Below are 144179 nucleotides of genomic sequence, written 5' to 3'. Positions count from 1 at the left end.
GAGATCAGTTTCTGGTTGGAATATCTTGTACTTGTATTGATTGCGACGCCTAGGACGTATAGGGGAAACCCTGTCCGTTCGGCGGTCTGTTCGCGGTACTGCGACCCAGCCAAATAGGCGGGCGGTCGCGGGGCGTGACAGGTAGAAAACCATTTTCATTTCACGAAATTCACAATTCCTTGATTACATTCACAAAACCAACTGAAATCCCAAATATTTAAATATAATAAATGCTGAACCATATAAATTGTCTAATTTATTGAAGGAAGCTAGAGTTTGAGAAATTAAACCAAATGACGGGGCAGGAAGCTCTAACGAACCACTATAAGCGCTCCTCATGAACCGTCCCACTAGGACCAGCGACATCACCTGTAATGGGGGCGGGGGGTGAGAACATGTAAACATGTCTCCCCTCCGAGTGGGTACCGCAAGCCGACGAGGGCGAGGGGTACTCACCAGTCATGGAGAACAAACAAAGTTATAGATAGTGGTAATACAGTAGCCATGATAAACAAGTAAACGAGATGTATATATATGAAACACTACAGCTACTGTATACATGCATCAACCGGACGACAAGTCCAAAAATACCCAATCTGAAACTAATGCTCTGTTGGTCCGCACTGCAAACCTCAAGCCTGTGCCACTGCTACTCTACCATGCATATAACCCCTCTTAAGCTCACGAGTTAGCACCTGCAACCACTTTTTTGAAAAAGAACACCCTCTTGCGGTGGACCAGACCGCTGGTGTTCGTGAAATGCGTACAAGTATCGCGCGATCAATGCTGATATACTCAATGGCCAACCGTCGGCAACCAGCCGACAATCCTGCCCCTTAGGGCACATCGACCATATAGGTCATCAAGTAGTCCAATCGACCAACCAGGTCACATATACAAGATACGAGAACCGACCAACCAGGTCACAGATACAAGATACGAGAACCGACCATCCAGGTCACAGATACAAGATACAAGAACCGACCAACCAGGTCACAAATACCAGATGCGAGAATCGACCAACTAGGTCACAGACACAAGATATGAGAACCGACAAACCAGATCACAGATACAAGATACGAGAACCGACCAACCAAGTCATAGATATCACATGCAGATAAAATCTACTCTACTCCTACTCATGATACTAAACATGGAAACAACCGACTAGAGTAATACGGAAACAACATGGGTGCAAAGCTCAAGATATATAATATGTAATATAAATAACAAGGGGTGAAAGGAACGTCAGCGAGAGTGCACCACTGTACCGACTTCGGGTCGAAGTACCCACCTGTGCTTATACGGTACTGAGATTCCAACTGCGGAGAAAGAAGCAATTGGACCTATGAAGGGTCCACCAGGTTAGAATCCAACCCACGATCACCAAACCCTAACTCACAATCCCCACTGATAAACTTACGGGAATCGGTTTCCCAAAACCGATTGCCGTAACTCACCGGGAGTCCCGAAAACTGCACCGGAACTCTGCCAGGACACACTAACTGTCCTGAAACTCACCGACTCAAGATACGGGTCGCCCTCTGCCCTAAACACATATTTTCATGTGACTTGGCAGCAAAGACATTAACTCACTCCGAAACGATTATCGTCGGATAATTGTTACGATTATCGCCGGATAATCGTTCCGATCCGGGTTCCCGGAAGTGTCTAATTCGACACCGGAACCCACCGTTGCTCACTCGTCGTTTTCGGACCCTTGAAACGGCGCGGGTGACCAGCCAACCAGGCTCAGCGACTACACCAATCATCACGAAGCACCGTCGGAAGAATTCCGAATCGAAAACGCATTCTGTCGACGGATTTCGCCGAAAAACGCACCGGAAATCAACATTTGATTTTCGGAAAGGCTTGGGGCCTTGGACAACCAATCTAGACGTCACCCACTGCCCGCACATGCTGCCAACAGCGTCCACAACAAGAACAATTGCATAAAAGCCCTCCCGAATACATAAAATCACGTTATTTTATGTGATTTCCGGGCTTTTATGGTCCGACCGTGCAAACCGATAATCTTTCTGCCAAGCCGAGACACCCGCTGACAGGTTTCGGTGTGCCAGAGGCTATGCTCACCCTTCGGAGCACTGCCGACCACTGTGGCGACCGCGCCAGCGACGCGAACATCGGTGAAACAGCGCGCACAGTGCCTTAGTCGCATCTATCCCACAAACCATGGCATCTCTGACCCTAACGGAGGTGAGCACAATGTTTAGCACGACACAGGGATCATCGTGCTCACTTCTGGGATTATCAGGGTGTCCACGGATCACCGAAAAGGTGACCGAAAACTCCAAACAGTGTGGAGATAGCTTAACTACAGCCTTACCGGAGCAGTGGGAGCAAGGGTTGGTCGCTGACTGCAGGACGGCAAGCGCTCCTGCAGGGGACGAGTGCGGCCGGTCAGTGGGGTCCGGGGTAGGTGCTGGCCGGCGGCGGGCGGCAGCAGGTGGCGCGGCGGCAGAGATCAACCCGCAGCTTGCCCTCGTGTTCAAAGTGTCCGCGGCGGCCCGGCGGCGGCTGGAGGAGCACGGGGCGACGGTGATCCATCGTCGGAGGCCGAGGGAGGGGCGGAGGCCGGAGTCCAAGGTAATCTGGGCTCGGCCGACCTTAGGCCTAGGCGGCCTCAGCAACCCTGGCGGCGCCGGCAGTGCACGGGGTCGGCGAGGACGGTGCCGGGGAAGGGTCTCAGCCAGACGATATTGCTTCTAGGGAGTTGTGAGTGCTTTCCAGCTAACTCCGGCCGAGAGGAAGGAGAGGGTGGCCGAGAGGGGTAGAGAGGGAGGTGCTGTTGGGTTTTCCGACGGCCGGAGATGCTCGCCGGCGGTCGTGGCACGCGCACGGACAGGGCAGGGAGGAGCTGAAGTCGGCTGGGTGGACTAGGGTTAGCTGGGGGTGGATTAGGGTTAGGGTTCCATAGGTGAAACCCTAAAACTACATTTATACAAGGTGTATAATTGCAGAAAAGTCCTCCATAGTCCATTATTTTCAGCTAGGTCCCCTGCCAGCACGTGTACTTTGCACACAAGTCCCTCGACGTTCGAATTCGCGCAAAACGGCGCATAAAATATTAGGGTTTTCGTGATTTTTCCATTTTGCCAATTTCGACCCCTCCGCGAACATTTTGTGATTCCCGAAGATCTGTCCGTCGGATTTCTGAACGGATCACGCCAACGCGTTCAGCACGACCGGGGCATCGAATCTAGCATTTCGTTTCATCCGATTTGGTCCAGATTTACGATGAAACCAACCCTCTTAGCATTCCACCACATAACCACATATATATACCCACATTTATATATATAGATTTGAATTCAAATTTCAAATTTCAAAATTTCAAAATTCCCCCTGTATTGCTCAAAATCTTGAATATTACATCTTTCTAGAGTAGAACTTTTTGTGCATTATTATTTATTTTTTTGAAATACACAAGCTAAATGTGTTGAATTTATCATATGCATTATTGTTTAACAGAGTGCAGAAAAATGAGTGAAAGAGCTTTCTAGAGCAGAATTTTTCGTGCTAACCCACACTAAAAAGAACAAAGAACCGATGAATAAAGCATCAAGCGATCACATTGTATGTAGATTGACAAATATTTATCATATTTTTATTGTCTAAAATATTTTATTATAAATTGTATTGTAACATGACATTATTTGCAGAAACGGATACATGAGCTTCAAAGTAAATTGTCGGAAAATAATGAAGATAATCTTGGCCCATAAGATATCTATTCCCAAATATTTGGAAAAGAAAAATATGGATGTATTCGCGGTTTGAGTTTAGGGCCTACTCCCTCTGAATTATTTGGACCAAAGCATACTCATCAAACATGCTTACGGATGACTAGAGATTCTCGAATTGAAGCTGATAAGAAAGTAGATATACTCAATGAGAAAATCCACAATATGGAAGAAAAATAATTAAATGACGGAAATTTTTTGGAGTGAGAAAAACAAGGAGAAAGTTATGGCAGTATTTACTAGTGTGCAGCAAACTAAGACAAGTGAACCCCCACCTAATGATGCGCCAATTGCACAATCCGATCACTTAAAGGACCGACAGGTATTTTAAAATTAGTTATATATTTAAATTTTTATTACCTTAATATTATGGTAATAATTTTTTCCCGTATAGAATTATGAAATCGAAAGTTCTCCAGAAGAAAATTCACAAAAAGAAGTTGAATCATTTTCTTCAAATCATCTTGTTCCACCACGTCAGGTTAATAAATGTGCACAATATGATAAAATAATTTTTGCTTATATATCTATTCAAATTATTAGTATTAAATAAAGATATTTAAAAGTCGACCTTTAAAAATTATCATATTCGTAGGTACTTCAGGTAAATAGAAGGAAGATAACAAATATGGCATTTACGCAGGTAAAGGATCAAGCATAACAATAAGTAATTTAATTTTCAAATTACTTTTTTACACAACTTGAAGATCAAATCTATAATTCTTCCTTTCTTACAAGTATTATACTTATATAATTATATGCTCTATAAACTTGTAGGAAAGAGCGGAGGTGATTTTAAAAAGTTCTTATAGGCCATATCGTAGTGTTGCGCGAAGAACTCTAAAGATCCAACTGTGCAAGTAGGAGGTGAAAAGTTGGGAAATCAGTTTTGAAAAATTTATATTGAAATAGCAATGGTTCCTTCTGAAAAGTTAATTAGATCATATGGGAAATTCAAAACTATTAGAGATGCTATGCTCCAAACTATTGCTTGGCCTTCTACTTTTATAAGTACAATATATTTTGTAGTTCTTATGGTTGAGATTTGATGATATTAGAATGAAAACTTATATATTTGTATGTCTTAATTTTGCAAGTCGAATATATTCGTTCGTGATCAATATTGAAGGACTTTGGGCTACTGAAGAATTTGTTTTGTTTTTTCATTTCCTTAATATTAATGGGTGTGCTATATGTGGATACAACAATTTGTCATTTTAATATTATTTAAACGATTAGTTAGTTGGTGATACTTTTACATTTTTAAATAATAAAAGTGTACTTTTTTATTTTTATATTGATTAGCCATACTAATAGTGTTTGTTTGAAATAAAGATTTGAATGTTATTTGCATATGTGAAAAAATATTAAGATTGCTCAAGTTTTATTTAGATATCTCAATTGGGCAGTTAAAAATTGCTCTTATGAAATTTAATTATTTATGTTGGACGGTTAAAAATTGCTACTATAAAACTACTTGACTTAAACTACTAGCAGTGGTTGCAAAATTACAGCTACAAAATTATTAAAATCCACTTGTATAGGCATATAGCGGCGATTGAAAAAATGTAGCTATTCATTTAAATTAATAGTGATAGTTCCAAAGTTGTCGCTATAAATCAACCAAATTGACAAAAAAAAATGCATATAGCGGCGATTGTCAAAGTGTTATAACATTTAAGAAAACTTGCCGCTAAATAATAGTGATGGTTCAAAAGCGCCGCTAAATTAAATAGCGACTGCTTTATAAGCAGCAGTTGTAAAACCGCCGCTACAACTGCCGCTATGAATTATAGCGGCAATTTTTTTATTTTCAGCGACAATTTTATAATTGTCGCTATATGCCCTATTTATTGTAGTGTCGGCAAACTCATCGATATTGTTGACGACGATGATGTCCACAACATGTCGAGACTCTATAAAAGTCACGCATTTCTGATGGAACTGTATGCCGCGAGTAACGTAGTTGAGAGAAAGGTTCCTACATATGATCCCGATAAGATAGACGAGGTGCATATGGACGAACGGCTGGAATTGTTAATTAGCAGCCGATCCGCAGATGCACCTACGCCTCAGCCACCAAATTTTGAACTATTTGGCTCGTAAGTTGCACTATTGGTACTCTTTTGCACCATTACCTTTACCTGTTGCACCCGTAAGCACTTTATATTTAACGGCTGCACTACTTCATATATTTTGCACTACTAACTCGTTAGGATGCACTGGTTGGTACTCTTTTGCATTATTACTTTTTACCTGTTGCACCCGCAAGTACTTTATATTTAACGGTTGCACTACTTCATATATTTTGCACTACTAACTCATTAGGATGCACTGGCTGGTACTCTTTTACACCATTACCTTTTACCTGGTTGGTACTCTTTTGCACCATTACCTTTTACCTGTTACACTACTACATATTTTTTGCACTACTAATTAGTTACAATGCACTACTTGCTTTTTACTGGAACTACAGATCTTGTTATCCTATTCTCATCGACGATGCGGATGCGACAAACAGTGGCAGAAGTATTTTTATCACTGATATGAAAGACGAGACGGATTTCGACGATAGCATCCGTATCATCACGTCTTCTTTCGACGGATTTCATCGGACATACAATGCCATGGACGTTGACCCATTGCGCCAAAGCGACACAATGGGACTTACTGCAGAGCAATTCGACGACGACGAGATGGAAGAAGACCTCATCGTCAACAGTACTACGATGGAGTTAGATGGAACTGTCGCAGATGTGGACAATATCCACGAGGGCCAGCCAAATGCAACGACTTTAAGATAACCGCGAGATGTCATTTCATAGATTGTTTGTGGAGAATAAAGGCGCATCACCTACTAGGACTTACACAATGGTGGGTGAAGAAATTTGATTCGAAACACATTTGTAGCCAGGCAATAGGGGGATTAGGCCATAGGAATTGCGATGCGAAATTTATCACATCATTTCTTAGGGAGTAGGTCATGGCAAACGAGAAATACACGCTGAAGATAGTTCAGACCGAGATTCTGCAGCAGCACTGTGTCAGAATTTCCTACCGAAAAGCCGACCGGGCCAGAGAAAGGATCCTTCAGGAGGTACGCGGCGATTTCGAGGGCTTGTTCACTGCACTTCTGTCATATATGCAAGAGCTAAGGAGTAGTGCGGATGCATGTCTTCAGCTACTTTACCAGAACGAGGGTCATTTCTACCATTTTTTCTGGGCATTCGGAGCATCAATCCGTGCATTTCGGAAGCACTGCAGGCACCTATTTGGATTGGATGGTACGATCTTGCACTAATATGCAAAGTTCACACCATTATATAAATATGTTGCACTATTGTATATTATAATGATGTGAAATAAAATAGTTTGCATGATTACGAACTAATATACACGCTTTGCATTTCTTTCAGGTACTTTTCTAACTAGTAAGCTTAGAAGGGGCTCTACTGACGGCGTCATGTATTGATAGAAATAACTGTATCCTGCCATTAGCGTGGGCAGTTATGTCACACCCCAATAATCCCACATCGGATATAAATAGAGATGTGATTGGGTATATAAGAGACTTAGACACTAGTAATAATAACTAGACTTAAATATTTTGGGCCGATGTTTGGGCCCAACGAGTTATTATTGCTAGTGGACTGGGTTGTTACATTTGGTATCAGAGCCAGTTCACCAGTTGGAAATGTGTGGCGAGTCTCAGCTGAGCCAGGGTCTGAAAGACAGGGTGATAAGCTATGCCAGAGTTTGAATGACAATGTGACCGGCTATGCCAGGGTCTGGATGACAAGGCTAGCGTGACGAGTCTCACATCGCCTGATGATCTTGGGCTGTGTGTGTGATTGGACTGACGAGGACATCAGGGCCTTAACAGGGGGAGTTTGTCACACCCCAATTGTAAGGTATTGAATCCTTGGAGTAATAAACCACTTTTGGTCAAAGTGACCAAAGCGTGGTGAGAGATATGCTTAGACATGCTCTATTTGACATTCCAAAGATGTTGGAAGGGTCAACGTTGGGTTTTGAAAGAGATAGACGAGTATTAGCATTGCTCGTGTAAGGTACCGGACTTCTAAAACTATGAAGTTACGGTATACATTTAAATAGTTCCGGTGAGGTTGCGGTGGAATGTAACATACCAGATTTTAAATATAAAAGTGAAAATAAATAAAAATAGTATGAGATACTATTTTTATTAAATTTAGAGAAGTGAAATATAAGTTGGGAATGATCTGTGCTGAAACCGGAGCGAAAACAGAAGATTTAGAATTTTCTGTAAGAAACGGGGCAGATAAATTAGCAGAAAATGCACAGTGTCAGAAAATTATGAAAATTGGCAGAGATGTCAGAAATATTTTTATGAAGCTAGATTTAAAGTTTCATGCCATTCTGACACCCGAAAGGTGAAAAATAGAATCCGAAAGCTATCTGATAAAGATTACAGTTCGGTACAGTTTTCGGTGACCAAACGGGGTCGAAACTGAAATATTAAAATTTCTTTGGACTCGTTAAGTAAAACCGAGCGTGCCTGTCAAATTTGAGCTCAAACGGATATTCAGGGAGCTCCGGCGAAGGGTATCATATTTTGAGCCGCTAAACTGAAATTGTGCTAAAGTGAATAGTGTTTTGGTGTTGACTATAAAAAGGAGTGTTGACTCCTTCTTTCTCCTCAACCGCAGCCAGCACCAAGCATCACACGCACATGGTGAGGGAGAGAGAAACACTCCCTTTCTCTCGCTAAAGATCTCTCTTATCTCTCTATATCTCTCGCTCAAATTCGCGGCGTTGGCGGAGAAGATGCTTGCGAACGCGTTGGGAGCGACGGATCGAGCTTTCGTGCGGCCGTTGGAGCGGCGTTTTTTCGTCGCGACGTTCACGTTTTGGTAAGAGTTTGGGATTTTGTTTAAATCCTTCATGAATGATGTTCTAGTAGTATCTAGAGTGTTTTAAATATGTTGCTCCATTTAATTTGGATTATTTGGAGGTTAATTGCATATTAGGGCTCCGAATAGGGTTTTGTAAAATAGTAGGGTTTGATCTCATTTGACCCTCCGTAAACCTAATTGCTAGGTAAACGAACGCGCTGGCGAAGTCGGTTCGGCGATTCGTCGAGCCGGTGCGAAGTTATTAAAGAAACGGACGTTTAGGCTTCGTTTCCGCCTGGAGGGCCGAGGCGACGTCGTAAAATCATGGAATCGGATTTGAGGCACCGTAACAACAAAACGAAGACCCTTTTTGCCCGAGGCTGCGAAGTGATGCGCTGTTGGTGCGCAATTGCAAGTTCCGACAGAACCGAGCACCGGATGCCGCGGGAGGCTGATTGCAAGTGTCGACAAGCAATCGGAATGCACTAACAGGTGGGTTGTGCTTACCGAAGCGACTTGGTCGCCCCGCATGTCAAAGTGGAATGTGGACTCTTATTGATGCATATGTATGTGCATAAGGGCATGTTAACATTATGTAATATATGCTAGCGGATAGATGCATGCAAATGTTTATATGTTGTAGACTACATGCTAGAGACAATAAGCATAATAATGTTTGGAAAATGCATACTAGTAAATAGATGCACGTTGATATGTATGCATGTAGTGATCGGGCTAGATGAGATGCATGTGCATGTGGACTCGATATGACAAATAGGTCGTCGAGTAGATCGAGTGGCATTAACCTAGTGTTAGTAAACATAAGTTGAACAGGAATGACATATGAACCTAGTGTTAGTAAACGTAGGTTGAACAGAAATGACATATGAACCTAGTGTTATTAAACATAGGTCGGATGTGAACCTAGTGTTGTTGAACCTAGGATAAATAATGAGTGGCATTAACCTAGTGTTAACGAACTTATGTTATGGGTTGAACCTAGAGGTAAAGAAAGCCTAGGTTATGTGATTAAGGCATTAGACCTAGAGTCAGTTGGACCTAGGGTGGAAAGTGCATTGGACCTGGATAGGTCGACAACATAGGGTTGGATATGAACTCTTGACTTGTGAAGTGGATTCTGGAATCCCAGTACTTGTGAACTTGATAGTTCTTGGCCGCGGGTGCATGTGGCATGTTCCTCTCCCACTAGAAGAACTTTGAGGATTGTGACTGAGTAAGAACAAAGAGCGCCAGGGTGTATGCGGCATGTTCCTCTCCCTATCGGGGATCTTGGCTATGGGTGTATGCGGCATGTTCCTCTCCCACTGGCGGATCCCTGACCACGGTGCACGGACCTTCGGGCGGACCGTTGGGTGATGTGGTTCTTGGCTTGCAGGCTGAGGTGCGTTGTGACAGGGTCCTTCACCTCGAGCCGTGCAGAGGGGGATTATCCCTTGTCGATTGACTCGAGGCCGAGTCGGGTGGCTAGCTGGAATAAGGTAGAAAGAACCTTGAGGGCTAGTGTTAAATGTGATGAACCTGAGGTAATAGAAACCTTAGAGGCTAGTTGGATCTGAGCGAGATAGAAGTAGAATCAAGTGATGTACTTCTTATTGTTGCATTCTTGCATGATTTGCATATAGTGGCATTATTGCATTTGCGAGGCAAGGTATGGTTCTATTAATTGCATAGTCAAGATATCTATCTATCTGTTTATTAATCTAACTTGCAGTTGCCTCCTTTGAACCTGTTGGCCGAGCATTTCCCTTGGGTGGCCGTACCCACTGGGAACCATGGAGTTGGTTCTCACCCCACGTTGTTTTGGGGTGTTACAAGTTCGCACGTGAGCGGCGCGGCGGCGCGAGACAAGGGCGTAGCTTCATAGATAGCGCCCTACCCCCAGAGACCAGAGCTAGCAGTACCCCGTCGGCGTAGCTTAGGGGTATAGAAAATGAAAGCAAGCAAATGTATCAAATTGTAATAAATAAATGTTGTGATAACTTAATTGCATTGAATGAATGAATGTAATAACATAGGATGTGTTTATGTTGATTGATACCTGCCTGATACAATCTGTTTGCTGAGTACTGTTCCTGGTTGGAACCTTTGTATTGTACTTGTTGCGACGCCTAGGACGTACAGGGAAAACTCTGTCCGTTCGGCGGTCTGTCGGCGTGCCCAAACCGGACCAAATTGGGAGCGATCTCGGGGCGTGACAGCTCGGCGCGAAATAGAAGTCGAACAATTGCTAAACTGCAGTCCGGGCATTTTGTAACTGGTTAACCATCGGGCTTGTATCGATACCAGGCAGGCAACCGAGAGAAGGCAGCTCTCGGGTTTGAGTATTTTTGGCTGTTGAACCGGTGACACCCCTGGTTTGTACCGGTACCAATACTGTACCCGAGAAGGTCGCTCTCGGGTTTGGCTGCTGCGTAGCTGTTAAACCGGTGACAAAAATCCTGTGTGCCGGTACCAAGTGTGGAAAACTGCAGAATGCAGTATGTTGCAAATGGCAATTGTTGAGGGGTTCGAGCGAGGACTCCCGCCGTATATCTATAGGGCGGTTCATATCCTCAAGCTTACTACTTTCTCAGAGGTGTTAGATTGGGCATTGTGGGCGGAGCATGGCAATGCCCACATTCGTGAGGAGCGAGAGGCGTCCGAGAAGGACGGGGGTAAGAAGCGTGCCCCTGATGGTTCGGGAGGTCAGTCGAGGTCGAGGAAGCCTCCGAAGTATCCACGATCGCAGTCCAAGGGTCATGGGGCTCGGCGATGCATTATTTGTGGTGGTGATCATGACCCGAGACGTTGTAAGCAGAAGGAGGGGAGATGCTTCGCGTGTGGCCAGGCGGGACACAGTCGTTACTGTCCAGGAAGGACCTCGCCTGCCCCGTCGATTGCATTAGCTCCAGCGACACCGCGCTATTATGGAGGAGCTCCACCTACTGCTGCCTCTACTGGACGTGCTATGGCGCCGCGTCAGCTTAAGGTGACCCGGTTGGCTCCGAGCGGACCGGTATTCGCCGCTCAAGCCGAGAAACCTGCTGAGGCCGAGGAGCGCAACGTCGTGGCAGGTATGGTTTTAGTTAACGGAGTTCGCTCCAGGGCTATGTTTGATACAGGTGCTACGCATTCGTTTATCAGTATACCATTTGCTGAGATGCATGGCATAGAGGTTCAACTGAGTAAGAGTACTTGGCGGGTTGAAGCCCCCGAGCGTGTATTTACTATCCGGAAGGAGTGTTTGGCGTGTCCGGTTCAAGTGGGCAACTGGATTATGCCGACACATTTGTTGGTGCTCAAAAGGTTGAAGGGTTTTGATCTGATATTGGGTATGGATTGGCTCTCGAAGTACTATGCATCTATCGATTACAAGAGCAAGGTTATTACCTTTCGCGAGCCAGGACAGGAGGAGTTTATTTATCGAGCTTGCCAGAGCTCGTGCTTCGCCATGACGGTTTCGGCATCTAGGGCGAGGAAGCTAGTTAGCAGCGGTTGCGCAGCTTATTTGACTACCGTTTTGGAGGCTGATCAGGAGACTCCAGCACTTGAGAGTATGTCGGTGGTTCGGGAGTTTTCGGATGTGTTTCCCGCGGAATTACCGGAGATACCGTCGGATCGGGAGATCGAGTTCGTGATAGACTTGGTTCCCGGGACCGCGCCGATATCAAAGGCTCCATACCGTATGGCACCGGTTGAATTGAAAGAGTTGAGGGCTCAGTTGCAAGATCTCCTCGACAAAGAATTCATTAAGCCAAGTGTATCACCGTAGGGAGCCCCGGTTTTATTTGTGCAAAAGAAGGATGGATCTTTTCGACTCTGCGTGGATTACCGCGAGTTGAACAAGGTCACTATTAAGAATAAGTACCTGTTACCCCGTATCGACGACTTGTTTGATCAGTTGTAGGGGTCGCGAGTGTATTCGAAGATAGATCTCCAGTCTGGCTATCGTCAGTTGAAGATCAAGCCGGAGAATGTGCAAAAGACCGCGTTTCGCACGCGGTATGGACATTACGAGTTCACGGTCATGCCGTTTGGGCTCACAAATGCCCCAGCAGCATTCATGGATTTGATAAACTATGTATTCAGGGCTTATTTAGATCGATTTGTCGTAGTCTTTATAGACGACATCTTGGTCTACTCTCATAGTGACGAGGAGCACGCAGAGCATTTGGGACTTGTGCTACAAGTCCTTCGGGAGGAGAAGCTTTATGCGAGATTGAAGAAATGTGACTTTTGGCTCTGAGAAGTTGCATTTCTAGGACATGTCATGTCACGCCCCTAGACCGCTACCAACTTGGTCCGGTTCGGGCGCGTCGAACAGACGCCGGACGGACAGCACCTCCCCTGCACGCCCAAGGCTCAACAACAGAATCATGTACATGGAATTGCCCAGGAATAATTCGATTACATACATGATAAGCACGGAGCACAACTAGTGCTAACAAGTAAGAGCAAGATACAAGTATGCCATACAAGTAATTAAAGAGAGATACATCTAGCTATTACATCACACTTGACATTCAACATTTACATTGATTTGATTTATATTTTCATCTCCCAAAAATGAATACATGATCATCTCACATATATAGTGCTAGCTATTCAAAATACAACATGTCATCTATAACCATGCACACGAGGGTGCTCTAGTACAATAGGAATACTCTACTAGCTAGCTAGGGTGCTATGCCCTTACCGCGATCCTCCCCTGGGACGCTCGCATAGTTCCCAATAGGTTCGGCCGCCGACTCCGCCGATCTTCCCACTAGGTCTAAATTGGCACAGGTAGATAGATAGACATATATAGAAATGAAACTGTGTCTATACTATACTATGCCAACAAATGCAAGCACTGCATGGAATATCATCTAGCAACAAGCCTATTATCATGCTAGTATGCTTCAACAATGTAATGAATACAAATATAACATAGTTATGCAATCCACTATCATATACTATGTTTAATCATGGGATGAATGCAAATCCACTTATGCTATTCATGTCATTATCCAATCCACTAGGCTGCCCCGCCTAAGATCTCAATCACATAGGTGAAGAGCTGCCCCGCTCTTGTCTCACCCGTCTCACCACTCAGATGTCCTAACTGAAGAGCTACCTCGCCTTTGCCCCGACTCAAATCCCATAGGTACTCACACTACAAATCTAGTAGGTGAAGAGGTGAAGGGCTACCCCGCTCTTCACCTCGACTGATATCTCAAATCTCACTGGTGAGGAGCTACCCCGCTCTTATCTCGCCCGTCTCACGTCTGAAAAGCCATAGGTGAAGAGCTACCCCGCTCTAATCTCATAGGTAATGAGCTGCCCCGCTCAATTCTTATAGGGGAAGGGCTACTCCGCCCTTCGCCCCAACTCACTTCCCAGTCCAATGGGTGAGGAGCTACCCCGCTCGTATCCCACCCGGTGAGCTACCCCGCTCGTGAGCTGCCCCGCTTGTGTGACAACTCCGGAGTGCACTGCTTGTGTAGAGCGATCATCACAAGCCCAAAACAAACTATATGAGTATGATCTAATCCTCACAGACTAAGGATACCCTGTCAACTAGGTTAACAAACACTTGAAACTTCACCTATCCCTCGGTCCATATCAAGTGTCTCAACCACACTAATCAACTCACACTAGGGAGTTCAACTATCCCTATGTTTGATGCCATAGTGTCTCAATTACACTAAGTTCCGATGCCACTCGTCATGTTATTAACATTGTTTACATGCCATTCGTCCAAGTTCTAAGTGTTTTCTATACACTAGTTCACATATCATCAATTTTCATCATTGAGTCCGAGTTCACCGTTTTCTTATCACTATAGGATCTCATGTCACAAACTCTAATCCTCATGTATTCTAGATTTAAGTGTCAAATCCATAATGCTACACAACTAGACATGCATGCAAGGAAATAAAAATGCAACTATACATACATCCTATAATGCATAAGAATAATATATATGAAATATGATCAACAATTCTAACTCGGACGTAGGAAGAAGCTCAGTTGCTCCCCACCTTTTGATGATGTAGGGGTTCTAGGAACGCTACTCAGCACTTGTTACGACGTCATCTCGGCCCTCTTGGTCAAAACAAAGCCCCGAACACTTGTTTCGGCTATATCTTCGCACCCGCTCTATGAATGCTCAATTCGTCGCTTCCCACGCGTTTAGACACCTTGCAATTAGGTTAATACATGATCAATTTAGATCAAAACCCCTCATTTCCAAAAACCCCAATTTGGAAGCCCTAGGTTTGCACTATAGCAAAATACCCCATTAAAACCCTTGATTCTAGCTTTAAGCATCTATTAAGTATGCTAGAATGCTAATCAAACCATTTCTAGAGCAAGAAATCCAAACCCTAGCAAGTTACCATGAGAGGGGTTTGGAAGCTCACCTCTTAGCTTGCTCCAATGGTGAGGAGGAGGAAGAAGAAGATGACCAAAGTCTTCTCTTGCTTGTTCTCCTTCTTCTCCACCTTCTTCTCCTTTCTTTTTCTTCTTCTCCTTCTTCTCCTTCTTCACTTCAAGAGAGATGGAGAGAGAGAGCTTAGAGAGAGAGAGAAGGTGTGAAAATGAGAGAGGGAGAGAGTGCTTCTACTTCTATACCCCCAACTCAAGTCACAATTGCAGTTTAGCCCCTCCACTTTGCTTCTCTTGACCTGCCCAGACTGGGCATTTTTCGTGCTCGGCGACCGATCTCTCTAGCCAGGGACCGATCCCCGAGAGCACTGCTCTTCAGGCAGCAGCCCGCAGCTGCCTCTCACGCATACGGTGACCGGTCTCTCCCCCAGAGGGACCGATCCCCGAGAGCAAATCTCTCGCAGGACACCCTGATCCATTTCCCACGCGTACGGGGACGGTCCTCGCCTGAGGGACCGGACCTTCAGGGACCGGTCCTCCCACGAGGACCGTACCCCGAGAGCAAATTTGTGCGCAAAGATTCTCTGCCACATACCAGGCTTACGGGAACCGGTCCTTCCCACCAAGGACCGGTCCCCGAGAGCAAAATCTGCAAAGTTGCATATTTCCATTCCTTTGCTCTCCGAGGCCCTCGCCAATGCACTTTTTAGGTTTCTGACCTCTTCGGCTTTTCCGAAGCTTATCCTCTCGACAATTAGTCGATTCTGAGCGAAGTCCAACTCTCGGATTTCGAGAATTCACTTCCTTACATGTCATTTCCGAGAGAGGAATTTCTGTTGACCCGAGAAAAATTGAGGCGATCTAGGATTGGCCTCGCCCGACTAGTGTGACGGAGGTTCGTAGCTTCGTGGGCTTAGCAGGCTATTATAGACGGTTCGTGGAGGGATTCTCGAAGATAGTTATTCCACTGACCCGTCTAACACAAAAGGGCACCAAGTTCATTTGGAGCGACAAATGCGACCGGAGTTTCAAAAAGTTGAAGGAAAGATTGACTTCGACTCCAGTGCTCGCCTTACCGGTGCAGGGTGAAGACTTCGTGGTGTATAGCAACGTGTCTTATTTGGGTTTGGGGTGTGTTCTGATGCAAGGCGGGAAGGTGATCGCGTATGCGTCCCGTCAGTTGAAGAGCTATGAGAAGAACTACCCTATCCACGACTTGGAGTTAGCCGCGGTGGTATTTGCTCTCAAGTTGTGGAGGCATTACTTGTACGGCACACATTGCAAGGTATATACTAACCACAAAAGTCTAAAATATCTGTTTACACAGAAGGAGCTCAATATGCGGCAGCGGCGGTGGTTAGAGCTATTAAAGGATTATGATGTCACTATCCTCTACCACCTCGGGAAGGCTAATGTGGTAGCTGATGCACTTAGCAGGAAATCGATGGAGAACCTCGCGTTGTTGATCATGAATGAAGTGCCCTTGTGGAAAGAAATGGGGCGAATGGATCTTGAGGTTGTGGCTCCGAAAGTTCCGTCTATGCTCACAGCTCTCGTTGTCCAGCCAACCTTATTGGAGAAGATCAGGGGTTTGCAATCTGCGGTCCCGAATCTTCAAAAGGTGCAGCGCGACATCTAGGGTGGGCTAGTGGCGATTTCAGCATACGTACTGATGGTGCGCTTCGATACCGGAATCGGTGGTGTGTATCGGAAGATGAGGAAGTTCGAAAGTTGGTTTTGGAGGAGGCGCATCAGTCTCCCTGTAGTGTCCACCCGGGCGACACCAAGATGTATCAAGACTTGAGGTTGCTCTATTGGTGGCCGAAAATGAAAGCTAATATTGGACGCTATGTGGCGCAATGTCTTGTTTGCCAAGAAGTCAAGGCGGAGCGCCGATTTTCAGCTGAAAAGCTTCAGAGCCTACCTATCCCCGTTTGGAAATGGGAGGATATTACTATGGACTTCGTGGTCGGATTGCCCCGTTCGTCAGGTGGCCACAATGCGATTTGGGTAGTGGTGGACCGTTTGTCGAAGTCGGCGCATTTTCTACCGATCCACACTACTTGGTCAGGTGACAAGCTTGCTCGGGTATATCTTAAAGAAGTGGTGAGGTTGCATGGGGTCCCAAAGTTAATCGTGTCGGATCGAAACCCTCGGTTTACTTCACACTTTTGGAAAAGCTTGCAGGAAACACTTGGCACGCGACTCGAGTTTAGCACCGCTTTTCATCCTCAAACCGACGGGCAATCAGAGCAAACCATTCAGGTTTTGGAAGATATGTTGCAGGCGTGTGTCATTGACTACAAGGGTAGTTGGAGTAGTCACTTACCAATGGCCAAGTTCGCCTACAACAACAGTTATTAGGCTAGTATAGAGGTGACACCATTTGAGGCTCTCTATGGGAGGAAGTGCCGATCTCCTATACATTGGAGTGACGTGGGCGAACGGGCGATGTTGGGTCCCGATGTTTTGTGGGAAGCGGAGGAAAAAGTTCACCTTGCTCGCCAACGATTGTTGACAGCGCAATCGAGGCAAAGGAGTTATGCGAATAACCGCAGGCAAGATTTAGAGTTCGCGGTTGGAGACCGCGTCTTCTTGAAGGTATCACCTATGAGAGGTGTGAAAAGGTTTGGAGTGCGGGGAAAGTTAAGTCCCTGGTTCATTGGACCTTACGAGGTGTTAGAGCGATTGGAGCGGTAGCATACCGACTTCCATTGTCGCCGAAGCTTGCAGATGTTCATAACGTGTTTCACGTCTCCAACCTTCGCAAGTATATTCATGATCCCGAGCATGCTCTATTGTTTGAGCCACCGGAACTTCAAGAGGATATGAGCTATGAGGAGTTCCCGGTATCTATTTTTGCTCGAGAAGAGCGGAAGTTGAGAAACCGCGAGATTCCTTACGTCAAAATTCAGTAAAGCAATCACGACGATCGCGAAGCCACCTGGGAACTTGAGGACGTGATGAAGGAGCACCATCCTCATCTCATTGAGGAGTTGAGTTGAGGTATGAATTATATTTAAATTAAGTTAGTTTCGAGGACGAAACTCTTGTTAAGGAGGGGAGGATGTAAGGTATTGAATCCCCGGAGTAATAAACCACTTTTGGTCAAAGTGACCAAAGCGTGGTGAGAGAGATGCTTAGACATGCTCTATTTGACATTCCAAAGATGTTGGAAGGGTCAAAGTTGGGTTTTGAAAGAGATAGACGAGTATTAGCATTGCTCGGCGCGAAATAGAAGTCGAATAATTGCTAAACTGCAGTCTGGGCATTTTGTAACCGGCTAACCATCGGGCTTGTACCGGTACCAGGCAGGCAACTGAGATAAGGCAGCTCTCGGGTTTGAGTATTTTTGGCTGTTGAACCGGTGACACCCCTGGTTTGTACCGATACCAATACTGTACCCGAGAAGGTAGCTCTCGGGTTTGGCTGCTGCGTAGCTGTTAAACAGGTGACAAAAATTTCGTGTACTGGTACCAAGTGTGGAAAACTGCAGAATGCAGTATGTTGCAAATGGCAATTATTGAAGGGTTTTATTGCAATTGTGACAGTCTATAAATAGACCCCACCTCCCTCTCTTGTGTTCACAGCCAGAGAACACCTCCCTTTATCTCTTTTTCTCCTTTTCTCTCTCTAGAAACTCTCCCAAGGGTGGAGACTAGTGGAGGGATCAGTGGAGATTGAAGCGAGGAAGTCGATCTTCGTCTTCTTCATCTTCTTCCTTGGGTTGGAGGAGTTGTGGAGAGGTAAGCTTTTGAAGCTTTAATGGTAGATTTCTAGGGTTAGTTTCTTAGACTCTAGAATTGGTTTTAGTAGAACCCTTTAATGCTAAATAGATGTTATTTGCTTGAATCGAGGCTCCGTGTGGGGTATTCTTGCAAAGTTGAACATCAAGGGTTCTAGAGAGGGTTTTGTTGGAAAGAGATCTAAAGTAGGGATTGATCTCTTTTATATCCATCTGCTAGGTAGTCGAGCGCGTTGGTGAACTCGGTTCGGCGATCTGACGAGTCAGCACGAAGATATTAAAGAAAAGCCTGTTTTTGGCTTCGTTTGCCGCAGTCGAGAGCGATAGGCGGTGAAAAATTACGAAAGTTGGAACTTAGCTTCGTGGCATCACCAGAAGGTGGGGGGTGTCTATACCGAAGCAGTCGAGCTTCTTCCTATGTCCAAGTTATTTTATTATAGCATATGTTCACATATATTGTTAGCATGCATTATAGGTTATGTTAAGTAAATTGCACTTCAATTCCTTGCATGTTTCCATAGTAGAAATCATATAGTGAGCCGAGCACTTGATTTAGTGGACACATGAGGATTGGGTCTTGACATGGAATCCTATAGTGCCGAGGAACAAAAGGTGAACTTGGACATGTAAATGAACTGAATGAGTGGCATTTGGATTAGTGTAGTAGAGACACTATGACATGAACTTAGGATAGATAACGATCTCCTAAGTAGTAGCATGTAAACCAAAGGGTGGCATTTGGACTAGTGTAGTAGAGACACTATGACATGAACTTAGGATAGATAATGATTTCCTGAGTAGTAGCATGTGAACTAGTGCAGCAGAGGCACTAACTATCCTCGAGTGAAAGGATTGGATCGTACTCACATAGTTTGTGTAACCTTGGCGTAGTCGCTCCACTCCAAGTAGTGAGCTCTGGAGTCGTCGTCGCGTTTCGGTAACTTGATTACCTAGCAGACAATCTCGGGCGTGTGTGTGTAGCACAGGGCCTACCCACCGGTGAGATTTGAGATATGAGTTTGGGCGTAACCTCCGGGTTAGCCGAGATGAGATTGGACATGAGACATAGTACTTGATAGTAGGTTTCATTACTATGTAGATATTTCCTTTATGTCATATACAGCATGCAAATTGAGACATAGTATCATGTTAGTAGAGTACATTACTATGTTCATGCATTCATATTGTTTATTGAGGCATAGTAGCATGTTGTTGATTCATTACTATGTAATAGCTTATTTTCATATCTATCTATCTACTTATGCCTGCTTAGACCTAGTGGGAAGATCGGCAGAGGCGGCGACCGAAGGTGTGGATCACCCTCGGTTCTAGAGAAGGCCCGCACCTCTCCCCTGGCCGGTCCGACCATCGTCGTGGCCGGAGTTTGGAGAGGAGCCGGACCTGAGCCAGTACAGACTTGGGTTGCGCCGCCGCCGCCGCCGCCGCCGTCGCCGCCTCCCGCTGCCATACGGCGCGAGCCAAGGCCTCCACTGGTCGACCAGACTCGACTGCCTCTAGCGCTCCCGCTACCGGAGCCCTTGCCAGCCGGATTGAGCCGGGCTCCCCATAGGTGGCTACGGCTAGGGCATCAATGCCCGCCGCCTCTGCCGCCTCTCGTCACCGACTGGTGCGCGGCCCGACTTCCCTTCGTTGGAGTTAGCGAGACCACCCCGAGGCTTTCGAAGGTGAGCACGATGATCCTTGATCAGTGCCGATCATCGTGGCCACCTTTGTTGGAGTTAGCGAGCCCCTGGTTTGTGAGATAAGCACGTTTTTCATGTTGTGCGCACAGTTCGCAGATTTTCGTGTCGCTTCCACGCTCTCCATAGTGGTCGGCCATGCTTCAAATCGTGAGCACGGCCTCTGGCACGTCGAGACCTATCAGCGAGTGTCTCGGCCAGGCTCGAAGGTCCTCAGTTTGCGCTGTCGGATCGTAAAACCCCGAAAATCACATAAAATAATGTGATTTTATGTATTTGAAGGGGCTTTTGTGCAATTATGCACTTCGTGGCTGCTGTGGGTAGTGTGTACGGACAGCGGGTGACCTTTGGACTGGTTGTCCAAGCCCCAGGCTTTTTTGAAAATCAAATGTTGACTTCTGGTGTGTTTTTCGGCGAAATCCGCTGACGGAACGCGATTTCGATTCAGAATTCTTCCGACGGTGCCTCACGGTTGATCATGTTGTCACTGAGCCTTGTTGGCTGGTCACCCGCATCGTTTCGAGGGTTCGAAAACGGCGGGTGAGCGACGGTGGATTCCGATGTCGAAATTGACACTTCCAAGAACTCTGATCGGAACGGTTATCTGACGATAATTATTTCGGTGTGTGGATACGTGTTTGCTACCAGGACACACAAATTTTGGTGTTAAGTGGCAGCAGGTGACTCATGGCACGAGTCGGTGAATTCTGGGATAGTTCGTGGGTCTCGGCGGAGTCCTAGTGTTATTTTCGGGACTTTCGGCGAGTTACGGTAATCGGTTTTGGGAAACCGATTCCCGTAGGTTTAATTGTAGGGTTGTGCGTCTAGTGTTTCTTGTTTGTGGATTAGATACTAACCCGGTGGACCCTCCGTAGGTCCGATTGACAATCTTCCACAGTCAAGAGACTGGCACGCTATTCTTACAGGTGGGTACTTCGACCCGGAGTTGGTCTAGTGGTGCATGCTCGGTGACATTTCTTCTACTTTATCTCTCTTATTACAGTTGCTTATCATTGTTGAGCTTGACACCATGTGAATCTTTATGTATTGCTCTACTTAGTCTTTTTCTATACTCGTTATCATGATCTAGAAGTAGAGCAGACATTGTTTGCATCTCGTCTATTGTGACACTCTTGTAACCTAGTCAATCGGGTCCATGACTCTTGTCGTTCGATGACCTTTGAGGTCGGTATACCCTGAGGGCTGGGATTATCGGCTAGTTGCCGACGAATGATTATAGTTTACACTGATCCATCATTTGACATTTATGTGACCTAGTCGGTCGATTTTGTGACTTCGTCGTTTGATGACCTTTGATGTCGGTGTACCCTGAGGGGTAATGGAATATACCGGATTTTAATATAAAAATATATATAAATAAAAATAGTGTGAGATATTATTTTTATTTGACTTAAAGAAGTGAAATATAAGTCTTGAATGACTTGTGTTGAAATCGGAAGGGAAACAGAAGATTTAGAATTTTCTATAAGGAACGGGACTAATATTTTAGCAGAAAATGCACAATGTCAGAAAATTATGAAAACTGAAAAATATGTTAGAATTATTTTTATGAGCCTAGATTTAAAGTTTCATGCCATTCTGACACCCGGAAGGTGGAAAATAAAATTCGACTGGTATCTGCTAGAGATTTCAGTTCGGTAGAGCTTTCGGTGACCAAAAATGGTCGAAACTGAGAAGTTAAGATATCGTTCTGTTTGTTAAGTAAAACCGAGCCTGATTGTCAAATTTGAGTGCAAACAGACATTCAGAAGGGCTCCGGCGAAAAGGAACAGATTCTGAGCAGCTAAACTGAAATTTTAATATTGTTGGGGGGCCTATGTATGTAACAAAAGGGCTTTCTCCCTTTGTCCTGGTTCGAACCCGAGAGAGAGGAGAGGAAACACGTTTCTCTTTTTCACTCTTTCTCTCTAAGCATACACCTCACACCACTCTCTCCCTCTCTTGTAAGCTCTTCACCAAAGAGAAGAAGTGGAGGAGAAAATGGAGATTGGAGCAAAGGAGTAAAGCATCTCCTTCATCTTCTTCCTTAGCTTGGAGAGGAAAAGGTTCAAGTAAGCTTAAGCCCCTCTCATGGTAGATTGCTAAGGAATGATTTGTATGCCCTAGAAATGGATTTAGTAGAATCTTTAGATGCTGCATGGATGACTATTGCATGAATTAAGAGGTTGTATGATGATTTCTTACAATAGTGCACCTTAGGGCTCAAAAATGGGGTTTTGCAAAATGTAAGGGTTTGATCTAAATTAACCCTATACAAACCAAATTGTTAGGTTTCCTGACGCGTTGGCGAAGTCGGTTCGGCAATCCGTCGAGGCTACGCGAAGATATGGGGAAAAAGGATATGTTTGGCTTCGTTTCCGCCTGGAGTGCCGAGGCGTCCAAAAATCACGAAAACGGATTCCTAGCATCGCGGCATCTAGATGAAGCCCTTTAAAACCCGAGGCCGCGGATTGACGCACGGTTGGTGATTATTTGCAAGATCGGGCCGAATCGGACAACGAGTGCCGCGGGAGCCCGATTGCAAGTGACTACAAGCAATCGGAGAACGATATTAGGTAGGTTGTGCTCACCGAAGCGATTAGGTCGCTTCCATGCCAAAGTGAAGTGTGTTTCATCTTGATGCATGAAGTGGTAGTAAAATTGCTAAGTGAATGTATAGGACATATGCTAATTGGGTATGCATGAGTTAAATACTAAATGAATGCATGTGATAGATGCTAAATAATGCATGTGATATGTGCCAAGTAATGAATGCAAGTAATGGTAGTCTACATTGTAAATGATACATGAGATGTATGCTAATTAGGAATGCATGATAAAGATGCTAATTATGAATGCATAAGGCATGAGATAGGTGTTAAAGAATGCATGAGTTGTATGCTAAAATGTTTATTGATTACCACTTTGATAAAAACCTAGGCATGTGCATAAGATGCTATATGAATGCACGAAGTAAAGGCTAATAAAGAATGCATAGAAAGTATGCTAAGTGAATGTAAGTGCTAAATGCTAAATGAATGTATAAGATGTATGCTAAGGAATGCATGGGATATATACTAATGATGAATGTGTAATACATATATGCTAATAAAGAATGCATGAGACATGTTGATCACCATTGAACGATAAGACATAGGCACGAGTAAGCATAAAAGGTATGTATGCCTAGATGTAAATGTCAACTAAGAATCCTAGGTATGGACAACTAGAAAAATGTGAACATTATGAGGCATGTCAATTAAGAATCCTAAGTGTGAATAATTAGGATGACAAGTATTGTGACTGGCATTGAAACCTAGTGTTGTTGAACATAGGTGAATCACGAGTGGCAATGAACCTAGAGTTAAATAAACCTAGGTGAGTGGCATAAAACCTAGTGTCATTAACATAGGTTAAGAATCAAACCTAGAGTCCAGTAAACCTAGGTTATGAATATAATGATATTGAATCTAGAGTCAAATGAACCTAGGTAATAAAGAACATGGAATCTAGTGTTGTAGAACCTAGGCTATGAGCTTAGTAGCATTAATTAGACCTAATGTTGTAAACCTTAGGTTGAGAAATGGCTTGGACCTAAATAGGTCAACACTATAGGGTATAAGACCAACCCTAGAGATGTGAATGTGGATTCCGGAATCCCTAGGAATGAAGGCTGCTAGTGCAGCGGATAAGACTTGCGATCGAGCGCAAGTGAATCAGAACTATGGTATGTTGGTTCTCCTCGCCCGACAGTGATTCAACGGGTATGTTGGTTCTCCTCGCCCGGTAAGTGGAATGGCAAATAAGAATCATAACTGCGGGTACGTTGGTTCTCCTCGCCCGGCAGTGATTCAACGGGTATGTTGGTTCTCCTCGCCCGGTATGCCATGAGAAGGTGGACGCGGATATGTTGGTTCTCCTCGCCCGTAGGTCCATTGAGCGACTAGGGGTCCGGGGTTCGACGGTATATCCTCACCCTGTGAGTAGATCTATAGTCGAGAGGATTTAAGGCTGAGGTGCATGTGAGACTTCCTTCGCCTCGAGCCTAATAGAGCACGGACTATCCGCTGTGGATTGGCTCAAGACCGAATCGAGTTGCATAGTTGGCTAAGGTAAAAGTAACCTTAGGAAAGAATGGCCAATGAGCATAGTGTGACTAAGAATAAAGAATAAAAAACAGCTAATGTTAAATAATAGCAAATGCTAAAGAATAGCTAATAATGTAAAGAATGATTAGCGATAAAGAATGGCTAATAGTAAAGAATGGCCAATAGTAAAGAATGACTAAGAATAAAGAGTAGAATCAGTTAATCTACTTGTATAAGTTGTATGATTTGCATATTCCATATTGTGAGGCATGAACACGATAAATGTTAGTTGCATAAATTATATATATATGTGGATATTCGTTGGACTAACATGTTTGCAGTACCTCCTTTAGACCTGGTGGGTCGAGCTCTTCCCTTGGGTGGCTGTACCCACTGGGAACTATGGACAATAGTTCTCACTCCCGTGTTGTTTTTGGGGGGTTACAGGTTTACCCGTGAGCGGCGCGACGGCGCGAGGAAAGGGCGTAGCTCCGCAGTTAGCACCCTACCACTGAGACCAGATAGCAGTACCCCAAGTCAGCTTAGCTTAGGGGTATAGAAATGAAATGAACAATGTTGTAATAATTATGTTAAGAACTTGATTGTATTTAGAAGCTAAAAAAAGAATGAAAATTGTATTATGTGATGTAGAATGTATGTGAGTTGAATACTTGTAATAGCATAGATGTATTTATGTTTTCGATACCTTCCTCATGTAGTCTTTGCTTGTATGCTGTTCTTGGTTGGAACCTTGCGCATTGTATGGATTGTGACGCCTTGGACGTACAGGGGAGACGCTGTCCGCGTACAGGAAAAACCCTGTCCGTTCGGCGGCCTGTTGGCGTGCCCAAATCCGGCCAAAGAGGCGGACTCGAGGCGTGACAGATAAGATGGTATCAGAGCATAAAAAGAACATAAAAGAATATAAAGAAAATGGTTTAGTTGGACCTAGGAGACCCTAGGATAGTAAACCATAGAGGTTAAGGCTCGTGAGAGACGAGGACTTGTGAACTGCGGCGAAAGGTTAATAGATTTGGTTATGTTGTAAACCTCTAAAACGGATGTTAGAGGTAGACTCAAGGTATGGTTTACTCTCAACCAAGGGTGTTCATGTTCGGTGCACACAACATGAAGCCTAGTGATGAGAATAGACGCCCTTGCATGACTTTCGCCTGATTTGAGTCGGTATTAATTGTGTCGTGTTCGACCCAGTGGGTCGGGGATTGACTAAGTTGTCATGTTTCGGGAAACGATGGCACCGCGTAGGCGATCTCCGTCTAGATCGGGGCGAGATGGGACAAGTGGTGTCCCTAAGCAATTTGAGGCGAGCGAAGACTTGGAACTTCGCGAGCAGTTGGCCACTCTTGTGGGAGTGGCGAGGCAACGAGTCGATTCGGTGCAGCAACAGCAGGAGGCTGCCATTCGCTAGGAGGAGCGGATTAGAGGACTCCAGGAAATGGTAAATCAACTGGTGATTCCACCGGTTGCGGCCCGTTGAGTACGGTCGGGAGTCGCGACGGAGGTGTTTCCGTCGGGGTCGGGCAATCCGACTTTTAGTATTTCAGAGGTGGAGACGGTGAGGGAGTGACCTTTGGCGGCCCTCATGACCTTTAAGAAATTAAGGAATCATCATCGTGTTAAACCACTTTTGGTCAAATTGACCAAAGTGTGTCGAGAGAAATAGTTGGACAAAGTCCAGTTCATATTGCAACAATGTTGGAAGGGTTAGAGTTGAGTTCCGAAAGTATTAGAAGGGTTTTAGCATTGCTCGACGCGAATTGGAGTCGAAGCACTGCTAAACTGCAGTCTGGGGCACTGCGTACCAGTGACACCCCTGGTGCGTACCGGTACCAGGCAGCAACCCGAGAACAGGTTGCTCTTGGGTTTGGTCTCTGCGTAACGGCGTATCGGTGACACCCCTGATGCGTATCGGTACCCTGTGCTGCTGACAGCAGGTTGAGTCTGCTGCAAATAAGAAAGGTTGGAGGGCTTATTTGTAATCGTGGCAGCTTATATAAGATCCCACGCCCCCTCCTCCCTCATTCACAGCCAAATAACACTCTCCTCTCTCATTTCTCTCTTTTGGAGCACTTTCCAAGTGTGGATTGGTGGAGATTGGAGGAGATTTGAAGATTGGGCCTTGTGAATAGAACGAGGTAGTGCAATTGTTCGGGGGAGCGCGAGTCGTATTGCAAGGAATCGGACTCAAAGTAGAGATGAAAACAATGGACCAAGTCGCAGAGCAATGTGTGTAATTGATTGCGAGAGTTGAGTCATGACACTTGTGGACACTCGAGTAGTCCGAGTGTTCCAGATGTTGTTCCGCTAGATCGAACAGTAAGAGTGAATCACTGTTGAGGGAATAGTTGGTTAGTAACCAAGTGTAAGCACGTGGGCCTAGTAGTACCTCGATATGAGGTAGAAGGTTCATGCTTCTGTAGTCAGCGTGCATAGGCAAGAATTGCCTAATGCTGGACTTAGTGTGGAGCGCTATAAAGGCGTGTGACGCTCGAGTATAGTTACTCGTGGAGTGCGGATTTAGTTCAGCTGAGGGAGTGTGTTCGCAGTAGCACTTGAGCATTGCTAGGTGCGAAGCGTGCCATGGATCACTCGTGGGGCTGGTGGCTCGCACTAGGTGCTTAGGAGTCGGTAGTGATACGTGTCGCTCGTAGAGCGTGTCGCGTGAGACGACGGTGACGGGTATATGAGTTAAATGCTTGTAATAGCATAGATGTATTTATGTTTTCGATACCTTCCTTATGCAATCTTTGCTTGTATGCTGTTCTTGGTTGGAACCTTACGCATTGTGTGGATTGTAACGCCTTAGACGTACAGGGGAGACTCTGTCCGCGTACAGGGAAAACCTTGTCCGTTCGACGGTCTGTTGGCGTGCCCGAATCCGGCCAAAGAGGCGGGCTCGGGGCGTGGCAGGTAGGATTGTCGGCTAGTGGCTGACGATAGTTCTGGATTATATTGATTCATGATGTGACATTCATGTGACCTATTGGTCGGCTCTTGCGCATATATTTAGTTGACATTGAGTGATCAGTACTTACATACTTTGGGAGGATGTTGAGTTGTTCCATCCTAGTTAACCTGAGTGGTCGGTACTTGTGCTTCCTTACAGTTTGATGACCTATTGGTCGGTGTGCCCCGAGGGACGGTGATTGTCGGCTATTAACTGACGGTTGGCTATTGATCATATCCGCATTGATCGTCACAGCTCGAGTGCATTTCATGTACACCAGCGGGTTGATCCCTCGCAGGAGGGTGTTCTTTTTCGAAAAAATGGTCGTACATCCGACCCGTGAGCCCAGCGGTGTTCTCTTCGTGCTAGATTTACATGCCAGGTGTGAGCAGGTAGTGGTTTTTGCCTAAGGTCCTTGGACCGACACGGCGGTTTAGATTGGGTATATTTGGACTACTCGTCCGGTTGACGCATTTGACTATAGTAGCGGTTGTTGCATGCATACTTACAGTCCTTTCTTTCCACTTGTCTTGCTACTATAGTTTTGATATCCATGTACACAGTCGATTTTACTTTATAGTAGTGGTAGTTATATGTTCTATTATTGTTGCATGCATACTTACAGTACTTCTCGTGTCACGCCCCGGGACCCAGCGGAAGCCCGCCCGGCGCGTGCCCAGACCCGCCATATGTCTACAACATATGAGGCGTCTAAAAACAACCATAATAAAAGCAATAATAAAAGACATCTAGGAGTATCAGAGCATAATAACTGTCTAAATGCTACAACAAGGGATAAGGATAAAGCTGTAAATCCACGAAATAAGACATAAAGTAAGTACAATAGGGATCCCATAACAAATGCTAAAAGGAGTACAAGGTGGTCTCTCTATACAGGGTACAAAACCTCACACTCTCTCAAAATATAAAATGGAGGAGTAGACCACCTAGGCGAAAGAACTCTCCGCGAGCTAGCTACGCGACACCCTTGCCGCGATCCCGTGCCTCCGCCGGTGCCGAAGGCTCTGAAAAGGAAACATAGAAACAGGGGCGTGAGAACTATTAAGAATAGTTCCCAGTGGGCAATTACTGACTTCAGTGAATGCGCCACAAGGCCCAAAGCTACAATAGATGTCAGTGACTATAACGTAGGAAAGCGAAAGGCAAGTAAATGTGTAACTTACTACAACATGATATCTCTACTTAGTACAAATAGCATAAGTATGAAAACAACTATGCATGAAGTAAAATGTCTCCAACTGTCATAATGTTCACGATGCAAAATAGTAAAGTTCCGTTGTTTACTATTCTAGTCAATATCCAAGTAGTATACTAAGTCATCATCTGTCCACATATCATAATGGATACACAAAGTCAAATCTGAAGAGACCCACCCGAAGGCTGTCTATGGCCCTGAGACCCACCTGTAGGCTGTCTGGCCGGTGCCGAGCCTAATGGCCCCGTGGTAGTCATCATCCCCACCCTGGGAATGAGCCTGTCCCACGGCAATCCACTTCGGCGCCCAATCCCGCACGGCGAATATGTATCGCGATGGCCATCTCCGGAGTGCCGGCTTGTAGGGAGCGACCCTCACAAGCATGTGCGAATGAGCACAATGGCAAGTAGTCAAACGATCAGTCGCAAGTACCAAGTCCTCATGTCCAGTAACATGGTATATAGCAAATGTTCTCGTGGCCAAGTCACTATTTCATCATATCTCAAATATGGAATATAGTTGTTGTCAAGGTGACCTATCATCAAGTCTCTATGTTGCAGTTTAATAATTCTCTAGTCCAAGTGCCTCTTTATGACACTATGGCTCATTTTGTCCCAACATGGATACTAAGTTCAAGAACTTATAATTTCTAGTCAAAATCGAAGCATGAAACTTTATTTCCTTTCATCTCGTAGACTATGCGTCGCATGCATAATAACAAAGCACATTTGTCTCTCTACTATATAGAGTAGCTTTCTTGATGCATAACATATGAGTTCCAAGCATTCAAAATTCCCATAAATGCTACTAAACATGAATATGCATGAATTTGAAGAGAATGAAAGCATTTAACCACTTAGGAGGAATTTCCTCCAATTTCAAGGAAGCCAAACCCACCGTCGTCAACGAAGGCTCTCGTTTGTCACGACGAAGGCGTCCACCGCACTCCTAGTACCCTAAAGGTACGAGAACAAGTGTCATCTAGTCGAAACGAACGATGCTAAGTTCAATCATTAAGCATATAGGGCTAGGGTTGACGAAAAACTCACCGATTGCGAAGGAAGCTCTCCCAATCTCCAAATGGGAGCTAGAGTCCTTCCAATCTAACCTAAACAAAGGTTCTAAACCCATCAATTTGGTACAAAAGCCCTCAAAACGAAAATCCCCAAATTTAACCCTAAAATTCAAAATCTAGGGTTTGATCTAGTAAAATCCAACAAAAACTAGATCTAGAGGAAAGGATCCAGTTACTAACCTCTTAGAAGCTCCAAACTAGGCCCCAATCCAAATGGGGTTGAAGATTTTCCCTCCACAAAGCTCCAATCCCGAGCTCAAGGCTTCTCTCATGGAGGAAACCCAAAAAGAAGCAAGAAAAGCAAGGAGGAGAAGATCAAAACCCACCAAAATCCATCAAAAATGGAAGAGAACTCAAGAGAGGGAGTTCTTACCTTGTCTCCTCAGGTTTAGGGCTCAAAGGAGCTCTCAAAGGGGCTGGGGTTGTTTATAAAGAGGTTGCAATAATTGCAAAAACACCCCTCCACGAAAACAGCCCACTCTGCACTGTGTACCGGTACACGGGTTTGTGTACCGGTACACCACCCACGAAAAGCCAAACCCGAGCCTCGGGTTTGCTAGGGAAATGGTCTGTGTACCGGTACACCACCACGTACCGGTACAGCCATCGATCACGTACCGGTACAGCAAGCGAACCCGTACCGGTACGCAGCCCGCTGAAGGCAACCCGAGAGCTAACCAAAAATCCAACTTTTTGGATTTTGGTACACCGCTTCAAACCACAATTCTCGGGACTCGAACCATGGGTCGGAACACTGTCTACGACCCTTCAGAAAGTCTGAGATGGCTCGTCACACAGATCAAACACTCGAACCTCGCAATTTGCAAAGGTCCAGTGCGTCACACTCGCCTTTGTCAGCTTGCGGTACCCACTGGGAGGGGAGACATGTTTACATGCTCTCACCCCACCAACATTTTTCAGGTATTGCGAGCGGTGAGGGTTGAGACGAGGCGTGAGACATGTTCGTAGCGGTCGATAGAGTTTCCAGTCCGGTGACATTCGGTCTAGTTTCTATCCTTTCTTACTCAAAATAAATAACTTAGACATATTGGTTCAGTTGGTTTTTGTTTACTTGGATAAATGTGATTTTGGTAAATGAATTAAAGAACTTATGGTTTTCTTTTAGATGAAAACGGTTTTCTACCCCTCGTGATAGCGTTTTAAATGGAAAAGGGTTTCCGTGTGGGAAACAGTTTTAAAAAGGTTTTTATGATTCTTAGTGTTTCAAAATGAGTTTCCGGATAGGAAGCATTTTAAACTAATAGATATGGAATTTGTATATCGGTGATGAAATGAATGTGGAATGTGATGTGGTAATGTATATGAATGTTCATATATTTGTGGTTGTATATTGTACTTGTGCGACGCCGTGCAAATATAGGGGAGATTCTGTCCGTGTGAACAGTGGACTCCCTGTATTTGTGGCAGATTTGGCATACCCTGTGGTCAAGGTTTCAAAAAAAAAAAGTTTGGGCACTTCTGCATTGGTATTTAAATCAAAAAGGGACTTCGGGGCGTGACACTCGATTAAATCTAAAATTGATATAAAATTTGTCGACGAAAAGTGCTGATATTCTGGACAATTTTGAATTAAAGTGGGGCGACCTAACAGGAGAAAAATCGAACATCTTTCCTGCTTGAAACGGCTAGTTTTAGCTACTGTGGAAAATATTTGTTCGTATAGTGCACTGTTTACCATATTGTTGCACTAATATAAACTATGCACTACACTGTTTTAGAGTTGTTGCACTATTTCAATTCCATTTGCATCAATATTCCCGTCGCCGGTTGCGTATTCTTCCAAATCTCATAGAACCGAACAGCAAACACTGGGTCTCGCGAACAGCTTGGCAGATTAGGTTTGTTGAAACTTTATTAGAAACTAAGATCGTGCCTTCTGCCATGATTTTGATTTTTGTACCCGATTTGTAGATGGCGATTTTCGCTCGTGGTTCGTCCTCATTCGCGATCTGCAAGAAAACGGGACGTTTCGAGTCTAATTCCCTTATCCCCGTAGATGGAGCAGTCATAGAAAATTGGATTAGAGTTAGATTGAACTCCCGTATGTTACATATTTATATATAACTTAAATGTAAGGATGTTAAATCACATCCGTCCATCAAGGACGTGTCCAGACATCCTAACCGTAAGATTTACTGTATCTTTATAGATCAACTTAAATAGATTGATCATATCTTTATGGATCGCCTTGAATGTATCACGTGGGTAACATCCAACATTTTCCTACTTGGCCTAGTGATATATTTATTACCATATAGGCAATATAAAAACTTTATTAGGTACCAATTAAGTTATACAATCAAAATCTCCCACTCGACCAAGAAATCAAAATACTTTGATCATAGCGGTTATGCCCCAAAAGATGAACACTTCCTTCCATGTATCAAAAACACGTATTTCTTAATCAAATAACTTTATGAGTTACAACTGTATGAACTTAAGGCGATGAGGTTAACGCGACACTACCTTTGGTCAAGGAGGTGAAAGCGACGGACGGTGTTCCCCGTAAATGGGAGCACAGCGGCGACGTAGGAGGGGGGTTCTCGTATTCCTCGTTCCTAGTCGTTGTGGCGTCGCCGGCGTTGGGTTGCAGAGATGTGGATGCCACCGACGGCGTCTCCACAACGATTGAAACGAGGAATACGAAGACCCTTCTCCTCCGCAGCCACTATGCTTCCGTTTTCAGGGAACGCCGTTCGTCCCCTTCCCCTCCTTGACCAAAAGTAGCGTCGCATTATCCTCGTCGCCTTTACGAAGAGATGCGTCGCCGTCGCCGCCACAACAACTGGGGACGAGAAATATGACGACCCCTCTCCATAGCCGCAGCATCGCCTGCGTTTAGGGGGGGACACCGTTCGTCGCCTTCACCTCCTTGTCCAATAGTAGCGTCACCCTCTGCATGGAAATGCAAAAGATGCCGGATGATTTATATTGTTTCATTAATTGTTTGGAGAACACTGTATATTGTATGCAAATCCTGTCTTGTATGTTGTAAAGAACTATAAAATCGTGTAATTTGATGCCAGATTAATGGATATTGTATTTTCTATTTCAATTCTTCTTCTTATTTGCATTTTCTATTTCAATTCTTCTTCTTATTCTTTTGGCTTCTAAAATACTTTTTAAGACATGTAATTTTACACTGTTTAACGACTCATTGCATCATTTTCTTCAAATCCTGTTTTGTATGTTATAAAGAACTATAAAATCATGTAATTTGATGCAAAATTAATGGATATTGCATTTTCTATTTCAATTCTTCTTCTTATTTTTTTGACTTCTAAAATGCATTTTGAGACATGTAATTTTACACTTTTCAACGACTCATTGCACCATTTTCTTCAAATCCTGTTTTGTATGTTGTAAAGAACTATAAAATCGTATAATCTGATGCCAGATTAATGGATATTGCACAATTTTATATTGGGTTGCACTTTTCTGTTACACTGTTTGGAACTGCTTTGTACTGTTATGGTGAATGTTGCACTGTTATTATGACCGTGTTGCACTCTTACAAGTTTAGTTGCACTCTTTTATCCCACGTTGGACCATTAATAATGACTCGTTCCAGCCAGTGTTCCACTCGTTATGTTACACTGGTTGAAACTGCATTGCACTGTTACGGTAAGTGTTGCTTTATTAGTAGGAAGAGATTTACCATGCGTTGCAGTATTATTCGCGTTTAACATTACACCATTATTAAACGGTTAAAACAAAGAAGTAAGCTTTTTTAAGAGATGTTATACTATTATTTTCTTTAATCGTTAGGCGTTATGTTGCACCTTTCGAACGCCGCCTCCGCTGCCGACCCTCCTGCCCGCCGCTGCTTCGCCTGTATTTGGAGGGGACGCCGTTCTTTGCCGTAGAAAAATTTATGGACTTATTTGCACTATTAACGTCAGATTATATCATCAAATATAGAAACAATTTTGACTGGTTGCGGACTCGTTGCACCATTTGCATTAAAAGATTGAACAGGTTGCCACATTTTCTTTTATTTATTGCACAAAATCGGAGAATGTTACACTAAGTCGAGCATTTTGTTGAACTACTTCCTTCGAGCCTTTTGTTGAACTAGTACCTTCTGAGGGAGTGAGAGGTTGCTCTTGTGAGGGAGCAGATCGAAGGCGAGTGTCGCTCATCCCTTTGGTGGAGATTGCACTGGAGCGAGCCGAAGGATGCACTGTTAGAAGGGCTGTTGTACTATTTCTCCTCGCGTTGCTGCGGGGCGTTACACTATTATCCCTATTGCGGGCCGCACAGTTCTTGTCTTTTAGCTTCACAAATTTTAAATTCTTAAAGTCGAATAGCAAACAGCGGGGCTGGCGAATAGCGGGGCAGATTTGGTCCGCGTTTCGAAAAAGAGCGAGGTTGCGTAAAGCGCAAGGGATGCATTTAATGCCCGCTAGGATCGTACAGCAAGGTATACGTATCTCAGAGAATACGCGAGCAGCGGATGTAGACGAGAGGCATTTTGGTCGGCGGCATAAAATCCGGCCCGAATCTGAAAAAATAAAAAATGTGGCTCACTTTTTACAAAAGCGCAAAACTAGTAAATTTTTTGTGCAAATTGGCCTTCTTTTTTTTTTCCTCAAAAAAAAAAAAAATATAGATTCTTTTTTAAATGCACTTGACAGCACGCGCTGCACACGTGCCGAGAATCTCCCTGCCCAAAGCGGCAGGATAAAACCCAAAACCCTCCGCCCCCAGTTTCCATCCCGCTGGCTATTCTCGTCGGAATGGACGTAACGGCAGCAGTCCATTCCGCGCTAAACCCTCTACCTGCTTCTCTGTCCGAGTCCCACCTCCTACTCTCGAGGCCACGGCCATTCCCTTCCCTCTCAAACCCCAGCCGAAGGCGTCGCAGCAGGGGAAGAGGTCCCCTCCGCGCTTTTTCCGCTTCGGGAACGGGAGATGGGCCGACGTTTTCGTGGAAGGACGTCTCCGAATCCATACGCCGCGGCTCTGAACGTTTCCGGTCCAGATTTGGCGGCTATCTCCGGGAGGAAACAGGGTTCGATTTCGAGGAGGCGAGCCTCAAGGCTGGTGGGTTGCTTGTCCGTTTCCGGGATGCCGCCGCAAAGGGCTATGCAGCGGTGGATCGCTTCAGGTTGGAAATCCTCCCGCAATTTATCGAATGGAATAAGTGGGAAAACTGGCAGGTGAGTTTATCTTGAAATGTTCAGTTTTATGTTTCAAAGGCGAAGGTAGAATTGTTGTCGAGCAAGAAAGAAATTCGATGATTGTTTCCTTTGTCTCCAATGATGAGCTGTTATCTTAGTGATATTGACAAAATATGGGATCATTTTGCTGTAATCAGTCGATTCATAACTACTGGCACACGAGCCCTCTTCGCAGCAGGGGGAGTTGCATGAGGAACTTAGGGGGATACTTTAAAATTAACTTTGTTTAGCAGAAATTAGAGGTCTTTGTCGATCGATGGTGGGGCTTGTCTACTGTGCCCAAGGCCAGCAATCACGACATAAACAAACTTAATGATGGGTTGGCAAAGCCTTTAGTAAGAATTTTTATCATCCGTGCCATACCTCGTTTTCTTCTTTTCCAAACAATTTGGCGCCAAACTATTTGGCCCTTAGATTAATTATGTGATTGTCCTATAATCCTATGTAAAAAATATTCTGTATTTTTGGTGGAAGATTTGTTTGATTGTATAATGCAATTGTACTTATTGCTTTTGTTTCTCTTGCTTTGAGTTTGCCTTCTAAATTAGCTTGTCACGCCCCGAGACCACTACCCATTTGGTCCGGTTTGGGCGCGTCGAACAGACGCCGAATGGACAGCACCTTTCCAGTCCGCCCAAGGCTCAACCACAGGATCATGTACAAGAATTCGCCCAGGAACAATTCAATACATACATGATCCATACAACGATAATAGAAGCAACACAAGTGCCTAACAACAAGAGCAAGTAACACAAGTATACATACAAGTGCATAAAAGAGAATTCTATCTATTACATTACATTCATTCACAAATTTACTTTGCATCATCCAAAATATAGGTACAAGTTCATCACAACTCTCCAAAAGTATCTCACCATCTATACATCATCTACTCTCATATATGTAGGTATCTCTAATACAGTAGGAGAGCTACTAATGCTAGGGCGCTAAGCCCTTACCGCGATCCTCGCTCGGAGCGCTCGTACTCGGCCCTGCAACAAAGTAGGGTGAGAACTATTATCCATAGTTCCCAGTGGGTTCGGCCGCCGACTCCGCCGATCTCCCTACTAGGTCCAAGTAGGTACAAGCAGATAGATAGATAGATAGATAGGTGAAAGCAGTAATGACATAGTAAGAAAGCTACACTACTCTGCCCAAATCATGTTTGATGTATGCATGCACAATATAGTAGATAGTCAACTATATACTACTATGTCACTGTATCCAAGAAGTAATGTCCAACAAGCAATGGTAATCTCTTGTTCACCCAATCCTTGGCCAACCCTGAGGTTCGCCCACGACTCACATGCATCTCGTGGGTAAGGAGACTCAACTCGCTCAACAAATTCGAGACCGTCTGCGGGACCCTATAAGGCTATCCCCGGGACCCCATAAGGCTATCCCTCGTGTGACAAACTTCGGAGCGCACTCTTGTGTGGAGCGACCACCACAAGCTCAACAGACAGTGAGTATGATCCAATCCTCTCAACTCAAGGATACCCTATCCACTAGGGTTAACAGTCACTCGGGAATTCACCTATCCCAATGTCCATATGCAAGTGTTTACTACACTAAGTTCTTGTTCAATGACTCATCTCTGGGGAATCCGCCTACCCTAAGTTCATACGTCAGTGTCACTTTGCACTAAGTTATATGCCACTCATTCTGTTGTCATCGTTATTTATATGCCACTTGTTATGTCTTTATCAACCATCGAGTCCATCTCTTATCTTAGCACTATAGGATTCAATGTCTCGACCTAATCCTCATCTATCCACTATATCAAGCATTCAACTCACACTATAATATCATCTAGGAAAGCATAAGGAAATGTAAATGCACATTTATTCTACAATGCATATATGCAAGAGATGCAAGATTACAATGCACTAAGACATAAAGAGGAGCCCGGTTGCTTCGGGATGACACCACCTACCTTCCGGCGTTGTCACGACTCTAGTAATGCGATTCGGCGATTTTACGACGTCGTCTCGGCCTCCCAGGCGGAAACGAAGCTCGAAAGGTCCTTTTTTTGCCAATAACTTTGCACCCGCTCGACGAATTGTCGAACCGTCTTCGCCAACGCGTTTAAACACCTAGCAATTAGGTTTACACATGATCAATTTAGATCAAACCCTACTATAAGGCAAAACCCCATTTTGGAGCCCTAACTTGCAATCATGCAAGAATCCATCTTTAAATCTCCAAACTCATGCATAAAGCATCTATTAAGCATGCTAGAGTTCCAACCAAACCATTCTAGAGCTTAAAGATCTAAACCCTAGAAATCTATCATAGTTGAGCTTCAAGCTTACCTCCAAAAGCTAGCCCCAATGGCGAAGAGGAAGAAGAAGATGACGAAGATCCTTCTCCTAGCTTGCTCCTCCACCAAAACCCACTTCTTCACCTTCTAGAGAGAGAGGAAGAGAGTTTAGAGGGAGAGAGGCTTTTAGGATTATGTTTGGGGAAGAAAATGAGAAGAGAGAGAGAGCACACTCTCATATAGCCTCCACTTATGCTACAAATGCATAAAAGCCCCTCAACTTGTCCACTATGACTCAGCCCAACTTGGGTAATTTCGGGCTACGGGGACCGGTCTCTCTAAGAGGGACCGGTCCCCGAGAGTGGCTTATTTTCAGAAAAGGGCCCTTGCCCCTTTTCCACGCTTACGGGGACTGGTCTCTCCAATGAGGGACCGGTCCCCGAGAGCACACTCTCGTAGGACAGCCCCATTCTCATCTTGCATACCTACGGGGACCGGTCTCTCCCGCTAGGGACCGGTCCCCGAGAGCAAATTTTGTGCGCAAAGCCTTCTGCCACAGTTTCCAAGCTACGGGGACTGGTCTCTCCTACTAGGGACCGGTCCCCGATAGCAAAAATCCTGCACTTTGCAGAATCTTCACAACTCGCTCTCGGAGGCCTTCTCCAATGCACTTTTGGCCTTCTTGATGCCTTCGGCTTTTCCGAAGCACACCAAGTCGACAATCAGTCGATTTTCATCGAAGTCCAACTCTCGCATTTCGAGAATTCACTTCCTTACATAGCTGTTCTTCCTTCATGACATTGTACTCCACTTAAGAGGATTTGGGTCCAAAATTTTTCTTCATAAAATGTGATGCCCCACTTCCTAGGAGGTCACCCATTTTAGAACTACTATAGTCCTAGCACACTTAACCCTCTTAATCTTTTGGCCCTAGCCACCACCCACAATGTTATAGTCGGGTTAAGAGGTTTAGTCCTACTATACTTTATTTATAGGACTATTCCAAACATAGAGGTGTCACACTCTCCCCTACTTTAAGCTTTGACGTCCTTGTCAGACGCACACTCACAAGTACCAAGCAATGTGAGAGTCATCTTGATAGCCTTAGCTGACCTCCTGGGGACCCGCGCTCCACCTAATGATCGTCGGCTGGGAAGCCGCGCCGTGCCCGTGTATGACCTTATTCAGCCGAGACTCATATCACATTTTCTGTTAGTGACAAGGATTAAAGTTCCCATCGGCACGGGCCGTATCTACTGTGTCGTATCGTGCCAGTAAGATATCGGCACGATATAGCCCCGTGCCGATGGCATAACTCAAAACCCTCTATTCTTGAAATTAGCAAGTAATTTTCTCAATAAAGTTCAAAAGATTTGATAAAAAAATACATAATAAATAATTGAATATTTTGTTGCTAAAGAAAATAAATATTTGATGCAATTACATGTAGGCACACATATTTTTTTGTGACCGACACGCATCAGCATGGTCTAACATTTATCGTGGCGGCAAGTTTCCGGCACAACCCCGCTCCACGATACTTAAATCCTTGGTTAGTGATTAACTCTAATACCAAGTGTGACGTCCCGTTTCCTAGGGGGTTACCTATCATAAAACTACTCTAGCCCTTGCACGCTTAACCCTTAACCTTTTTGGGTCTAGTCATTGCCCAAAATGCTATAGTTGGGTTGAGAGGTTTAGTCCTACTATACCTTGTATATAGGACTATTCCAAATCCTAGAGGTGTCGCACAAAATTAATGCTCGCACTGCTTAATTCGATGATTGTGCCATTGATGTCTCGAGTAGTTGAAGCAACTAGAAATCAAATTTCTATGGTTTTTAAATGGTTTTTGCATAAGCATCAAACTGTCTTGAAATTGAGAAGTTTGATGGTTAAGTATGATCGAAGTAAGTTGGGAAGCTGTTTGTACGTTTGATTGTCCTGATCAAGAATAATGACTTTGGTTTTCCATAAAACAAGTCTATACTATGTTTAGAATCTTATTCAACTTAGATGGTTCATTTTTGTCTCCACCTGATGCAGTAGTAAAAAGAAAAGCATTGAAAATTTGTGATTTTTTAGTTTCTAGTAACTTTTATACCCTTAAAAATTTTAAATGGCATGGATCATCAATTCAAACACCCTAGCATCAAATTTGAGGTGCAAGGATTTGGTGTCAAACCATTCAAGCATAGCCTTCCTTGCTCTAGTCAATAACTATTCATTTCTTTACCTTATTTTTTTTCCTATTATTTTGTATCGTAATTTTGTTCTACATAAAAAATCATTTAATGGCTCCATCATTGGAACATTAATTATGCTGTAAGAATAGTTTAGTCAAGAGATTATGTCACACCCCGGGACCCGGCATAGGCTCGCCCGGTGCGTGCCCAGACCCGATATGCCTGTACATATAAGGCGTCTACAACAATAGAAGTATGAAAGTAAGGAAAAGTAAGACAACTAAAGATATCAGAGCAACTAGCAGCTACATACTAACTACAAGTAGAGAACAGTAAACTGATCCACTAATAAAAACATAGAGTACAACATCTATCTCATAATACAAAATAGGTGGTCTCTATACATAGTACAACTCTCAATCTCTCTAAAATAAAACCAATGAGAGGTAGACCACCTATCGATACGACCCTCGCAAAAGAGCTAGCTCGAGGCGATGCCTTTTCCGCCGTCCCTAGCCTCGCCCGGCGTGGAAGGCTCTGAAAGGAAACAAGAAACAGGGGGCGTGAGAACTATAATTTATAGTTCCCAGTGGGCAATTACTGACTTCAGCACATTGTGCCACTAGGCCCAAAGAGTACGGTAGATATGATAAACAACTGGAATTAAATTGCAGATATGAAAGCATGTATTGAACGCTAAAATAAACTACTATGCTATAAGCAATATGATGGCAATGTGTAGTACACAGATTCTATCATGCTCAAATATGTCCAACACAAAACTAGTGTGATCCCACATGGCAAGCAAGTATTCTAGAGTGCAAAGAGCGCTAGAATCAAGTATACTATCAGTTCAAACCCATGCTATAAGCATGTCCAAGAAATCCAACTACTATAATCTATTTAGTAGTGATTTTTACTTATGCGACACCATGTCGATTTCCATTTCCCATTAAGGACCTACCTAAGATAGTCCGGCTTGTGCTGCCTAAGTGCCTGTGGTAGCCCAACATTCCCACTCGAGGAATGAGTCTGTCCCACCCGACCCCGTAGGCTTCACAATACCGCACGAGCGAACATAAGTCGCATAGACTAACTCCGGAGTGCCGGCTTGTAGGGAGCGATCCTCACAAGCATGTGCGATTGAGCACAAATGGCAAGCAAGCGTAGTCATCGTCTCAAATGTCCAATCATCATGTCTCTAACATGGTAACAGTCACTAGCAACCCATCGGTCTAGTCCAATGTCAAACGTGAAGGTTTAACCGTTCAATTATGTCCAATGCCCCTTTATGGTATTACATCTCACTATGCCCAAATCTCGGTCCAATACTAATGCCACTTCATGACATTAGGTTTACTAAGTCCACACATATTCCAAGCCTAATGCCCCTTTATGACATTAGCTTACTAATTCACAAACCACTCTAGTCTAATGTCCTTTTATGACATTATCTATTAGGCTCACATATAGCCCAAGCTCAATGTCTCTTTATGACATTAGCTTACTAATTCACATGACATTCAAGTCCCAAGCCACTTCATGGTCTAACGTTTCCTCATATGAACAAAGGTATGTATAATCATTGTCATTTCACTATATGAAACACAATTCTAAGTCCCAAACACGTATGCTGAACTCATGCATAAGTCTCACATGCAAGCTCTCTACTACATAGAGGTCAAAAAATACTTTGTATACAACATAAGCATTTTAAGCATTCAAAAATTCATAAATAATATATCTAATATGAAAATGCATGATTTTCCATTTTACGATACATAAATCCACAAAAATAAGATTTTCTCATTCTTATGTGAGGTCAAACCCACCGAGCACCGTTAAAACTCCTTCGTTTGGCCAAACGGAGTTGTATGCAATTCTCTTAGTACCCTAAAGGTCACAAGAGAAGAGATACACATACGTTACGAAAAGCCTTAGGCTCAAACATTAACCAATTCTAGCAAAGGGGCAAAAACTCACCTATAGTGTAGAAATCCCCTTTAAAAAATTCCAAATGGAAGCTAAATCCCTTCCAAAGCAACCTAAATCAAGGTTCTAATCCAATTAGATGAGCTCTAAAAGCTTCTAATAAAAAAGCCCCAAATAAACCCTAAGTTTCCATCTCTAGGGTTTCATCTCAAGAAAACCTCTAAAACATGAATCAAAAGATGAAATCATGCTACTAATGTCACGCCCCACCCCGAAACCACTACCAATTTGGCACGGTTCGGCCGTGGCGGCGGGCCGCCGAACGGACAGCACCTCCCCTGTCCGCCCAAGGCACAACAACAGGAATGTGCACAAGAATTTACTCAGGAAATTAAATTCTAAACATACACATTCACGAGGGCACAACCAGTGCCAACAATACAAAGAGCGAGTAATCCACAAGATACACATGTGAAATAAAGAGAGTACTTTACTAACTATTACAATAGTTCCATAATTCTCATTTACATCATTTTCATCCAAAATACATAGCTCTCCAAATCCTCACCTACAATGAATCTCTCTCAATACATAGGTGAACTAATGTAAAAGGAAAGCTACTATACTACCACGGTCTCACTGGTCGGGCGCGATGCCCTTGCCGCGGTCCTCTCTCGGCAGTCCTGTACCTATCACTGGAAATAGAGTGGGGTGAGAACTATCTTCCATAGTTCCCAGTGGGCTCGGCTGCCGACTCTGCCGATCTCCCCACTAGGTCCAAGTGGGCACAAGTAACAACAGATAGATAGATAGAGATAGATATGTATCTGAAAGCTGTAAATGCGTAGTAGGAAAACTATGCTACTATGCCCATAATCATGAATATGAATGCATGCATCATATAATAAAGGTTTGCTACCATGCTAACAAATTCGATCCATGTTCGAATAGCAATGTTCAATGACATTTTTAAACCTTTCCATTTACCCAATCTGTGGCGAGGCCCTAGGGATCGCCTATAACTCACCTTTCAATCCCAAGGTGGGGAGGGACCTCCAAGTGCACCCAAGCCCGGGACCGTTTGCGGACCTCCAAGTGGTCCGGACCTCCAAGTGGTCCTAGTCGCGCGACACTCCGGAGTACTNTCCATGTGGTCCGGACCTCCAAGTGGTCCTAGTCGCGCGACACTCCGGAGTACTCGACGACAATCCCCTCCATGTGGGGATTGGATGGCTATACCATCCCAAAAGCAGACTGTGAGCTAGATCTATCCTCTCCAAGTGAGGATGCCCTACATCTAGGGTCAATACCCAATCCAATCCTCTCCAAGTGAGGAAGCACTATACCTGGGGTCCACAACCCAATCAAATCCTCTCCAAGTGAGGATGCTCTACAACTAGAGTCAACATTTCTCGCGGGATCATTCGTTCCCGACATTCATGCAATGCTATTTAGCTTTTCTAAATTCATTGTTCACAAGGCATTTTCTAAGGGATCCACCTATCTCTAGGTTCTCAAACCTCTAGTGTCATATACACTACATTAATGCCACTCGTCATCATTTAACATTTGGATGCCACTCGTTTGTTCTCGACATTAGCACTACTTTCTATGTCATCAACACCCCCATCGGGTTCATCTCTATCTCTAGCATCATAGGATCCACGTTCCGACCCAATCCTCACTTATCTAAGTCACCAAGCGTTCCAAGTACACTAGGTTATCATTTAGAAAACATAAGGAAGGGAGTTACTATGCAATCCTACAATGCAACATGAAGAGATGAGATTAAATGCAATCTAAGACATAGAAAGGAGTTCGAAAGCTTCGGGATGGCACCCCCCACCTTTAATCAATGTAGAGGCTTTAGAAACGCTCCGCGGCAAACTTTACGAAAAGGCTTTAGCCTTCCTTGCCCAAATCCAAGCTATCTCGGCCCTACTTTGCCGAGAACTTCACGCCGGCTCGCCGAATGCTAAAACCGACTTCGCCTCCACGTTCCGTGACCTAACAATAGGGTTTCCAAGGCTTCAAATGAGATCAATCTCATATTTTTACAAAAACCCCATTTTGGAGCTCTAGGTTTGCACCTATAGCAAACCACCCAATAAATCCCTAGATTCTTGGGATTGATCTATTTAGAAGCTTGTTTAGGGTCCATTTGACCCATTCCAAAGCATAAAAACCCAAAACTCCAAGGTTCAGAAGCTAGGGCTCAAGAGCCTACCTTTTGTGCTACACCAAGGAGAAGAGGAGAGGGAGATGGAGGTGCTCAAAGCCTTTCTCTTGATCTCCTTCTTCTTCTCCTTCCTTTCCTTCTCCTTCTTTTCCTTTCCCTCTTTCTTGTTCTTCTTCTCCTTTCCTTTCTAGAGAGAGAGAGAGAGCAAGAGAGCAATGAGAGAGAGTGAAAGGGAGAAAATGAGAGTGTGAGGGAGAGTGAGGGCTCAGCCCACTCTAATAAAGGCCATTTTGCATTTAGACCCCTTAACTTTTCATCCATTGCACAGCCCTCACTGGGCAGTTTTTGCGTGGAGGGACCGGTCTCCCCGACTTGGGACCGGTCCCCGAGAGCTTCCCTCGGGCGCACGCGTTCGGGAACCGGTCTCTCCCCGGGAGACCGGTCCTCGGGAGACTGGTCCTCGCCTGAGAGACCGGTCCCCGAGAGCTCAATTTTCAGGGCTTAGCCAATTTTGGCATTTTCTCGCTGGGACCACGTTCGGGAACCGGTCCCTCCCAGCCAGGGACCGGTTGCATCAAGCAACCCGGCAACACCCAGCCAAGGGGACCGGTCTCTCACCTGCAGAGACCGGTCCCCGAGAGCAACATCAGCCCAATGATGCAGTTTGCCTCATTTGCTCTCGCGAACTCAACTCCAAGGCACTTTTTGTGCTTTGGACATCTCTAACTCTCACAAAGGGTATTCTGTCGACAATTAGTCGATCCTGGATAAAGTACAATCCTCGGATTTCGAGAATTCACTTCCTTACAACTAACCTCAAGAGAAGTCTCAACTTGGGCTCAAAATCAAGTGGGGTGGAAGATCTCTCCTCCAACAAGCCTCCAATGAAAGCTCCAAGTCCTCTCCAATGGTGGAAAAGCCTCCAACAAGCAAAAGGAGCAAAAGAGATGTTTAATATCTTAAAATCCAAACAAAAATCAAAGAAATGAAATGGAAAGGTGTGGAGAGCTCCCTCACCTTTCTCCCTGCTGTTCCAAGCTCAAGGAACAGCCCTAGGGGCGTGGGTGATGATATAGAAGGCCACAATAGTAAAAACACCCCTGCAGTTCAACCTGTTCAGATTCTGCCAAAGTGTACCGGTACACGGGAAAGTGTACCGGTACAAATCCCACGAAATGGCAAACCCGAGCCTCGGGTTTGAAATTCGGCACAAGTGTATCGGTACAACCATCAACGTGTACCGGTACAGCAATCAACCTGTCATCGGTTACGCAGTGTGCAGAATGCAATCCGAGGGTAGCCTAAGCCCATCTCTTTGGTGACCTTAGCGCTACCTAAAATACTACAATTCTCGGGATGCGAGCCATAGGTCGGAACACTGTCAACGACCCACCAGAAAATCTGGAAAAACTCAGAACACAGTTCAAGCACTCGAACCTCGCAATTTGCAAAGGTCTAGTGTGTTACAGATTACCTACTCAGCTAAACCTCTTTTGTGTATAGAATTGTTGATAATTTTAATGCTGGTACTTGGCACTATTTATAATTGCATTAGCTTAATTTATTCTTGAAGCCTGTACTTTGTCTTCTAACATGTAAACGTTTTCCTGTCTAGTCTGCTTTCTCAAGCTTAACTTATAAAGTCAAGCTTGTTATGAATTACCTTCAACATGAGACAATCGTTCATTACAAAAGTCTCTCTCTCTCTCTCTCTCTCTCTCTCTCTCTCTCTCTATTTTTTAATATTTATCATCAACCCATGGATTGTTTGTCTCATCTACTTGAAGTACATACTGTCAGGTAATAATATCTTCCTATTTACACTGTATTAGTTGTTCGTTCATGCATCATTTGTTGGAATATTATTGGTTTTATCTGGTGGAGTGCTTCATATGTTCTTTTATTAAATTGTCTCTAATGAAAATTTCTTGTATTCCATTAGTATGTAGCTCTATATATCAATTCACATTTATTTCTTGTAGGACATTGCGAAATGGCAACCAAGACGTGTTGGGGCATTGTTCTTATATATTATTATTGTTTCCATGTCATTTTGGAAAAGCTATGCAGCTATAGCTACTCGTATAGATCATCAACGCAGAAGGGAACTAACAGAGGCATTTATGGAGGCATTGATTCCTGAGCCAACTCCAGCTAATGTTAGGAAGTAAGTGTGCGTTGAATTTGCTAATTTTCCTCATTTTAATTCTTTCTCTTGATAAAGAAATGTGGTTAATTGTTGGTTATCCATTATTGTTTTATTTAGGTTGATGCTTAAATTGTATGAATAAGTTTTGGTTGGTGCTATTGGAGATTCTTGATAGTTATCACATGCCTAGTAATCTGATTCCAAGAAAATGTAGCATTCTTGGTTTTGATTCATGCAATAATCACACAATAGATAATTTTGTAAAATGTCCTTATGCTCGACGAACTTTTCATGAATGATGTTTTGCCCTGTTGCTACCAATTTGTTTTCGATGATATTACCTTTAAATCGATGATCGATACTATTGAACATGATCTAGACCGCTTAAAATTTTTAGAAATCAAATTTCAAATCTTTTCGACATCATTGACCTATTGATCAAAGGGTCATAAAATTTATAATTTTAATGATCTTTACGAGGCGTTTGCTCATTTAACGATGTAAAATAATCCAAATAAATTGTATTTTTGTTAGAAAGTTCTTTACTATCTAAAATATGATCTACATTCTCAGCTTGAGTACAAGAATGCTATAATTACATTTTGAAAGATAATTATTTTCAACCATTCATTTTTGTGTCCGTGTAGTGTGCAAGAGAACAATATCGAAAAATATGAAATTTGATTTCTAGATATTTCAGGCAGTCTAGATCACGTTCAGTGGTGTCAATTGTCAATTTGGAGGCTCCCATCATCGAAAACGAATTGGTAGCAACAGAGCTCGTTTGCTACCTATAATATTCTAGCCCATCTCTCCCTTTCTCTCTCTAAATATATATATATCTCTCTCTCTATATATTTATATAGTTTGGCTACTATATTTTTATTAGTATGATCGCTTTCGTACTCATTAGTCCTTTTCCATGATAGAGCCTTTGAATCGACGATCCATACTGTTAAACATAATTTAGAGCACGTAAACATTCTAGAAACCAAATTTCATAATTTTTTGACACCATAAACTTTACGATCAAAAGGCCTCAAAATTGACAATTTTAATGGCTGTTATAGGTCATTTTCTAGTTAAACAATGCAGAAGAATCAGAATCGATTGAATATTTGATAGAAGATTCTATTCACCACCTAAATCAAGATTAGTAACTTTGATTTTGAATTGAAGAACCCGACGTTATATTTTTAGGAAGTCTGTCGATTTTAACTATTCATTTTATATCTGCTTGATAGACTATTATAATTTCAAAAAGTTGTGAAATTCGGTTCCTAGATAGTTCAAATGCTCTAGATCGTCTTTAATGGTATGAATCATCGAGTTAGAAGCTCCATTATCGAAAACAACTAATGAGAACGAAGCCCTCCGTACTCATATAAGTGTGTGTGTCTATATATATCTAGTAGGGCTATTGTGCTTTTATGGGTATAGATGCCTTCGTACTTGTAAGTTATTTTCGATGATGGAGTTTCCGAATCAATGACCTATTTCCTTAAACATTATCTAGAGCATTTGAAGCATTTAGAAGTCGAATTTTGTAATGTTTCGAACTTATAATAAAGTCAATCAAATGGGTATAAAATAAATAGTCAAAATCAAACGATCTCCTAAAAATAGGGGGTAAGGCTTTTAAATTCAAGATCGAAGCTGTTGATCTTGATCTATATAGTGACTAGAATATTTCATTGAAAATGCAACACATTCCAATTTTTCTACACTGTTAACTTGGAAATGTTTCATACTGGCGGTTAAAAATGTCAATTTTCAGCCTTTTGATTGTAAGGTATACGATGTCAAAGAATTATAAAATCCGGTTTCTAAAACTTTTAAATGTTTTAAATTATGCTTAATGGTATGGATCATTGATTCAGAAGCTCTATTATCGAAAACGACTTATGAGTACGAAGATGATCGTATTCATAATAGTATAGTAGCTAGACACACACACACACTCTCTCTCTCTCTCTATACAATGATTTTGTTAAGTTCATAAGATTTTTATGGCTTTGTTCTTACTAAATTGTGTAAGAAATAATACATGAAATATTTTTATATTCATTAGAGATATTAAAACATTCTAAAAAAAATAAAATAATAAAAAAGTTCGAGCCAATGTGTGCCAACGTGCCAATGGCTTGCACTGAGGGTTGCTGACATTGGAACGCCCTATACCGCTGTGCCATGCCGTGGCACTGGCATGACAATCCATGTAGTAAATAGACCTTAGGTTAGCGAACTTAAATGTTTCTTGGGCTCAACTCTTTGTTAGTTAGATATTTTGTGCCTATGGCAGAAAAAAGCTAGAAGCCTAGAACAGCCATCCATCCAGGCTTGATGAGTCAAGAGCAGGAGAACTATGTGAGCTCCATCTGTCCTCGATGCATCTTATGTCATGCCCCCAAACTCGAGACGTAACAGACACCATATATCTGCAATTATTCAATCACAAATATGTAAGACAACAAAAGATGTAGATATTGAGCAACATATTCTATCTTGAGATCAAATTAAATACTTATCAGATTTGAAACCCACAAAACTAAATCTATAATTGAAAGTTCCACAAATACTCAACTAATAAAGTTCACCAAAAATAAATTTGCGGCAATTCTAGACCAAGCAAATATACTTTACTAAAAAATTAATTTTGAAACTAACTAAACTATCTAATTTTATTAACAAAAGTCCAGAAACAAAAAGGATCTCACCAACTGGTGATCACTCGATCCCATCCCCCACGAGCTGGTTAGACTCCATACTTGGGTAAGCAACCATATACCACATTAGTCGGATAAAGCATGCGTAACTAAGTAGTTTCTAAATATTCATATATAATTTTGTTACAAAGAAATATAATAACAAGTACTGAGTTTAACAAAATTTCACAAATCCCATTTTAGAATTTTCTAAGATTGCACAAAATTTGAGCAAAACCTTTTAGAATCATATTCGATCAACGATTTGTTAATTCATATAAACACCAAGATTAACCCTTATTTGAAAAACTATATAAAAGGGATTTTTGTTATCATAACATATTTCTATACTTCTACCAAAATAAACTAACGGGTATTTGGTCGCTTACCTCCAAATAAATCAAGCATCGCTTGGCCAAACATTAAATATGAAATTAATCAACAGAACCTTATGTAAGAAATAAAATTCGGGTAGGCTCACATAAAACAATTACACGGGTTTAGAACAGTTGCTGATAGGTGAATCTTATCCAAGGAAAGATCTTAGACTTGAAGAATCTCAACAACTAACCGAAAGTAAGTTCTATAGACTATATTGTTCGAAAAGGTCGTGCAACATGAATAGGATTAAAAAATTTAAAATGAAGGTTCAAATGCTCGGAAGAATAGTTTTTAAGTACCAACACATATGTTTACAAATTGTAACATGATCAGATCACAATTGGAAGCAAAGACTACATTTGTTTTCTCTTAGGCATTAAGTTGAACACTTGATAGGCATTCAAAATAACATATAGAATACAAAGAATCTATACAATGGAATCTCATGGGTGTACAACGATATCAAAATTTTCATTTACTCTGGATTAGTGCTTAACACAAGAATTTCAGATTTTGATGAATTTAGTTTTGAACCATCAAAAGAGAAACAACTACATTATTCATATACTAATGAACAAAAAGAAAAGATTAATTTCAAAACAATTGATAAAAGTGACAGATGAACAAGATAATAAGCCTCTAAAAGATGTTGAAGAAACAACAATGATCAAGATGCGAGGTGCTGTAGACGAACCAATGTCGGCCACAAATGAAATGACGTCGACGATGATCAAGGAGTGTGGCGGTAGCATCGAAAGATGAGGGCCGAGGATCATGCTAGAGAGAGAGAGAGATTTGTGCACGTGCGGGAGAGGCATCGGGAAACTCTTCACCACAAGAATGTCTTCCAATTTTGGGGCATCCAAACTTAAGTCCGTCACCATTGCAATAAAACCTTCACCTTCACCTCTTAGGAGTTGTGTAGCCTGCAAAGAGGACATGACTTGGCGCGGAGCATAAGTACTATTTCCAAGAAAAGCGAGCCCCGCCTGTCTAGGAATATTAAAGTCCACCCTCTTTGCATGATAATTCACAGTGGCATAGTGGGATGAAAGCCAATCCATTCCCAAAATTACATCAAAATCTCGCATGTCGAGATTTGCAAACAAATTTCTACTGTCAATGCTAACAACACACTTACAAATCTAGTCTACGGTAAATTTTTCCCCCTTAGGATACCAACACACAAAATATAGTCCAAGAACTCAGAAGGTAGTGCACACATTTGGATCTAACTAGATGAGATGGATGAGTAGCGTCAGAATCAAAAAGTACATGAGCATGAGTAGAGGCAACGGGTAAGATATTTGACACTACGACATTAGATTCTTAGGCGTCCTGCTGAGAAAGGGCGTTGACACTACCTTGAGTTTGAGGTCTTCTGCCTTTAAATTGGTACATGTGGTATAAAGATCAATTAGATATAACTCAGTTTTGGCGACAATTTTTGCGAGCTCTCGCTAAGCAATTTGGTCCCTTAAGGTATGAGTATTTTAATATAGAGTTACATGATATTCAACAAAAGAAGGGCTTAGCCTCTTATTTATAAGCATGTAGAAACCTTAATACGAGTAGGAATACTATTCTAATACGAATCGAAGTAAATAACTATTAATAATCCCCAAAGAGAAGAAATTAAAATATAATACTAATGGGTGATCGTAACAATTCATGGGCGGAGTGGTCCTACAATACCTCGCACCATTCATTGATAAATACTAATCTTTTTGAGGCTCTCTATGATCCACGACGTTTGACTATCCTATTTTATTTCGTCGGATCATCTCTGGTAGATGCTATGGATGTGGATTTAGTTGAGCGGGATAAGAGTGCTTAAAAAGCACCTTAGTGCGGACGCAATCTGTGAAGCAGGTTTATGACGACAACAAGCACTGCGAGCGTGACTTTTAGATTGGAGAGTGGGTGCTTCTGCGACTTCCTCCATATCGGTAGTTGAGCATCTGACATCAGAAATTTGGAAAGCTTTCCCTTAATTTTTATGGACCATTCCAACTTATCGAGAAAATTGGCAAAGTAGCTTATTAATTGAAACTTTCTTCTGTGACAACTATTCAGAGTGTTTTACATGTTTCAAAACTTAAGCCATAAAATGGAGAACCTAATGCTACTACTGACCTTCCCGACTTCCCGTTGAACTAGAGGAGAATATGTCAATTCCAATAAATATTTTGGCCAAGCGACGCCGTCAAGTCAATGGGAGAATGAAGATGGAGACTCTAGTAGGATGGAACAAGCGGCCCTAAGAGGAAGCTACTTGGGAGGATCAAGATGAAATTACACTGAAGTAGCCTAACCTTGCACCTTGAGGTTAAGACATGTCTTAAGGGGGAGGGAATTGTTACAATCACCTATTTGTATTCATATTAGGCTTCTTCGTATTAAAATTAGGGTTCCTATTTAAATTTCTTCTTTCTTTAGGATATTATTATTTATTTACTTTGATTAGTATTAGAATAGTATTCCTTCTCGTATTATGGTTTCTTCAACATAAACAACAAGTCTACATGAATTAAAATACCTATGTAAAACTTATTTATTCCAAAGGAAGTGTATCCTCCATTTTTAATTCCTTCTGTTCTTAGACAACCCTATTCTTTTTTAGTTCATTGTTTAGTTTTAGATCAATCAATTGATTAGACTTTCTCTGCCATTAGGAGCAAATCTGCACGAATTCAAATACCTAAGGAAGACTTATACCTAAGGAAGTGTAACCTCTTTGGTTTTTCTGTTTTTTTTTTTTTCATTCCTTTTGTTTTGAAACAACATGATTTGTTTGTAGTTGAGTATGAAGTTTCCGGTCAATCTATCTTTCTTTCACTGAATCTATTATGGTTTTTGTTTCATGTACTTTTGCTCACAAAGAACCTTCGAGGAATTATAGTTCTTTGATGTAATGGCTACAATTTGTGTCATACTTAATAAAATTTTTGATTTTTGAGTATCTCCTCCCCTATTTTGCATTTTATACGAAGAGAATGGAGCATTATTTCCGTGTTGTCTGTGCATGTCAGTCTTTTTTGTTTCCTGAGTTTTCATAAACTGTGAATTCTCTATACTATTATTATTATTATTATTATTATTTACTGGTGTTTCATAAATATTAAGTCGTCTACAATTAGAGTATCTTCCTTTTATGTCTTTATATCTAACCTCCTAGTTCTATTGCTATGTTGCTAGGTTGGAGATATAATTGTCTCAAATGAGTGCTCTCTTATTTTTATGTAGTATCATGCCTTAACATTTCATGTAGATTTAAAAAAAGCATATGGAGGAAGACAATGCCTAAGGGTTTAAAAATGAAGAAGTTTATTGAAGGACCTGGCGGAATGCTTATTCAGGACACATCGTATGTCGGAGATGATGCTTGGGATGAGGATCAGGGGAGCTCTCAGGATACTGTAGCTAAAGTTATTGGCACCGGCACAAGGTTGAGCCCTGAACAGGAGAAAGACTTAATGGGAGACCGACGTACTTCCGGTCAGCCTACTGTCTAAACATCAATATTTCGTATTCATTCTTGCTTTTTCAAAAATAATAAATGTTGATATGCACTCTCAGCAATCTATAAAATTAGGCACGAAGCATCAACAATTTTGAGTGTACCATTGAAACTTACATTTGTGTTTAAATTCTCACCTCTCCAAACTAGTTCTTTGCTAGAAAATCACAAAATTGTATCCTAGCTGATCACCTCTTCATAGTTCTTTTGTTTTTGTTTTTATTTTTGTTTTTAATTGAGTTATAAACCCTGTAATTATCTAGTAACATCATACCAACAGCCTTTTGATTGCTGTGATTAATTCTATGAATAATGAAATAAACGTCTGATGAAATATCATTTTCATAGCTTCTTTCATCTGCAGACTGTTGCGCTGAAGGTTGGATATCTATCTAGGATGAGAGCTCTCTAGTCTATTTCTATTGATCTTTTTATGTCTGTCATTCTATTAATATTCTTGTGCACTGCATAACTTGAAGTGTTCTCAAGCTATCATGAAAGAAATGCAGAAAGTAGTAGGCTGTCACGCCCCGGGTTCTTTCTGGAAAGCTAATTTTGAGAAATCCCTCCAATTTGAAAACGGAGTTGTGGAGAAGTGTATAATATTTTTTTTTGAAACCTTTCCCGAGACATGCATAGACCTGCCACATGCACAGGGCATCCTCTGTCCATGTAGACAGAGTCTTTCCTGTACATGCACGATATAGGAACATAGATACGAAACCACAAGCAATTAGAACAAGGTGGAATCACCATACAACTACTAATAATCCAAAACCATAATTCAGAATCACTAAACCACTACAATAGGGAAATCCAACATCTCAATTAAACTCAAATCATAATACTGAAATACGGACATATCCACAATATCAAGTGATAAGGAAGAGTAAACCCGAGACTACAATAAGGTCCACAACACGATCTGTCTAGGCGCTAACTAATTGCGTCCTCACACCGTCCCACGACTCGCACTGTTAGCAATACCTGTAAAAATAGTAGGGTGAGAAACATATAAATATGTTTTCCAGTGGCGGCAACCGGCCGACGAGGGCAAGCCTCACTCACAGGCAAACAAAGGAGTACGATAAGATAACTGCAAATAAGGAATAATCAACTACAGTAGCAAAACAGATAAATAGATAAATATCACGAAGTGGAACAAAAGGTAATGCCGCTACTGTAAACATGAATCAAGATACTAAACATAAGGGATACAACCACTACAGTAGCAAGGAAATCAACGAATAATTGTCATGAACAACTATACTAAAGGGTACTGCTACTGTAAACAAAGTCATATGCCAACACAATGGGAACACCAACTACAATAGCAAGATGATGAATAACAAAATATTATAAACCGCTAAACGACGGATGTCGCTATTGTAAGCTAGGCAGCTACCAGATACTATGTACAACTCAAATAGAGATACTATACTATACATCAACTGGACGTGTGAATAGTCCAAAGTATACCCAATCACTACGGCCGGTCATGAAGACCCAGCCTAAGCTCGCCCACTAGGTTACGAAGACCAAAAAATCAAGTACCACTCAGGAGGGACACAATCACCTGCACCTAGAGTCACTAACTTTGTCTAAGCACAGTGTATATCAAATCTAGGGGTGAAAAATTCAGGGTGGCGAACCTTGTCTATGAAACAACACCTCTTGCCGGGTTGGCAACTGAAGAACCCAGGGTTGTGGACCTTGTCTAAGACTCTTGCAGTGCCGTACAAGCTATAGTCACATGTGTATGCTCAAAGCTCCAATGAACTAGATCAACAGTCAAACCACTGCCTGTAGGCGACACTAGGAGCCAAGATGTAATCTCACGTCAACTAGCATGCTACATAATGCGAGTATAAAGAAAGACGGCGAAATGACACAAGGGACTAGAGGTGTGGCATGCTGAGGTCTCAACCATGAGTAAGATAAGTCTACCAACCTCTACGATTAACTTCGTAAGGGAAAGTACTGACCTACAAGATCAGGTCATAAACAGAAGAACAATCAACCGATGGGGTCTAATCACACGGCTGAATCAGTCGATCGATATGGTCAAAACTCAATAGATGAGTAACTACCGATCTACTAGATCATATTCTCACTGGATGCACTAGGATGAATCCTACTCTACGTGTCACTAATAATATGTAGACGAAGTATAGTCATGATAACTCAGATCAACAATACGATGAATAGGTAGATCAAGCAATCGAGACGTAGAGTAATGTGTATGATAACTGTATGATTGACTACAAGCATGTGAAGTAAGGCACGAACAAATATGGAATCAACATGAGTTGTACTACTCAACCACTATCAAGAATAAATCAAGCATAGGGGGGAAAACCGAGTAAGATACAACTTTACTGACTTCGGAATGGAGCACCCACCTTACCAAATACTAGAGTCCCCGACTAGACCGATGGTTCTAGAAGTCACCTGTGCCTCTGGCTATGGCGTACCAGCACCAGAAACACAACGACGATCGCAATCGTTGGAGAGCGAGAATAGGCTGCATGAAGGAGTCTAGGGTACCGAATGGGTTCGCGACTCCATCGATCATCCGAATCACTCCTGCGAGGTGAGCATGACATAGAGCAATGCCTGAGGATCACCGTTCTCACCAAAATTGCAATATCCGGCCACCAGATCGACCGAAAATGCTAACAATAAAAACGGGTTAATCCATCGAGCACCGAACGAGCAACGATGAAATCAGCGATCCGGGGCACATTTACTTGAAACTCAGAGGAGCACGGGCCAACCCAACTATACAACGATGCCGTGCTCACTTGCGAAGCGTCGTCGGAGGCTCGAACTAGTTGAAATAACAACCTTGGCAGGAGATCGAGCACAATAAGGAGCCACAGCAACTTCAACAGCAACAAAGGAGAGTTATGGCCTGCAGTGGAGTTGGCGGAGGTCGGCTTAGAGGAGAGGAGGCTGAGGCGCACGCTGGTTGACTGCGGCAGCGGCGGCTGGAGGAGTGGTTGCAGCCACCACCAATCCTCACTAACAACAGCACCAACACCACAACCACAGCTACGAGATGGAGGGGTCGCAGCTAAGTTCAGGAAGGATCAAAAGGGGAGGAGAGGAATGCATGCCGGCCGGAAAGGAGTCTCGGCTGGCGGTGGTGGCCTTGATAGGTGGAGCAACGGCCTGGGTCAGGCTGCAGGCAGTTACGTGGGGCTGGGCGAGGCAGGGCGGCGCGGTGGGGCGACAGGGGGTGGTCGCTGGGGGGGTAGTCGGCCTGGATCCGCGACAGCGGCCCCGGCGGTAGCGACGGCGACACTTGCAACCCGAGAGGGGAAAGGTGAGGTCACTTCAATGTGTGTGCGCGTGCGGGCGCGCGTGTGTGTAGAGAGAGAGAGAGAGAGAGAGAGAGAGAGAGAGAGAGAGAGAGAGCTTCTCCTTGGCCGATGCCTCGCTGGAGTGCGGCACTAGCGGCCACACGCAAAGGAGGCGGCGACGGCTGTGGAGAAGAAAGGGGAGAGGAGGGAAAGAGTTAGGATTAGGGTTATATTAAGCTTGTACCTTTTTCATTTATCGTAACATTTGCACTTAAACCCTATAGATTGGCCCGTTTGCCCATAGACCTTCAGCACATTGCATTTTGTGCCGAATCCTTCCCGCTGTAAAATTTCAGTTTCACATGAAAATAGTCGCACTTAATGCAAAATGATCCCTCATTCGACTTTGTCTCTCTAAACTCAACCGTCCATAGAAATCTCAAAATTTCGTGAAACTTGAGTCCACGCGATTCTCTCCGAGTCTAGTTTCACATGAGCTCTTCAGCTCACGAAAATTCCAGAAATTCACACATAAAATGATAACCCCTTTTGTGTATTGCCCCTTTTTCACGAATTGCAAAAATTGCAATTTAGTCCCTCTTGATCATAATTTCTTACTCAAAACTCACCCGTAGGTGTGTTTTGCTAATAAGTTCCTCCACCTCAAGAATCATGCAATTTGACACATAAAATGTCGCGCTTTTTTAGATAAATATTCAATAAATTTGCACTTAAACAATTCATCCCCAAAATATCACCATATCACGCCAAATTGCACCGGGGTCCATTATATGACTTACAGCACTGACAGACCATGAATGTCATAGTTTTTGTTTTGTCGAAAATCACTCCTAAATTGTGTGATAAAACACCTCTTAAGGAAATTCACCTATAAATACCTCGGTTACTACATAGGCTGTCATCATGATTACGTGCTTTGAAGCATGAATTATTACTTCCAATTACATTTATATTATTGAGAGAAACATTGTAATTGAAATTTCAAATTTCCAAGACTTTCTATATTCCAACCAAACATCATGTGACTGTAATTAATATCTGAAAGACTTGGAAGCCTTTTTCTTACCACATCGGTTGTTATGAAAATATACATTAATCTTCGTGTAAAGGCAACTTCACTGATATTTCTAAACTTTCCATGTCCTATCTTATATATTTTAGGTAACTTTTTGACTTCCCTTGATGCGTAATTTCTATTTTAGATTCTTTTTGCATGTTAGTTGACATCCTATGCCATTCCTTTTAGTTTTAAATTGTTTTCTTTTTTTTTAGTTGGTGTTCCTTCTCTAAAAGATTTGTTTATTTATTTTCCCTTTCCCCTTGCTTCTTATCATTATTTAGTTCTTCTACTTATCAAAACTGAATGTAAGTCATCTACCTCATCTTAAATTACATGTATCAACTTGGTTGCTTTGCTGAATTCAAAGCCTTGTAACATTGGTGGCATTTTTCTTTCAATATTACTTCTTTTTCTCATTTACTTTTTGGCTTAATAGATGCATCAACTTGGTTGCTTTACCAATATTTAACCAGGCAATATTGACAATTTCTTATCTTCATATCATTTCTCTCTCTCTATCATTAGTTTTCCTCTCCAAATTATTCCCTAAAGTTTCATAGGGTGCTAAGAGTTTATCAACTTATGCTCGTCAACGGCAGCAAGTAGTTGAGATTTTTTACTTTTACTATAGAAAATATGTATTTTTATGAAATGGGTTTCTCAAAATGGTACGCCAAAAGCCTACTTGGTGCTTTCTTGCTAGCTCCCACCATGTGGGTTCATTCCTCGATCAGACTCACTACAGTGATAGCATTAGACTACGAGTTTGTGGAATGCCCGCTGTTGCAAAACCTACCAAAATCAAAGGAGTGGAGATATTGTATAAGAAACTCATAGGTTGCTCTTGCTTTCTACTTATCGGTTTTCCTTGGAATACTTTCTGAGTACTTCTTTTGAATTTAGCCTTTGTGTGAATATGACATATCAACTTTCTTGAGGGTACCAAATTGTTACACCCCTTGTTTTAAATGGAATTGTTCAATGAAGTCTTATTACTTATTAGTTGATAGGCTATTTATTCAACTCCCCATGCCATTCCTCCTGTTGAAAAGCGAGATACCATCTCTTTCTCAATCTTTCCTTCACCCATTTTCCCTCTGCTAAGGGTCTTACAGTAATTTTACATAGGGGGTCTGCTGTATCTGCAGTGAAGTGCTGGTTCTTCGGTAGTTGTCCATAATTTATCAAACGCTTAGTGAGATGATCTAGTATCAATTGGAAGAGATTAACAGAAGTCGTCCTATTAATTCCATTTGATTGAAATTGCTGTTAGTTCTTGAGCCACTAGTCTATTATGTATGATGTATAATATTTAAGACTCTTTACTTGTGTATGTGTATTCAGGACTTGGAGGCACTGGTGTAGAAACAGAAGAAAGTGGAATTAACTGGCGAGAACGGCTAGGAATGTGGAAAGGAATTATAGCAAACGATAAATTGTCTGAGCAGATCGATTCTGTTAATGCTAAATATGTAGTTGACTTTGATATGCAAGAAGTGGAGAAAAGTTTATGGAAAGATGTAGAGAAAGCATCGGGCGTACAGGGTGGTAGAGCACTTTGGATTTCGAAGAGATGGTGGCATTATCGTCCGAAATTGCCATACACATATTTTCTTGACAAGCTAGACTGTTCAGAGGTATAGGTGTTAGTCAAAAGCTTTCTTCTTATAGTAGTTTCTCTTCTAAGGATCAATTTTCATCAACTAAGTAAATAGCATAACTGTTCTACTTTGATGTATAATATTGCATCTTTATTGAATTGTGAAAGAATATCTAACCAAATGTTTGCAGTAGTCTATGCATCTATTTAGCTGTATATGTGGATTGAGTCTGTTGAGTGTTGATGACCTCACATCGATCAAATGAGAAAGGTTTTAATTGTGGTCTGACGAGTATGGGAGCAAGGCACTCACTGCCACACGTTTTAGCTTAAGATATAATTAGGTTAAGCATGGAATGCAAATGATTGCCTACTTCTATACTTGGATAGCGAATGTTGTGTACATATTTAGTAGGTTTATCCTGATTGTTTATCACGGATTTTTATTTTTTTTATTTTTTTTATTTTGAATGGGTCTTCTTGAAAACATAAATGTTACTTAGTTTTCTTTTTTTCTCTCTTTTTTTTTTTCCGGTGTCCACGTAGTGGTCTATGTGGCAGTGTCCTACAATATACTTAGGTTTTTGAAGTTCTATATTTTTTGTTTTCTCATCTATTCTTAGTATAATTGCTTTTCATTTACTGCATTTTCTATTTTACTAACTTCCTATTGTATTTCAAATGGTTTATTTGTATCTCATAAGAAAAATGCAATTCACACCTCTCTGCTTTTGTACTTCTCTTACCTTTATCATTGCTTTATAAAATGTCGATCTTCCCCATATCTCATAGTTGTCATTTCAGTTAAAGAGCAACATTTTACTGATGAATCAGACTTATACTTGCAAACTCTTTGGCATGTTGAAATCCTGCTTAATTTGTAATTTTATCATATCATGATTAGGGGGCAAGTTCAAAAACAGCTGATTTACAGCTTTGCTATTGCATTACTGGGTGTTGTCACTTCTCTTGCTGTTTTTCCTGTTTGTCATGTACATATCTATGCTTGTATGTCTCTAATAACATAAATCACTATGTGTGTGTGTTTGTGTGTGTGTGTCATATACATATCTATGCCTGTATCTGTATGCCTCTAATAACATAAATCTGTTTGTGTGTGTGTGTGTGTTTGTGTGTGATACACATTTCAATTTTACCTATTTTAAGTAATTGTGTTTACTTTCGATTTTACCTATTTTAAGTAATTGTGTTTATATAATATCTTGTTTATGCATGTTAAACTGGTGCCATTTCAATGTTGTTGCTGCTGCAACGTGTGAATGCAAATCAGCAGTAGTCATACAGTTGCGTAAGATATGCTTAGCTACTAATTATACGTTTTTTAGGCTTTTTCTTATTTAAAGTGGTTTTTTCTTTCTTGGCGGGTAAACCAGGTAGCTGCTGTGGTCTTTTCTGAGGATCTAAAGAAAATATATGTGACAATGAAAGAAGGCTTCCCCTTAGAATACGTTGTAAGTGTGAGATTTTATTTTGATTCCTCCGTAATTGGTACTGATAGTGAAATGCTGTTCACCATGTGAAATACAACCAAATTTTGATCTTCAATTATATTCTTTCTGTAGGTTGATGTTCCTCTTGATCCATTCCTGTTTGAGATTATCTCAAGTTCGGGTGTTGAAGTTGATCTTCTCCAAAAAAGCCAGATTCATTACTTCTTTAGGGTTGTGGTTGCATTGGCACCAGGATTGCTCATTTTGTACTTAATAAGAGAATCTGTAATGCTTTTGCATATCACATCTAGGCGCTATCTCTATAAGAAGTACAACCAACTGTTTGACATGGCATATGCAGATAATTTTATTCTGGTGAGAATTGTTACTTTCAATTTCAGTTGCTGCCTAATTGTTATACTATGTAATTGTGATTTCTCTTACTATATTGGTTTATCTAATAGCTCTGACGTGAATTCTTCCAGCCAGTAGAAAGTGCTGATGAAATGAGATCAATGTATAAAGAAGTTATATTAGGGGGTGATGTTTGGGATCTCCTGGATGAGATAATGATTTATATGAATAATCCCCTGCAGTACTATGAGAAGCAAGTGCCATTTGTCCGGGTAATCCATTCCACACTTCATTTTCACATTTATGGAGCACCATTTTGCTCTTTTCTATCTGTAGTCCCCTATTTTTTGCACCAGCGAAATATGTCATACTTATGAGCATTTGTGTATGCTAGGGTGTACTTCTGTACGGACCTCCCGGAACTGGCAAAACGCTATTCGCACGTACTCTTTCAAAGGAGAGTGGCATGCCATTTGTCTTTGCTTCTGGTGCTGAATTCACTGATAGTGAAAAAAGTGGAGCGGCAAGGATTAATGAAATTTTCTCTATTGCTCGGAGAAATGTATGAGTTTACTTTCTTATAATTTCTAAATACGAGTAGTTATTTTGTAATTCCAATTTTAGCAAATCATCATTTAGAGGCTGAGAGTATATATGTGCACTTATTCTTTGCTGATGTGAAGCTGCAAGCGCTTATATCTTTCTATCATTTGCTAGATGTTGTTATATTGAAGCCATAACACCAACTTTAGTCTAATCTTTTCAATGCAAAGTGTCATCATACCCGTTGATGAAGTACCCAATTTATAAATCATATTTTGGATGCTATTACTGGCAGGATATAAAGCCTCTGAAAAGCTTACAACGTGAGAATATATTTTTTATGAAATGGTTGGTTTGTAAATGATGTCAAAATGTCAAAATATGGCCACCGCCCTTGAGCTATACACCACTTGAATCCTTGTCCCAGTGGATATACACTTTATGATCCCATTGCCCTTCTATCATCATTTCCAGCTAACATATCTACTGCAATTTAATACTGATTCTTTTGACATTTTTTCTTTTCTGAATAAGCATTTCAGATTCTCAGATGTAGTCTAGCACATTTTTGCAGAATATTTTAGTAGACTCTTTTTGAGTTATTATTCTCTATTATTATATAGTCAAATGAAATTGGTGACCTCTCCAATGACTTTGCAGTGTCAGCTTTTTACTGTTCCATAGAGGCTTGAAGTTAATTGAAATCTACCCTTTGAGTTGTTTAGATACTAACTTGAATTTATCTGAAATATTTGTGAATTTCTGAAAAGCTTCTTCCCATATTTGTTTGCAATTAACATCCCAATTCTTCACCATTACAACCTCAACAGAAGGAAATGGTCTTTGGCTTGGAGTGCCTTTTTAAGTTGTAACATGTTCATGAACCTTTTCTACAGGCACCTTCTTTTGTGTTTGTGGATGAGATTGATGCTATCGCTGGGCGACATGCAAGGAAAGATCCACGCAGGAGAGCAACATTTGAAGCGTTGATTACCCAGCTTGATGGAGAGTATGTTTCTTTCTCGTTTTCTTCGCCTCAAAAATAATGTTTACGTCTTTCTGAGATCAATCTTTCATTCATAATGTTGATTTGCTGGAACGAAATTTTGATTTTAATGCTGACTATTGTTGAAGAAAGTTGTGACAAGCCAATCCTAAAATGTTATATGTCTAGTTTGTGTCGGGGGGAAAAAAATCCCTCATGCAGATTTGTTTTTGTCGAAATGGTGTTACAAGGCAACATATGTTAACTAGTGACACCATCCTGCCTCTAGTTCCAATAACCTGAATAAAGCATTATGGCCCAAAATACCGGCAGCTGAGTTATTTTTAGTTCTAAGCATTTTTCCAACATCTTCTAATGTGGATCTAATGTTGTATGGCAAATTCAATACAACCAACTATCATTAATAGTATAGAAATGGGTTCTTTGCGAGAAAGAATAACTTCTACCAAAGAGGGATCTATGACTTCTAAGCATTTCTCCAACATCGTCTAATGTGGAACTAATGTTGTATGACAAACTCAACTCCCTTTGCCTAAGCGTCAAAGTCTTTTCAGGTGTGTCAACAAGTTTTCTTATCTCCCTGGTACGTATCTAATGTGGGATTAAAGAGGCATAAAATGTTTGTAGTTAGAATCAACTTCGATTATACTCCCTTGTCTGATTGACGTTAATATCCATGATGTATGGTGATCAGATGGCTCAAAGATGACAGTATCACAGAGAGTGGCTCTGATAACATGAATGCTTAACTAGTATGCTAGTATGCAGTATAAATGTGACTAGCCATGTATCCTCAATGCCCAAGCCTAGTTATCAACCCTAGTAAACTGATCTTACTGTCTAATACTTGCCCTGTCATCTTACCATAATTTTCTAGCATGGGACATCTGGGTCTGTCGAATTTTTTCAAGGCAACGACATTCTTACCTGACTTGTTCAATAAATATTAGTCTACTCAAGGAATTAAGTACCGCCTTGTGCCGTATGACACGGGACGATACGTACCATGCCCCCACTTAGGGGGCACAATACAGAGGGGTCTCTCTTGACCCTCTCGTACTGCGATACCCTCTGCCTATTGCACGAGATAGAGCGATACCCAGAGGGTATCGCGGCATGTGCTGTTGTATGCCCACGTGGGCATGCAGTGTTTTTCTTTCTTTCTTTTTTTTTTTTTTTTTTATACTTCTACTTTTCTTTTTGGTTTCTCCCATAGACCTTTATCCCTTTCTCTTCTTTTCTCTTCATTTCTACCTTTTCTTTTTTTCTACTGTCTCTTTCCCTTTCTTCTCACATCTCTTCCTTTATTTTTTTCCCTTTCTATGTTTTCCTTCTTTTTTTTTCGTAATTTTTTCTCTAATTTCTTCTTTCAATCCCTTCTTTTTTTTCAATCACTTCGATCTTAAGAGGAAAAGAAATAGCAAAATCGAAGATCTACTTGTTAGATAAGTCAAAAAATTTACAACCTATTTTTTTGTTCCATACATTTAGAATATATTTAACTTGTAAAGTTTCCTTTATGAAGAAATATGAAATTATGCAAATTTTTGTTTACAATTTACAAAAATCTAAAAATAGATCCACTTGATTTAAAGTCATTATATGGTTCGATTTTTAATTTTCTTGGATGCATTTAGCATTTTGTATGCGATTTACGATATTTTTAACTTTGCAAATTCTATTATTGAATTTAGAAATCATGAAGATTCTAATAAAATCAAAAACTAAATTGAAGCAATTGATATTTAAATTTGCTTTATCTATTTGTCATATGGTTTATTGTTAAATTTTCATAAATATATCTCACAATTTTCTTAACAAATTTATGAAAAGGTAATTTTCTTGGATGAATCTTGCAAATTTGCATAAGAATCTTAAGATTTTTTTTTTCTCTAATTTGTATTTTATAATTTTAAAATTCCAAAAAAATAAAAGATAAGTCAAAAAATTTTAAAATTTAATCAATTTTTATCGTAAACTTGTTTAATTTATTCATCATATGGTTTGTTATTAAATTTTCATGGATAGATCTTACAATTTTTTTAGAATTTTTAGAAAAAAATAATTTCTTCAAATTTTTTTCATAAATATTTTTTAGAAAAATTTGAAAATGAAAAGGAACTATTGGCGCACTTGCGGTCCTATTCTAGTTAGTCTAGTCATCATACGGTTCCTCAAAGAATCAATACGAATGGATCTTGCAAATTTTTATAGGAATTAAAGAAAATATAATTTTCTCTATGAACTATAGTTATATATTTCTCCATATATAAAGAAGACTACCACTATATTAAGTTATTAACTAGTAAGTGTAATAAGTTATTATTGTCAATAAATCGAGACAAATTAATAGATAGCCAAAATTTATAATTATTACACTAAAACTTTCAAAATAACATTAGCAGGCCTTATTGGACAAAAAAAAAAAAAAACCAAAAGAATACCGTGCCAAAGCATGCCAGCAGGAAGCTGTGCGTGCCCGTTGACACATAAAAGTGCCATGTGTACCATGTTAGGCAATAGCCGGCACGCTGCCATGCCACAACACTTTAATCCGTGAGTCTACTCTCAATACCCATTTAAGTTGTCCACACTTACTAGATTTGTAGACTGTTGTTTAATATTATCCGGTATCGCCGATTCAGATTCAACTCACCAAGAGAGACTCAGGATGAAATGTGAGATTAGGGTGGAAAATGTCTTCCAATTATTATTATTCGTACAACTATCTTGCTCCTAATTTTTCAAGCACTTTACCAATATAGTTAATGACCTGTGAATATTCATAGAGCAATTAAATTGTTATTAAATGAATGCGGCAGATAGTTGCTTGGCTTGAATTCAATTATCCATATGATTGAGAAATGACATAGAAAGTTACTTTTAGTATTTGATAGTAACCAGAATGACATAGACTATCTTGCTCTTAAAGTATTTGCCTCTTACAGGAAAGAAAAAACTGGTGTTGATCGTTTTTCGCTAAGACAAGCTGTTATATTTATCTGTGCCACTAATCGACCAGATGAACTAGATCCTGATTTTGTTCGCCCCGGACGCATTGATCGCCGCCTATACATTGGTTTACCTGATGCTAAGCAACGCATCCAAATATTTGGTGTGCATAGTAGTGCTAAGAAGCTGGCAAAAGATGTTGACTTTGGAAAGGTAAGTTTTTCTGCTTTTATGACTCTTACTCTGAGACAGTGAAAATGTAGAGTATATCAAACATTTAATTTAAAGCTGTAGTTCAACTAGAAAAATAGGGATTTTTTCGTTAAACTTTTATTTCTTTTCCTGGCTTCAAAATTATTAGAGCAAAAATGTGACTATAGTTGGAAGTTAGAGATCATCTGGAAACTTGTTCTTCTTGTCCAAAAGGATAGGCTGGTTTCTTGCGCAACCTATCTGTATTGACATTTAGCTTTCTGCTGTTTCTTCTTCACAACAGCATATTCCGAGTCAGATGTTATAAAAAATGTGACAACTCAGAACCACAATAGGTTTCTCTAACTATCATTGTGGAGACCATCTAAAATCCATTAGATTCGTTAGAAGACCATCGAGAGTCATCGGAGCCAAGGCACTTTATAGCATATATGTGGTAGGGGAACTTATTAGTGCATATATGGGAACTTATTAGTGCATAGGCTTTGTCGAGCAACTATTGCATCCCAGCGTGGAAGCCCAATCGGATGCTCTAACAGGCCCACCGCACGGGTAGAGTTTCTCCTGTACGTGCAAGGCGTCGAATCACAACCAACCTATACAATCACTTTTTCAACTAATAATATGTATACAAATTTTTTTACAAAATAGTGGGCATTTAAGTAAAGGGAGGTAGATGTGTAACTTAAAACAATTTCAAATATTACATCTTTAAACATCATTTTACCGAAAATGTATATATGTTATGCTTTTTTTCTCTCAACTTATTATCTAACTTGCCATGCCCTTTCCACAGTTATTCTTTTCCCTATCTATGGTTGGATCTGAAAATATTAAAACAACAAAGAGTGAGAACTTGATTAAGTCTCCTGTGGGTACAACCTCCGAGAGAGGTGATTCGCACTTACTATATCTAAATGAGGCATAATAGTAAAGAATAAAATTAATGAGCAGCAACTAGGAAGCAAATGATAATAGACGATCAAGTATAATATTAGCCACTGTGTCTCTACGAGAACACAAGGTGCACATACAATATGTTCAAATTAAAAAGCATGTGCATCAAGTTTTCACTATAGTACCAAGCATCGCTCTACCCAATTCCAATGACCGACAACGCTGTCCGGTGCTAGCTTGCTCACTATTGCCTCATAGGGAGTCGAGCAATCCCATCTCACTCACTTCAACACTCAATAGCATAGGCTAGTCGAACAATCGCATTTTGTAGGGCTACATCTTGGGAGGGCCACTGCTCATGGAATTGCGATCTCCACAAGCAACGCTCATTGAGTTCTCATTTGGACTCTTGCAGGCTTCGATCATACGCTTCTTTTCATGGTCTACTAATGTACAAATTTTTGCTCCAATGGTTTCTGCAATAGAACAAATAATGTGTACAAAGAGCAAACAACGATTTAGGCACAATGTAGTACTTTATTATCAACCATTAGCATGCTTCTTTTAGCAACAAGAACAACATGTGTTTGCAACAAGTAACACATAATGATCACAAATAGCAATACAAGTATGCTTTTAGACATAACAAATCAAGAAATATAAAAGGATCATGACGAAAGAGTAGAATATGGAGTATGCATATGCATACGGATTGGAGACAGTAGGATATTTGAGGAAACCATATCCACATCCATATATTTTTTTTCAAATACGAATTCTGATATGGGCATGTGCAAATGTTGAATTTTTATTACCATATCCGCTAAAAATGGATTCGGATATGAGTTGGATATATTTTCGAATTTTGAATGAGGATCGGATATGTATTCGATATTATTCAGATAATAATATATACTCATATGCACGCATGAATATGAACTAGAACTAACACGACTATGACACAATGCAATTAAAATTTTATACTTGTATTCAAACTTTACATGCCTATATCATATTCAGTGAAAGTATTAAATATAAAAAATATAAAAACACCGTCCTCTAATAGCTTAAGCTATTGGAGATAAGCAGTTGTATCGTATTATTTAATATTTAATTACCGCTCCTGATCTTGAACCCCACCAGACTCCTAGTGTCATTTAATTTCCTCCTATATAACTAAATCGACGTCTTGGGCCTATCAAAAAGTCCCGAGCCTACATATGAGGGTGAGTATTGAATATAAAAATATAAAACACCATCCTCTAGCAACTTAAGCTATTGGAGATAAATGGTTGTTTCATATTATTTAACAAAAAGTTAATGGTATATTTAGTTCAAAATGTGAACCAAAATCAAATAGGAATCAGGATAGGTCAGAATGGAAAATGGAGCGGTGAAATCTCCTAAGTTGTTTGGTTAATAATAGGAATTGAAGTTAGAATCAACGCATTATCATTGTTTGCTTGAGGAAAATTTAATCGCTGACAAAAATCTTTAAAATAGAATTCACAACTCAAAATTTAATTACACACTCAAAGTATAAAATTCAAACCTAAATTTTAAAATTTGAATTTGAATTCGAATTCATGGTTTGAATTCAAATCTCTTATGCAAATTCAGATTCACAATTTAAATATTAACTCAGATTTGAATTCAAAATGATATGTTGAATTTACACTTCAAATCCTGTTCATATTGAAATTAAAAAATAAATTTTAATTAAAAATTAAATCCACTATTTAAATTTGTAATCAAATTTGAATCCAAATTTGCCCCGAATTTAATCTTAAAATTTAAGTTGAAATCTTGAATATGAAGTCATAATTCACATTCAGTTTTATAGTCAAAGTTTAAAACTATCTTTAAATTTAAACATCAAACACAAAATTGTAATCTAAATTTTGAATCTATATTTTAAATTAAAAATTCAAAATTAATCATATTTAATTATATATATTTAAATTAAATAATTTTTATTGAAGATTTTTTTTTTAAAAAGTTAATAGTAAACACTATTCATTTACTATCAAAAATTTACTAGGTGGATGCTTAAATCACAATGTCTTAGTAAAGACAGTTTACTATATTCTCTCATGTCAACCAAGCTTAAAACCCAAACTAAAATTATGAACAAAAGATTATTACGTTCAAGATTGTTTTCTTTTTGTTTCAATCTAAGTTTCAGTCCTTTCATTTTGACTTTCTCACCTATTTATAAAGATTAAAGAGGACATAAATGTACCTAAACTAACAATATATTAAAAGAAATTCATACCTTAGAGAAGGTAAAAAGGAGATGATGGCTTTGAAGAGAGCTTTTCTTTACAAAAGTTTCACTATAAAATTCATATAGGTGGTAAGATAAAATTGAAATATGGAAAAAGAAGAATGAAAAAGAGAGAAAGGAAAAGGGTGGAGAAGGATGGAGAAGGCTTGGGTTGGGGTGCTGGAGCAAAAAGAGGAAAAGAAGCTGAGGCTGTGGAATGTAATAAATTCGGGCCTTTTTGCATATAACCCATGACAATTGTGGAAAATTATATATAAGTCCAATTTAAATTCGTTAGGCATATTCGGAGCTCTTTAGGTGGTCAGTTTAAGCTCAAATTTGACATGTAGGTCCAACTAAAAAAAATCAGTGATAATTTAACTTTCTATTATGTTTTTCAACAACTTCGGTTACCAATTGTCTTTCCAAGCAAAAATTGTGCGGACCGTTATTAGGTCCCATGTGCCGACTGTTATTGGATCCCGTTTTAACCACTTAGGTGTCGGAATGACACGAAACTTTAAACTGGTCTCCGTATATGAAAACAGCGACTTCTCAAACTTTTACTTTGGCTACTATTTTTATTTATCTTATTCTACTTTAAAATTCGGTGTACTACAACAACTATCTGATATACACACAGACAAATGCATCACAACCCTTCTGCTCACATCTTAGTTATGAAGGCATATGATGGATAATATTTGTGAACAAGATTATTCACTTATGGTTGCAAACTTACAACTAGTAAATCAGGAGATATAAAGCTGCAATTAGATGCTTTAACTCTCTGTTTGGTGCTAAATTTCACCCTAGGCACAATTTTGAAATGATTGAGTTCTGCAATTTTTCATTATTCGGTTTACCATGTTTGTTTACTCAAAATTAAACTTACTTGTTCTTGTTTCCTTTGTCATTCTTATGGTATTGGGAGTCACCTTTGATTGCCATGATGATTATTTATTATTTATATTATTTTATATTGAACAGCTCGTTTTCCGTACTGTTGGCTATTCTGGAGCTGATATCAGGAATCTTGTCAATGAAGCAGCAATTATGTCTGTAAGTCAAATCACTCCTAATCATTTCTTGGTATCACTGGGGACTGAAGATTTTATAAATTTGCGTTGATTGCTTTCTTGTGAAGTTAACGGTACTAGACTAGTAGTTACTTTTATTGAAGCTTGTAGCCATGGATATCTTCTTATAGTTTCTTATACATTGTTAATATTTTGTTCTTTGTTTTTGACTTGTTGGATGAGCTTGTGAAATTTGAAGGATCTTGTTCTATCTGATACCTATCTTTGTTGACATCAGTAGCTAAGAAAGCTTACTCATGTGGAAGAAGTGCTTTATGTACTATGACTTTAGTGAGCTTCATCTTCCACATAAACCAAGGATTAAGATACCATGTGTGCCGCCATTTGGTACATGGGCAGCACAAATCGTCCTGGCAGCTTGCTTGCATGGTATATCAAATCGTCCTGGCCGCTTGCTCTGTGCTGTTAATGCGCAAGCGTGTGCCGAAACCCAAAGATTTTTTCCCTTTCTTTCTATTGTGCTGATGCTGTTGCTTGCACCCATACTGTACAGTCGTGCCTTCATTGCACGTGGGATTTTGCTTGCTAGGCTCCTAGTGGCATGGAGATTGTTGCTACAAGCATTTCCTGAGATGAACAATTAACAAACCTCGTGAACCAAATAAATGACGGCTTCAAATGTTCTGGATGTCTTTTTCAGCAATTGTTAGACTTCGAAGATGTTCACCAAATGCCTCTCTTAGATATTCCTCAATACCAGCTCAAGGAATTTTATCATCTTCTTATGCTTTATCTTCTGGTGTGATATTCCAATATGTTGGGGAAAATATAGTACGACTAAATCTGATTGTAATCAAAATCGAACTAATTTAGTGATAAATATAAAATTAAACTTACAGATAAGCGGAAAAATCCAAATAAAGATTTAATCTATTTTGAAGTGTGCGTAGCACTGCCCTAAAGCATATCCCCGTCCTTTGTGCGGATTAACTGTGAACACCACCCCAAGGTACGACCGGAATTCTTCCTGCGGGCACGATCGTGGCGAAGGTTGACGAAGATTCTTTCAACACCCAGTATGTCACGCCCCAACCGCGCGGCCCGAAAACGGTGCCAATTTGGCCCGATTCGAGGGCGGTGGTGCGACCGCCGAACGGACGGAGTTTCCCCTGTCCGCCCAAGGCTAAGCAACAGATTGTGTACAACAAGTCCCCAGGAATACAACTTGAATACATACACAATCAAACAACGATGAACGAGAGCACGAACAGTGCTACAACCAACTAGAGCAAGCGATACAAGTAAAATCATACAAGTATACAAAAGAGAGCAACTTAGCTATTTGAGACATCATTGAAAACATCAAACCTCTTTCGATATCATTTAAACTTTAAACATTTAATACAACTTGCATTCTTTTCTCAAATGAATATACATCATGAACTCTCCAAAACCTCACCCTATACAACATCTACTCTCAAAGCATAACCAAAAGTACAGGGTATAGAGCTAATGCAAGTAGGTGAAGAAAGCTATCTATCAAAGCTAGGGCGCTATGCCCTTACCGCGATCCATCGACGAAGGCCCGCTGTCCTGTGCACCTGTACTCCCAAAACCACACGGGAGTGAGAACTACGAATAGTTCCCAGTGGGTTCGGCCGCCGACTCCGCCGATCTACCCACTAGGTCTCAAGCAGGCATAGAGAGATATATATGCAATATACATATAAAACTGAACTAAACAAAAAGCGGTATGTAAACAACTATATCAAGCTATGCCTCAATCTGGAATCATGAATGCATGAACAATAAACAAGCTGGGTAAGTAAGCAACTATCAACATCTACAACAGCTATCATAGTAACTATAGAATATGCTACTAGGTAAGCAAGTAAGCTGATATGAACAATGAATAGCTACTATGAACATCAATCATGGGTAGGACTCAATAGGTAACCCAATCTCCAAGTGAACACGAGGTCCACAAGCAAGGCTCACATATCAATCTCCTAGGGATGTCGAGCTGGACTATCCCCGAGTACGCCTGCGGATAACAAGCGGCTATCCGAGCAGCGAGCAGGGCTGCCTCTCTAGTGACCAAACTCCGGAGCGCACAACTTGAGGGGAGCGACCCCACCAAGCGCAGACAGGCAATGTGAGCAAGATCATCTCACGAGCAACAGCAACAACCCCTTTGAGGGTAATATCATCATGGAATCAAGGTATACTTGTACCCAATCTCATAGTGTCTCAACTACACTAATGTGATCATCTCAAGGAAACATCATCAATGTCAATCATCATAGTTTTTCTAACTAGATGCCACTTGTCATAGTTTTCTAAACTAGATGCCACTCATCAATTTTGACTCATTATTAACACTAGTTTCATCATACTAGTTCTTTAGCAACATAAACATTAATCATCTCATATAGGGTCTAGATTCTCAACATGTAGTTTTCATCAACAATCATCATGCATACTAGATCATAACCAACCAAGCAAAATATATTTATTGAACTACTAGCATGCAAGTATAAGCAACAATAATCATTTCCTAACCCTATATGGATATAACAAGATGCAATTAGATCAACATTAAACTTGGACATAGAAGGTTGCCCGATGACTTCGGTATGGCACTCCCCCACCTTGGGTGATGCCGAAAACACTCCGAGACGCGTTCTCGTGCTAGTCTTGTCGCCGCTTAATTTTCGTTGGGTTAGCTCTAACCCCTTAGCACAACAAATGGCGATATCTTCGCACCCACTTGTCGGATCGACGAACCGTCTTCGCCTACGCGTTTATAAGCATAGCAATTAGGTTTCTAACCCCTCAAAAGAGATCAAACCTTTATATTTCCAAAAACCCCAAATCTAACCCTAGGGTTAGGATCCATGAGAAGCTATGGGTTCTAGCTTCATTGTGAGCTAAATCCATGTTTCCCAAGCTCATTAGGTTCCATTTGAACCATCAAAACCAACCAAACCTCACCAAAACCCAAGTTACCATGAAAAGGGTTGAGGCTTACCTCTAGGGTTTGCTCCAAAGCAAGCCCTAAGCCAAGAATGAGGTGAAGAAGAGCTCCAAAACCTTCTTCTCCTTCTTCTCCTTCCTTTTCTTCCTCTCTTTTTCCTTCTTTTTCCTCTCTTTTTCCTTTTCTCCTTCTTCTCCTTCAACCGGTTAGAGAGAGAGAGAGCTAGAGAGAGAGAGGGGCTGTGAGAGTGAGAGGGAAGAGGGCTGAGAGTAAGAGGGATATAACCTCTATTGTAACAAAATGCTAAAAAGCCCTCCTTTTAACAGATTTTGCAACTTAACCCACTGCTGCCGCGCCCTTGTACCGGTACACGGGACCTTGTACCGGTACAGGCCCTTAAACCGAGCGCAAACCGAGCCTCGGGTTTGCCTGTTTCGCAGAGCTTGTACCGGTACAAGCCAGCCTTGTACCGGTACAGCGCCTGAAGCCTTCGAACCCGAGATTACGCAGCCTGGCTGCGATGGTTGTACCGGTACAGCCATCACCCTTGTACCGGTACAACAGCTCCAGATTGCTGATTTTCAATCTGTTTTGATTTCTTTTCGCGTCCAATAACGCTAAAACTATTCCAACACTTTTGGAACTCATTTTTGCTCTTCCAAACATATTGAAACATCGAATGGGACTCGTCCAATTCGTTTAATCGCTCACTTTGGTCCATTTGGCCAAAGTTAGCCAATATCGTCGAATTTCGATATCTTACACAGTAAATAGAATATGAAAAGTAGTGAAAATTAAAGAGATGATGATTATCTTTTTATATTAATATCTTTCCACTTGCTCTGTTTGGACAGAGGAGGAAAGGGGGAAGAATATAAAGTAAAGAGGGAGCCACGTTCTTTCTCCAACGTTCTTTCTCGTTAGGCAAAAGAAACGTAACCCACGTTCCTCTTCCGATTAGCGTTAAGATATGGAACGGGAGAAAATCTTGTTGGGTTTCTTTCGCACCAAGAGAGAGAATAAGATAAATAAATAAATAAATAAATAATAAAAATAATAATTAATAAATAACAGTAAATAATAAATAAAATAAATTCAAAAGTAAAATAAATTTAAAATTCAAATTTGAGTTTTTCTCCAACAATCCCCTACAAAACTCAAAATTTTTAAAAATGAGAATTCAAATAAAAATTAAGAATAAATAAAATCAGTGGGTGTTTATGCTATGCAATGGACGAGGTGCCTTTAAGAGACTTAATGCAACTTAGTGTCAGCAACTTCCATCAGAAGGAATCAGAGTGAACCAGACCTTGAACTACGTTTGTTTGGCCCTACTTCAGCTACCACACACAGTACAGAATTTTTCGTCACGAGTTTGTGCATAAATGGCCATGTACAGTATCTTGATTTTTCATAAGAGTTTCTATAGATGGCCCACATCTTATAGCCGCGGCCATATACGGATACTCTTATATAGGTGGTCTCCTCCAGAGATGTGTGTAGAGTCACAGCTCGCGAAAATTACCACCTTGGACCCCATCAAGAGTTATAACTTATAAGCTCAACCTCAACCATTGCACAGAATACTATTCACCATAGGGATGGAATTGGAGCCAAAACTTTATAAAAACTGTAGAAAGTGATTTTTGGCTAACCTAATAGCTTGTTTTTATTACATTGAACCTTCTTCAAGGGATCTTCTATCACAAAGATTGGATTCCCACTGCAGGAAGGCCCTTTATGGGCAAAGCCCCATCCCCATCGATGACTCCAGGATCTTAATCCTATTCAGGCCTTTTATCAAGTAATTTGCAAAATTTTGTTCAGATTTGATAAAACTTAAAGCAATAACATCATGAGAAGTTAGTCATGTGATAGACCTTTGTCTCAACTTAATATGTCTGTCAGCCGTAGAATTTACCATTTTTGCTTACAAACTGAACACTAAGATCAAAAGAACTAAAAACAGGAGAGCAATCATAATACCCAAATTTACCAAGCTGATAAAAGCACCTACTTCCACAAGTTCTGAGGTACCTAGAACTTAAAATCATGACATTAACCATGTCTAATCGGGTTTGGTTCAATAGCAAACAGATGGTTCAAATAGATTTGATTGCAATTAATTGCTTTCAAGTAAATAATGATGCAATCAAACAATATACTGCAATCAAATTTATAAAAGGCTTTGATCTAATAAATAAAGCAAGAATGAATGTTTGATGCTGCTGGTTAGAGAGGCTTGTTTAAAGATTTTGGAAAGTAGCTGCGGGTTCAAGTCCCACAATGAGAAAACCCCTTTTTTTGGCAAAATAAACCGAAAGCAAAAGCCTCTCCTTTTTTTCCTTAAAGCTACAGTAAAAAAGCCTTACAAATTCCGTACATTTTTTAAAAAATCAAACTCTTTTTTTAACAGTAATACTCCACAAATAAATATTAGTAAAAAATTCACATAGATAAACTATAAGGATATGCAATTAAAGATTTAAAGTGCTAACCCCAAGATATTTAAATTTTAAACATGCAATCAAGTTATCAGACGAGATTATATACAATAAAAGTTTTAAAGTGAATTAACACCCGTTAGAATTTTAATCACAATTAGATGGGTTTACGCCTTAGATTGTTGGGAAAAATATAGTATGACTAAATATGACTGTAATCAAAATCTAATTAATTTAGTGATAAATATAAAATTAAACTTACAGATAAGCCAAAAATCTAAATAAAAGATTTGATCTATTTGAAAGCATGCGTAGCACTGCCCTAAGGCGTATTCCTGTCCTTCGTGCGGATTAACCGAGAACACCACCCCAAAGTACGACTGGAATTCGTCCTCATGCGAGCACGATCGTGGCGGAGGTTGACGGAGATTCTTTCAACACCTAGTAAATAGAATATGAAAAGTAGTGAAAATTAAAGAGATGGTGATTATCTTTTTATCTTAATATCTTTCCACTTGCTCTGTCTTGACAGAGGAGGACGTGAGGAGGAATATAAAGAAAAGAGGGAGCCACGTTCTTTCGTCAACGTTCTTTCAGGTGATAGAAATGGAACCCATGTTCCTCTTCCGTTTGGCGTAAGAAACGAAACGGGAGAAAATCGCGTTGGGTTTCTTTCGCGCCAAGAACGAGAATAAGATAGATAGATAAATAATAAAAGTAATAATTAATAAATAACAAATAAAATAAATTCAAAACTCAAATAAAATAAATTTAAAATTCAAATTTTGAGTTTTTCTCCAACACAATAAAGTATCCTTTTACAACAACGATGACTACTTGCCTGTTGATAGAAATGTTTTCTTTTTTGTGTGCCCTTTCTCTCCACTTGTAACATGAGAATTCTGTCATGTCTTCATCTTTATGTTGTTGTTGTTGTGTGGTGTACCAGATGTTCTTTTGGCTTATCGATAAGCAAAAGATAGCTTCTCAATAACCTCTAGGCCATTTAATAGTTCCTACTTCTTTTCCACTTTCCTGTGGGTCGATCAGAGTGGATGAATCCATGGAGCTTAGAAGTCTAGAAATTAATTAGGTCAAATGTGACCGCTCTCTAGGAGTTCACCCTCCTCGGGATAGCAAAATCACTGAGGAGGCGAAGGGGAGCATAACATTTCTTGGTCGGCCATTGTGCATATACGCAACATGATTGTAGTACTCTTGAACAACTATGGCATAGTTCTCATTATCTCAAGCAGCAATTCAAGGCTAACCCGAACTATGCTACTACTAACTTGTCCACAACGGTCCTTTGTTCAACTATGTCCAACTAGCATGCTTCTACAATGATCATATCAATCCCACGACAAGTACATAATGTAAGCGTGAAGTTTTGGTATGAACTATGAAAGCATGCTATCAATACATGGATATGCAAAGTTTGATTCATATCAAGTACATAGGGAGCTAGATGAGTTTTAGGCAAACCGTGGTGATGCTAAACCCACTTTTGATAGAGTATGTCATGCCCCGGCACAGAAAACCCACTAGGCACACAACAGATCTGCCGCACGATAGTTTTCTTTGTATGTGCACGGCGTGAAAATACAAAGCTCCTACGAGTTTGACCCATGATTTATAAAGAAAGCTAAATCTAGGATTATATATTTTTGAAACATTTGTAGGTCTACAAAAGTTTTGTTTACATTCCGAAACGACAATAATGTTGGGTTGTAAATTTCCTTTAAAACAAAACCAAATGAGCATCGACATAGGGGAGGCTCTATCTATAGCACGACCCTCAGCGGCATTCCTCTCCACCTTGCCCGACGTACCTGAAAAATAGTGGGTGAGAAACTTATAATAGTTTTTCAGTAGGTAGAACAAATCGACGACGGTAAGTTGCACTTAGTAGACAATAGAACAATGGTAAGAAAAAGTAAACTAGAAGGGACGACGAGTATGTGTAAGTATGAAGAATTGCATGACTAAACTCAGGACGTCTATGTTCAAATCAATGTTAATTATGAGCAATCATTTGTCAAGTATCAGATACCGAATAGGTATCACCCAATCTGTGGGTGATCCTGTGAATCAGTGCCATAGCAAACATGGGGCAGTTGCTGCTCAATGCTAAATCGCGGCATGTGGTCGAATCGCGGCCTAACGGGTTGAATTGTGACTGCATTTTTGGAAGAGCTTACCTACCATGAGGTTGATCAGGCCACCATGGTGGTGATAAGCAAGCATAACATCAAATGGCTAGTTTTCATGTTGTATGGTCAACATCAATAGTAGCGTAGAGATCTAAGCAAGGATTCAAGTGCCGTGGCACGGGGTTGTGCCGGAAACTTGCCGGCACAGTACGGCACGGTGCGTGCCGAGCCGTGTTGATGCGTACCGGTCAAAAAATTTTTTGTGTGCCGACACATAATAGCATGAAATATTTATTTTCTTTAGCAGCAAAATATTCTAACTATTTATTATGTCTTTTTATCATATCTTTTGAACTTTATTGAGGAAATTATTTACTAATTTAAAGAATAGAGGGTTTTGAAATGTGCTATCGGCACGGGGTCTGTATCGTACCGGTATCTTGTTGGCACGGTATGGCACGGTGGATACGGCCCTTGCCGACGGGCATTTGAAACCTTGGATCTAAGTGCCATGCCATAACCAATTATGAGGGCTGTGCTGTAGAGATCTAAGTACCATGCCACAACAAATTATGAGGGCCGCTTTGGCCTATTCTCCAACGACGACCACTAGTCTTACGTCATTATGAATAATTTAAGGTTCATTAAGCATGCTTTTCTATGTGGCAAATGAGGAGTACATCAAATGAATAAATAAAGCATACTATTACTATCATCTGTCATGAACGAATAAGTAATAATAGTATGCAAGCCATCATCAACCAAGTTATGTATAGTAGGTACCACATGTAGCTCATGAATAGTTTAGTAGTCAATAAGGGTAAGGAGAAATGACCAAGTCACTGGATTTTTACTAATCCAACTTCGGAGTGAGCACCCACCTTACGTAGTTCCCATGATGGTTACGACACGTCTGCGTCTCCCCAATCCCCACATGGATGTAAGAGAGCATAAATGGTCATACACTAAGTTTGGACGCGACCCCGACCAATAGAATTCATAAAATCTCTTTTTCTGAAGTTTTGGTGTGTTAGGTTTTGGAACTTGAGAGTTGAGACTAAGGTTCCGGAACTGCCCACAAGTTTTACATTTGAATGATGTCTGCTGTTTATGCATTCTATTCCTTTTTCTGTTTGCTCTTTTGGAAATCTATAATGGTTGTGGTGGCTCAGGTTAGAAAAGGCCATTCAATGATTACCCAGCAAGACATTATTGACGTTCTAGATAAACAGTTGTTGGAGGGTATGGGTGTGCTATTGACTGAGGAAGAGCAACAGAAATGTGAAGCAAGTGTATGTTATCAAGTTTAATTATGTCACTTGGTCCAAAATTGATGGTGTCTATATTATCCTGATGCTATTTGCTTAAATAGGTTTCTTTGGAGACAAAAAGACTACTTGCTGTGCATGAAGCTGGTCATATATTATTAGCTCATATATTCCCTCGATTTGACTGGCATGCATTCTCTCAGTTACTTCCTGGTGGCGAGGTATGTATGTCAACTGCATTTGAGGTTAAAAATGATTTTACATGACACTAAGTTCTGCAGATGGGATTTGAATATCGTGCTTGTTGATGTTTGTTCCCTCGTCATAATTTTCCAGTTCTTGGTACTCCATCTAATATTTTCTTTCGAATATTACCAGGAAACTGCCATATCAGTATTTTATCCACGGGAAGATATGGTTGATCAAGGATATACAACCTTCGGATATATGAAGATGCAAATGGTAGTAGCACATGGAGGCCGCTGTGCTGAACGAATTGTTTTTGGTGATAAAATTACTGATGGTGGAAGAGATGACCTTGAAAAAATTACAAAAGTATGTTGAAAATCCCTGGTTTTCATTAACTACTATGTTGTCTTTAGTTTATTGAAGTTTAATTGAAATTAGTCTTTCTATCGTGCTCTACCTGGTTGTAGCTATGCTTTTCATTGTCTTTGTATTAGTCATATGCAGTTAACTTGTATTGAATTAGTGTTCTATTTGCCGATTTTAACATACGAGTTTGACTTCAGCCCATTGCAAGATTGTATTAATCATATGATATTTTAAGAAGTGTGTTGCACTCGTAGGATGTTTTGTTATATCTTTGAGACTGGGGAGGTCTATTCCTTCTCTCCTGTAAGACCGGTTTGGATGCTGGAACAAGTTATATTAGAGCAAGTTGCTTTTGATGGGTCTTGTTTTTCTCTTGATTTTATAACATTCAAACCAAGCGTGGAAAAATTTTGTCGAGTAATTGCAATCTAGGAGTTTGATTTTAGTTCATCACAAGATCCTCAATCATGCTTTTTCTAGATGATGTATTCCACCTATGATATGATTTATCATATTCAAAGAAAAAAGACTTAAGAGGCCATATTTATTGTGTAGCTATGCTGCTATAGACATCCTTTCATACTCATCAACAATTGCCATATTTATGTTGAGTAAACAAAAATAATATGCAGAAGAAGTTTGTGCTTGTAAATAGGTTCATGCCTCTGAATAGCCGGTTAACATGTCTTGGTTAAGTTACTCGAGCATCCATGCAAGCAACAAAGTTCCATAAAAAGATAGTTCTACCATACAGTTGTCACTAGTTGAACCAGCAACCTTGTCTTCTTGGATGAATTGTTGATTGCATTTTTGTGATTACGTTCGAACTTTTAATTCTTCACATTATAAATAGATATTTCCCGGATTGGTGGATTGAATAAAAATCAGGACAAATCATGTAGCCTTCAATTTCTTTTTCTTTTTGCTCAATTTGTTCTTCACCTTAATTTCTTTGGTACGGAGCAACCAAATGCACATTCTGCTCAAATCCAAGAGACCAAGAGACCAAGAGCCTTGACTACTATGAGTATATTGATTGTCTAATTTTACCCTATTAATAAAGAGGACAATATGTGCCTGTAAATTTATTGCAAGTTTGCAACTGTTCTTAAGACTATGTCATTTCTTGCTGAAGTAGCTCATGCAATCTGAACTCCACTGTTTGAGCTATATTTCCTATTTGGCCTTCTTTCACACTATTACTGATAGTAAAACAATTGGAAAAATGAGATTCAGTTCTCAATTGCTCCTACAGGAAATAGGTTTGTCTATAAATTATCCTAAGGATGATGTTTCATGTAGTTTTTCTTATGCTAGTAATCATATCCTTCTTGTAATTGTAAATACTCAAATACTTTGTAATGTCCTGGCAGTGTACTACAACTTTTTATATTGTAAAAGATGAACTTCATACCATCTCGAACTAAGCTTCTATTGTGGATAGCGCGTGTGCAAGAAAACCATTGAAGACAAATTTAAGTAGACTGGTCCTGTGTTGCTGACTTTTTTATAGAAGAACCTTGAGCTTTTCCATAGTATTTACTATTAGGATATTTGGATTTTGCAATTTATTTGCCTTTTGGTTCTCATTGAGCTTTAAGTTTTCATGTTTAAAAAATAGTGAATGTAGTTTATTCATTACACTTTGAAGTTGTGACAGATTGCTAGGGAAATGGTAATAAGCCCTCGAAATTCAAGATTAGGTCTTACTGCGTTGGTCAAAAGATTTGGAATGATGACTAGGCCAGATAGTCCTGACGGCGAATTGATCAAGTACAAGGTTCGCGGTTTTTGGCTTACAGTGGAATAATTTTTTTTCATGGTTCCTTTCTATAAATCTTCTCTTGTTAACATTTTCTTTTCTTTTTCAGTGGGATGACCCTAATGTAATTCCTGCTGATATGACTGTTGAGGTGTCTGAGCTATTTACAAGAGAACTATCAAGGGTACATCATTCTTCTCTTAGATTTCTAAAGATCAGAAAGATCATTCTCTGCTAATATACTGATACCTTCTGCAGAGATTTCTGTAGTTCAATGTTGAATTCCACCAAAATTGTTGACACTGGTTTATAGCAAGGTTATATGTTGTTGCAAATTAGTATTGGATAGAGCTTTATATTGCTCTGATGATTATTAGTCTCATTGAGGAAGATATATCCCTAAGTCAATATTTCCTATCTTTTTCCTCTTTTAAACAATTCTCTCATCTAGAGGATTTTTGGGAGGGTTTCTCTTCGATTGCATGAATAAGGATTTAGTTGGTAGTCTGGTAGATACTCTTAGACTCATTTTGATTGGGTACAAAATTCTTGGGGATAGTTTATCTGTTCTTGAGAAAATGCAGTACATATCATGTAAGGGATGTCATATATATATATGGCTAGGGCTACTATACTCATATGAGTATAGAGCCTTTTGTACTCATAAGTTTTCGGTCGTTCAGATGAAAAAATGTGTGGTTAGGATGAGAGTGGTTACGATTAAGTTGATAGTGGGCCCCCCAGGGTTGAGTGGGTGGTTGGTTAAATAGTATAATCTAACGGGTGAAAATGATTAAATAGTAGATCTAGCGGCCAAAAACTTATGAGTACAAGATGCTCTATACTCATAAGAGTATAGTAGCCGGACTATCTCTCTCTCTCTCTCTCTCTCTCTCTCTCTCTCTCTCTCTCTCTCTCTCTCTCTCTCTCTCTCTCTCTCTCTCTCTATATATATATATATATATATATATATATATATATCAAGGATTTAAGTGCCGTGGCATGGAGTCGTGCCGAAAACTTGCTGGCATGGTATGACACGGTGCGTGCCGGGCTATGCCAATGCGTGCCGGTCACAAAAAATTCATGTGTGCCAACACATAATAGCATGACGTATTTATTGTCTTTAGCAACAAAATAATCTAATTGTTTATTATGTATTTTTGATAATCAAATCTTTTAAACTTTATTGAAAAAATTACTTACTAATTTAATGAATAGAGGGTTTTGAGCTGTGCCATCGGTATGGGGTCTGTATCGTACCGATATCTTATTGGCACGATACGGCACGGTAGATACGGCCCGTACCGATGGGTGATATAATTATATATATATATATATATATATCAAGGATTGAAGTGCCGCCCCATGTCGTAGGGTACGGGGCGGCACAGTACCGGTACAGAGACCCCTCTTCGTGCGTGGCACGCGGGCCGTGCCGCATGAGATAGAGCGGCACGGCGACGCGTGCCGCGGCACAGTGCTGTGCGGCACTATGCTCTTTTTTTTTCTGCTTATTTTTATTTATTTTTTAAGGTAACTTGAGCATTCGGGTAATCTACACCCTCCCCCAAGGACATTGCAAATCGAAGATCTACTTGTTAGGCAAGTCAAAAAAATAATAATTTAATTTTTTTTGTTTATCAATATAGGGCAAATTTTAATTTGCATATCCGATCCATACCGCGAGGGCCTCGGATGTTAGTGGTGGGCTAAGGGCTCTCGCCGATATCCATATTTTCACCACAGATATCCATACCCACCACAGATATGCCGAGCCTCCGTTTCCATATAGATATCCATATTTTCTTCACAAATTATTTTATCAAAATTTGTTGCACCACAAAACTTTTGCCGAATTAGGGGAACAAAATCGAACTCAATAAATAAATTTTGAGCCACATCAAACATACAATTTTATTTGCGTTAGGAAATTGAAAATACTGATAAAATTAAAGTTAAATTAAATCAATTGATACTAAATTTATTTAATTTATTTGTCATATAATTTATCGCTTAATTCTTTTGATAGATCTACTAATTTTTTGAAAAAATTAATTAAAAAAATAATTTTTTAAATAATTTTAAAATTATTTTTTTTGTATTTGATAAAAGAAGACTGTAATATGATCAAAGAAAAAAAAAAAAAGATGTCTTTGCATTTTAAAATTCTAACTTGTAAAAATTTCTATTCTACATCAGGTATAGTTGTATTTTACCTATAAAAAAGCTTACAAGTATATTAATTGATGAGCATAGTAAGCCTATACATAGCAAATATTCATAATCATTTGATTAAATCTTTCAAATAAACATTATAAGAGCTTATTGGAACAAAAAAAAACTAGAATAAGTCATGCCAAAGTATGCCAGTAGAGGTCATGCGTATCTATCGGCACGTAAGTGTACCATGTGTTGGCACGGAAGCGTATCATGTGTTGGCACGGAAGCGTGCCGGTGCCCGTACTGTGCCAGGCAGATAGCGGCACGCCCCCGATCCACTACACTTTAAACCTTGAGTATAATATATATATATATATATATATATATATATATAGAGCTAGGCTCCTATGCTTTCGAAAGTATGGAAGTCTCCGTACTTGTAAGTTGTTTTCAATAATGGGACATCCGATTTGGCGATCGGTTCCGTTAGACATGATCTACGCTGTTGGAACTACCTAGAAACCAAATTTCATAAATTTTTGACTTCGTTTGTCTAGTAAACGAGTAGCCTCAAAATGAACGGCTGAAAATAAAAATCTAATAAAAAACAGTGATAAAGGACTCAAATTTCAAATCGGAAGTATTGGTCTTGCTATTGATGTTCAATAGAATTTTCTATTAAATTTTCATCTAATTTGGATACTTCTACATCGTTGAACTTAAAAACGTGCCACATCGGCCGTTAAAATAGTCATTTTTGAGACCTTTTGATCGCTTGGTAAATGATGTCAAAAAATTATAAAATTTGGTTTCTAAATAGTTCTAATAGGGTAGGTTATACTTAACGGAGCCGATCACCGAATCGGATTTCTTATCATCGAAAACAACTTACAAGCACGGAGGTCTCCATACTTTCGAAAGTACAAGAGACTTACTCTATATATATATATATATAGAGAGAGAGAGAGAGAGAGAGAGAGAGAGAGAGAGAGAGAGCTAGGCTGGTATACTATCGGTAGCATGGAGGCCTCCGTGCTACTAAGTTGTTTTCAATGATGTGGCTTCCAAATCAATGATCGACTCCGTTAGACTTGATCTATAGTTCTATACTATTAAAAATATTTGGAAACTAAATTTCATAATTTTTCGACTTCATTTGGCTAGTGATCTAAAGGTCTCAAAATTGAGAATTTTAATGGTAGATGTGATGTGTTCGTAAATTTAACGGTGTAAAACAATCCAAATCAAATGAAATTTTTATAGAAAATTTTTTTACTATTTAGAGTAAGATCAGTACCTCTGATCTTGAATTTATAGCGACATAAATTGCATAAAAATACTTCTGTCAACTATCACCTGTTTGGATTTGACTACCTAACCATTCAAAATTTTGATTTTACTACTTGACCTTTTAATTTATTTGATTTGAGCCAATTAGTGGCTCTTTAACTTCAAAATTTTAGTGCGCTATTTATTTTTATGGTTTTGATTAGTATTTTTATGCAATTTATGTCGCTATAAATTCATTAAAGTAATTAGCTTAAATCTTGAAGTCAAAGTGCTGTTGATTGACTCGAATCAAACAAATTGAAAGGTTGGATAATAAAATCTAAATTTTGAAAGATTGGATAGCCGATTCAAAATGGTCTATAGTTCAAGTAAGTTTTATATGTTTTTACCAAATATATATTTTCATGTAGTATGTACACATACTCCAACTAATAGTGGCCATAGGGACCCACTAACGGAGGTTGCATGGATCCCTTCTACCCACCCCCCCCTCCCCTCCCCCTTTCCTCCCTTGCTGCGGAAGGCCCTATCCCCTTTCCTTGCGCCCCCACCTTGCCTTTCCACCCGACGCAGCCTAAACGCCTCCTTCCTATGCACCTCTTCCTCCTGTAACCTAACCGCCCATTAGGCGATTCTCGGGGGCGAGGTCAGGGCACACCGCCCCAACACGACTGCATCGAAGCTATACAGAAGGTGTCCTCTGCCACTGAAGGATGAGGCTGCCGCCGCTGCAGGAGGAGAGGGTCGGAAGGAAGTAGGTAGGAGTAATAGAGAAACCTTTCCCCCTGTTTTCCTTCCGTTAGTTATAGCCGCCAGACTTAACAGCTACTATACTCACAGGAGAATAGCAGCTGCACTATATATATATATATATATATATATATATATAGTGCAGCTAGAATACTATCGATAGCAAACGGGCTCCGTTGCCACCTATATGTTTTCGATGATAGAGCTTCCAAATCAATGATCGGCACCGTTGAACATGATCTATACTACGANAGTATTTTTATGCAATTTATGTCGCTATAAATTCATTAAAGTAATTAGCTTAAATCTTGAAGTCAAAGCGCTGTTGATTGACTCAAATCAAACAAATTGAAAGGTTGGATAATAAAATCTAAATTTTGAAAGATTGGATAGCTGATTCAAAATGGTCTATAGTTCAAGTAAGTTTTATATGTTTTTACCATATATATATTTTCATGTAGTATGTACACATACTCCAACTAATAGTGGCAATAGGGACCCACTAACGGAGGTTGCATGGATCCCTTCTACCCCACCCCCCCTGCTGTGGAAGGCCCTATCCCCTCTCCTTGCCCCCCCACCTTGCCTCTCCACCCCACGCAGTCCAAACGCCTCCTTCCTATGCACCTCTTCCTCCTGTAACCTAACCGCCCATTAGGCGATTCCTAGGGGCGAGGTCGGGGCACACCGCCCTAACACGATTGCATTGAAGCTATACAGCCACTGAAGGATGAGGCCGCCACCGCTGCAGGAGGAGAGGGTCGGGAGGAAGTAGGTGGGAGTAATGGAGAAAACTTTCCCCCTGTTTTCCTTCCGTTAGTCATAGCCGCCAGACTTAATAGCTGCTACACTCACAGGAGAATGGCAGCTGCACTATATATATATATATCGTCATTTTGGGGATCGTGCATCCTATTTGATAATCAACACTGTTAAACACGACCTTGGCTATTTGAGCTTATTGGGAATCAAATTTCGAGATTTTATGATATCATTTGCATGATGATCAAGTGGTGTTGAGTTCACCTTTGTTTGAGTTTAGGCTGACAACTGGTTGTAGAAATGCTAAAAGAACAGTAACTTATAGTAATTTATCACTGGTTCATTTGATCTGCAATTCGAGAACATTTAACAATCAGGAGATTGAGTTGATTTGCAAGATTCATTCTCCATTCTCTGTTGCTGTCACTGCTCGATTTGATCTGCTAAATCTGTAATTTATTTGCTCTTTGACCTTGCTATATTAAACCCTTTAGATTTTTCCTCTGCATTTATAACTTGTTCAAGACTGCTTCACACAGATTAGTTAAGAGTGATATGATTCATTTGTTCCCTCTTATTTGCTCATTTATAATTCAATGAAATGGATTTATATTCTTTTTGTATTTAATGAAATTTACTCATCTCACTTGTACTTTTCATCACTTCAAACAGATGTCTTACCATATTCGACTAGAAATCAAATTTACTCCTCTCATTTTATGACTAGAAACCAAATTTATGATTTCAGTTCACGTATCTTATACATTAATATTGTAACTCAGCAATTCCTTCCTTTAAGCCTACCATGTGAAGTCCCTAGTGACCCCATCATTAGATTTTCCGGAATCAAATCTTGCTTTGTACATGATAATGATAACCATCAATACTAGTCTTACCATGTTTGACTTGAAATCATAAAGCATAAGCTGTTATCAATCTGCTGTCTGGCTATTTTGTTGGTTATTCGACACACTCTACTATGTCTTCACTCTTCAGTATATCCTGTTCTATGGATTTACGCATTAGAAGTCATGTGTATTTGAAGAAAATTGGTTTTGGCTGTCTTATTTGAAGAATATTGTTTTTGGAGACATTCTTGGAAATCACCCTTTTTCCTTTAAGATTGTAAATTTTGTAGTTATTGGTTGATCTATATTTGCGCTAGATTCATATCCGTGCAATGCATTGATGCGTACATAAAAACATTTATTTTCTATTTTATTTTTTGTTTCTATCTTATTTTTGTATATCTATGTAATATTATTCCACTTTTTCTTATTTTTATTTCAAGTTAAGATAGATCGGTTATGTTTTTCTTACTCACCAAAATCTACTCTTATCTTATAGATTTAAAGTTGGATTGATTGAAAAGTTCTATTTTATGTTATAAATTTAAAGATGGTCCGATTAAAAATTTGAGTAATTTAAGGGGTGTTTTTAAAGGTAATGACATGGCGTCACGAAAATACACTATATTGATATATTGATAATTTGATATTGATACTTAAGTATAAATAATTTTATTATTAATTGTTGATATACATTTGTATAATGTTACATTTGTATAATGTGGCAAATGGTATAAAGAAAGTTCTGTATAGGTTTTCCTCTGTATAACAGAAACAATTGCTTTCTAGTTTCTACATATGAAGATACAGTAATGACAATATTTTTTAGATGCTTTTTAGAACAAATGTGTATAACAGAAACAATTTTTTTCTAGTTTCTACATATGAAGATACAGTAATGACAATCTTTTTTGGATGTTTTTAAGAACAAATGTGGAAGAAATTAAAGTGTGGGATAATTTTGACAAGAATAATTTGTTATATATTATATATTGGCAAATTGTAGAAAATATGATATTTCTTTTGCCGCCTAAGAAGCATTATGTCCTAAATTCCTCGAAGTAATCAGTGTTGTGTTATTGAGCCTTGAGTTAGTGCCATGCTCCTCTCCCTATGTCCATTTAATACAAGGATAAAAGTGCCCATCGGTACGGACTGTATCCACAGTGCCGTATCGTGCCAGCAAGATATCGGCACGATACAGCTCTCGTGTTGATGGCACAACTCAAAACCCTCTATTCTTGAAATTGGTAAGTAATTTTCTCAACAAAGTTCAAAAGATTTGATAAAAATGCATAACAAATAATTGGCATATTTTGTTGTTAAAGAAAATAAATATTTCATGCCATTACGTGTCGGCATACATATATTTTTTGTGACCGGCACGCATCGGCATGGTCCGGCACGCACTGTACTGTACAGTGCCGGCAAGTTTCCGGCACGACCGCGTGCCACGGTGCTTAAATCCTTGATTTAATATATTTCTAATAATTTTATAGTTGAAGGAATGTACTAATATATCTGGGAGAAAAAAGGATTCTTTCCATCTTTAAATGCTAGTTAAGATGCATTTCCACTGAACTTTGTTAATTACCTGCTATAAACTTGAATAGGTTCTTTCGATTCTAATCATGACTAGTTATTCATCATTAACTTTGTTGATGGAATATATTGACGAACTATTTGAATTCCTTTGGCAGTATATTGACGAAACGGAAGAAATGGCCATGAATGGTTTGTTGCAGAACAGACATATATTGGACATGATTGCGAAAGAACTCCTAGAAAAATCTAGGTTAACCGGATTGGTATGTGATACAAAACTTGCTTTTGTTGCTCTTTAGATCTATTATGGTATTTTCTTTGTTATCACACTGATGGAGGGTGCTTCAGTAGACTTTTTAAAGCATCATTAAGCTAGATCTTACCTTAGTTTTTTCATTGGTGTGTGTTAGCTCTCAACGAACCATTTTATGTTGGCTGTAACTCTTTCAACTTCCACTTATATTGGCTTACCAAGCAACCATAATCTGTAGTCTCTAATGGTACGCTAGAGAATGAAAAAAACTGCAAGATAGGAACATACTGCTGAGCTCAATTTCCTCCTATGCTCAATTTCCTATGTGATGCATTCAAGACAAGGATATTACTGCTTTATCTTATTATATAGATAATCAAATCAAGGATTAAAGTGCTTATCGGCACGGGCTGTATCCACCGTGCCGTATCATGTCAGCAAGATATCGGTAAGATATAGCCCCCGTACCGATGGCACAACTCAAAACCCTCTATTTTTGAAATTAGTAAGTAGTTTTTTCAACAAAGTTCAAGATTTGATAAAAATACATAATAAATAATTAGCATAATTTGTTACTAAAAAAATAAATATTTCATGCCATTACGTGTCGGCACACATATATTTTTTGTGATTGACACGCATCGGCACGGCGCAGCACGTACCGTGCTGGCAAGTTTCCGGCACGACTCAGTGCCATGGTACTTAGCTATGCTGCACAGATACGGATACGGGGATACGGATACGACACGATACGGATATGGCGATACGGCAATTTCTAAAACTTCTAGGATACGATACGCGGGATATACTTGAATAAAATATTATTTTAAATATATTTAAATATATGTTGATTATATGTAATAATATATTGAGAACAATCAGGATATCTGGATTATATTAAGGAATATATTCTAATATGCATTAACTTGTATAATTGTTCTACATATGTTCATAAAAAAGGATAATCAATCATATAAAATAATAATTCAAAAAGTATCAAACCAACTATTATCTAATTTGATCAAATGATAATAATAGATATGTAGTCGCACAAACTAGATAATTAGCCATTTAATATATATGTCTGTTTTGTTAGTTCTATTATTAAAATAGTAATAAAAAAATATGCTAACAATTTAATAGAGAAGGAAAAAAAAAATATTTTCTATAGCCTTTGTTGCTTAATACTAGGTTGACAAAATAGACGAAAGAAAGTAAATACTGTGTGAAGATAGAATGAGAGGGAGTGCCTTCTACTATTCAAGAGCAAAAAGATAGATAAAATGACAAATTGAACAGAGATTGGCGTTTTTCTCACTCTTTTCCTTCTTTCCAATAAGTTTGGATGTGAGTTTTTAAAAAAATTTTAAGTTTCGTTCATTTTAGACCAAAAAAGAACATGGCCGTGTCCCCCCTTGTATCCCCCCGTATCCCTCACGTATCCGAGCCGTATCCGATATTTTTTTATTTTTTAAAAATGCTGGATACTTCATTCCCGTATCGGACACGTATCGGGTGTGTATCGGGCGCGTATCGGTATCCGATACGTATCCGATATGAGTACGGCATGAAATTTGAAGTATCCGTGCTTCATGGGTACTTAGATCCTTGAATCAAATGTACATCTCAATAAATCATGCTAATTGTCATGCCTCGAGACTTTTGTAAAATCCTTTATGCCAAACTAGCGGAAAACATATGAATTTTTTTAACCTAATCCGAAAGACTGTCCTGAGCGTGCACAGACTCGCCACATGGACAGACTTTCTCCTATCCAAACAAACAGAGTTTCGTTTGTACATGCATGGCGTAGAAACCTAAAGTACAACAATCGACCATACTATCAACTACAATAACAATAAACAAGAAGAAGAAGAAGAAGAAGAAGAAGAATGTAATTTAAAAACAAATTCTATAAACCAAAAGAATCTACAGGAAACTACTAAGGAGTACAAATCCACCTCTACTATCAAGAATGATAAATTCAATAACAAAATGAGCCTAAATGTAAGAGTATAACTAGAACACAAAGTTGCTGCACCACTGCACGTGGACACGTCTATCTAACCGTGCTTTCATGCGCCCTCGCGAACCTCATATCCAGTGTTACCTGTGGAAAACAGGTGGTGAGAAACATGTACACATGTTTTCCAGTGGATACTGCAAGTAATCAAAGGCAAGATGTACTTACTGGTTAACAAAGAGGATGATGGGCTTTTTTTGCATTTAGACCCCTGGCAAATTTTTATTTTAAAAAAAACCCTGTCAAAATTTAATTTGCAAAAATGGCCCTGGGCCTGCCACGCATGCGCCACGTCAGCGCCACGCGGGTAGGACTGGGCCCGTGTGTTAAGTTGAACACGGTGAATGGTTCACCGTGTTCAAACACGGTGAATGGTTCACCGTGTTTAGTATGTATTTTTTGTATATTGAAAAGTGGAATAAGGAGTAGGGATGTCAATAGATATGGATATCCGAAATATTATCCGAATCCAAACCCGAATAAATTTTATATATATACGTAATTTATTTTTGTTTATTTATACAATATATAAAATATTTAATAATTTTTATTTCTTAGATCTTCATCGAACGGTATAGATTTTTAAAACCGCTTGGGTTGATGAAGATCTAAGGATGTCAATAGATATGGATATTCGAAATATTATCGAATAAACCCGAATAAATTATATATATATATATATATATAATATATATATATATATATATATATTATATATATATATATATATGTTAATTTATTTTTATTTATTTATTAATTTTTATTCTTGTTTATCCATCACGGCTCATAGATTTTTAAAACCGCTGGGTTGGATGAAGAGATCTAAGGAATGAAAAATTATTAAATTATTTATATATTGTATAAATAAAAATAAATTATGTATATATATGTAATTTATTCGGGTTTGAATTCGGATAATATTTCGGATATCCATACCTATTGACATCCCTACTCTTTATTCCACTTTTCAATATATAAAAAATATGTAACAAAAAATACGTACTAAACACGGTGAACCATTCACCGTGTTTGAACACGGTGAATGGTTCACCATGTTTAACTTAACACACGGGCCCAGCCCTGTCCGCGTGGCGCTGACGTGGCGTATGCGTGGCAGGCCCAGGGCCATTTTTGCAAATTAAATTTTGATAGGGCTATTTTTAAAATAAAAATTGCTCAGGGGGCTATTTGCAAAAAAAGCCCGAGGATGATATAGTGAATATAACAAGTATAGTTTGGTATAGGTGATACAACCGCAAAAGTAAAGCAGAAAAAGAGCGTACTGTTAAATAATTGAAATAAATGTCACTATTGTAATACAGATAAACAGCTACGTGTATGCATCAATCGGACGAACAGTCCAAACTCCAAACCCAATGCAAATACCGTCATGTTGGTCTAAAGACCTCAGGCAATGCCACACCTGTGCTCAGTCATCGGGCATACCACCCCATGCAATTATTCCTAGTGGTAGGAGGGGCGATCATTCTCTGACCATATCGATATGACGTATGCCACCTCAATATGATTGGTTGGGGGCAGCACACCCAATCCATTGGAATCTTTTTAGTTATTAGCCAAAATTGAAAACTTCTTGAACATAAGTTTGATGAAGCTCCTTGAGATGACTTCATGCTAGAGAGCAGCATTACTTCTGTAGTGCTATGCATTACAAATTTATCCTACAAATGCATTTGCTCTGCTGCGAATATTTGGTGTGTATTCGTGATCCGTCATTAGCTCTCTCATTTTTTTTTTCCTTTTTCAGGAAGTAGAAGATAGGATGAAGCAGATGTTCCCTGTCATGTATGAAGATCTGGCTGAACCATTCCAGATAAACATGGACTTGGTATTCGTCTGAACTTCCCCTAAATTTTCCAATAGCTAGCTTTGTTGTACGTGAAATTCTTGATGCTAATAATATTTATGGTTATCTGCAGGTTACTTAATTTGCTGAGTTTATGTTTCAGTTTTAACTCGTATCTTCCTATATTCCTATCACTCAAAATAGTATAATTGCATTTTAGACGAACTTCATATGCAACCATCAACTGCACAGGCACTTTGCGCTCTCTCCTCTCCAAATTTAGCTGCTTGAGCAAGCACAGCACAATAATCAGATAACTCTAAATAGTAAAGATAAAATTGCATGACGGTGAGAGGCAAACATCCTCGTCTTTATAGATTAGCAGAAATACAAACATGCAGTGGAAGAATATTGAAGCAACTATATAGAAGAGTAGGGCCTAGACGCCTACTTTGGAGATTCACTGGTAATATGCAATTTGATGCTTTATAGTACTCGGGAAAAAAAAATATCGAAACAGTTTTAGAGCTTTACTCCAATGCTTTGAAATGGTAGTGGACAGAAGCATTAACATAATACTTCTCTGTGGCAGTTCTGCCACCATTTCAAAGCATCGAAGGATGGAAGCTCTAAAGCTCTTTTGGACTCTTTGGATTCTCAAACGCTTCAAAGGGGGTATGTGTGTAAACACTAATTCTTGAATTAGGTATTTAGGTCTACCGTGCTATGTGACAGAAGTAAATACGGAAGAGTAAGTTATACAGCAGTGCAAAATAAACATGTAAGGCATGCAAAAGAAAATATTAGATGTGGAAAACTTTAACAGCCTATTGGAAGCACGATTGGTTAAGTATCTTGTCCAGCAAATATTTGCTTTTGCTCCAGGGGAATATAAGAGTTGGTTGCCTTAGGGCTTGAGAAGATGTCTATATGTAGATTAGAAGTAAGGATTTAAGTGCCGTGGCATGGAGTCGTGCCGGAAACTTCCGGCATGGTGCGTGGCGGGCCGTGTTGATACGTACCGGTCACAAAAAATGCATGTGTGCCGACACGTATTGGCATAAAATATTTATTTTCTTTTCCAACAAAATATGCCAATTATTTATTTTGTACTTTTATCAAATCTTTTGAACTTTATTGAGAAAATTACTTACTAATTTAAAAAATAGAGGGTTTTGAGTTGTACCATTGGTACAGGGGCTGTATCGTGCTGATATCTTGCTGGCACGATACGGCACGGTGGATACGACCTGTGCCGATAGGCACTTAAATCCTTGATTAGAAGGATAATCAACCCTATCCTTTGCAAAGTACGATAAATCACCTCATTTGCAAATTCTACCGACCAACAAAATTGAATTATTTTTCCAATAGCTAAAAGCCAAATTTGTATGCCGTAATTCCAAAGGTATCGTTTTGTTCGGGTATAGGCAAGAACGGCCTATTTCAAGGATAGGTATAAGTTCAGGTATAAGCAAGAACTAGACCAATTTTGCGTTTGGATGAAAATTGGGTAGTTCTCTGAAATAAGAAAAATAGCGTTTGGATAGATAAGATAGAATAATAAGGATAGTGGGTAGTTATAAATAAAAAATAATGATATTACCCCTCTCATTATATTTGAATTTGAATTTTTAAATTTTATATTTATATTTTTAAATTTAAAATTTTAACTTTTAAATTTCGAAATTTGAAATTAAAATTTTAAATTTTAAAATCTCAAATTTTAAATTCAAAAATTTAAATTTTAAATTTTAAAATTTAATTAAGAGTCTAATTATAAATTTGAAAAAATAAATATATCACAAATTTTAAAGTTTCAAATATTTAAAATATCAAATTTCTAAATTTAGAATTTGATTCTAGAATTTAAAATATAAACTTAATTTGAGATCTACAATTACTAAATTTTAAATTTAAGAATTTTAAAATAAATAGTGGGTCGGGACATTAATAAAATTCAATTTAATTATAAAAATTTATACAATTGATAAAAGTAAATTTTTTAATAAATTTTTATAAATTTTTTTAAAATTTTCTTAAATAAAATTTAATAAATATTTATTATAATATTTAATATAATTTATTAAAAATATTGTTATAATTTTTTAAAAACAATAATATGTATTAATATAGTACAATTAATAATTTTATAATAAAAATAATGTATTATAATATATAACATATTATATTTATATAATTTAGTTTGCTTAATTTATAATTTTAATTAAGTTTGAAATTAAGCATTGGAATAGCACTATTCCACCAAAATGGTGGAATAGTAAATCCCAAGCTATTTTGGGACAACCGGAAATAGCAAGGTTTGACCGGGATAAAATATCCCGATCAAAAATCATCCCGTTTGGCGGAATAGCGGGGATAACTTTCGTTATCCCGCTTATACCCTGAACCAAACGGGGCCAAAGGGAACTCCCATGTAGGCCAAGTTATCCATAAGGTCGTCCTTAAAGGGCCTTTCTTAGATGTCCGAACATGTTATACAGTGATAACTATTGCTCTGGGGATTCTCTTCTCTAATTGCAACATATCACTTTGCTTCTGCGCCATGCGAGATCTTGCCTGTTATGATTTTCTAGGGCAATGCATTCTTCCCACTAGGAAATCAATATTATTTTCCAGGATAATGCATTCCTCCGACAAGGAAATCAATCTTATTCCAAGAAAATGACTTGGATACAGCATACACAATGCTGTTGTAGAATCTTATCATACTGCTGCCTTGCCTTTGAATACAGAAAAGAGATGTGCAGAACAAGATTTAGTGCTTCCAAATGGGCCCTACGTAGGAAAAGAGTATACTTTTCCATAAATGCTGAATGTAAATAACAGTGCAGGTGTCCTAGCCGTCAGTCGCTTACAATATTATTTAACCCCTCACGGTTGATCACTTGCTGCACAAAATCATCTGGTCTCTATCACAAGTCATGATAAGGATCTACCACATGATGATCCCCTTGTCATCTATAACTGATTGTACAAAATGAATGTGAGCTTGTAACTCTCGGCTAGTAACATGGCATCTAAAGAGCATACGCTATTAGTAATAGCTTGATAATTGTAGAAGACATGATTGCAAATGAATCTGCATTACCAATTAACCTTTATTTTCTTTTGTTTATGCATACTACTCGTCTCCACTTAATTAAGCCTAAACATGTTACGTGGGGTACTTCTAGACTACTGTCAATCCTTTTTTATGACAGTAAAAGCTCATTGTACTATTTTATCCATTAGTTGGCATAGTTAAGCTCTAATAGCTGGTGTGGTCTTTTTGACTGTTTGATCCAACACTTCAAACTGACATATGCTGCCATTTTTGGAAACTCCTTTATAGGAGTTTTTGATGATTGTTGGGCCGTGTCAAGTCTTATTTTATTCTTGTATGTGCTTGCACTCTTCCAGTGCTTTTAGGTGTTGTTTTGATTGGTGCCACAGTTCACTGATTATTTTCTCCCGGAGATGTGATTTACTGTTAAACTGTTTCTGTTCGTTAGGCTCATCTCTATATGCTTGTTTCAGATCATTAAACTTGATTATCTTGAAACTATAGTAGTAACGTTGTCTGCTGTTAAGTTGTCTCTTTGGCAACTAAGAAAGATATAATTTGAGTTCACAGAAGTATCTTTATTTTACTTTCCTTTTGCCTGATACTTTTATAGCTTGTAGACATGTCCCATAATATTTTATGGCCAGAATAATAATTACTGATTCATTTTCACAAATAATGCCTGCTCAGTGAGGATGTAATTGAAGGCAAAAGTTTCTCATGTATCTAATCCGAATTTAGAGTCTTATATTTTCGTTGTCACTTGTTTTTATCTTTTCAAATATTTGTGATATCACCATTTTGTGGTTTTCTGGCTTGAACATTTTTCTTTCTAATTTTCCAGGATCGACCGTTGCCTGTAAATGATCGCGTGCGCTACCAACCATTGGATGTTTATCCAGCACCTCTTCACCAATGTTAAAGTTTATCTGCTGGTTCCCACAGATGATGGCACTTGGATGCAACTCTCCGTTCTTCTGATGGTTTCTTATCTTCTTGATGTTCTACAAGGAAATCAGCTAATGACAAAGGCAATTTACCAACAATTTTGTTCGCCTAATTCTGCAGGATTCGAAGTTGCCTCAGATTCAGCTCCTAGCATCACTTAAATTATGACCGAGTTTTGGACTAACAAACAAAAGCTTCTGCCAGCTCACGAAATCATTGTTTCAGGGGGCCTTCTAAGCTTGGTTGAAGTTTCTGAAGTAGCCTAGCGGCGGGAGCTAGAGAAAGACTCTGAAAGAATTGAAAAATGAAGGGGGAAAACCAGTCATTTCCAATTTCCCAGCGTTGTTTCTTTTGGATGTATTTGTCGCAGTTACATTGGGTGCTAGCTTCTTACAATTGTTTGTTTTCTTCCTCCTTGTGCTATATATAAAAAATCGACAACACAGCTAGTCTGACAAAAACATATTGTTCGCGAACCTCTCTGTGTTTTGTTGTAGACAGTTTTGTCTTGCTCAATTAGCGAAACAAACATTCAGGGCTTAACCTCTAAAAAAAATGACGGGATATTCCTATTCAAACTCCATTATAAGGTCATTTGGGTCATGGTGTATTTTGGGGTTGAATTGCAGGAGCGAAGCTTTTGTTGTGTGCTATATTTCCGTCTGTAGGGGGTGCTACTCTTTCCCTCGATATACTTTGTCAGAAACTGCTGATACATGACTAAGGTGGCGTTTGGCCACACTATGCGGCCGACGGGCGAGCTGCAGTCATCATGCCTTTGTGCAGTCGCGCTCTGCCGATGCGCGGCACGCCTGTACGGCCAAGCACCCCTTTAGTTATACTACCTTATTGTGCATGTAAGAAATACACCTGTGATTCTAGTAACAATATTCTTTGCTTCTCCTCTACCAGGAAATACAAGTTTAAGTGCTGGTCTTGCTAGTCCATGTTAATTTCGTCGATCTACTCTCGTAACAACGAGGCTAAAGCACTATTTTTATACTCTGCAAGGTCCAAAAAATTTAAAAAGTACTTTGAATTTTTTTTTTTTTTTTCCCAATGCTTTAAATTTTTATGGAGACTGCTAGCAGCGTGGAAGCATATAACCATATGTTTGTCGGTGGATGTTTCTGCCGTAATTTTATAATACGAAAGGAGTAAAGATAAAAAATACTTTCGAAATGTCTGACTCTTTCAAAGCATGAAAGCTCGAACTAGGCCTTGGTTGCTTAAGCTGAACAGGAAATTTTCCTATTTTAGTTTACAAATCTTTTTAATATAAAACTGCAAAAGAACTAAGGCAAGGGTTTACCTGTCTGTGTCCCGTGCCGCACATGTACGTCCTGCCGTGCTAGCTTGTGCCGATACGTGGCACCAGGGATGGATGGAGTCAAGTGTAGGCCCAAATTGGCCATGGTCCACATCATTTTTAAAATTATATAAAATTTTATTATTAAGTTATTATAAAAGTTAAAATATTGTAAACTTTAAGAGCCAAATGATTTTTTTTTTAAAAAAAAGTGTTGTCTTGTGGAGTTGTGGGTCACGAAATCCTCATTTTTGGCCCTACCAAAATTTAATTTACAAAAATGGTCCCGACTCTGCCACGCAAGCGCCACGTCAGCGCCACGCGGGTAGGGTTGGGGCCAGGGTGTTAAGTTGAACACGGTGAACCATTCACCGTGTTCAAATATGGTGAATGGTTCACCGTGTCCAAAGTGTTATTCTGACTTAGACCCGCAGCAAGAAAGCAAGGTCGGGTAATATATGAGACATGGGGAACCATTCACCGTGTACAATACATGGTGAATGGTTCCCCGTGTCTAGACACGGTGAACTGTTCACTGTGTCTAAACACGGTGAATGGTTTCCCGTGTTTAATACAACTACCAGCACTTAGAAAATATTTCAGCGCAAAAATTCACAGAATACAACATCACAACACAACAACAAATTGAATACAACAATAGCAGTAATTCAACATTAACAATACAGTAACAAATCCAGCAGAATATCAATAAAGTATAAAATACTAGATCATCACAACATAATATCAATAAAGTATCAATACTAGATCATCACAACAGAATATAAAAAATTAAAGCAAGTTTTTCAATAATATAGAAATATAATATCATGTTCACTTCCTAGTCCCTCGACCACGTCGCCTACCACGATCAACATCATGCTCATCAAAAGATTCTAAGACCTCCAACTGGTCGAGATGCTCGATAGCAGCACCCTCAATAACTGGCTGAGTGTCCTGCGTCTCGATCACCCGTCCGATCTCGTACTCAATCACAGCAGGTGTCGGTAGTATGTCTGGCCGTGGAGGAGCTGAAGAGGAGGGCTGATGTATGGAGAGACTGCATATGTCGTCGGCGCCTATGATAAACAATATCAACTGGCCGAGGTGGATCCTCTGGTACTGGTGCTGGTGCCGGGTCTATAACATAAGCATAAGGTGGCTCCTCTATCGGTGATGATGGCCTCGGTGGACTATACATTGGTGGATGGCCAGACGTCGATGGTCTACCATAGTCTGCTGGTCGTGGAGGTACAGTGTGTGGAAGCGTAGGTAAAGTCTTCAAAATTGCTTCCATCTGATCGGCAAAGTGTGATAGGGCATCTAATACTCCACCTCCTAAAATATCTGGCAGAACACGTCTGATCGTATAATGTGATCTCTGCACGATATCGACCTGAAATAAAAGCACCATCATAAAGATTATACGAAGCTTTCTTATATATATAAAAATAAATATAAAAAGATATTATATATTACAATCATACTAATATTCTCTCGACGTGACCACGTGGCTGATACGCGAGGGGTGGCCTCTGTACTGGTGTAGATATCCACCTCTTGGTGATCGTCCAATACCACTACATGTAAACAGTGGTAGCTTGTATAGGATCTGGATCTACCTCAGGGTCCACCTCTGCTATATCCACCAATCTATCATTCCAACGTTGAATGTATGAAGCATGGTATGCCGCCCAATCCTCATCTGCTCTACCTCGTTAATTGATGCGAGGTATGGTAAGCACTGCTTCAGGTATATGTTGTAATAGCCCAAACTGTCGAAACACACGATCCAGATGATGCAGCTCAATAATGTGGAAGCAGACTGTAATATACCGAAACTTCGGTAGAGTATATCGAACTTTAATCAAATTGACCAAAGTGCAAAGTTGGTAGGTTCGGAATGTTCCGAAAAGTTCGAAATGCATAAAAGTGAGTTATATAGGGTATAAGGACCTTTGAGAGCATCAAGGACAACAGTCAGCCAAAATTGGGCAAAAGTGCTCTTGGGGACCGGTCCCTCAGTGGGAGGCCGGACCCCGTACGCGTAAGAAGTCTGGCAGCACTCTGCGCACAAATTTTGCTCTCGGGGTCCGGTCCCTACATGGAGGGATCGGTCCCCGTACCCGAAAATTGCCCAGTTTGGGCAGTGTGAGAGGCAACATGTTTAGGGACCTAAATGCAATTAGGCCATGGTGGGGTTATGTATGGGGGAAAGAGAGCTCTTTACTCTCATTTCCCTTCACCCTACTACCTAATAGCTCTCTCTTTCTCTCTTTAGGATTCTCTCCCTTTCTCTCTCAAAGAGGTGGAGCAAGGAGGGGGATTTGGTGGAGCAGAAGGCTAAGGAGTGGAGTATCCTTTTCTTCTTCTTCCTAGGTGCAAGAAAGGAAAGCTTTAGAGGTAAGCTTTGAGCCTTTTAATGGTAGAACCCTAGAATGGGATTAGAATGCCCTAAGAATGGTTTTAGATGGGTTTCTAGTTGATCTCAAGCTTGCCATTGCTTGATTTAAGTGGCACTAAAGTGTATGTTGCTATAGTGCAATGTTAGGGCACCCAAATTGGAGCTTTTGCCCTAGAGTGGTTTAAAGACAAATTGACCTTGTAGAAACCTATTTTGGGGTATTTCTAACTAGAATATGAACTCGGTTCGGTGATCCGACGAGTGTACGCGAAGAAATTGACGAAAAGGTCAGTTTTGGTACAGCTTGCCGCAGCACGCGGAATAGACACCCAAAAATCGTGAGAATTGAACCGTAGCACTGTTGAAGCATAAAAAAAAGGGAGAAAGAAAAAGGTAGAAGGAGAGAAAATTGAATAATGGTGTATGAGATGATCCATGCACTAGGTGCATGGAGAAATTTGAGTTCAAATTTGGAACCTGGTGCATAGGTTAATCCATGCACCAGGTGCATAGATTACAAAAAAAAAGTGGGATGTTCTCGTAGGCATGAATGGGTATTACAAATAGCAAATTAGTCCTTTTCCTTTCATGTATTTGCAAGATGCTCCTTCAAACATATAATATTCTGTTATTTTAACTAAGGTATAATATAAACAAATGGGAAGGACTAATGTGCAATTTTATATCATGATCCCACGATCCTATCTCGTAACTTCCCACCTCTCCCATACGCACGCACCATACGCACATTCTCCGGACAGTTATGACTAATCCCATAAATACCTCTCGAAACAAAAAAGAGAAAGATGTTTTTTTTTTTTGAACTCTCAAACCCATTCCTAAAAAAATTCTACTACTCCCATCTACGAAAGAAAGAGAAAGGTAAACAAAAAAATTTTCCTTTCTCCATTACTGCAGCATACAAAGCTCTCTCTCTCTCTCCTAAAAAAAAAAAAAAAAAAAAAAAAAAAAAAAAAAAAAAAAAAAAACCTAGCAAAGTAAATTCGGTTGGCTTAAATAAGCTAGCATCCTGCCTTGTGGTGGGAGGCCATGTTGAGCAGAGTAATATTCGAAATGGCGTGAGGCTGAGTGAGTCGNACCGCCGCCGAGGACGTCTTCAAGGGCGACATCAAGGACCCCGCCGCCGACCCCGTCGCCGCCATGGTCGCGTACCGCAAGCCCATCGTCGGCGCCATCGCCGGATTCACCGTCACCGCCGGGTTCGAGATCGCCCTCGCCTGCGACCTGCTCGTTGCGGGCCGCGACGCCGAGTTCGCCGACCCCTACGCTGCCGAGGCCGCCGCTCCTCGCTGACCTTAGCTACCCCAATGCCGCCGAGGACGTCGTTTCTCGCCGACCCCAACTATCCGAAGCCGCGTCGCTGCGCCCGAGGCCGCGTCGCTCCTCGCCGACCCCTGCGCCCGAGGCCGCCCACCTCCTTGCCGACCCTTGCGCCGCTGAGGTCGTCGCGCCGAGGCCACCCGCTCCGAGGCCGCTTGCTCCTCGATGACCTCCGCCCGCTCCTCGCCGACCCCTGCGCCGCTGAAGCCGCCTGCTCCTTCGCCGAGCGCCTCGTCGCCTTCGCCTGTGTCGACGGCTTCTTCTCCGGCTCCTGCTGAGCCATCTTCTGGCTCAAGAAGCGTGGCCTCATGCCCGGGCTCACCTTCTCCAACAAGCTTATCTCCCGCGACGAGGGCCTCCACTGCCGCCGCCGCCTCCGTCCAAGTGATCTCGGTGAGATCCGCTCGCTCCCTCCTCCGCTCCTCGGCGGCGCGCGACCTGCGCACGCTCGACGAGATCCTGAGCGTCGCCGACGCCGATCCCTTCAACAGCAAGCTCTTTGTCCACGGCCTTGGGTGGGAAACCACCTCCGAGGGGCTCCGCGCCGTGTTCGCCCGATACGGCGAGATCGAGGATTGCCGCATCGGCTTCGTCCAATTCCGTCACTGGAGCTCGGCGAGCCGCGCCCTCCGTGAACCCCAGAGGCTCATCGACAACTGCATGACCGCGTGCCAGCTCGCCTCCACCAAACTCACCCCGCACTGAACCAACTCGTCACCGCTTACCAAGTGTTCGATCTGTGGCCACAACGAGCCACTGTGTTGATCCAGGCTGCGGTGCTTAAGGCCGAGCACGTGCATGCGGCGGACGCGCCGCAGAATGCGCCGACGATTGGTGCGCAGCGACGGGCTGCTTGCGGATGTCAATAGCGAGCTTTCGACCGTCGGCATGTTCGTTGACACCTGCTAGGACTCGTTCGACGAGTTCCCGGACGTCGACGGCTCGCCCCTCGCAAATGTGCAGACCAATCTCAGCAGGCTCGTCAGCAACAGCATCAGCCTCGCCGCCTACAAGGCTGCCTATGATATTGCTTTGACGGAGTTCACGCCAACAAATCATGCCCGCCAACTATTTGATGAAATGCTTAAGATGTACTTTTAACGTCGAACCCGATTTGTATATAAAGAGAGAGAGCGGTGCTCTTCTCTCTATAAAAATGTTTTATCAAAAAGGAATGAGCGGTGCACTTTCCTTTATAAAAATATAGCATCATCGAAAGAGAGAGAGAGAGCGGTGCTCTTCTCTTTGCAAAAAAAAAAAAGAGAGAAAGAGGGAAAAAGATTACTTCTCTAATTATGAAAGAGAGAGGGAGCTTTGTTACTGTTAGGGAGGCAAGGAAGGAATTTTTTCCACCTTAGTTGTCCTATGAATGTAAAAGAAACAAAGAAGAATTATGCATCTTTGTTGCCTTGTACTTTCAAAAGAGATAAAGAGAGAAAAATACTCTCTTAATTATCTTACAATGAGGAGGCAAAAGAAATTAATCGGGTTATTGATTAATATTCCTTTGATCGCCTTTTTATTGGAAGAATAATGGGATGTTCATCAAACCCCTTAATTCTATCCAAAATCGAATCTCTCGATTTGGCTAAATTAGACCAAATCGAGATGCTCCAAATTAAATTAAGATGACTTTTCATTATTCATGACTGAGAATTTGACAAATAAAAAATGCATTCGAAATTTTTTTAAGTGACGAATTTGATTCTGAACTATATATTTAAATATGTTGATCTCAAACAAATCCTAGATAATTTTCATCTCAAAATCTCATATGGACCAAGCCCATACTCACCTCAAATCTCATAACCCAAGCTCTAACTACCCAAGTTCAGCCCAAACATAAATCTGGGCCCAATGCTATAACTTGCCTAAAGAAAATATGGGTTTAAACCATACGGGCTCATATTGAGCCCGAGCCCACATGTAATTCAGGCATCAACTTTGACCCATATTATATGGGCCTGAATTTGACCCATGTCTGAATGTAATTATATGAATCTGAATTTGGACCATGTTTAATCCATGAAGCTATACCTAGCCCAAGTCCAGATTTCAATTACAATGTGAACTTAATTCAAAATCTTAGTTACACGACACGGGTCTAAATTGAGCCTGTAACACAAACTACATGGGCCTGAATTGAGCTCGAGCCCATATCCAAAATTTAGATATAATTCAGGCCTCAACCTAACTACATGGGGCTGAATTTAGCCCATACCCGAATCCATATCATATAAGCCTACATCTAACTCACATTGAGCCTGAACCCAAATATGGCTTTACGGGCCTGAACTCAGCCCAAGTCTAAACCCAATGGCCAATCTACACATCTAACCCAAACCCAACCTAATTATATCTCCAAATGGGCCTAAGTTCATGTCCAAGGCCGAATATAAACCCAACCTAATTATATCTCCAAATGGGCCTAAGTCCATGGCCAAGGCCGAATATAAACCCAGCCTAATTATATCTCCGAATGAGCCCAAGTTCATGTCAAGACTAAATATAAACCCAACCCAATTATTTATTTCAGATTGGTCCAAGCTGAACCCAATCTTTAATTACAATCCAATCAAGTCATACATGAAACCTATACCATAATAACCAAATCAAAGTCCAAATCTAACCTCAATCATGCACAACCTAATCCAACAACTTCTCTATACCAAGTCTTTGGAAACAAACTATTTCAACCCGATTCTCTAGCATATAAAACTAGAGCCAAACCACAACCATATTCAAACTCGATCAAATTCTAAATATATGCTTAGAATTGATCAAATCGTTTTAATCGATTGGACTCTAATACATATACTTAGAGTTCATATGTATAATTAGAGTTTAATTTAAATCAATTTTGGCTAATCCTAATACATATATTTAGTATTTAGCCATCCTTCACCTTAGAGTGAACTCAAATATGGTTTGACTCTAATATACATATTTAGAGTTCAATTAAATTAATTAAACTCTAATATATATATAATTAGAGTTAATCTAAGTTAATTCGGCTAATTCTAATACAGATAGATTTAGCCATCCTGCACCTCATGGTGAACCCAAATTAGACTCTAATACATACACTTAGAGTTTAATTTAAATCAAAATTTTGACTAATCCTAACATATATAATTAGGATTTAGTTGATATCTCACCTCATGGTGAACCCAAATGAAACTAAATTAGACTCTAATACATACACTTAGAGTTTAATTTAAGTTAAGTTATATTTTGACTAATCCTAACATATATAATTAGGATTTAGTTCATATCTCACCTCATAGTAAACCCAAATTCACCTCATGGTGAACCCAAATGAAACTGAATTAGACTCTGATACATACACTTAGAGTTTAATTTAAATCAAATTTCGACTGATCCTAATATATATAATTGGGATTTAGTTAATATTTCACCTTATGGTGAACTCAATGTAAGACATAATTAAGCTCTAACATATAAGCATGGGGCTTAATTACACTAGACTCTAAGATATAAAATTAGAGTCTAATTCAAAATATTTGGGCTAATCCTAACACATACATTTAGGATGAAAGCTTAAATCAAATCCCATTGGACTTTATCACATATATTTAAAGTTCAATTAACTAAATCAAACTCTAATTCATTTAATTAGAGTTTAATTTGAATCAAATCTGATTAAATCCTAATATATATATATGGAATTTAATCAACCTTTCATCTTAGGATGAACAATATTGTTGAGCACTGAAACATATAGAGCCCAATCAAATCAATCTGATCATATACTTTGGTTCAGAATCAAATTCAATCAACCGTCATATTCATGTCGTTCATTCATATACACCGGGGGTATGCCCCTGGTTAAGCCATGTAACTATACAATGGATTATGTTATAAAATCCATCTTTTATTCAATTTCAGTCTATTTCAGCATTACAGAGGTCTCTTAATCGAAGGTGCCCTAACACTTTGAAGGGGTAATTAATAATAGACGCTTGCGTTTATTGGAAGCCATGAATCCACAATACCTGATTCCCATACATATTCAAATATTAATCTGAATCATGAATACTACCCCACGGGAAATTGAAAATAAGATAAACCGTGCGAGGTGCGTCATTCGTGGTCGCAGACAAAATGGCACGCCCGGTCGGACATGGCTTCTCCTTCCATCTTTGAGACCAATGTTATGCTAATAGAATTAGATGATATATATTTAATCTACACTCATTATCCTCTTGCAGGAGAAATGGCACCGAAGAACGCTGCTACTGCTACAGGCTCGATGATGATCAATGCAGGTTAGGTTTGCCTGCCGGCATCTGTCCTCACCTTTGGAGCTGCCGGTGCTGCAATCCAGTTCGGCACCATCCTCGAAGAGGCTAGGGCTGTGGCTATGGCCCCTTTCACTGCTGTTACTAGCACGAATGATGTTGTGATTCCACGTCTTCACTCTCGTGGGAGGCGTCCGAATGTCGTCATTCCCAACCCCCCTCGCGTTCCTGTGAAGGAGAGGATGACTCCTATCAGCGCTTCAAAGAAGATAGAATTACAAGGAAGATTGGTGTTCCAAAACCAAATTGACGGAACATCGCTACTTGATATGACACCTAAAGCGTCAATCTTCAATAGGCTGACATTCCCCAAGGATACTGTAACCAAGTCAATCAAGAGAAATCTTCGCCGTACTTTGAAGCGGCAGGAGATGAACAAAGAAAACAAGCCTCAACAAACCCAACTTAATAGGTTTGTTGCCGGGCCCGACGTTTTGGCCCGTAACTGCTATGCACCCCTGAGATTTGTGAGGAAAACTCACCTATTGCCATTCTGCGCCCAGAGTCAGAAATGGCCCATTTAAAACCATCTTTTGCATGTCCCTGCTTAAGAAACAATGACAAGAACTCTGTCTTCAAGCAGATATATAAAGCTTTTAAGGCTGCAAAAGGGAGAATGAGCCTAGAGAAGAAAATTGAGAAGCCGAAGTGGCAACGAAGGACAATACCATCATGGGAAGGAAGAAACACGGAGTGGAAGCCCAAAACTCTTGCTCAGATCAAAGAGGAAAAATATAAAGTAGAAAATTTGGAGATTCACACAGTAAGAGTAATTGGGCATACGTCGTCAAGTGAGCCGGTTGATGAAGAAGAAACCATTCAGCAAATGCTTACGAGAGCCGCTGCAAGAAAAGCCGCGGAAGAGAAAGCAAGAGCTAAGGAAGCAAGCTCTTCGCAAACACAAAATATGGAGAATAAGGATGATATGCCTAGTGATCCATCTGACCCACGAGAGGAAGAGGAGTCGTGTACTTCCCGAGGGATCCAAAGGACGTTATGATTGCGTCCTTGAAAAAGAAAGTTGATGAAAAGGATAGAGATATCATAAATCTCTATAAGAAGATGGAGGAGGTCATGAGTTTGATGTTAAATGTGCAGAAGCAATTGGAGGATCAACGGCGTCAAACCAAGATTCTAACCCAGCCGGAAGCACACATGCCACAAGTCATTGATGAACAGGCTAAAACAACTGTTCTTAAAGAGACTACCTCTTTGACTAAAGAAGAAATTCATGATTTGATCACTTCACAAGTTAAAGAGACGGTAGCAGGGGCACATCCAAAACTGAAAGGGAAAGGACATCCTTATCTATCGGAATACGATAACGTACCTTTTCCAGAAGGGTATCAGGTCCCTAAGTGCAAGATGTTCTATGGTGTTGGTAATCCTGATCAGCATATAGCACATTTTAAGGCTATGTGTGGAAATACTGGGAGTAATGGACCTCTACTCTTGCGACAATTTCCACAAAGTTTATCGGGTATAGCTTTTGAATGGTACTACTCCCTCGAAGATGAGTCCATTAAAACTTGGCCCGATATGGAAGAAGCTTTCAGAGCAAAATTCGCCACCGTTAGCGATAAGATTACTATCGCTGATCTAGTAGCCACCAGACGAAGAAAAGATGAAACAATGCTAGATTACATTACAAGGTGGCGAAACTTAAGTATAAGGTGTGAGCAACCTCTAGACCAGTCTCAAGCTGTTGGTCTTGTCATGGGCAATATTGATAATTGGATGGCCCCTTTTCTCTACACATCTAGTTGTTCCACTTTTCATGAATTAATATCAAATATCTCTAGACTGGAGAGAACCGATCCCCAGGTCCTCTTAAACTTACAAAGGACAAAAAAGAATGATAACAAAAGAGTTGAAACGAAGTTGGCACAGGCTAGACCGGCCCGCATGAATATGATAGAGAAAGGAAAGAAGGCAATTACCTCTACAGTTGAACAGACCCCTGTAAAACCTGTGTTAGGGGGCAATAATCCAAAAGGAATTTCTTTAGAGGAGCGAAGAAACAAAGTATACCCTTTCAAACGGGACAAAGTTAAGAAAATATTTAACGATGCCGTTAAAAATGGTCTTCAACTACCCGAGCCAAAGAAGCCAGAGGATGTAGGGAAAACTAGTGATCCGAATTATTGCCTATATCATAGATTCATCAGCCATCCAATTGAAGACTGCTGGGTTTTCAAAGACTGGGTTGAAAAACAATATAGGAGCGGTGCAATCACTCTTTCACAATCAGTGTTATCAGAAGCTCCAGTCGAAAAGGCCAATCTGATTGATACCAAAAATATGGAAGAAGTTGAGAATGCATTTCCCCCCGAGTTTTGGAATATATTTTTATCTAAGAAAACTCGGAAGATGTTGAAATATTTAAAGGATGTTCCGGGAATAAAATGGCGAGGCCCCTTAAACCCAGAGGTGCAATTTGAGGATAAGCCTACACCTCCAACGAGAAAAATTAATACTTCAGCTAAGTCAAGGCGCAGAATAACTCGGGCAAAGAAGAATAAAAAAATTTGTTGAGCCGGCTCAACCACAACATAAGAAGCGGCCTATTGAGGAACACATCGACTCAATGGAAGAATATAAACAAGTTGAAAGAGAGCCTCTTATGATTCATGATTTTATTTTTAAAGCAATAGAAGAGGCTAAGAAAAAGAAGGACTCTGATGAAAGAGAAATCCCTGTCGAGGAGTGTGAAGAAAAAGGAGAACCTTTTTGGGGAGAGACTTGCAGAGTCATCACCACACAACGTGACGATGAAGAAATTATTCTTCCTTCTAGCCACGTTAGGGAACGAGAAAGGAACCTCAGAGAAGTTCATAACCAATTGGCAGAAATAAAAGAAATGACACATTGCAACTTTCACAAGGTGAATGATAAAATATTAGATATGAAAGCACAAATGAATGTAATGTTCTCTATGTTGATTGGGATCGAAGCCAGAGTAGAACAATTAATGAAGATTACTCCCATCCCTACCCAGTTGCAAAATAACAGAGAACGAGATATCGAAATATTACCAAGGCCTACAAGTCGATCTTCAAAACAGCTTTCACCTGAAACTTCTCAAAAAGATGAAGGAAAAGCTCCCCTTATAGAAACCAAAAATAAGGGTGGAGTCAATAAAAAAATTAACAAAGGGGAATGTTCGAGAACGGCGCCGACGGGAGGCGTTAATTCTCAGTCTTCTGATAGCAAGAATACACCTATGTATTGCCCTTTTCATCAAGTGAAAGGACATAACCTAGAAAACTGTCGTACTTTTCAGCATATAAGAAGACCAAAAGGTCAGTTTTCTCAAGGGGCAAGTATAAGGCAAAGTGCACTACAACAGAATTAGGTTATAGGGACACATGTTTGGGGCACTTTTGAGTAAGTGTCCCATTTATGCTAAAACTTAAAAAAATATCTGCTAATGCCTAAATATAAAGCCTAATCCAACGAAAAATAAAAGATTACTCTACTCAACCCACCACACCCAGTCCATTTGGCCCAATTACAAACAGAAAAGAAAAAAAAAAGAAAAATCAATTGCCATCTTTTCTTCTCTCTTCACTCAATCCACTGAAATTTTAGACGAAGAGCCTTTCCTGTCGTCCTCCTCCGCCACCGCAGCCAACGAGATAGAGTTTCGGCGGTTGCTAAATGCTTAAATAAGTGTTGGTAAATTAGCAGCACTCTTTTAGGTTATAGCGACACTCTTTAACTGTCACTATATACCTAGCGACCCCACATATAGGAACACTTTTTAAAAGTGTCGGTAATTTTAGCTAGCAGCACTTTTTTGACATGTACCTACATTTAAAAGTGTCGCTATAGACTGTTTTTGTTGTAGTGGTGTCAGAAGCACCACTTTGAAAATCCATGAGAAAAATAAGCACAAGATTATTCTTTACATACGGGAATCATGTCGTGTCATTACGACATCTGATGACGTGTTACAAAGACCTGCGCCGACCCTGAGAGCAAATAAACAGGCATCCACATCAAACTATAATGCTTATGTTGATCCTTTGGAATTATACGACACTTCAACTTATCATGATCCAATGAAAAAATTGTATAGAATGGAGTGTCGCTTAATCAGAATGGAAGGAGAAATGAGGAGGCTGCACAATGAAATTAATTTTATGAAGATGAATGTGAACGAAATAATCGGTGGTACAAAAGGCATGGATATTCAAATGAGAACTATAATAGATATGCTCAAAACCAATGTTTCTGAAACATCCAAAAGATGTCGGGTCGAGACTTGCCGAGTCATAACTATGCAAGTTGATGAGAATCAAGGCTCGATTCAAGGGGATTTATCCTATCGGGAGGAATCAAAGTCAACAAAACCTGAATACGACGCAAGTTTCCGTGAAGCACACATAATTGCTCAAGAGCTTAAAAGGATGTCGATAAGAGGAAATGCAGGGTCATCTTCATTAAAAAAAAAGAAGAATACAACCCTAAACTAGCAATCAGAAGCTCACCAAAATAATAAGGCTCTGGTTAAGTAGAAAAATGAAGAAAAGAATAAAGTTATGTTGACAGAATTCTGTGCCTATCATAACATATGGGGACACACCCTGGAAAATTGCCGCCAATGGAAAAAGATGCATAATGTACCTATGAACAAGGTGAAGCCAAAAATCGATCAACCAACTGTTGTCGAATCCAAAAGACAACGATGGAAGAAACATCTCCCACGATTTGAGAAACAGCAATCCATTACTCCAGAAGAATTCAGAAAAGCATGTTATGACGCTTTGGATGATATGAAATTGCGTTGTTCTTGGTGTGGAATGAGAGGTCATGCTTATGATGTATGTGTGAAACTTCGGGAACATAGAAAAAATAAATTACAGCTCAAGGAATCGTGCCGGGTAATAACAGTCTCCGAAGAGCAATCTGAAGACTTCGTAAACCAAAGAAATATGGTTAGACAACCTGCTGTGGCATGTGAAGATAGTGATAGTGCCTGGATAGCATACAATACTCCTAGCAGGGATAACGGTGCAAGGAGAATCGAATATCGTCTTCTCGAGATAGACAATGATTTGAGGAGAGTGCAGATTGATGTACGCACTCTGGCAACAAACATAGACTGTGTGGCTATGGCAATAAAAAATATGAAAGAGCAATTAAAAGAGATACTCGATAAGTTGAATACTTATGAAAGGACTAGAGTCGAAACGTGCCAAACTATTACCTGCGGTGTCAACTTTAAAACCAGGGAAGATGAACGAGCTGAGGATTCTTTCCAAATTAAGCTTAAGTCTGGAAAGGTGTTACCAGAAAGACAAGGGCTGCCGCAAAATGGTAAAGATAAAGAAATTCAGATAAATGAAGAGGCACCGACTTCATCGAATCAAGGAAAGTTATCAAAGATTGATTATAACATACTTTCCCATTTAAGAAAAGTGCCAACTTTGTTGAGTGTGTATGACGCCCTGATGATGTCCAAAGAACTTCGGGATGTACTCATCTACGCTTTACAAAACCCAGAGCCCTTCTATGCGCATTTTGCTGAGATGAATATGAAAGAAGCATTTTACTCCAGACATATCGCCAATGTTACTTTCACTGATGAGGACATGCTATTGGGAACTGCTCATCACAATAGGCCGTTGTATGTGACTGGGACAAGCAATGGAGAGAAGATTAATCGTATTCTAATCGATCCTGGATCCTCAGTCAACATTTTGACTTTAAGAACTTTGAAAAGTTTAGCTCTGAATGTCGATCATTTGTCCTTAGAAAAAATTTTGATTCAAGGCTTTAATCAGCATAGCCAAAAAGCTCTCGGGTCAATCATTCTTCCTATAAAATTTGGAGCATTGCGAACCGATGTAAAGTTCTATGTGATAAATGCAGATACTTCATATAAAGCATTATTGGGACGGCCTTGGTTGCACGAGTATAATGTTGTCCCATCTACTCTTCATCAATGTATGAAATATATTAAGGATGGAGAAGAATTCAGAATTGATGGTGATATACGCCCATTTGGAGTGCATGAAGTACGATATGAAGATGCAAGGTATTTTGCAGAATCTGAAAAAGATATAAAATTGTCTCGCGAACTCGAAGAGGGTAAAGTTCAGAGAGATAAAAAATTGTCAAAGGGAAAGATAAAAATTGAGGATAATAAAGAAAATGTGATTCCACACTTCGGAAGTGATTCAGAAGATTCTGATGATGAAGAACAAGTAAGAAAAATGTTGGAAACATTTTCTTTCAAGTTGAACATGCCCTGGGGAGAAGACTCATCAGAAGATGAAGAGATTTTCTTGACATCCGAGTCAAATATGTTCGTAAGAACTCCTGAATTGATTGAGGATTCCCTAACTATTACTAGAGTTCCATATGGACATATAAAATCTCTTCACATAAATGAGCCAACAAAAGTGAATGATCTAAAAACCTTCTTTGTACCTCCTCAAATTGAGAAAGTCAAAGGAAAAGAAAGAATAAAGAAAGGGATCCTTTTTTACAAGTCAGATGATTATAAACCCCCTGATCTTATCAAGCTTGATAACTCTGATGAGGAAATATATGAAGATGTCAACATGCCAAAATACTTTCCGAAGAATCTCAAAAACATGGTAAATAGATCGGGATTTCCTGTAAGAAGGTAACGAGCTAATCGAAAATTTTTTCAGAAAATGTGGAATCCACCACAAAAAAGAGTTGTGCTTCCAAATGGCCGAACGATACACACGAGAGGGCTAGGATATCATCAATCTGCCCATGTGCCCAAGATAACCAACAATGATTCACATGTCATACGACATACCTGCACTATGATTACAATAAAGGATATGAAGCAAGATAAGGACAGGATCTCAACTGAGTCAGTAAAAACAAAGCTTCTTGAATTAAAAGATGCTCCACAAGAGCTTGAAGATGGGGGGCAGGCCACTTTTGATGAGCTTTTAGAAATAAATTTGGGCAACGAAGAAGATCGAAGACCTACTTATATTAGTGCACTACTTCCAGAGAAAGAGCAAGACATGTTGAAAACATTGTTGTTAGACTATAAAGACTATTTTGCTTGGACATATAAAGAAATGCCCGGCTTAGATCCGAGCGTGGCTGTTCATAAACTTGCCATTAGCCCAGACATGGTTCCAGTTAAACAAGCTCCAAGGAGGACAAGAGTTGACTTAGAAGAACAGATCATAACAGAAACTAAAAAGCTTATTGAAGCAGGGTTCATCAGAGAAGAAAAATATGCTGACTGGATCGCGAGCATAGTCCCAGTAAAGAAGAAGAATGGTCAAATTCGCGTATGCGTTGACTTTCGAGATCTGAATAAAGCATGCCCAAAGGATGATTTTCCACTGCCAGTCACTGAACTGATGATCGATAACACTTCAAGTTACGAGATGTTTTCCTTCATGGATGGTTCCTCTGGGTATAACCAGATAAAGATGGCGCCTGAGGACGAAAAACACACCGCCTTTAGAACTCCAATTGGCATATACTGTTATAAGGTTATGCCCTTTGGTCTAAAAAATGCAGGAGCCACTTATCAAAGGGCTATGACAATAATTTTTGATGACTTGCTCCACAAAATTGTTGAATGTTATGTTGACGATTTGGTTGTCAAAACTGTAAATAAAGCAAATCATTTTGAAGACTTAAAAACAGTTTTCACCAGATTAAGAAAATATAATCTGAAAATGAATCCTCTTAAATGTGCATTTGGAGTTTATTCAGGCAAATTTCTTGGGTTTATTGTGAGACATAGAGGAATTGAAATCGACCCAGCAAAAATTAAGGCTATCATAGAATTGCCTCCCCCAAAGAATTTGAAGCAATTGCGGTCCTTTCAAGGAAGATTGGCATACATTAGAAGATTCATATCAAATTTATCTGGCAGAATTAAACCATTTTCTAAATTGGTGAAGAAGGATGCACCTTTTATATGGGATGATGATTGTCAAACGGCATTTGAAGACATTAAGAAATATTTATTAAGTCCCCCAGTGCTTGCTGCCCCTATTCATGGCAGGCCATTAATTTTATACACCGCTGCACTTGAAGGATCGCTGGGTGCACTTCTTGCTCAAAACAATGAAGAAGGAAAGGAAAATGCTCTATATTATCTCAGTAGGATGTTAGTGGGGGCAGAAAATTCTTACTCACCAATTGAAAAGCACTGTCTAGCCCTCATATTTGCCGTTAAGAAATTAAGACATTATATGTTGGAACATAAAATCCATTTAATTTCGAGGGTGGATCCACTTAAATTCTTAATGACAAGACCAGTTTTGACTGGAAGGTTGGCAAAGTGGGCTGTTATACTCCTTGAATTTGACATCACTTATGTACCACAGAAAGCCATCAAAGGTCAAGCACTTGCTGATTTTCTAGCTGCGCACCCAATTCCAGATGACTCACCTTTGATCTGTGATTTGCCCGATGAGCATATCATGTTTACTGAAGAAGACCAACCCTATTGGAAAATGTATTTTGATGGTGCATCCTCAATTCAACCAGCTTTCAGTCCAAATATCCCTAAGATTAAGGCCGGGATAGGGTTAATCTTTGTAACACCTGAAGGGGGCATTTTAAGATACTCATTAGCCCTTTCTGAACCTCGCACAAATAATGAGGCTGAATATGAAGCTCTTATTGCTGGTTTAGAAATTGCCATCCAGTTGAACATACAAAAATTGCATATCTATGGAGACTCCCAATTAATCATCAACCAAGTTGAAGGGGAGTTTAAAGTACATAAACCTGAGTTGGTCGAATATCAAACAAAAGTGAAATATCTTATGAAGAAAATCCCATGTATAAAAATAGAAAAAGTGTCTAGGGCTATAAATGGAAAAGCCGATGCCCTAGCTAGACTGGCTAAAGAGCTTGCTGATCCCACCATGGATGAGGTCCAAATAATTATACGGAATCGAAAAATATTATCCCCGGCTGACTTAAATCAAGAAAAAGATACGAAGGAAGCTGAAGTTGCAAATATCGATATAGAAGATGATTGGAGAGAACCTTTCATCGATTTTCTCAAATATAATAAACTGCCAGAAGAAAAGTCAAGACAAGCACAAATTAAGAAAAGAGCGATGAGATACGTATTCGTTAATAATCAACTTTATCGCAGATCTTTTGATCAATTATGGCTTAAATGTTTATCACCAAATGAGATTAAACAAGTCATGCATGAAGTTCATTCGGGTGTTTGCGGTGCGCACCAATCAGGGCCAAAAATGCGCCTCAAAATTAAACATTTGGGATATTATTGGCCAACAATGATACAAGATTGTATGATGTATGCTAGAAAATGCCATCAATGTCAAATCCACGGTGACTTCATTCATCAACATCCAAACCCCTTGCATCCTACAATCGCCTCATGGCCATTTGATATGTGGGGAACAGATGTGATAGGGCCTATCAATCCACCATCTTCCAGGGGGCATAAGTTTATTCTTGCTGCTACAGATTATTTTTCTAGATGGGTTGAAGCAATCCCACTTAGAGAAGTAAAAGCAGATGATGTTGTCAAATTCTTTAGAGAAAATATTCTATATCGATTTGGAGTTCCAAGACGAATTATATCTGATAATGGAACTGCCTTCAAGAGTTTCAAAGTCAATAGATTTGCTACTCAACACAAAATTGATTGGCGGTATTCTTCAATATATAATGCAAGGGCTAATGGATTGGCTGAAGCCTTTAATAAGACTTTGATAAAACTATTAAAGAAAATTATTGGCAAAAATCAAAAAGAATGGCATATGCGAATCATAGAAGCTCTTTGGGCCTATCGAACCACATATAGAACGCCAACTCAAGCAACACCCTACTCTTTGGTGTTCGGCACTGAGGCAGTATTACCATTAGAAGTTGAATTGCCCTCATTGCGAATAGCAGTTCAACACGAATTAACAAACGAAGAAAATGCTCTACTAAGGCTTGATGAGCTAGATACATTAGATGAAGTCAGGTTAACTGCCCAACAAAATTTGGAACTCTATCAAGCTCAAATGGCAAGCGCATATAATAAACTCACCCGGTACCGTACATTCAATGTTGGGGAGTTGGTGCTCGCTCTTCGTAGACCAATTATAATCAATAAACATGTCGGAAAGAAATTCGATCCAAATTGGGAAGGCCCATATGTGGTGGAAAAAGCCTATGAAGGCGGCGCTTATCAGTTAATTGACGCCAAAGGTGAAAGACCAATGCCACCTATCAACGGTCGTTTTCTAAAGAAATATTATGTATAAAAAAAAAGGGGAAATTGAATTTGAGTTATTTAGTGGTCCAATTCATCACTTATTCATAGGCCCAATAAACTCTATAAGAAGTACAAAAGCACCAAGCCCAAATGCAATTCGGGCCTATAACTTAAAGCCCAAAATTCAGCTCAGCCTGCAAGTAGATATGGGCCCAGATCATATAAAATCCAAAATCTATCTCGGCCCACATCCAGATTGGAATTAAAAAAACAAATAATAATAAAAAATAAAAAGAAAAAAAAGTGGTGTACATGTTGTTTAGACAATATGGGTCATATTGGACTTCAGGAATAAAGTGTAGAATTTTTATCCCACAAACAGAAGTTAGGGGAGCATCCAGATGTAATATGACCGCCATGTCGTTAAACTGAGCATCCAGATGTAATTTGACCGCCATGTCGTTAAACTGAGCATCCAAATGTAATTTGACCGCCATGTCGTTAAACTGAGCATTTTAATTTCGATTGACCGTGTCTTTAGTTAGTCCATTAACGGACTTGAGCCACTAACATACTTGATTTTCAACATCGGACTTCAGGGATAAAAATATGAAATGTTAGCTGTGCCAAATTAAGGATCTTTGTTTTGAGAAAATTCCTCGAGACCTATAAATAAAAGTTGGGATAAGTATCTAGCTAACATTTATTTAGATGACAGAATGCTAACCCAACATTTATTTAGAGTTGGTTATGCGTGGTGATCGAGGCAAAATAAACAAAGCCATTCTCACAAGATAACCATTGTCACAATGCAACACAATATAAAAAGGGGCAATTTCACTGCTACCCCTCTCAAATATGTAAATATCGTAGATACCCCTACAAAATTGAAAATATCATATATACCCCTTCAAATATAAAAAATTTTCACAACTACCCTTTCTTCTAACGGCTGTTATTATAACCATGGTTAAAATTTGGTTAAATAAAGGTTAAGTAACAAAATGACTAATTTAGCCCTAAAAATGTTAGGTGTTGTTTTGATAGCAAATAATTAAGGGGCAATTTTATAAGTACCCTTCTAAATTTTAAAAATAACATCTCTAGAACTAATTATTAGTGAGTAAAAAATAAAGAAACCCCTCACCTATAGATCATTTTGAACTAGACCCTTTTAAGTTTTATTTTTTAACATTAAGAGACCTTGAACTATCAGTTTTTCTTTATTTTGACTTTACTTAGTTAAAAGTTTTTTAATTGAGATCCCTCACATGAATTTGATAAAATTTTTAATTTTGTTTGGAAAAAACACTCAATTGCGCTAAAATTTTTTTTAAGAAAACACTTAGGTTGAGAGGGTGTATATATAGAGAGTTTTGTTATAATACTATCGGTAGTACACCTTATTTTACTATGATTTGTTTTCAATGATAGAACTTCCAAATTGACAATCGATACCGTTAAACATGATATAAACCATTTAAACTATCTGAAAATCAAATTTCACACTTTTCCGAGTTAGGATCATGTCGAAGTGGACTATAAATGAGAGGGTTTTCATAAAATTTTCAATTAAAAAATTTTTGTTTGAGCAAATCATATAAGTAATACTCTAATATCGAGAATTTTGATATCAAAATATTTTTAGCATGAAATATGTGAGTTATTTAAATAAAATTTTTAAAAATAAATCTTTAAATAGTTAATGTTCATTCTAGTGTGGACAAATTGCATTATAACTATGTATAATTTAAAAGCGAAAAATCATAATGAGATTTAACTATCACACTTAATAGACTATAGATCTTTAATTGTAATATTTTAAAAATAATGTTAAATTATTATGTGATTCAAATGTTAAAAATTGATCATATAATTAATCTTAAATTACATGTTTAAATTGTTGCTAGGGGTAAAATTGGTATTTATAAAATATTGGATGAACACTTGACGGAAAGTTAACCTAAAGGGCATCTGTGAACATTTTTGATTTTAAGAGGGGTATTGATGATATTTTTCAGTTTAGAGGGTTATTCATGAAATTATGATTTTTCAGAAGGGTATTGATGAAATTATCCCATATAAAAAAGATGAGGAGATCAAATACTCAAGCATAATCCAAAACATTCAAACTATTGAGACTACAAAATATTGTTTCTTATTAGTGACAAACAAAAATAACATTCATGACAAACAAAAATAACAAAGAGAAGAAAAGAAGTCAAATTTCAAACATTTGACGACGCTCCTCAAACAGTTCTATTAATTCTCGAAGACCAGTGGATTCTTTAGAATCATTACAACCTTCAATGGCTGCAGCATACTCCTTTTTTGCATCAATGACATCCTTTTGCAATTCTTCTTTAGTCGGTATTAGTTTCTTTAAGGAGTCATCAGCCACTTCGAGTCTAAGTGTCAATTCTGCTTCTGTACTTTTCAAATGCAATATACTATCTTCTAGTTCTTTTATTTTCTCTCTGGTTTGTTGAAACTCTAAAGAGACACTTCTAGTAGCTTGAAGGAGAGAACTCTTTGTACTGATGTGGGAAGCAAGTTTTCTTTTTCTTAGTGCCAAATTCTCATCAGCATTCATGAGTCGAACAGCTGAAATAAAATTTGAACTTGATTCTAGTTCTTCAATGGCCTCTACATGGTCAAATATAGGTTTTATACGCCTTTCCAATTCAGATATATCAATTCCAAGTGAAGATAAACATTGGCAATATTTTGATACTTCTTCTCGAGCTGATCTAAATTTGCGACGATTGAATGTCTTCATAGTATCCATTATGCGATCGATCAAAAATGACTTGGCTACAATAGGTATCTCGCTTTGGGAATCTCCTGTGCCACTATCCAAGCGAATACCGACATTTTCGTCAAGTGGTACATCCTATAAAAAAGAGAAAAGAAGGTGTAGGCCCGTAGTCCACTTCGTCGCCATAAGGCGATAAAGCATCTTCCGGATCATTATTTGATTTTGACTCTACCGGAAAACCTGCGCACAAAAAAAGAGACAATAAAAATATATATAAGGGATGCTTTCATAGGGCATACTGGCTTTTATGTATTAAAAGAAACTTTGACAAAAAAAAAAAGAGGCATTACTAGTTGATTTTAAATCGGTCTCCAAACGAGCTCTCTTATGCGCCTTTATAGTCAAAATATCAACAACTCGTTCTCTTTTACCCAGTGAAGGCGATTCTGTTATAGCTTTATTTTTGCTTTTCTCTACTATACTGTCATCATCTTCTTTAGCACCCTCATCCTAAACAATGGAGTTGTGGTGTAAAAGAAATAGTAAATACACTTAATGTATGACTACGGGAGTGATACGAAATAGAACTTGGGACAATTTTGATAAAAAAAAAGAGAAAAAAAAAATCCTCTTTTCCTGATGAAGTTCAAAATAAATACATATATACCTGTGATGAGTCGCGCAAGCTCCGCTAAAAGAAGACACATCAATACCTGCAACATCTTTGCGTGGATCCTGCATCAAAAAAAAAAAATATATTCAGGGCAAAATTAAAGGTACATGATGCGGGGACTGTTTTGTAAAAAAAAAAAGGGGAGTAAAATGTAAATAAGCCATAAATTTTCTTATATAGTTCCGATCTATATAGATTTTGCAGCGGGCAATTTTACATCCTTTTATATTCCTTTTGAATATTCGTACACACTACAATTGTTCTCAAATTTTTTCATAAATATACCTTGTGATATGGTGAACAAATTTCTGTTGCATAAGATGACTCTTTTGGGTCAGCATTTCGACATGGTTCCTAAGACAACGAGGAAAATTAAAGATTGAGAATATGAACTCGCATCAAACTTTGAAGGAAAATGAAGCTGCAGGGACTGAAATGAAGCTGCAGGGACTGCTTTGTAAATGCAGGGACCAAAATGTAAATGGGCCATAACATTTTCGTTATAGCTCCGATTTACAAAATTTTTGCGGCTATAGATTTCTAACGAAAAATTACACATTATCATCCATATCTTACCTTCTTATTTAGTTGAGAACTAAATGCTTAACTTAAGACTAATGGAAGGCATATGGATTTAACCGAAAAATAAAATTACCTCAATATACTTTGGTGGCGAGGTGTTGAAACATAGTCAACCAATTCATCATCATACGGAGATATATCATCCTCAATAGACCCACTCTTTCCGATTTGTGATTCTATCGGTCAAAAATATATATAAGACAAGTATGGTGTACGTCATGTGCAGTTAGTTATAAGTAGAATATGAATGAAAAGGATCACCTATTATTGAAGACACAATAAGGGGAAGCTTCCCATGAGCTACTTCAGTTAAAGCATCCGGTGGTGGAATTTTTGGCTTCTTAAAGATGAATCCACATTGCATATCTATGTAAAATATAAATATATATATATATATAGTTAATATATATATATATATATATATAGAGAGAGAGAGAGAGAGAGAGAGAGAGAGAGAGGACGTTAAAATAAATCAACAACATTCGGATTCTATGCCACACCTTTGACCTTGTTGTAGAATCTTGCAAATGCATTTCACCTCCGGTAGGCGAATCTATAATGTGCACTTCCTAAAAACACAATAAAAGAAAAGGAGTTCAGTACACATAAAAAAAAAGGAAGAGAGAAGATAATTGAAAATGCTAATACCTTGGATTTCTTATATCTATTATCTTCATGAATTGGAAAACTGAGGCCGAGAACTTCAAATTGAGAAGAGTCATCGGAAGGACCAGCTTGGATATGATCATATTCTGGAAATAAGTCAAGTTGTTTTCCCTCTGGTTCTGGAGAATTTAATACTCTTTCGTTTATGACATCTGGGGAATTCAATCTTCGTCCTTCAAAAATTGAATTTTTCTCTAAAATAGTAACACTTTTTTTCTTCTTCTTGCAGGGATCATCTGCATTTAGTAAATAGCCCACTCCATGCTTGAAGCTCGAATGCATGCTATTAGACCACCAACGCGCATAGTGTAAAGTTGGTTTGCCAATCCGGTCTTTCTTTGGTATAAAATAGTTAGTAGAAGTTCCATATCGAAGGAAATGATTCCAGCACCCAGCAAGTGTCCCAAGATGATTGGCTAATTTAGGAACATTGATACTCTCAGGGAAAGACTGATCAAAGCCAAATTGTCGAGCAAAACGATGAGGATTATACGGCTGTGTGTGCAGTTTGTTCCCTAAACGAAGTGGAAGCACACTCTGTCTGTAGAAATGATATATTCATAGACCTCTTTCGGATATTTACACTCTCCTGTAGTTAATTCTGCATCATAAAGCCAACCATCATTAACAAAAGAATAAGAATATGGCAGAGGACGCCACACAAAATGGGCGCTTGATCTGAGATGAATTCGTGCTCGCTTAGCATTAAAAGGAGAAGCCGCCGCCGCATCCATAAAAAGTATCATTTGAGGATGGCTTTGTAAGCCGGCGATGTTTTTAATATTATTGCTGATCACCTTTCTAGAATAAGTCTGCTCAAAATGAAGACCAATCCACGTATATAGAAAACTAACAGGGAATTGAGGCCCAGGATGCGTAGGACCTTCGGGATGGTGACTCATGAAAGACAAGCCGGCGTGAATGGCACAAAGAATAGCGGGGGCTAAGGCAACCCTCTCACCTAACGCTAGCTTAGAAGCCATAATAAATGTTTCCGGCCTGATAAAATGATCTAACCCAGAAGGCATTTGTAAGGACTGAGATTTTTGCAGTGTAGCTAAACTCTCAGTTGACGATGTTTTTGTGTGTAATTTAATTACAAAAGCACTCGTCAAGTTTCGGGCGAAAACGAGTTAAAACGGAAATTCTACGCGATTTCCAAGTTTCACTTAAAGTGAATAGTAACTCGATTTTCCGGAGAAGCCACGGTGGGAAGTTGGCTTCTGGCTCGTACCGGACTTTGTTCCTAGCAGTCCAATAGCTCGTTTCGACCGGTTCAGCTATTCTGGAACTAATGACGCTGACGGATTTTGAGTTTGACGCACGGATTTCGAGAAAATCCAAAAATACATGTTTTATATGTATTTACGTGTGTGTTTCTTCTATTCGACGAGGTTGGATTATTGTCCATGAATACGTGGAGTCGGATCAAGACGAAACGAAATGCGTAGCTTTTGTTTGTCTTCCATCGTGTGCTGATCGCACTGCGTGCAATCCGTTCGGAAATCTGACGCGGATCTGCGGAGATTCTGCGCGTTGATCGAGGGAGTCGTTAGTGGCCAAACGGTATTTCGCAAAAGTCACGAATTTCATGTATCCGTTTCGCGAGGGAATCGCACTGTGGAGGTGGCCGTTCATCGGTTTTAGTCCGTTACTGTGAGGATCTCGGATTAAAATTTCTGATGTTTGGGGGGGGACCTTTTTGCATGTTGCCTTAGTTTTATAGCTCTCTAGCGAGGTTTGGCAGCCTTGTAACCCTACCCTAGCCTTGCCCTAGCCCCAGCGCACTCTACCTACTTCCCTACACACTGCTGCCGCGCGCGCCAGGCGCCGCCGACTGAGCCCCGGGGGGTCGCAACGCCGCCGGCAGCCACCTCTCTCTCTCTCTCACTCTATTTCTCTCTCTCGCCTCTCAGTACCTCTCGGGTTGTGAGGAGACCTAAGACCGCCGCCACCTTTTGCGACCCTCCTCGGTGAGTCGCCCCGTGCTTCTGGCATCTCCCGCGCACGCCCGCCCGTCGGCCTGCGCCGCCGCAGCCGCTCCAGCGCCTGCCAGCAGCCAGGCCCCGAGCTCAAGCACCGAGCTGGGCTTGCCACCAGCTGCTGGTGCGCCGCCCACCCAGCTGGAAACCCTTGCCCCGGCCGACCTTCCTCGGGAGCCCGCCCTTTTCCCGCCGGTCGCCGCCTCCCCGGTGCACGCCGTACGCCAGGCCACACATTCGCCAGCCGCAGCCGCCCAGCCCGCTCCCGGACCAGCCGAGGGCTGTTGCGTCTTGTACCGGAACAGGACTTGTACCCTGGACAGCCGTGATGGTTGTACCGGAACAACCATCAAACTTTTCTGCGCAAACGCTGATGGCTGTACCCTAGACAGAAAACTCTTGTACCGGTACAACAATGCAATTTTCGCTGAAAATGCATTGTTTCGAGTTTTACAAGCTCTTAGAAACTTTCTAATAAATTACAACTTGAAAACATGATTCTAAAATCTATAATTAAGTATGAATCACCATAAACAAGATTTAAAGCTTACCTAAGCATCGTGATTCATGTTTTACGTGTTTTGCGTCCTTTCTGATTCTTCGAAGTCTTGGATTCTTCGATCTTCAATACGCCGCTCCGGACTTCTTCAAAACTCCGACTCGACCCACGAAACTTGCCAACACATAGGACCTAACATTGAGTATCTTATATCCAAGAGATTGTAATGTGTCTCTTTCCTTTGGGGGACCAAATGTGGGCAATAATATAACATCACCATCACCATCAGAAGCATAATAGTCAATTCCAAAACGACCTAATAACTGTTTTTGCTTAAATACTGCCCATTCTTTGAACATAGGTGTTTCATAAGGGATTACGGGCTCGGCGGAACATCCAAATATTGGAGGTGAGAGCATTAAAGAAAGCCCTCTAAACACACCTAAAGCTTTATCATCTGGATGAATTAATGGTTCGCTCTTTTTTCGCATGATCTAGAAAGAGAAAAGGATTACAGTATGAAATGGATGAGTAAAAGTTATGATCCAAAATAAAATAGTCCGTAAAAAAAAAATGGAGTTTTCAGTGTTGAGATCCATAAAACCAATTTGGATGTGTCATAATCAANAAGAGAGAAAATTTGAATAGGAATATGGTATATGAGATGATCTATGCACTAGGTGCATAGAGAAAATTTGAATCCAACTTTTGAATAGGCATGTGGATATTCCATATATACAAATTAGCAAATTAGCCCGTTGCTTTTCATATCAAATATATTTTTATTTATTTATTTTTTTTTATTTACTTTTAAAATGCTATAACTAAAGTAAAAATAATATAAGCAAATTAAAGAGGTTAAGTTGCAATATCATATCCATGATCCCAACTTCCCACATCTCCCACATCCCACTACCTCCATCATCTGCATGTTCTAAAAAAAAAAAATGAAGAGAAAAATTCCAAGTAGTTATAAGTTAGGTCCATAAATATCTATTTGGAACCCACTTTAAAAGAGGACCTACTTTTTTTCAACTCTCTAACCTACTCTCAACAAAAAAAAAAAGCACCTCTTGCTATTTTCCCTCTTCACGAAAGAGAAGAAAAAAGGTAGTAATAATAACTTTTCTTTTCTCCCATTGATGTAGCATCAATGACAAAGCTCTCGCTCTCTCTCCCTCTCTCTTTGTAAAAAAAAAAAAAAAAAAAACCAATCCATCATCAGCAACTCGGCGTCGGGATCCTCTCCACGTTCCTGTACAGAGCCCCTGCTCGTCGTTGCGTTCGTCGTCGTGCTCCTCCTCCCCTCCTGCGCCCCGGAGTTCGTCGACGGAACCCTCCTGACGAAGACATGGGAGCTCCTCCACCTCCTCCCCGTCAGCATCGCCATCTCCTACGACCTCTTCAGCCGCAGGAACGCTAACGCCAACGCCGATGCTGACAAAGACTGCGCCGTCGCAGGGAAGCACGGCGCCGCGAGTTCCTACATGTCGTAGATCCTCCGCGGTCCCTCCGCGGTCTTCAGGGATGACGACGACGTCGTGGACGGCGACGGCGACCGTCGCAATGCCGGGGTTCGGGCGTGGAGCTCGCAATACTACCCCAAACGATCCCGTGGTTGTGGTCGTGAAGGAGCGGACGCGGCCGCAGCGGGGGACGAGCCGCTGCTTCTACCCGTGCGGAGCCTGAAATTGCAGGCCGAAACTACTGCCCGACAACCTTGACGCCGCGGTACCCTCATCTCCAATTCCATAGCGATGCGTTTGGGGAGGTCCGAGTCCAAGGAAGGGTTTGGTGCTTTAAACCAGACTTCTTCCTTCCGCTCACCAGGTGTTCGAGTTACGAGCAGCACTTCTCTAAAAAGAGGCTTCTATAAGTCTACTCCCCTCAGGCATCAGCCGTTGCATCTCGCGCACCGCTTGCGGATCCTTGATTCTCCACGACGAAGACGACAACATGTGGCAGCAGCGGTTAGAGGAGCCAAAATTCGACGCCCTCAGCGTCGTCAACGAGCATTTGGACGTCGTGCCGTGCAGACCGCACCCAGTCTATGTCGACAAGTCCCGGCACCGGTACCTGGTCAGCTTCGATCTTATCGGCCACCCGCTCTTCCGCATCCTCGTCGAGCGCTCGGGCGGAGGAGAGGGGATGTCATCGGCAGTGATCGACGGGTACGAGGTAGTGCTTTTAGAGCACCTGCTGCGGATGCTGCGGAACGACGACGTCCACCCTGAGTTGACGCCTGACAACTTCGTCGATTTCTTCACCCTAGACCTTGCCGCTGCATTCTCGAAATCCGAGAGTTGTACTTCGTCCAGAATCGACTAATTGTCGAGTGGGTAAGCTTTGGAAAAGCTAAGGATGCACGAAACCCAAAAAGTGCATTGGAATGGAGTCCGCGAGAGCAAAAGATGCAAATCTGCACTTTTGGCAAGTTTTGCTCTTGGGGACCGGTCTCTGGCAGTGAGAGATCGGTCCCATCGGCTGAGGGTTGCAGGGTTGCTGATGCAACCGGTCCCTGGCAGAGAGGGACCGGTCCCCGTGTGCGACACCAGCGAGAAGAGCCAAAAAATGGCTAAGTCCCGAAATCCCAACTCTCGGGAACCGGTCTCTCCCTGAGGAACCGGTCTCCCAAGGACCGGTCTCGTAGGGAGAGACCGGTTCCCGAACGAGTGACATCGCGGGGAGCTCTCGGGGACTGGTCCCAGGTCGGGGAGACTGGTCCTTCTGGGCGAAAAATGCCCAGTAAGGGCGAGTTGAGAGATGAAAAGGTGGAGGGACTTATGTGCAAAATGGCCATATAGGGGTTATTAGAGAGGTATTACACACTCTCTCTCTCTCTCCTTCACTTTCCCTCAGCTCTCTCTCTCTCTCTCTCTCCGATCGTGAGGAAGAAGGAAGGAAAGAGAAGAAAGAAAAAAGAGAAAGGAAAAGAGAAGAAGAAAAGATGGAGAAGAAGAAGAGGATCATCATCATCGTTATCCTCCTCATCTTCTTCTCACCATTGGAGCAAGCTTAGAGAGGTAAGTTTGGTGCCTTCTCATGGTAGATCTTTAGAGATGGGATTTTGATTTCTAAAGTTAGTTTGTTTGGAACCCTAGCATGCTAATTAGATGGTTTTTCTCCATTTTATAGATCGATTTTGGTGGATTTGGCTATAGTAGCTTCTAGGGCATCCAAAATGGGATTTTGTGATCTGGGAGGGTTTGATCTCATTTGACCCTCTGTTAACCTAATTGATAGGTAACAAAACGCGTTGGCGAAGTTGGTTCGGCAATCCGACAAGCCGTTGCAAAGATATTGAAGAAACGGACGGTTGGAGCTTCGTTTCCGCCTGGAAGGCTGAGGCGACGTCCACAAATCGCGAAATCGGATCCCGAGCACCGTAACAACAAAGCGAAGACCTTTAGCTCGAGAAACGGCGAAGCGGCGCGCTCTTGGAGTGCAACTGTGAGTGATCGGGCCCAAACGGGTGTCGAGTGCCGCGGGAGGCCGATTGTAAGTGTCGACAAGCAATCGGAAAGCTAGCTAAGGTGGGTTGCGCTTACCGAAGCGACTAGGTCGCCCTTTATGTCTAAGCAATGTAATCTCATGTTGATGCATGTAGACAAGACTAAATGGTGCATGTTAATGATGATGCTAAGTAGAAAGCATGATGAACAATATGAAAATGCTAGATAGCGCATGAATGTACAAGTAGCTTGAATATATATATATATATATATATATATATACGACTCTATCATAACCGCGACTTCCAACTCTCTGCTGCGATTCCAAAGCAATTGGAGTTGCGCAACGCATCACGCCCACCAATTGTTTGATGAAATGCCCAAGATGTATTCTTTTTTTTTACGGCGAACCTAATCTATACATAAAGAGAGAGAACGGTGCTCTTCTTTTTATAAAAAAATATGTCATCAAAAGAGAGAGAGCGGTGCTCTTATCTTTGTAAAAAAAAATGTGTTACCAAAAGAGAGAGAGAAATTACTCCTCCAATTGGGAAAGAGGGAGCTTTGTTACTAAAAGGGAGGCAAGGAAGCGATTTTTCCACCTTAGTTGTCCCATGAATATAAAAGATGCAAAGAAGGATTATCCATCTTTGTTGTCCTGTACTTTCAAAGGAGATAAAGAGAGAAAAATGCTCTCTTGATTCTCTTATAATGAGGAGGCAAAAGAAATTAATCGGGTTACCGATTGTTACTCTTTTGATCGTCCTTTTATTAGAAGAACAATGGGATGTTCGAAAAATAATCGAACCCCTTGATTCTATCCAAAGTCGAACCTCTCGATTTGGCCAAATTAGACCAAATTGAGATTTAATCGCATTGAATGCTTTATGCTTCAAATTGAATTAAGTCATGATGTTAGCCTTTTGCCTTTTCATTATTAATGTGAGTTGAATTTTCATCATTCATGACTAAGAATTTGAAAATAAAAAATGCTTGCGAAGTTCTTAAATTTGATTCTGAATCAGATATTTAAATTTTTGGGGTTAACATTTTGATTTCAAACAAATCTTAAATAATCTCAAACTAACCACCTCAAAATAAAAATCTTGTTTAGGACCAGCCCAAACATGAATACGGGCCCAATTTTATGGCTTGCCTAAGAGAAAACTTGGACTTAAGCCATACGAGCCTAAACTGAGCCTGAGCCCACATTCAGAACTTAAATCCAATTTAGGCCTCAACTTGAATACGGCCTAAATTTAGCCCATGCCTGAATGCATTTATATGAGCCCGAATTTGGGCCATGTTTGAATCCATTGCAGAATTAAACCATAACTTGAATTACATGAAGCCATACCTAGCCCAAGTTTGAGTACAAACTAATCCAAACTAGACCATTAAAAAAGAATGCCCAAATCAAACTGAAAACCAATTCAGATGGATCTCCTCATATAGACGACTTTAAATCATGCCTATCAAGTCAAATCGAACCTTGAGCCTAAGCCACATGGGCTAGATACAACCTGAATATGAGACCAAGCCCTACCAATTTGTTAGGGGAAAATCTTTTTAATCCAATTCTCTAGCACATTAAACTAGAGTCATATTGCTACCACATTCATATTAAATCAAATTCTAAAATATTTGTTTAGAATTGATCAAATCATCTATTTATCTTAGTATATGTGACTAAGGTAAAAAATAATAAATTAGGTTTCACCTAATCAAATCAAATTTATTGGACTCTAATACATCTACCTGGAGTTCAAACAAATGAAGCTAAGTTAGACTCTAATACATATACTTAGAGTTTAATTTAAATTAAATTTGACTAATCCTAATATATATAATTAGGATTTAGTTAACATTTCACCTTATGGTGAACCCAAAGTAAATATGATTAAGCTCTAACATATAAGCTTAGAGCCTAATTATACTGGACTCTAAGATATAAAAATTAGAGTCTAATTTAAAAATATTTGGGCTAATCCTGACACATACATTTAGGATGAAGGCTTAAATTGAATATTAAATTAAATCTGATTGGACTCTGATACATAACAATTAGAGTCTAATCGATTCAAACCCAACTAAATCCTAATACATGCAACTAGGATTTAGTTAAATCTAGTTGGATTAACCCCTAAAAAAATGTAGGTGTAATCCAAATTAAGTTCAGTCGACCGTCATATCGTTGAACTAATCATTTTCTCTTCATGTACACTGGGGATATGCCCCTGGTTAAGTTATGTAACTGCACAATGAACTATGTTATAAAATTCATCTTTTATTTAATATCAGTCTATTTCAGCATTTCAGAGGTCTCTTAATCGAAGGTGCTCTAACATTTTATAGGGGTAATTAACAGTAACGCTTGCGTTTACTGGAAGCCATGGATCCGCAATACTTGATAACCATATATACTTAAATATTAATCTGAATCATGAATACTACTCCACGGGAAATCAAAAGAAGATTAACCATGCGAGGTGCGCCATTCGTGGTCGCAGACAGAGTGTACAAAACTAAGTACAAGCAAGATAGGTCGATCAATCGCCACAAAGCCAAACTCATTATTAATGCCTACAAACAGACGCCTGGTGTCGATTATCACGAGTTGTTTGCTCCCGTTGGCACATTAGAGTTGGTGCAGCTTCTAGTTGCTGTAGTGGCACAACAATAGTGGAAAATCCATTAGATGCATGTCAAATCCGCTTTCCTCAATGGTTTTATTGATGAGGAAGTATACATAGAGCAATCGTCCGGATTTACAAAAAAAAGTGATAAAAATAATGTTAATAAATTGGAGAGGACATTATATAATCTAACATTTTCAGAAAGTGTGCCCTTGCAAACATATTCTTTATATAAAAAATAATTTTGATGGTAATGCTTTATTTGGTTCCCTCTATATTGATGATTTTATGTTTACAGAAAATAATACTACTATGATCGATGAGTTTAAAAAGAGCATGATAAATGAGTTTGAGAAGACCAACATGGGCCTTATGGCTTATTATGTAGGCACTAAAATTTCACAAAATGCCAGTCGTTATCCTAGCAGATATCGAATTGAAGTTGAAGAAAGAAGATAGAAAACCTGTTGATCCCACATATTTCAAAAAGTCGGTGGGAAGCCTACGTGAGTTGACTATAACTAAACTTGACACAGCCTATGGTATTGGGTTGATCCGCAGATAAATGGAAAAGGACAACTCATATACACGTTCAAGCGTTTTATTGTATTTTATGTTATATAAAATTAAGGAACGATCAATTATTGTGTTTTCTTTTCTTAAGGCGACTAATCCGAACTCATCGAATTCGTCGACAGCAATTGTGCTGGAGACGTAGATAAATGGAAAGGCATATTAGGCAACATATTATTTCTTGCAAGCGACGCATTCACATAGACATTGAAGAGAAAGGAGATTGTAGCTCTTTCAACAGTAGAAGCCGAGTACGTGACAGTATCAGTAGGTGCAACACAAGCAATTCAGCTCAAAAGAGTTCGTAAAGAATTTGGTGAAGATCAAAAGACATGTACAAAAATATTTTTACAATAATAGTTGCAACGACCCGACCCACCAGCAATAATAACTCGTTGAGCCAAATGCTTAAGCCCAATTATTATTACTAGCGTGTAGGCCTCATATAAACTGATCGATATCAGTATTCTAAACCAGATCACAGATAGACAGACAGACCAGAACCAGGCGATATGAGATTCTAGAGGTTCAAGAGGTGGCTCCTACCGGTTCAAGAGGTGGCTCCCAACGGCCAATTGCAACGACTCCGGCCGCTAGTAATAATAACTCGTTAGGCCCAAACAATCGGCCTAAAATGCTTAAGTCCAGTTATTATTACTAGCGTGTAGACTTCATATAAACCGATCGAAATCAGTATCCCATAACGATGTGGGATTATTGGGGCGTTACAATAGTTCAAATTTAGCAACTTGAAGAATCCAATTTTTATGGGAGGTTCTAACATATTGAAATCCGTTATCAATATATTCAAGAACTTATGAAAAAAAATGAGATTGATCTATAATTTTGCTGAAGCAAGAATCAAATCGTTGATATTTTGACAAAGCGGCTGACATCAGAAAATTTCACCATGATACTGAAGCAACTTGGAATGCGAGAAATTGGACGATGGATGTTGCGAGGTACGCAACCCAATTCCTACTTAGTTTAATTAGATGTTAGAAATAAGACCGAATATTAATTATTTGATTGTTATTAGATTTTGGGTTGTACGTAGTTAGATTAGGATTTATACTTTGTTTTGAAGCCGATATATAGGCTCTGCTGTAGACATGCGGGATTCAAGCCCACAATCTGAGTCTTCGCCGCGCCGAGAGTTGATTACTAATTTCCGTTTACTTACTTTGCCTCAATTTCTCCCGTAATTAATTTAATGCTCCTCTCCTCTCCAACACTTTGCACTATTTTAATTTGAAAGGACAAAAAACCTACGTTGAAATCAAGTACAAACACAAGCTTAAATCGTATACTATCGCTTTGGCTCCGTACTAATGTAGCTAAATAACGACGGTAAATAATGTGGTCGTTAATAGTATATAACGACTAGCGGTTCATTTTGGTCGTCATTATTTTTAACGAATGAAGCTTTTACGACGGGTCACGACGGATGGAATTTCCGTCGGTACTGACCTTTAACGACGGAAATATGGGTTATCAACGGCAGTACTTCCTTTCTTGTAGTGCGTGTCTAGTTGAATCAAAATAATAATCAAGAAAAATAAAAAATATAAAATAGATAATTAATGGAATCACTACTAGTTGAGAGATAAGGTATTCAGCCGCCAGTATTGTGGGTGGGGTTTCAGTACTCCATGTATGCTTAAATTTTGAGCTTAGGCATCTAACCGTAGGTTTTAACATAAATCATAAATAAATTGGTTCTTTAGAAATGCTCAGAGAAACCAAACAACAAAAAACAAAATAAATTAATAATTAAAATCGAGTTGGTAGAATATATATATATATATATATATATATATATATATATATATAACTATAAAATATTTTGAATAATTGTTTAGTGCAATGAAAGTAGGAGCAATAAATTAGAGTTTCTACTTTTTTAATTTTGGGTTATGATCTTCAATAAGCACACTATCTGAGTTCTCTGCAATTGACGGAAAAAACAAAAGACTAGAAATAGAACCAAACAGGTCTCTAAGTATTGCATGGAAGATTTTCTCCACTTCGAAGAACCTCCCTAGCTTGCAAGAGACAGATCATGGGTTCAGCAAAACTGGTGCGGTCTACAGATGATGTTGTAGACCTGGTCCATGCAACTAAAACTCAAAATATGCTTCTCTACTTTAATCTATGCAACAAAAGTGCAACTAGAAGAGTAAACATTTCTCCCCCAAAATAATAATAATAATAATAATATATAAATATATATAGAGAGAAAAGAGAGAATGTTGAGGCCCATCACAATTTTCTCAAGCTTTTCAATAAGATTCCATCATGTGTGACAAAACTCATCATCTCCCCGCATCACAATGCCCCCACCTTTGCTCTCATGCTCATCCAAATGGGACCCGAAGATGATGTAATCCTCTCAAGTGCAAGTCAAAATTGATGCACTAAAGCAAACACCAAATCCCCCTCCCCACCTCTTCTTTTGACATAAGTAGCGTCTTCTTTATGGAATGATAACTAGCTAGGGCTTTTTTTGGGTGCAACTTTTGCAGGAAAGTAATATAACTTTGACTGCATTTGCCACCAAGTCCATTTACAAACAATAAAAGGAGAGGTGGAAAAGAGTCCATCAAGAGGACAAAATGATGTTAGTATGTAGAGAGGGGGATGTAACGAGAGAGAGAGAGAGAGAGAGAGAGAGAGAGAGAGAGAGAGAGAGAGAGAGAGAGAGAGAGAGAGAGAGAGAGAGAGAGAGAGAGAGAGAGAGAGAGGGGGTGATGATATTGTGTATACGGGGAGAAACAAAGGTTGTGTGCTTTGTTTTAAAGAGGTTGGGGGACCATCATTGAGCCAAGAGCTAAGTGATGGAAATGTGGATCTCCTAGAGAGAAAAAGAGAGTGCCCTATATTAATTCAAACACCTTGTTTTTGCTTTTTGTATGTTTTGTTATTCATTGCCTCAGAAGGTGGGTGTGCCAAAAGAGAGAGAAAAAAAGAAAAAAGCCTTTAGCTTGTGCGCAGCCCATTACAGCCTAAATACATTACAAAAAAAAAGAGAACAAAAAGAAATTGAAATGTTAGCTAGCCAATGTCATGTTAGTTCCTAATTTTTGAGTTTGAGAATGAGTCATACTAAACTTTCGAAAGCACTGCATTTTAGTCGCTATTTCCACTTGCTGTTAGAGAAAAAGTTAATGCTTACATCGGTGTCTTATATTTAAACACCAACCAATAATTTTGTTTTCTTATTTTATTGATTATATATGTCCTGAGATCAAATGCAAAACCTTTAATGTATCATCCAAGCTTGCTACTCACAAAGTGTATGGTAACCTATCTAACCGTCAAAAGTGGCAGAAAATTTAGTTTCGTATTTGGAAATTACACAATTAGATCGAAAAGATAAGATAGATGTAGATGAAAGATATGGGGTGCACAATGAAATGGTTCTAGTATTTCTTCTAAAGAAAAACTTCAAGTTAAGGATCGACTTTTGAAATTTCATGATGTTGAATATCTAACTTGTAAGTTCAAGACCAAAGGATTAGTAGAGTATAATATACCTTAAAAAAATGGTTCTATGCAGTTCTTCCCCGTTCGCTTGCTCCTTGGTAACGATGTCTTACTTACCATTGTATGAAAAAGTAGCACTGTAAATTAACAATAACTTTCATAAAAAAAGAATAATTTTTACCAACTATTATAATAATTAAAGTAATAACCTATAGTTTTATCAAAACTTTATTAAACTTTTTTAGTCTTCAAACATTTTCAAAATTACAGCACTCAGCTGATCACATAAAGATACGCCAATACTAAGTACACAGTTAAAGATAACGTAAAAGAAAAATTATTACGCAAATGTAAAAGAATGACCAAAGGTGATAAAGTGAGACTTTATTAATCATTATAGTGATGTAATATAAGGAGTAGGAGCAAGAGCTACAGTTTCAAAGAGCTAGCCTATATATTTAATCTTTATAACTAGAACTTAGTTATAGATTGTGGATAAAAGAAAGCTATACTACTGGAGTGAACAAGCATGCGTATCTGGAATTCTGGCCTAGCAAATAGCTCTAGCAAAAGACAATGCATGGTAGACTAAGTTATTTGAGGGAGTAAGATACAAAACAAAAAGGAATGGAGTAATGGCCATTCGCAAGCTCACACCTTGCAATTATTGTTGTAACATTTTATTATTAAAATATAAAATAAAATTTCTTTATACCCTACTATATGAAGTTACAACTTTTTTACTCTTGCATTCATGGTGAAATTCCTACAATCTATATATGCATTTTAATTGATGACTTTTGAACTTACAACTAAAGGAGATTTAACATACGCACATTTACTTCTGAACTTATTTCGTTATTCCTACAACTCGTAGTATTTGAATTTGAAACTAAATAAGATGCAACATATGGCTTTAATTTCTTGTAACCTATAGGCTTTAATTTCTTGTATTCGCTTGTAAAGCCTATATATAGAGAGCTTCTCCACTCTTTTGGACACACAAATACAATTCACATGCTATTTCTTCTACCTCTATATTTCTCTAGATTTGAGAGAGAAAGGCCAAGAAAGGTGTTTTTCTAAGTAGAGCTTTGGGCTCATTCACTTGTGTAGAGTTGGTAAAACCACACATGAGGATTGAGCCGTTATAATATTCTAAAAAGAATAAGCCAGTATTCTGCTGCGTTGGTTCGAGAACATTACCAACCGCACAGGGTTTGAATCTGCTTAAAGAGAGCAAAATTTTTGTACTTCGACTTGATCGATTTGTCGACACAATAATTTTATTTTTTTGTAGCCTAATCTCTATTTTTGTGTACTTGCACCTATAATGTATACAATTGCATAGGGGTATTCAAAGTGACAATCGAGTCATAGTGCTATTAGACATAATCTACATTATTCGAGCTTCGTACTAATGTATTATTACACATTTTTCACATCATTTATAGAAAAGACCAACTAATTTGAAAATTAATAATTTTAATGATTGATAAGACAATAATTCTAACAAATTATCCATTTGTTTCAGGCTAGATGAATGATTTGTTACAATCATAATTTTTATGCCACAAAATATTCACGAGTGATTACATATTTACCTGCAAGTTTCAAGAATTACGTATTTATTCATTTAAAAGTTATGTTATTATATATTTAATTCTAAACTTCAAAAATTTTGAGCATCTTTCACCCTGTAATAATCGAACACTGGAATTTGACTATTTTTATTTAGATGACTTGCACAACAATATTTCTGAAGCAGAAGTTGACATGTAAGGTTTATGATTCAAATAAGAACCTGTTACAAATTCACCTTTGAGAACATAAAAGTCCCACAGAATCTATTAACTTATATAAGTTTTCAATATTTTTTGCCACGTGACAAGTTCTCCTTCACTGTCACCAGCGTGTGACCCTTTTCCTTCACTCCACCAAACTTCCAATTAATGCATCTAATTACTGCATCTAAATGGTCTCACTACCAAATTTCTAATTAATTAATGCATCTAAATTGTCCCACTACTTTCTACAAATCTCAATTCTCTATCTCCAATTAATTTATCATGACCCTTTATTTTTCCTCTACCAGATTTTCAATTAATGTATCCAAACGGTCCGGTGCCGTCTATAATCCTCACCTCTCCATCTCCAATTAATATTTATCAATTCTCTCTCCGTCATCTTTCTTGTACACCGTTACCTCCCTCCCTCTCTCTCATTAATGCGCGCCCACCTTCCCCCCTTTGCCATAACAGAAAGGATCATCATCACAGTCACTATTGTCGTCGACAAAGAAGGCGTCGCCGAGCACATCCCTGCCGCCAACAGTAAGGGACCGTTGGTGGGTGTAGCAAGTGAGGTACACAAGAGAATATTTGATGTTCTCTTATTATTAATTACTCCTACAATTTTTACTCGCTGCGAAGCGCAGCCTCCTTCACTAGTAATAAAGAAAGGAGTATACAGTTGATATAAATTATTGGAGCCGGGCCCAAATTAATCTACAAGATTAAACTTTTGTTTTGGGTAAATTTTATTTGATATGTCAATTGATCCATTGTTAAGCTGTTGTGGACATGATCAATCAAGGTAAAACTTTCCTATAACAGTTGAAATCAAAGATAATGACTTCAAGATCCTAGGGTAGGATCACCTAGTAATGTCGCGTGTCTGACTAATTGATTCTTGTGGATATAATAGGCTCGTGGATCCTGAGGGACGTTAGAGCAAAGAGGTATATGGAATAAGCTTAGACAAGTGGTTTTGCAAGTACTTATTCAAAGTTTAAATGGCGTGTATGTTGGTAAAGAGCTAAGAATCTGTCGTCCTTGTAATTCTTCAGTTAAGCAACGAAATTCCTTCATTGCAATCATTACTAGATGGAGAGAACAAAAATAATCACTAGCTCATGCTATAAATCTTTTGTATTTCAGTCTTATCAAAATAGTAAATTTTCATGCAAACCTCACTAGAGTACATTACATATACAAAGAAACATATATTTTTGTTATATTTGGTTTAGATTTGTAGTTATCTAATTTGGAGTTAAATCCTAATCTAATTAGGATTAGATTTAATTTGGCATATATGGATTATAATTAGGAGTGTAATTCTAATTGAATTAGAATTATACTATAGTTAGGAGACATGTATTATATATATATGCTACGGTCAAGTTAATGACGCCGCGACTCAAATTAAGGCTATGCAAATTAATTAAGTTGTGGGTGGTCACGTTGCGGCGACAAAAATTAAGGAGCCTCCTATGCCTATTCCGGCTCAATTAAGTGTTGCATATTTGGAGAGAGCCAAGCCGCCGCAATCCTAATTAGACCCATGCTAATTCCGTACGGTCTGGGGTCTTGAGAGGAGCCGTGTGCGCGCTAATTAGCCGTGTGCTAATTAAGGCTCATTTTGTGGTCCGTACATATTAGAGAGAAGTTATCTTGGAGTTTCTTGCACGGACGAGGGTTGCGGTGTTTTCGATCTATTTAGAGTTCGAGGTCTTTTAAGAGATCTTCTTTGTACTCCGCCTTTTCGACATTAATAAAGTATTTGCTCCGTCTTCACCCGTGGACGTATACCGTTGGCCGAACCACGTAAATACACTACAACAAAAACGGTCTATAGCGACACTTTTAAATATAGGTACATGTCAAAAAAGTGCTGCTAGCTAAAATTACCGACACTTTTAAAAAGTGTTGCTATATGTGGGGTCGCTAGGTATATAGTGACAGTTAAAGAGTGTCGCTATAACCTAAAAGAGTGCTGCTAATTTACCAACACTTATTTAACCATTTAGCAATCGCCGAAACTCTATCTCGTTGGCTGCGGTGGCGGAGGAGGACGACAGTAAAGGCTCTTCGTCTAAAATTTCAGTGGATTGGGTGAAGAGAGAAGAAAAGATGATAATTAATTTTTCTTTTTTTTTCTTTTCTGTTTGTAATCGGGCCAAATGGACTAAGTGTGGTGGGTTGAGTAGAGTAATCTTTTATTTTTAGTTGGATTGGGCTTTATATTTAGGCATTAGTAGATGTGTTTTTAAGTTTTAGCATAAATGGGACACTTACTCAAAAGTGTCCCAAACATGTGTCCCTATAACCTAATTCTGTTGTAGTGATATCGGTGTGTTCTTTTCTCTTATCTTTTCTTTTCCTACATTAAATTATTTTCTGGATCTATTTTTCGCCGTTCCGATTTTAACAAACTGGTATCAAAGCCTTTCTATTCCTTTTGAGGATTAAGATGACGACGAAGTTTGAGATTCAGAAATTTCACAGGACCAACAGTTTCGCATTATGGCAAGTCAAGATGCGTGCAGTATTGACGCAGCAAGGATTGCAGAAGGCACTGTTGGGAAAAGAAAAGATGCCCGATTTGTTAACGGCAGAGCAGAAGAAGGAGATTGATGACAAAGCTCTTACGGCAATACAATTATGTTTATCCGATGAGGTATTGCGCGAGGTCTTGGATGAAAAGACCGCTGCAGGGCTTTGGCTTAAATTGGAGTCTCTCTATATGACGAAGTCTCTCACCAACAAATTATATTTGAAGCAACGTCTCTTCATGTTGTGCATGGCGGAAGGTACCTCTATTAAGTCGTATTTAGATCAATTTAATTCTATTATTATGAATCTCCGCTCGATAGATGTCAAAATCGAGAAGGAAGATGAAGCCCTTTTATTGTTATGTTCTCTACCGCCCTCTTATAAGAATTTTCGTGAGACCTTGTTTGCACGAGATACTCTATGTCTCGGTAATGTTAAATCCTCTTTACTTTCAAAAGAGAGAATTGACATGCAGATAAGCAACGAGACAGGTGGAGCTTCAGGACAAGATTTGGTCGCTAGAGGGAGGTCTCGGGAGAAGGGTTCCGGTAATAGAGGTACATCTAGATCAAAGTCAAAGCACAGGAATCTGATTTGTGGTTATTGTAAGAAAAAGGGTCACAAAAAAACTGATTGTTTCAAGTTGAAAAATAAAGAGCAGCAGAAGAATAACGGTGATAAAAATCAAAGTCAGAAAAACACCAATCTGAAGCAGAAGCAAGTATTGCAGCAGGAGAATCAGATAAAAATCATATCGTCTTCACAGTTATGGATAAGACACGCAGACAGGATGAGTGGCTTATGGACTCCGCATGTTCTTTTCATATCTGTACACATAGAGAATGGTTCTCGACGTACATGCCTATTGAAGGTGGAGATGTATTGATGGGAAATCACTCTAAGTGCACAATTATTGGAATTGGCACTGTTCGGGTATGAATGTTCGATGAAGTAGTGAGGACTATATCTGAGGTTCGGCATGTTCTGGATATGAGGAAAAATATGATCTCGTTGGGTACACTTGATACTAAAGGCTTTAAGTATTCTTCAACTGATGGATTAATGAAGGTCGCTAAAGAAAATCTTATAGTGATGAAGGCCAAGTTGTCCGACATGTTATATATTCTAAAGGGTTCCACTGTGGAAGGTTCAGCAGCGGCGACTTCTTCCTCTATGTCAGATTCGGATAGCACCAGATTATGGCATATGCGACTGGGCCATATGAATGAATATGGTATGATGAAGTTGGGCGAGAGAGGTTTACTTTGTAGTCAGAGTTTAGAAAAGTTGGACTTATGCGAGTATTGTGTTCTTGGCAAATAAAAGAGAGTTAGCTTTAAGGCCGCAGTTCACCGAACAAAAGATACTCTGGACTACATCCATTCTGATCTTTGGGGACCCTCTCGTACTCTTATTCATGGTGGTGCTAGATATATGTTGACTTTTATTGACGACTATTCTCGTAAAGTATGGGCGTTCTTTCTGAAAAGTAAGGATGAGGTGTTCAATTATTTCAAGCAGTGGAAGGTCATGATTGAGAAGCAAACTGAAAAGAAGATTAAGAGATTAAGCACCGACAACGGTTTGAAATTCTGTTCGTCAGTTTGAAGAATTCTGCAAGAATGAAGGGATCGTTCGACATAAGACCGTTAGGCATACTCCACAGCAGAACAGGGTGGCCGAACGGATGAATAGAACTCTTTTGGAGAGGGCCCGTTGTATGCTCTCTAATGCTAGCTTAGCGAAGAGTTTCTGGGCAGAGGCGATCTCTACAGCATGCTATTTGGTAAATCGATCTCCACATTCAGCACTTGATTGCAAAACTCCGGAGGAGGCATGGTCTGGCAACCCTTCTGATTATTCTAATTTACGCATATTTGGTTGCCCTGCTTATGTTCATGTTAATGAAGGCAAGTTAGAATCTAGGGCTAAAAAGTGCATTTTTATTGGTTATGCATCGGGGGTTAAGGGATATAGATTGTGGTGTCCTGAATCGTCTAAATTAATTATTAGTAGGGATGTCACATTTGATGAATCTGCTATGTTATATTCTAACTGTAATTCTTCTAATGAGACCCCGAGTGCTAGCAAACAGGTGGAGGTAGAGACCGATGGCATAGTTCAGTCACAGAATTCTTCTTAGTCGGAACAAGTTCAGTCGACAGACACCTCAGTAACTGAAACCCCACAAGTTGAGAGGCAGAGCATTGCTACAGGCAGAGCGAGGAGACAAATTAAACTACCGCAGAGATACGGTTATGAAGATATGGTTGCTTACGCTCTTTTAGTGGCACAAGATACAGAAGAAGAAGGTGAACCTTCTACATATAATCAAGCTATTTTCGGTGCCAGTTCTACAGAGTGGTTGGTGGCGATGAATGAGGAGATGGAGTCTCTCCATAAGAATCGCACATGGGAGTTGGTAAAACCGCCTACAGGCAAGAAAATTGTCGGCTGTAAGTAGGTCTTCAAGAAAAAGGATGGAATCCCCAACGTGGAAGATACAAGGTATAAAGCTCGTTTAGTTGCTAAGGGCTACAGTCAGGTAGAAGGTGTTGACTTTAATGATATTTTCTCACCCGTCGTGAAGCATACTTCTATTCGTGTTCTTTTATCGTTAGTAGGCATGAATGACCTGTATCTTGAGCAGCTTGATGTTAAGACAGCTTTTCGGTATGGAGAACTTGAGGAGCAAATTTATATGAAACAGCCGGAGGGATTCATTATTGAAGGGAAGGAGGACCATGTTTGCCTGTTAAAGAAATCGCTTTATGGTTTAAAGCAGTCTCCTTGACAATGGCATAGGCGGTTCGACTCCTTCATGATAGGTCACGGATATTCCAGAAGTAAGCGTGACAGTTGCGTGTATTTCAGAAAGCTTGATAAGGGATCTTTCATATATTTGTTGCTCTATGTCGATGATATGTTAATTACTTCCAGCGACATAGTTGAGATAAATAAATTAAAGGCTTTACTTAAGGGTGAGTTTGAGATGAAACATCTAGGTACTGCTAAGAAAATTCTTGGTATGGAAATTAAGAGGGATAACAAGTCAGGACTACTGCATTTGACATAGGAGAAATATATAGAGAAGATTATAAAGCGTTTCGGGATGACAGACGCAAAATCGGTGAGCACTCCTTGTGCGGCGCATTTTCAGACTTTCCGCCGAGGCATCACCACAGTCCGATGATGAGCGGGAGTACATGTCACATGTTCCCTATTCTAGTGCTGTCGGGAGCATCATGTACGCCATGGTTTGCACACGGCCGGACATCTCCTACGCAGTGAGCATGGTTAGCAGATATATGACCAATCCTGGTAAGGCTCATTGGCAGGCTGTTAAGTAGATTTTGAGATACTTACGAGGTACCACTAGCACCTGTTTGGAGTTTGGGAGGTATAAGGATGGTGTGGTTGGATATGTTGGTTCGAATTTTGCAGGTGATTTGGACAGGAGGAGATCACTTTCAGGTTATGTATTCTCTATTGACGGAAGTGCAGTTAGTTGGAAAGCTTCACTACAACCTATTGTCGCCTTGTCTACGACGGAGGCAGAATATATTGCTATGACAGAGGGTGTGAAAGAAACTATGTGGCTAAGAGGCTTATTTAGTGAGCTTACTTTTTGTTGGGATCCGACGATTATTTATTCGGACAGTCAAAGTGATATTCATTTGTCGAAAGATCAGATGTTTCATGAGAGGACAAAACACATCGATGTAAAGTTTCACTTTGTTCGGAATGTGATTGGGAAACATACGGTGACTGTTAAGAAAATTGGTATTTGAAAGTTTTGAGGAGCCCAAGGATCTATCTAGATTGTATCTATCACCTAGAGGGGGGTGAATAGGTGAAAGGCCAAAAACCACAAATCTCGATGCAATAAAAATAAATGCGGAAAATAAAAAGCACACCGAGATTTACGTGGAAAAACACCAACTTGTAGTAAAACCCACGGGACCAACACGCGAAAAAATAATTCACTAAGAGAAAAGATTACAAAGTGATTACCGACTCCACGGACTCTACCTCTCTTAACCTCCTATGAATCTCGCGCGATCCTCCGGGTTGTCCACGCCCTCACGTTCGAATCCACGAACGCCTCCACTTCGAATCCACGAAGCTTCAATCACGCCGAATCCACGACGCCATCATGAAGAGCATCATGATTATGGTGATTCTTCGCTTAGGAGTATCGTAGAAAACCAGGGAATAGAACTCCAAGCGAAGCGGAGATCAAATCGACATATTGATATCAAATTTCAATATCTCGATTTGATCTAAAAGAGGTTTTTTGTAGAAAATAGGTTTTAGACGAAATTCGAGCCTCTAGGGTTTCTCAAATATGTATTTTCGTGATGTTTTTTCTGTTAGAGAACCCCAATAGCTTATTTATAGACTTTAGAATTAATCGGAGTCGAATTAGAAAATTTTCATGGTTTTACACAGTGTACCGGTACACTAAAGGCTGTCACCGGTTACACAAGGACGGAACAGAAATACGAAGCCAAGTCAATGGCTGTACCGGTACGGGCTCAATTGCTGTACCGGTACACAATGCAATTTTTGGGATTTTGCATTATTTCGGGTTCCGTAACCTTCCGAAGCACTTTCTAATCAACTAAACTTTGATTAAATGATTCTAATGTCTATAACTAAGTATGAACCACCATAACATGAATTAAAACTGTACCTGAGCATCGTGATTCAAGTTTTGTGTGTTTTGCGTCCTTTCCGATTCTTCGAAGTCTTGAATTCTTCGATCTTCAATACTCCGCTCCGGACTTCTTCAAGACTCCAACTAGACCTACGAAACTTGCCAACACATAGGACCTAACAGTACTGAGGACAATCCGGCGGATATGCTTACTAAGTCCCTTACTATTGCCAAGTTCAAACATTATTTGAACTAGGTGGCAGTTAGCAGCATTTGAGGCCCTAGGGGGCGTTTGGAGAAGACAGAGCACGGAGCATTAAGAAGCATTGAGGAGAATTTAAATTCAAGGTGGAGTTCTGTGGTGACCTCAACATAGCGGCGGCTAAACTACAAATTAAACTAAGGTGGAGATTGTTATATTTGGTTTAGATTTGTAGTTATCTAATTTGGAGTTAAATCCTAATCTAATTGGGATTAGAGTTAATTTGGCATATATGGATTATAATTAGGAATGTAATTCTAATTGAATTATAATTATACTCTAGTTAGGAGACATGTATTATATATATATGCTACGGCCAAGTTAATGACGCCGTGACTCAAATTAAGGCCATGCAAATTAATTAAGTTGTGGGTGGTCACGTTGCGGCGACAAAAATAAAAGAGCCTCCTATGCCTATTACGGCTCAATTAAGTGTTGCATATTTGGAGAGAGCCAAGCCGCTGCAATCCTAATTAGACCCATGCTAATTCCATATGGTCTGGGGTCTTGAGAGGAGCCGTGTGCGTGCTAATTAGTCGTGTGCTAATTAAGGCTCATTTTGTGGTCCGTACATATTAGAGAGAAGTCATCTTGGAGTTTCTTGCACGGACGAGGGTTGCGGTGTTTCCGATCTATTTAGAGTTCGGGGTCTTTTGAGAGATCTTCATTGTACTCCGCCTTTTCGACATTAATAAAGTATTTGCTCCCTTTTCGCCCGTGGACGTAGGCCGTTGGCCGAACCACGTAAATATCGGTGTGTTCTTTCCTCTTATCTTTTCTTTTCCTGCATTAAATTATTTTCTGGATCTATTTTTCGCCGTTCCGATTTTAACATTTTTTTTTTTGAGAGAGAAAGTTATCAAGTTATCCTCCCCAATCATTTTCTTTTAAAGATAAACTAAGTTAGAAATATGAAACAACTAGGCTTTGAATTTGGGACCTTAGGTGCCAACCATCAAAGTCTTAGCCAATTGATGGTGAAGGAAATGGATTGATGATGGTGACGTTGAATGAAATGGATTAAGGTGCAACTCCCTTGGTGAAAGAGTTTTCCTTAGGGAGTAAGAGGCCAGACGGAAAGGGTTCATTGGTAATAACACTTGACCGCTGACTAAGTGACGAAGGGGACTAAGAATCGCTTGATAGGTTAGCATGTCTCTCTTGATGCAAGGAAGCTGACAAGGAGATCGGTTAATTGTTAGAGTGAGCCCATGACTTGGGGCAGATGTTAATATTTAGGAAAAGAAGAAGCTTGCCGATAGTCTTTAATTACTTGCCTAAGTAAGGCGGGGAGCTATCTTCTAAGCAAATAGTGGAAGCATTAATAACACGAAATAGCGCACCCTTTCGAAGAATGGATGACGTGGGCCCCACTGGTGGTTAGCAAAAGTTGTGGAACAGCCAAGGCTTGTGGAGTGGGAGTTGGTTGTTCACAGACTCGAGTATAAGAAAAGGAAAGGTTGTAGTTCCTGAGGCAACTGTTGTTCGAGTCTGAAAGGAATCCACCACTATAACAGTGGCATTGTAGGCTCAAACTTGGTTAAAGGCTTTGGTTGTGAATGGAAATCATTAGAGCATGTGATTATAGCTTGCCAAGTGTGAAAGTGGCAACTAGGTAACAAGTCCCAGCTCTGTATGAAACAGCAAGCTTGAGCGAACCTTTGAATTGATCAAATAATAATTTAAGCATGCGTGCATTACTCGCCTGTGTCTCTTAAAGATAGGCATGTGGCGTTGTCCAGAGTTGTGAGCTCCTTAGGTACCTTAGGAATGCGAGCACTTAGGTATCGTAAAGATAAGCGGTGAGCATTGTATTATGAGTCATCTGGCAGGTATGCTTGGGTTTCATAGAGACAGGCATTTGGCATTACCTACAGCCTCTCAAGAGATCGGGTTGTTACATGTCGATGATTATCATTAAGACACCACTTGATTGAGATGTCAAAGGGGATGCATTATGATGAAATCTGGAGAGAGATCGTTGGTCAAGGACTACTCCCAAGAGGTTGACTTATAAAGTTAGTTGCTGAATTTGAGAATTCAATAGAATAGTGTAGCATGAGCATTGCAATACTGAGTGGTTCTAACCGAATTAGAAAGGAGTGCCAATGTGATCTTGGTATTGATCAGAATTCTTTATTCGCAAAGGAGTTAGAGGTGGCACCCTTGGCAAAAGCGCCTATTCCTGTCTATGGAAGTTCGATTTGAGCTGAGGAGCGGTTTTTGCATCTTATCATCGGGAAGGGAAGTATGTGTTAAGTTTCAAAGACGGAACTTCTTTTAAAGGGGAAATTACGTAATACCCAAACTTTCAACCTTATGACAGGTTATGAACTACAAGATTGATGTTCTAGAACCTAGTGTCAAGAATAATCTGGCCTAGGGTTCTATT

The 144179-nt window shown here is 39.8% G+C and overlaps 3 protein-coding genes across 6 annotated transcripts; all 3 read left to right on the top strand.

The window, feature by feature from the left end:
- Positions 11148–12410, top strand: LOC109707786. The gene is made up of 2 exons (XM_020229318.1): positions 11148–11712; positions 11761–12410. Exons 1-2 carry the CDS (start codon positions 11148–11150, stop codon positions 12408–12410), a joined length of 1215 nt encoding a protein of 404 aa, XP_020084907.1.
- Positions 34524–96227, top strand: LOC109707712 (ATP-dependent zinc metalloprotease FTSH 12, chloroplastic-like). 4 transcript variants are annotated; one of them, XR_002215567.1, is made up of 20 exons: positions 34524–34985; positions 45549–45733; positions 52073–52299; positions 58052–58344; positions 59702–59779; positions 59891–60133; positions 60244–60384; positions 60507–60674; positions 61552–61664; positions 64610–64826; positions 68980–69051; positions 77776–77895; positions 77976–78092; positions 78250–78426; positions 80087–80206; positions 80298–80372; positions 87702–87809; positions 91591–91671; positions 95541–95679; positions 95765–96227. XR_002215567.1 is itself a non-coding variant. In XM_020229200.1 (19 exons), the coding sequence occupies exons 1-19, from the start codon at positions 34563–34565 to the stop codon at positions 95616–95618; spliced, it is 3036 nt and encodes a 1011-aa protein (XP_020084789.1). In that variant the 5' UTR covers positions 34524–34562; the 3' UTR covers positions 95619–96227. The 4 variants fall into 4 exon arrangements, 3 of the variants coding, with proteins under 3 accessions (XP_020084789.1, XP_020084790.1, XP_020084791.1); XM_020229200.1 differs by having other exon boundaries at positions 95541–96227; XM_020229201.1 differs by lacking the exon at positions 87702–87809 and having other exon boundaries at positions 95541–96227.
- Positions 100461–101872, top strand: LOC109707991 (UBP1-associated protein 2A-like). The gene has a single exon (XM_020229545.1). It carries the CDS (start codon positions 100861–100863, stop codon positions 101398–101400), a length of 540 nt encoding a protein of 179 aa, XP_020085134.1. The 5' UTR covers positions 100461–100860; the 3' UTR covers positions 101401–101872.

Source organism: Ananas comosus, linkage group 3 (genome assembly GCF_001540865.1).
Source record: "Ananas comosus cultivar F153 linkage group 3, ASM154086v1, whole genome shotgun sequence".
In the NCBI taxonomy this organism is placed as follows: Eukaryota; Viridiplantae; Streptophyta; class Magnoliopsida; order Poales; family Bromeliaceae; genus Ananas; species Ananas comosus.
The sequence above is the reverse complement of the archived record's forward strand: the minus strand, read 5'-3'. Positions and strand labels throughout refer to the sequence as shown.

Bases quoted from the DNA above. Each gene is read 5' to 3' on its own strand.
- LOC109707786 (XM_020229318.1), top strand. From the start codon at position 11,148: ATGGCAATTGTTGAGGGGTTCGAGCGAGGACTCCCGCCGTATATCTAT. The intron at 11,713-11,760 runs GTATGGTTTTAG...TGTTTGATACAG, and splicing joins GGAGCGCAACGTCGTGGCAG to GTGCTACGCATTCGTTTATC.
- LOC109707712 (XM_020229200.1), top strand. From the start codon at position 34,563: ATGGACGTAACGGCAGCAGTCCATTCCGCGCTAAACCCTCTACCTGCT. The intron at 60,134-60,243 runs GTGAGAATTGTT...GAATTCTTCCAG, and splicing joins ATGCAGATAATTTTATTCTG to CCAGTAGAAAGTGCTGATGA. The intron at 61,665-64,609 runs GTATGTTTCTTT...TGCCTCTTACAG, and splicing joins ATTACCCAGCTTGATGGAGA to GAAAGAAAAAACTGGTGTTG.
- LOC109707991 (XM_020229545.1), top strand. From the start codon at position 100,861: ATGACCTCCGCCCGCTCCTCGCCGACCCCTGCGCCGCTGAAGCCGCCT.